This window comes from Rhipicephalus microplus, chromosome 2, assembly GCF_043290135.1.
Source record: "Rhipicephalus microplus isolate Deutch F79 chromosome 2, USDA_Rmic, whole genome shotgun sequence".
In the NCBI taxonomy this organism is placed as follows: Eukaryota; Metazoa; Arthropoda; class Arachnida; order Ixodida; family Ixodidae; genus Rhipicephalus; species Rhipicephalus microplus.
Genome location: NC_134701.1, coordinates 161195355 through 161335467, shown reverse-complemented (window position 1 = coordinate 161335467; position 140113 = coordinate 161195355). Strand labels below are relative to the sequence as shown.

At 46.0% G+C, this 140113-nt stretch overlaps 5 protein-coding genes across 10 annotated transcripts; 3 read left to right on the top strand and 2 right to left on the bottom strand.

Annotated features, from left to right (window-relative positions):
- The first annotated feature begins 13388 nt into the window (after positions 1 to 13388).
- Positions 13389 to 27404, top strand: LOC119170635 (glycerol-3-phosphate phosphatase). 3 transcript variants are annotated; one of them, XR_012893833.1, is made up of 9 exons: positions 13389 to 13544; positions 13732 to 13799; positions 13897 to 13989; positions 14097 to 14234; positions 16955 to 17017; positions 19005 to 19155; positions 22332 to 22476; positions 25438 to 25525; positions 26852 to 26988. XR_012893833.1 is itself a non-coding variant. In XM_037421856.2 (8 exons), exons 1-8 carry the CDS (start codon positions 13451 to 13453, stop codon positions 27021 to 27023), a joined length of 924 nt encoding a protein of 307 aa, XP_037277753.2. In that variant the 5' UTR covers positions 13389 to 13450; the 3' UTR covers positions 27024 to 27404. The 3 variants fall into 3 exon arrangements, 2 of the variants coding, with proteins under 2 accessions (XP_037277753.2, XP_075743108.1); XM_037421856.2 differs by lacking the exon at positions 25438 to 25525 and having other exon boundaries at positions 26852 to 27404; XM_075886993.1 differs by lacking the exons at positions 25438 to 25525; positions 26852 to 26988 and adding an exon at positions 22763 to 23016.
- Positions 27405 to 34507: 7103 nt separating this feature from the next.
- On the bottom strand, positions 34508 to 37745 carry LOC119170637 (uncharacterized). Its single transcript, XM_037421858.2, has 4 exons — positions 37475 to 37745; positions 36002 to 36086; positions 35670 to 35769; positions 34508 to 35139 (listed from the first exon to the last, which is right to left on the bottom strand). The coding sequence occupies exons 1-4, from the start codon at positions 37498 to 37500 to the stop codon at positions 34955 to 34957; spliced, it is 396 nt and encodes a 131-aa protein (XP_037277755.2). The 5' UTR covers positions 37501 to 37745; the 3' UTR covers positions 34508 to 34954.
- Positions 37746 to 39098: 1353 nt separating this feature from the next.
- On the top strand, positions 39099 to 57939 carry LOC119170636 (glutamine amidotransferase-like class 1 domain-containing protein 1). Its single transcript, XM_037421857.2, has 7 exons — positions 39099 to 39245; positions 39809 to 39885; positions 43349 to 43454; positions 46643 to 46750; positions 50499 to 50593; positions 55001 to 55094; positions 57632 to 57939. The coding sequence occupies exons 1-7, from the start codon at positions 39191 to 39193 to the stop codon at positions 57775 to 57777; spliced, it is 681 nt and encodes a 226-aa protein (XP_037277754.1). The 5' UTR covers positions 39099 to 39190; the 3' UTR covers positions 57778 to 57939.
- Positions 57940 to 65499: 7560 nt separating this feature from the next.
- On the top strand, positions 65500 to 129942 carry LOC119169685 (uncharacterized). 4 transcript variants are annotated; one of them, XM_075886989.1, is made up of 8 exons: positions 65691 to 65887; positions 108317 to 108494; positions 113102 to 113200; positions 117313 to 117429; positions 119699 to 119929; positions 121909 to 122114; positions 125839 to 126115; positions 129538 to 129942. In XM_075886989.1, the coding sequence occupies exons 2-8, from the start codon at positions 108471 to 108473 to the stop codon at positions 129727 to 129729; spliced, it is 1146 nt and encodes a 381-aa protein (XP_075743104.1). In that variant the 5' UTR covers positions 65691 to 65887; positions 108317 to 108470; the 3' UTR covers positions 129730 to 129942. The 4 variants fall into 4 exon arrangements, with proteins under 4 accessions (XP_075743106.1, XP_075743104.1, XP_075743105.1 ...); XM_075886991.1 differs by lacking the exons at positions 65691 to 65887; positions 108317 to 108494 and adding an exon at positions 65500 to 65681; XM_075886990.1 differs by lacking the exon at positions 108317 to 108494.
- LOC119169683 (glycoprotein 3-alpha-L-fucosyltransferase A-like) lies at positions 70921 to 108389 on the bottom strand. Its single transcript, XM_037420712.2, has 6 exons — positions 108223 to 108389; positions 100846 to 101069; positions 87975 to 88287; positions 74920 to 75103; positions 73325 to 73479; positions 70921 to 71410 (listed from the first exon to the last, which is right to left on the bottom strand). The coding sequence occupies exons 1-6, from the start codon at positions 108387 to 108389 to the stop codon at positions 71053 to 71055; spliced, it is 1401 nt and encodes a 466-aa protein (XP_037276609.2). The 3' UTR covers positions 70921 to 71052.
- Positions 129943 to 140113: the final 10171 nt, after the last annotated feature.

Here is a 140113-nt window from a genome sequence, read left to right as displayed (position 1 = left end):
TCAAGCCTCAGGGAAAGTGATGGGCGAGCCATCCGAAGACACTTTAATTACGGGCGAACAATGGTCCCGATGCTTTCGGCACTTGGCGAGCCGATGTCCAGACCAAGTCTCAACGTTTTCATGCAGTTCGGTGTCTCCCGCCAAATTCTCCGTAGCCGCCGCTTCGTCGTTCACCGCCGCGGGCGGCCATCCGCGCAGAACGCAGTAATAAGCCCTGGAGCCACGGAGGTTGACGGAAAGGCATACTGGACCCGGCACAGGCGCTTGCCGCAAAGGTCGCATTCCCCAAACTAACAAAAGGTGTTATGCTGCTCCCCCATGCCACAGATCTGAAGGGAGCGCGCCAATTATCTCCACCGTACGCTGTCACACGGTCTGCAGACGACAAGGCGCCGTCCGGTCCTCGTGTTTGGGCGGGGGAGCCCGTGAAAATAGTAGAAATAATCCTTCTGGTACTTAACTCCGCTATGCCCTTTATGCGTGGGTTTGAGAAACGAGCGCACACATCTCGAAAGGAGCGGGGTTCAGTCCGTGTTTGCGGGGACGTCACAATTGCAATCGTGGTCCAGAAAAAATTCATTTTTTTTTGTCCCTCGGGAGTACGGAGGGACCATACTTGAAGCGCACAGTTAAGCGAACGAGTATTTGCGGCGTCCTTCTACCTTGCAATAATGCTCATCTGCCTTGGTTCCATTTCGTTCTTCGAAAACTTTCCCTATTCCAATCACTGCGTCATCCGGTAGCCGCATGCCTGTAGGGTGACCAAAACGTGCTTTATCCGCCTGGAGGGCTTTAGGGTGGCCCACGTCGTTCGTGACGTGGAAGTTCCCAGGGTCCTTATCGTTTTATTTTAGGACAGTCGCATGCGCCGATAATGCCTGCATAGGGTGGATGACTATTACATATCTTCCGATTGGGCTGGGTAGATGTCGATATCGCCCCCTTTACAACGGGGCGGCGACATGTGTGCCACCAGGCTCGCAAAAAAATAAAAAAAATAAATCTTATGGTGGCCTAATGTCTTATCTATTTCGAATTACTTGATATTATTATAACAGAACAATATTCATTTGTATTCCATCTCTCAGCCTCTTCAGGCAGAATAACCTCATTTTCCCACTGTTTCTGTTCTTTATCTCTACTTCTCTGTCATCAATACTCTACGCCTCTTGCTTCTATCGCAAACGTGTTCAGCTTTCCATATTTGTCCCTGAAACCCAAAGCCTAGGCTTGTACCCACACCGTGACCCGTATACATGGGTGGATATCGCCGCATTCAATCAAAACATGTTCCATCATTTCCTGTACTCCCCAACAGCATGTACGTACCTTGTTCTTTACTGAATCTCGCTTTATGACTACGCGTTCTAAGCGAAAGTTTGCCGTAGCGCCCCCTCCTTGTTACGGCAATGTGTGGGGCTGGCTTTGCACTTTTCCCCACCGTGTCACAGCGCCGCCCCTACGTATTACGTCAATGTGTGGGGCTGACCTCGCGCCCCTTCTTTCTTCTCGAGGGGGGGAAGGGGCACCCCCGCATGCACACGCCTCGAGCAAAAAGGGTGTGAGTGCTTATTAAAAAGAGAAAAGAAGATTAAAAGGAGCCCGTAACTGTCTGCATCATAGTGCTACACGTCAACAGTGGCTCACGAGGGATGGGGGCAAGTAGGGATTAAAAGGTATAGAGATAGGGCAGGGACAGAGACCCACACACGGAAATAAGGAGAAGATAGGAAAGGTGACACGGTCGCGAAAGTCCCGAGGACGAGACACCACTCGGCGAGAGCTTTTGTCGGCGTCAGGAGATGGCGTAGGGCGAGCCAGTCGGCAAGAGCTGCGCTGTCGTCGGAGATCGCGGAGGCACAACCGGTCGGCACGAAATCCAGCCAGGGACCCACGTTATCTGGCTTGCCAGCGTTTCCTTTCTTCAGAACTCTGTGCTGGCCACTTTTCTATCACGAATGATCGGTCGCGCTGAAAACGCGCATGTCCTTCGTGGAGTAAGACGGTGTTATGCCAGCGAGTCCACACCGAACGTCAATGCCTCTGAAAAAGGCAATCCGTGTCAAGGCCAGCAATCGAGCCCGCCTGACGCGACCAACTCAACGACGTCATCAAGCGGCGGCGCCGGTCACGCAACGCACCGCGAGCTCCCTCAGCCCGTTGAAGCTATCGGTGCCTTCCAATCTGGCGAGCCTTACGCAATGCCTGGGAATGTCACTCGTCCTTGGCTGCAACCACGCGCAGCAATTGGCGCCTTCGAGTCTGGCGAGTCTTACGCAATGCGTGGCAACATCCCTCGTCCTTGGTGCAACCACGCGCAGCGGCGGGCCCCATTAGACGATTCCGGCATCACGGCCAGCGGCGCTTCTGGTTGGACATTTGGTTACTCAAAGAATCCACCCGGTGCCTTAAAAACAGCCCTGCGGCGCGTCGCCAGCAGTAGACACGCAGAACACCTACCAGTAGACCTATGTGTCAGAGAGAAGCCAACGTATGCGTGCGAGAAGGCATCTCGGCTCTTCGAGTCCCTGAGCTGTCAGCCACGGTGCCGAATTTGTAACGCCTCTATTTCTATGCTGTACATAAACGTTGCTTTAACTCACCGTCGTCAAACTGGTAGGTGTCCTGTGCCGTCGTCTCGTCCGCACGTCTATCAGCTCTGCGCAGAAGCAGTCGCGAGCTGAGGAACCCATGCTACCAAACGGCTGGTGACCTTGTCGGCAGAGTTTGGAGCAGTGTCGCCTTCGGCACCGTGTTGGCGTCGCGTCTTCGTAACAGTGGTTGGTAGCTGCGGGATCGGCTTGCGTCAGCGAAATCGATGCGGTGAGTTCCTGATGTTTTCCCCTCAGTTCACCAGACTACTCTAGCACAGGTTATAGTAGTTTAGAGAAGGGCTGTGTGAAGCATTAGAGTGAGCTTTGATCGTTTCAAGCCAAGTCGAAGCGCTTTGAAACCAAAGTTAATGCGGAGGGTGTAAACACGGCATTGTTAAAAATTGCTTGCGCGTCTTGCTAGTAGACTTATAGTGGGTACGGCAAGTAGATTCTTAACAGGGGCAAACAGCAAGAGGCTAGTGTGAACGATGGAGAACCTTAAAGTGAAGGAACTCATCGAAATTTGTGAGGAACTCTGCATTGCTTTACACCGTACGCCGTGCAAAACGAAAGCAAGCGATCCTTGAGATCGTGAAGGATGAAGGAGTGTCGGCTGAGGAAGTCGATAAGGCCTGGGTGGATGTCAAAGGAAGCCGCGAAGAAGTTGAAAGGCGTGAACGTCGCGAGCGTGAGGAAGCCGAGAGACAGGAGCGCCTCGAGTTGAAACGAATAGAATTGTCAATCCTACAGGGTTCGCAGGCGCCTATAGCGTAGCTTCTCCGACAGTTCAGGTAAGCAGTTATAAAATTCGGGACCAATTGCCACCCTTCGTAGTAGGCGAGGACATGGCGAAGTATCTCGTCAAGTTTGAACACGTCTGTGAGTAAAATGCTTTAGAGCGGTCTCTTTGGGCGCAGAACCAGTTAGCTTTTCCTCCCGGTGAAGTGTCCGACGTGATAACGTGCTTGTCGAGGGAAGCGTTTGAAAGCTATGACGAGGTTAAGGAAGTGCTCTTGAGACGTTATAAGTTGTCACCCGACGCTTTCAGGCAAAGGTTCCGGTGTGCTAAAAAGGGGAACGAGTCACACGTTGACTTCGCGTTTCGTCTTAAAGCCGATTTAATTGAATGGCTCAAGGGCGAAGGTGTTTATGACGATTGCGATAAAGTGGTAGAATGCATTGCATTGGAGCAATTCTACCGCTGCATCGAGGAGGATGTCAAGCTTTGGCTGCAGGACAAACTTGGCGCAGTACAGCTAAACAAGGCAGCAGAGTTAGCTGAAGAGAATTATACTCGCTGAAAGTTGCATAGCAGGGCAGTGCACGTTGAAAAGGATGAAAGGAAAGAGGGCTTTTCAAAGAAACCTGATCAATGGAAACCCACTCTGCACCGTAATTTCAAGAAGGGCCCGTCTCTTACGAAGAACACTGTAGAGGAAGGGCAAATGGAAGCGGAGAAATCGAGTGCGGTTCGTAAACAACACACTGATACCACACGGACGTTAGAATCACGGAAGCCGCTAATGTGCTACAACTGCAAAAAGGAAGGGCACATCGCGATAAACTGTAAGCAAAAGTTTGCTTTTGCAACAATCCGAAAATCGGAAAAAGAACATGCGGTTGTTAGAGCCCTATCTCCAAGAAATTTTGAATGGGAAAAGTCGAGCACTTCGAGACTCAGCGGCAATTGTCCATCCTTCGTTGGTGTCTCCGGATGATTTTACAGGAGAATTAGCGTGGATCAGGCAAGTCGCCGAGGAGCAGAGTGCTTGCTTACCAATCGCTACGGTTGTCATTGAAGGCCCGTTTGGTAAGCTTCGCACCGAAGTGGCTTTGTCTACCGCACTTTCCGATCGTTTTCCTCATATTTTCCCTAAGAACTCAGAGCAGCTTCTCAAAGAGCAGGGTAAATCGTTCTTCTCCAACTTAGCGTACATGGCCCTCGCGCGATCGAAAGCGCGGAAGCTTTCGCAGGTGCTTGATCTTGTTCATTGTGGTGAAGCATCAAGTTCAAAAGCTACTGATCTGTGTGACCTTGGCGGCGAGTCGACGGAACCTCAGACAGGAAACTCTCCATGTGAGTCATTTGAGCAGTCACTCGAGCGGCCCGTCGCCGAAGCGACTGGCGCGGTCTCCGTAGGCGGAGGAAACGACATGGCGCCATTGAGTCAGAGCGAGAGGGGTGCAATGCTCCCGCCTGTAGCGGAAAGTTGGAGTGAGCTGTCGAGGATTGATCGAGAAACGCTCATTCGAGAGAAGCGTGAGGACCTCTCGATTAAAGCGCTAATGGAAAGCGTAAACTTGGGAAAAAAGAAAAAGAATGTTTCCTTTTTTGAGAAAGCAGGGCTCCTGTATCGGAGCTACACAAATGCGCAAGGTCACAAGTGTGAGCAGCTCTTGGTGCCACAAAAGTATCGTCGCCAACTATTGGAACTGGCGCATGAAAGCGCGTGGGCTGGGCATCTCGGCATAAACAAAAAAACCGAGGCTAGAGTTTCCCTTGAGTTTTATTGGCCGAAATGCTGGAAGGATATCGAAGACTTTGTACGCTCATGCGACACTTGTCAGAGAGCGGGGAAATACACGGACAAGTGGAAGGCACCCATGAAGCTTGTGCCAATTATAACAGAACCTTTTAGGCGCCTAGTAATCGATATCGTCGGGCCATTGCCAGAATCAAGGCAAGGTTGTCGGTACATCCTGACGGCCCTCTGTGTAGCCACAAAATTTCCGGAAGCGATACCACTTAAGGAGCTCAATTCCCCTCATGTCGTGGATGCACTGCTATCTATATTTGCACGCGTCGGATTTCTTTCTGAAATCCAATGCGACAATGGTAGTGTCTTCACCAGCTGCCTTACCTCTACCTTTATCGATAAATGTAGAATAAAAGTAGTGCACAGCTCGATCCATAACCCGCAATCTAACCTGGCAGAGCGTATGCATTCCGTTCTGAAATGGATACTGAGAGCTCTTTGCTACAAGCACAAATGCGTCTGGGAAGCGTGTATTCCTCCCGCTATGTTCGCTTTGAGATCAGCTCCTCGTGAGAGCACTGGTTTTAGCCCTGCAGAGCTTGTGTATGGCAGGAGTTTGAGAACACCATTGCGAATGCTACGCGAGTCCTGGGAGGGATTCGATGAAGACCCCAATGTAGTTGCGTGTGTTCTAAACCTCCTTCAGAGGCTTGGAAAAACGAAAGACCTTGTGGAAAGCCACATGAAGGCTGCACAAGTGTTGTCGAAGGAGTACTGTGACAAATCGGCCAAGAAGCGCGCTTTTCAAGTAGGTAGTCGGGTAATGCTGCTGCGGCCGTCCAAAAAGAACAAGCTTGAGGTTCGTTGGGAAGGACCCGCCAAAGTAATATCGATGCTTTCTGATACTAATTTTTAAGTGAAATTAGGAAGGCGGCCAAACAAAATTTACCACAGTAACTTGATGAAACCATACGTTCAACGTCAGGCGGTCGTAAATCTACTGTTGAATGCTTCAGAGGAAGAGGAAGCAGAAACTTTGAGTTCTAGTGATATAATCGAAAGGGGATCGTAGATAATCTTGGAGTAGTTGAACCTATAGCCAGAACAGGCCCTAAGCAAAAAACCTGTTCTCTTGGCACCCGATTTCTCTAAGTAATTTGTGACTCAATGCGACGCGAGGGATAGCGGCATGGAAGCTATATTGTGCCAGGAAGACAGTGCCGGTAACGAAAGGCCAGTTTTGTATTTAAGTCGAAAACTCAGCGGTAGGGAAGAGGCATACAGTACCTCTGAAATGGAATGCGCTTGCCTCGTGTGGGCCGTTCAAAAGCTAGCCTGTTATGTCTCCGGTTCAAGGTTTGTGGCCAAAATGGACAACTGTCCTCTAACCTGGTTAAATAACATGTCCCCTAAAAGTGGCTGGTTACTGAGGTGGAGCATGATGCTCCAACAGCACAACTTTGACGTTCGCTACAAAAACGTAAAGCTAAACGCTAATGCAGACGCATTGAGCCGTGCGTTTTAGTTAGTACCTTCTCCACCTTTCGCTTTCTCGCTGGTGATTCGGGGCAAAATTTTGCCCTCCTCACGGCCTTAGCTGAGCGCTCTCGTCCAGAGTGATCTCAAGGAGCCAACTTTATGTTGTATTATATTTCGTTACGTTGTTGTACATGTAAAAATTTGAGTTCTCATTTCAAACGTCATGTCCAACATGTGCCTCTTGATGTAGAGGGAACAAAATTCCGATAGACACGTAGCTAGGTATATGTTGTACTATACTTTGTCTGGTGTTCTGTCGGGTGACCAAGGGCACTTGCCTGTGTCGTGTGTTGTCTGTTGTCAAACCGTTCTTTAGAAGTTGCAGAACCATCGACAAGTGTTCAAATAAAAAATCGTCAGAAGAGACGAGTGAAGCTGGCCGACAAGTTGTGGCGACAAGGCAGTAGAGCTGGGATCCACCCTCAAGGAATGGGATGTGTTCACGGAACGGAGTTTGGAGCTACATTCCTTCATGGCCCTGGAGGCGAACCTGGAGGGACCTGGCGAACGAGCGCGCCTGACATCCGCACCACGTGGAAGCAGCTCGTCTTTCCGGCGCATTGTCTGGCGGCGGGGGTGCTGTTACGCCGAGTCCACACCGAACGTCAATGCCTCTGAAAAAGGCAATCCGTGTCAAGGCAAGCAATTGAGCCTGCCTGACGCGACCAACTCAACGACGTCATGAAGTGGCGGCGCCGGTCTGTCACGCAACGCATCGCGAGCTCCCTCAGCCCGCGAGCCCGCTGAAACCATCGGCGCCTTCCAGTCTGGCGAGTCTTAAGCAATGAGTGGGAACGTCACTCGTCCTTGTCTGCAACCACGCGCCACAATCGGCGCCTTCGAGTCTCACGCAATGCATGGCAACATCCCTCGTCCTTGGTGCAACCACGCGCAGCGGCGGGCCCCATTGGAGGATTCCGACATCACGGCTAGAAGCGCTTCTGGTTGGACATTTGGTTACTCAAAGAATCCACCCGGTGCCTTAAAAGCATCCCTGCGGCGCGTCGCCAGCAGCTTACTTATGTGTCAGAGAAGCCTCTCGTCGGTTCGAGTCTCCACGCAGTTGGCGCACACGGTGTCCTTGGCAGTGGCGAGTTTCGTGGCGCCCTTCGTAACCTCGTCGGCGGTGCGCCTTGTAACAGCGTGCCAGCGAAGACATCTCGGCTCTTCGAGTCCCTAAGCTGTCGGCCCCAGTGCCGAATTTGTAACGCCTCTATTCATATGCTGTACATAAACCTCGCCTTAACTCACCGTCGTCTCGTCCGCTCGTCTATCAGCTCTGCGCAGAAGCAGTCGCGAGCTGAGAAACCTACGCTACCAAACGGCTGGTGACCTTCCCGGCGGAGTTCGGAGCAGTGGCGCCTGCGAGACCATGTTGGCGTCTCGTCTTCGTAACAACGGTAAGTTGGGCCAGTTGGTTAGGATCCATCGTGAACTTTCTGCTGAACTTTAACATAAATTTCTTTATATTATCACTGTGTTGCGCTGTAAATAAGTTCCCTGTGGATGTCCTTTGTGACCTGAAAGTGGTGTGCGGATGGCGATAATGCGTGGCTCTCTCCATTCTTTGTATGCACGTGATCGCCTATAGTTCCACGTTTGCAAACTGCCCACTCTTCGTCCTTGCAAACAAACCACTACGCCCCATCACCGATCCACCACTTCACCGACCAGAAAGTGAATACTGTTGAGAAGTATAAAAATGAAATGCAAGATGGTCGTGTACTTGTATCCAAGTGGACGTTAAAGAACCATAGATTGTCCCACTGTGTACATCCCTTGTTTGTACGTGACTGCCTATAGTTCCACCTTTGCAACTGCCCACTACTTCGTCCTTGCAAACATCCCATCCCATTGCCGATCCACAACTTCATCAACCATAAAGCCGTTATAATGAAGGGGGACGTAAGCGACGTATTCGCGGTGAGATATGGCTATATGTGGCAGCATCGTCCCGCGAAAGTGGGGATAGGCGGTCGGCGGCGCGTATAGACCTTTTCAAAAACGCCTCCCTGGGCGTCGCCATAATCCTCTTTATGCTGTGCAAATTGGCGTGACTCCTCAAAAATGCACTGACAAGGCTGCGCCCTTGGCCTTTGTACTCCCGCGCGCAACCCATCATGGCGTTGTTTTTTCTCTCCTGTGCGCTTCGTTGCGTGCGGCCTGAGTCGATTGTCGGCGGATGAAATGTGTTGACTACAGTTTACTGTTAACACCTACGCCTTTCTCTACTGAATCGGTGCACGACGCCTATGCAGCGTTAACATTGCCCGCGAGTAAAGCTCATTCAGCCTTTCACAGGGATGCTCGCCCTGGGTGACTCTTTTCATGCTTTCGCACTAAATAACGCCTTTGCTGTGTTGTTCGCACGTGGTTAGCTTGTGTTTCGCCTGCTACACACTGCTGTAGCGTGACTGAACTACTTGTTCAATTACGCTACAAAAAAAAGTAGTTGTTTGTAGTTGTTCAGTCAACTACAAAAAAAAAAAGAGAAAGAAAGATCGTATAAAGGCTGCATATCCTCCTGAGTTCCAGCTATGGCGATTTGTCCAATACAGTGGACATCAAATATTCCATCACTACAAAAATATTTGCATGTTTTCCTCCTCAAGAACCGGTTCTCCAATATTTTGGACATCTGCTAGTGCCCTCTACGAAGTTTTGTCGAAATTGCGCCAGCACTGCCCAGCAGATCCCGCAAGAAAAAGGAAATATGGTGGCGTTCAACAGAGCAGCATTATAGAAGAATAAAGGCGAAAATTAAGGTCCACATTTTGTATTTTTATTATTGGTTAAATTTTGAATAATAAACAGTTCTTCCAGAATATGTAACCGTTTTCTTCATTAATCTTGCTTTGTGTTTCTTCAGGCCCACTACTTAACGATTTAATTAGGTTCCAGCACCCAATTTATAGGACGCTGGAACTTAATTACACCATACCAAAACTACAGGCACCACGGAAATATTCAGGTTAACGTTTTATTTTCGTCATCTACACACACAGTAGTGGAAATTTCTGGAAATTTTGTGGACCGAAATCCAACCCGGAAGTCAGGAGGATATATGTGCGAATAGTTCAGTACCACCGTTCGCACCTTATACGCATGATTTTTTTTCCTCGCATTCTGTTCACCATAAAATGTGGGGCAGTCTATAAGTCTATTCAGGAAAGCTTAGCGGCCGACAGCGCTTCGCGCTATATAATGCGTGTACCACGTGTACGCACACGTTTTTGCACCAGTGAGAATATAAAGAAATTTATGTTAGAGTTCAGCAGAGAGTTTTCATCGATGAATTACGTGCATGGCAGAGCTACAACAAAGGCCTGGTTAATGGAACAACCATTTTTTTTTTCAGACAAAAAATGACCATTGCTTTCCGTCGGCCATGCCACACAAAAGCTGAAGACATTGTAAAAAAAAAAAACGATTTTCAGTGAAGTTATACATTATATATAAGGTATGCCGTCTGAATTATTTTTGAACGTCAGGGCTCTTTAATTACGCACAATAACTCTGTTTTAAGTACAGTATAAGTACCGATGTGTCACAGTTTGTGATAGCAATATTTCTAAGTAGTGGTACTACGGCCAGATAAACACAACTAAGGCTCCTCGCATGATCGATAAAAAACAGTGCCGTAGTTGCACACCTACTAGTAGCGCTCAAGTGCATGATCTAGAGCCAGTTTTTTTTTTTTTTTTCACAACCGAGTCGCTATAAAACGCTGCTCTCACGCAGCATTTAATAGTCCTCACGTTTGGGAGAATGCAAATAGCATTTTGCGATGTGTTTAAAACAGAAAGCGGCACCCACTCTTAAATTATTCTGGTGAATGGAGGGTACGACGACAATAAACATCACTCTTGAAAGTTGCACTCGCCGGTCTTATTACTATGCATTAGCAGCCGAGCAAGACCAAATTCTTTCGTGCGTCGCTTCAGGCATATGTAGAAACAGTTACACTCGAGATTACATGACCGGACAAACCACACTTTGAGAACGTGCATGACGTATGTGCGCATAGAAACACAACGTGGCTAGCAGACGACGCACGGAGCAACCCACGCCATAGCCTCCTATATTTTTTTGTGCCCGCGCATTAGCGCTAAATACATACGCGCCATCCGTCCCTTATAGTTTTGGCGCTCGCCGCCAGATGCCGCACCGATCCCATAATAACAGCAGACGACGCGGCCTATGCACGCTTGCGTTTATGACGGTCTAGAAACCGTCTACATTGCATTGGATTATGCGTATACGTTAAGAAGTGCGCACACACCAAATTTTTAACACAAGCACTGTATGCAGAATGCAATGTGAGCTTTGTTATTTGATTTCGCGCTCAAAGCTTGAGCACTTTTCGAGACAATGGTTTGACATGAAAATCTTTTGCCAAGTCGTGTTTGTCAGTCACACTCGTCGCGAAGTTCAGAAAAAGTGGGCGGAGAAACTTCACGAGCACAGCCTCCAAAAGTTTTTTATGATGTCCCGGGGTCGAGCACTTGAGTTTGTCACGTTTCTGTAGTATTTGCGCGGCGTTGTCAACGGCAGCCTTCAGTGGCTGATTCATCTTTCTCGCTCTTGCGAGGAAAACTTCCGCGTAATTCTTTAGAGAATTTAGAACCATTACGAGCTCAGTTGACGGATACAGGAGTACACCTGGGTGGATATCTCCACATTCAATCAGAACATGCTCCGCCGTTTCCTTATCTTTCCCGCAGCATGTGCATTGTTCTTCTTCTTTACTGAATCTTGCTTTATAACTACGCGTTCTAAGGCAACCCGATCTCGCTTCAAACAGTAAAGCGCTTCCCCTTGAATTATCGTAAAATGCCTCCCTCCTTATTTCATTTTTGCCCTTTCGGTAGTTACTCAAAGCCGGTTTTTTCTCCATAGCTGCCATCCATTCTCTCGTTTTGCGCCTCGGCGCTCCGCCAGGAGCGCTCGCATCCGATAATAGCTCGGGGGACGGCGCTGAGGGACCGACCGCTCGGGCACAAAGTTATAGAGGAGGCTATGCCCACGCATAGCCTCCTCTATAACTTTGTGCCCGAGCGGTCGGTCCCTCAGCGCCGTCCCCCGAGCTATTATGGGATGCGAGCGCTCCTGGCGGAGCGCCGAGGCGCAAAACGAGAGAATGGATGGCAGCTATGGAGAAAAAACCGGCTTTGAGTAACTACCGAAAGGGCAAAAATGAAATAAGGAGGGAGGCATTTTACGATAATTCAAGGGGAAGCGCTTTACTGTTTGAAGCGAGATAGGGTTGCCTTAGAACGCGTAGTTATAAAGCAAGATTCAGTAAAGAAGAAGAACAATGCACATGCTGCGGGAAAGATAAGGAAACGGCGGAGCATGTTCTGATTGAATGTGGAGATATCCACCCAGGTGTACTCCTGTATCCGTCAACTGAGCTCGTAATGGTTCTAAATTCTCTAAAGAATTACGCGGAAGTTTTCCTCGCAAGAGCGAGAAAGATGAATCAGCCACTGAAGGCTGCCGTTGACAACGCCGCGCAAATACTACAGAAACGTGACAAACTCAAGTGCTCGACCCCGGGACATCATAAAAAACTTTTGGAGGTTGTGCTCGTGAAGTTTCTCCGCCCACTTTTTCTGAACTTCGCGACGAGTGTGACTGACAAACACGACTTGGCAAAAGATTTTCATGTCAAACCATTGTCTCGAAAAGTGCTCAAGCTTTGAGCGCGAAATCAAATAACAAAGCTCACATTGCATTCTGCATACAGTGCTTGTGTTAAAAATTTGGTGTGTGCGCACTTCTTAACGTATACGCATAATCCAATGCAATGTAGACGGTTTCTAGACCGTCATAAACGCAAGCGTGCATAGGCCGCGTCGTCTGCTGTTATTATGGGATCGGTGCGGCATCTGGCGGCGAGCGCCAAAACTATAAGGGACGGATGGCGCGTATGTATTTAGCGCTAATGCGCGGGCACAAAAAAATATAGGAGGCTATGGCCCACGCTTTGTCACTTCGGCCAGTTGCCGCCAGGCGGCGGCTCTGCGAATAATCAAATTTCTTGTATAAATATATACACTGTGTTTGTCACGTCTTTGGTGATGTAGTGGGCAATATTTGCGGATAGTTCACGGTTTAGCGATGAAACCCTCCAGCGCTTCGCTCCTCTCATCATCATTCGCTCCGTGGATATGCTGTAATTTCTTTTAATAACTCAATCGTAAGTGTTGTGTTAAAAAAAGACACCATAAATGCGCCTTTTTGGGGAGAGTGCACGCTTCTTGCGCTTTTCTTACGGGATCACCGCGGTCCCAGCCATAACGTAGGAAACTATGTTCCCATCACTTCCCTGTCTTGAACGGCGTGCGTGCTATCCCGCTGTCAGCGCGACATATCATTCTTGACAGGAAAAAGGCCAGAAAAAACGGCAAAAGCCAAGTTCTCAAGAAATGAAACTCGAGCAAGCCAGTGACAGAAATACTCCTCTAATACTCGGTATATAATATGTTGATCAGCAGTTCCACTCAATGCATAGATGTAGGGGACGCAAAATAATAATAATAAAAAAAATAGTGTCTCGCATCGTAACCTTTGCCACTGCAGGCATTGCATAATTGATGCCGCTTGGCGCAAAAAGCGACTGGGTACTTTGTGTCTGCGTTGTTTCAAGCCTAACGTTACTGAAGCCCCTAGATTTTGTTCCCCTGAAAAAAATATAGGTACTGACTCGATGACACTCTATGGATCCTCTAGTGCCATTTTTTGCACCCTCTCGTCCAATCGTTCGCATTCGCATTGTCATTGTGAAAAGTCAATTACGTCACACTTGTCACGTGCCTTTACGTCACGGGAAAAAAAATGGCTGATTTGGGTCGGTGTCGTCTGCTTACAAAAGAAATTCTGAAGAACGAATTGATCAATTCAATCACGTACGTTTGCGTGGATTGCGATGGTGAGTGGCCGGAACGGCTGTCATCAACATTCGTTCGGTCGAGGGCCGCGATTCGCTGAGCTCGCGGGCGAACACGGTCCGTGCCCTTGAAGTTTCCGCCGGTTGTCCTCTTGTGGCAGCAATTTCGAAAGAGGCTTCCATTCATTCGAGCGCCAACGTTCGTGCCTTCCGCTCTGTTCCTTCGCAGGCGTCTTGTGGCGGGCGAACAATGCCATCCCTGGATCCTCGGAAGCGTTATCTTTGCTTCGAAAACTTGTAAGTCTTGGGCCGCTGACGCTGCTTGCGTGTGCGCGCGGTGATTTCGCCAGGTGCGACAGCTATGTCGCACGCTATTTTCATCGCGCATTCGCAGGGCAAAAAAGTGCTCTTCGTGACGAACAACAGCTCGAAGTCTCGGCGCGGGTATCTCGCCAAGATGCATCAGTTGAAGTTCGAAGCGAGCCTCGTAAGAAAGACATCACCGCTTTTTTTCTCGTATGAGTACAAATTTCAACTGCTGTACAGTACATACGTGCATGCGTGTTCGATCCTCCCCCCTTCCCCCTATGACAGGACGAAATAATTACGGCACCCTACTGCGTTGTGCTTCACCTGAAGCAGTTGAATTTCATTGGAAAAATTTATCTCGTCGCCAGCACCGGTCTTCGCGACGAACTCAACGAAGGGGGATTTACGACGCTGCCTGTCGGAGTACGTATATGTGAATGCACTTCTTCATAAATCGATGTTTTCTTATGATACATGTTCTAAAGATGAAACGAATAAGATGTCTGCTATTATTTGTATTGTATGCTGCCCTCGGCATACATTACCTCGTGTGGTAAATCCATTTATTTATTTATTTATTTAAAATTCCTTACAGGCCCTTTACAGGGCATTGAGTAAGGGGAGTAATTGGTGAAGTTTTACAGATCATACAAAATTAATTCACGCGTTACAAAGCGTATCAGCACAATGAAAATATGACACGGATTGCAATATAAGTTGAAGTTAACAGGCGATAATAAGAAAAAGGAAAAGGCGATTTCATAGTGCACACACGACAGTGGGAACCGAATACAGTCATTATAGCATATGAAGGCGACATAGCATATGAAGGCGACATTGGCCTCGTATGTACTTGCATATATCCATAAACTGTTCAATTAGTGATAGCTATTCAAAGCAGTTGCATGAACACCTACATTAATGAGGTGAACTGCTCGAGCATCTTGCTAAATTTAAACAGAATAAAAGTTGTATATCTCATTAAAAAGCTGTACATGTGTCCACGCTAGCTGATCTGATGTGTTCTAGAAATCACTTCTTTTGCTACGAATTGTTTCTGTAAGTGTACAATTTCTCTCAATCTTGGTTTGAACAGTTTGGCTTGCTCAAAGTGTCAGTTAGCATGATTATATGTACACTATCAACACACTGGAACATTTTCTTGCTAAAAGGAGTATTTTCACTGTTTTCTAAAATATACATTGCCATTGTCTAAGCTAGCATGATGAAGAAAAATACTCTAAATGAACGATTGTTGAGAACCATAGGTATCAGACCATTGGATAATCTGATGGGGATGATTGACTACATGACATATACATTCGGTAATGTATAATTGCTGGAGCAACTTTGCTGTGCGACTTATATATAATGAAAGCGGTTAGACAAGTAAGGCTCGTATCCTACAAATGCCAAACTGGACGTGCCCATAGTTTATGTAACTTATAATGTACATATATAAATATAATGTAATATTTATCTACCTGCTCTAAACTGTGTCGTCGAGTTACACACTGCAGTGTATGCATGCACAGTGTTTGGGGATGCCGAATTTCACCACGGTGCCCTCTTCCCGCCCCCTTCTCCATTCATTGAGTGGGCTCCATGCATTGAGCTTTGCGTGAGCTAAAGATGAAAGATAGACAATTTTTGGGATACAATGTCAAAGGTTCTTTGCTGCCATTATCATCAATGACCTGCATAGACATTTAAATCCCACACTTTAAACGACGACATCGATCCAACTGCATGGACGTCGGCAGGATTTTGTGTTTGGAGGTGCAAACATGCGGTGCATCGTTGCTAGGTAGGGGTTTAGCTCGGGTGGGGGCGCAAGTGCTGGTGTGGCTGGAGTGGGGCAAGTGCCCGTTTTGCACCACCCTGGTGACGCTCATGTCCAACCCTGTTAAGGTGTGTGGCATAGTACATAGCCTTCCTCCCTGCTCTTTGAGCACATGCCTCTGTAGTGGGACGTGGCTTGCAGGCTTATCTTAAACAGAAGCTTTTAGCAAATCGTCTCCTGTGACTGTGGCTGCCGCCGTCTTGCCAAATAGGCGCAAGCCCGACATTGTATTTGTGAGACCACATTCGTGCAAGACTGTATGTACACAGCAGTTTTCATCAAGCCGTTGGAGTAGGAATTAAATGAAAAAAAATTATATTGGTCACACCCACCTTGCTCGTCGTACTTGTTTCAGCATGTCACTTTTTGCCTTTCTTTCCTTGGCAAACATCACGTTGGTTGATGTGATGTCAACCTGTTGCCTCCTGAAATCTGCATTTACTTGAATTGCTCTTCGCAGATTAGATTAGATTGTGCATAATCTTACACACAAACATTTCATCATGTTGACATTGTGACTTGTGTGGTACATGAGCATCACATTTATCTTTATATAATTGAGGCAACTGCATCATAAAAAGTTCATTTGACAATAGATTTCAGCTTGTTAATAATAACAATAATTTTATTTCTTCCTCAAGTAATAGAGGGACAGGGGAGCTTCAGAAGAACCTGTCATTAACAGCTTGACTGAGCTGCAGCCCTAAATACAAGGCAGCAGCAACAGGCAATTAAAAAGCAAATCATCACATTCATGCGGCTCAAGAATAATAGTAGCACACTGAGGAAAACAGACAAGAAATAGCAGAGATGGTCTTATCTGAATTGTGAGTGTACAGTGCAAAGTGCTTTCTATACAAAGCATATCTAAGGCCATCACGTGTCATATAAGAGCATAAGAGCACAAATGGAAAATGTAATTAAAATAATACCAACACAGACGATAGAAAAACATTCTATTTGTGCTTGATCATACGTAAAGCATATTTCATGGTACATTCTTATACATGTGTGTTGTACCTGTATAAAACTTTTTGCCATTTTGGGTAAATCCCTATTATATTTCTTTGGAGCATAGATGACATTATATGTGAGTCTGCATAATCATGTTGTATACCAGTAATTTACATAGTGCCCAAACGACATAAATCACATACAGTGGTAGCACTGCTATGTATGCTCAGCTTTTTAACGTAAGAAGGGTTAGTACGGTTATATAGCAAGATCACTGTTAGCTATTGACTGTTGTCGTCAAAGTATCACTGTGTTATTGTGGTTAATTTCTGAATTCATTTTTCAGCCGGACACAACTGGCCCAGACTGGCTGAAGTTTTGTCTGGAAGAAGTTAAGATCGAACCTGGTGTAAGTAAGCACATTCATTCACAGCTCTGCAAAAGCATCATGAAGTATCTGGCAAAATACCACAACCAAGCTAGCAACTGCACATTCCTTGTGCTGGCTTCTTGGCAATTGCTATTATGTCTTGTGATAGCATGAGACATAATATTATCTGCTATCAAGTTGAACAGATAAAAGGACATAATTGATTGCATCAAGAGACACTTGTGTAGATAACAAAATTCAACTTACAAGGTTACATAGAGGCAAAGAAAAGCATATTAGCTGCAAACCAGAATATGAGCTTGTGTTTTAAGAATAAAACGGGGAATGAGTATGAAACTGCATCTACAGAGAACTACATTCGCTGATAATTCTGAAAAAGAACCGTTACTCTAAACAGTCGGTGTGAACTACAGGAGTACGAATGAACATTGAATGGCAGTGTCTAAGTGCTTCACTGCAAATAATATCAAGATAGTCTGTGTACCTTATGTGAACATGATGATTAATACCTAGGCTAAACCCACTGAGTTCTCGCAACTCTTCCAAATATTAGCGGCGTCTATTTTTACCACTGAAATTTGGTATCGTCCAATGCAGGATTGCTTTCCAATAGTGCTATATATAATGCTGGCTTATAAATGACTGGAGAAATATCTTATAATTAATTTACCAAAAGTGAATGTTTTTAAAGAAAGATATCTTACTATAGCGTCTCCTATGGTAGCAACCCCTAGTGGTATCCGTGGTGTAGCGACCATGGTGTTGTGTTGCTAACTGGGAAGGTTTTGGCGACACACTTTGCTCACTCTCTTCCCCCGGTGACGGCGGCCCCTTCTGATGTTCAATGTGCAGAGCTGACTTGTTTTCCTTTCTCCATCCTTTTTCCATGAGATGGCTTTAAAGCCTTTACTCCAGTTTTCTATGACACGCGCTTGCGAGCATGTGTCGTGTAGGTTTGTATATCTGAGAGCAAACACAGCTAGAAACAGGTATAATGTGGCTACAGACTGCACAACTTGCTGACGCACTGTTGAGATCAAATTGGCTTGGCATTTTGGTTTGACTATTCTTTGCAAGGAAGAAATAAAACACCCCGATTTCACACTGCATGCTGCGCTAATTTATGACCCCCACTTTCTCTTGCTGTAAGGGTATCCTTATCGCTTCCACCAATCCACGAGGGGTCCCTGAAATAGCTATGGTTGAGAATAACTGCTCTAGAATTTGGTAGTATTGCAACATTTCAAACTGTAGGGAGTATGGGCCAAGTAACAACCTACGAAGACCATCTGTAATGTCTAAGGAAGGGATACAATGCCGATACAATGTATTCAAAAAGGCTTTATTTGCAATGTACATGGTTTTTATAGCAATGAATCAATGCGCACCCTGGGGGCTCAAGAACACAAACGAAATTGAAACTGCGTATAACACTATCCATGGACACAGCTGCTTTTGAAGTCAGTTCTCATTATCAACTTCAATGTCACAAATATGGAAAAGACATTTGTTGTCCTAATGTCGCAGCTAGATGACCTTCACATAATACATAGTGGAAGTATTTTTTTTTCTCAGGCCACTTGTTGTATAAAAGACAAGGTTCAAACAGAGGTGAACTTGCAAAACAATGTCCATAGCCTTGTATGCGGAGCTGTATTATTGATTTTTGTGACAAGTACATTGAAGATTGTCATTGAAGATAACTTATGTTATTTCGAGCAATACAGTGGCGGGCATAGCCGAAATTGACAACACTTTTCACAGAAGCTGTGGGCCACAGTGCATTCAAACTATCTCTTTTCACATCCACTTGCATCAGATGTTAGGTCAAAAACAATCGTCATGCAAAATTGCTTTCAGGTTAATTTTTAGCTAAACAAATACGAGGTACCCAGATGGTACTGTGGGACTGAACGGAATAATGCCATTACATTTGGTCATACTTGCTTCATGAAATATTTGAGTCATGCTGGCTTTCCCTGATAGGCCCTTGCATACACTGCAGGTGAAGGCTGTTGTCTGTGGCTTTGATGAGCACTTGAGCTTCAATAAGTGCCTCAGGGCTGCGACCTACCTGAAAGACAAGGACTGCCTTTTCCTTGCCACCAACACAGACGAGACGTACCCGTGCACCAACCTGGACATCGTCGTACCTGGTCAGTTCATGAATACCTAGTATATGTAAGCAAGAAGTGCACCAGTGCGCACCAGGGAACTTAGATGTACACCAATCATCATAGCCACCGGGTGAACTGGCGCGACTCATTGGCGATGCCATAAGTGAACAAAAGAAGGGGTATTGACCGAGGGGCGCAATACAGTTTACACGACCACATGAAGACAGCCGATAATGAAGCCATAGTTTCTAGTTTTTTTAATTGAATTTTTTAATAATAAGATAAAGAAAATTAAAGCAGACAGGAAAACCAACTTCCCCCAAGTTTGGATGGAGCCCACAAGCTTCGCACCACGTGTGTAATACAGCACTAATGCCATGGTGTTGGCTCTTAGGTATGTCTATCGGTGTAAGATTACTGTGGAATCAGAAAAAGAGAGGTAAGAAATCGAGGGTCTTATTTATTAGTGCAAAATTACTTTTACCATACTTCTTGAGATTTTGCAGATGTTAAGAAAGAAGATGACGCTTCAGCTGGGCTCAGTGGGAGTAGTGATATCGGCCATTCTTCAGCTCTGTAGTGCTTGTACATTTTTTTTTTCAAAATTTCTACATGTTTTGCCATTTTCCATGGGTCTGGTGTGTGCTTTTGCACAATACTGAATGAGATGGTGCAGCCGAACACTCTTTTATTTTGTTAGACACAATAGTATGATGCCATCACACAGGATGGCAAAAGGCATAGGGAGTGATTAAGGTTATGTGTGGAGAGAGAGAGAAAAAAACTTCATTCACGCATAACGCGGAGCATTCCAAATGGTCGGACCCCTATTCCAGGGCTCCGCTGGCCCCCGCCATCATCTCTTCCCTGTTGGACCAGCCAACATTGATCAGCAACAACCGAGCTGGACAGCAGTGCCTCCCATTGTTCCTCTGTGTTATTCATGTTGTGGTGTTCTTCACTGTGATGTGTACACTACCACGTGATGTGAAACAGAGTTGGTGTGGCCCCACACCACGGACATATATCTCTGTATGCTGTGGGGTAGAATACATGTAGCCTGTGTAAGTTCGTGTATGTGTTTGTTTGGATTCTGCGTAATGCCACCGATTCCATTGCTGTGAGTTTCTTATGCGGTGCTGGAGACAGTTTTGTATTGTCCCTGTAATACTGAAGAATTGTACCAAAGTTAGGGTCTAGGGGCGTTGGATCCTCTATTGCAGTGTGCAAGAAAGCTCGGTGATTTGTGAAGCCTCGAGCCGCCTCATCCGCAAACTGGTTCCCCGTGACGCCCTAGGCCCTGGCGCCAAGACAATGGTTTGGGTGGAGAAAATATATTTTTAAGCAATGATAAGTGCTACATATATTTAGTTTACATTACAAAGCACACTTTTTATGAATATGTGAGCATCATGGGGCAATTCCTATTTTTTGTTAATTTTCACATTTAAAAGTATTTCTCATGCGAACAATTCTAACTCAAGTTCTGCTGTCTGAAAATGCAAATTGTTATAGGGAGATAAGTTTTGGCCACTACGATGTACCAAAACAAATGAGATCAGATGGATATTAAAACAGTGTAAATAACCAAAGATTTATGCACTATCTCTAGGGGCACCTCGATATAAGTGGCTGCCATATCAATCTTATTGCATGATTTTACTCACTGAGGCTCATTGCTCACTCATTAATGAGATAAAAAAAGTGTCAAGTTTTAGTAAAAAATCTTTATTAGCGAAAAGTTATGCTTGCTTGCATGCAAAAAAAATGCTGAAAATGTCAGTTCTAAAATTTTTTTAAAAATTTGAAACAGGAGCAGCGCCTACAAAAGGTGATCAGGAGTGTTGAGATCTTCAGTAGTTGTAGCTAGTTCTATCTTGGACCTTAGTTTTGTCTGCCTTTGATCGTATGGCACCGCACTATTTTTTTAGCCTTCTTTGCAGCATCATGCTTTCACGATGCAGCTAGGCTTGATGCCAATTTGCTTAAAGATATCAAGTGTGCATCTGTTGCTATTAGTGGAATGACATACAGAATCACGCAAATCAAATTCGATCATTGGCAAGCTCACATACATGTCTTGTATATGTCTTGCACGTGCGACGAATACGTGCGTTGGTGTCTGGTTCATTCTTGCAAAAAATTAGCCTTCCATCTTTTCAGGTTGCATTGCAATGGGGCATATGTAACGAAAGATAGATTGAGATATTGATGGTTGAAAGGACAAAACAACTTTATTTTGTTTTTGTTCAAAAAGAAGATGCACTGAACATCTTAATATAGCAACCAACCGTATCGTCAACTACATCAGCTTTTTGCTTATTTTTGTGTTTTTTCAGATTACTGGCTTGTCTTGTCATATTATGTGTCTCTCTAGTGGTAGAATAAATTCGGCGGCGGTCAATCTCACCTAACCATATCACTGTGTTGGCCTTGGTGTTGTTCCTTAGGACTTTGAACTTTGAGATTGTTTATTCGGGGTTTAAAGTTAGAACATTTTTTAAAAGTGGCAGTTCTGAGGATATACATTCCAAAGATTACAATTTATTCTGTTTTCTATAAGTGTCATGGTACCTCCGCATTCTATGAAGATAGTTATTCCTAACCGCCTCACTGCATCTCCATGCACATTTCACACAGACAAAGCAAGTGGACTTGGTAAATGCCATGCGTGTTAGGAAAACTGGGGTATGTGCCAGCCTACTACATAAAATTCTGTTAAGCTCAGAGAAACTATCAGTTTCAGTTTCATGAAAATTTAATTAAGAGCTTGGGTTTTGTGCAGCCTGGGAAATGGGAGATTATTGCTACTCAGTTTGTCTCGAACACTTAATCCTTTTGGCTCAATCACAAAATGCCGGAAAAGGTGTGGGGCACTGCATATCGTTAAGGAAGGCCTTGTTATACTAGACAAGCAAGAAACCAAAATTCGATTTATTTTCTAAGTTTTGCCCTACCTTATGTCCTTAACTATAAAGTGGAGTCTTCACGGCATAGCACTTTAATGCTGCAGTGAAGTTACTTTTACAGAGAGGTTTATGCGAAGAAATATACATACTTTGCTCATTTCGAGAAATTTTGAACAATCTAAATTCGTGTTGAAGAGATTTAGAATACTGTAATATTTCTTTGATTATTTGAAGCACCTGAATATTTGCCAATTCCCACGTGGAACCTCAACAATTACTGCAACTCGAATGCCTCATGTTTTGCAGGGTCTGGCTGCATGCTGGCAGCGGTCCGCACAGCCGCCATGCGTCAGCCCACGGTTCTCGGAAAACCAGAGCAGCACATGGTCGATTGCATCAAGTACGTCTGCCCAGACCTGGTGCCAGCAAAGACACTCATGATTGGAGACAGGTAACTTTTTTTGTGTGAGCGAAATATGGAGAATATACACTGTTTCAGACATTAGGCACATCACACATTAGGTGCTGTGGTGGCTATCAAGACTTTTTGAAGTATATGTGCCCGCGTTCAGAAATAGTTAAATGTTCTTATCATCCAAAATAGAATTTTCCGTTTATTTGTATGGCCAGCACTACTGTACCTTACAAGCATACAAATACCATTATACGTCTTTCGTAATGCGGCTTAATTGCTTAGCTTCTGTCTGCATTGTTTTTTTTTTGTATTTCATTTGCAGCCTGTCCTGGCGCTGCATCACTCGCATGCTCGTGCTCGGCTCGCATGAGCGTTTATTTCTACGAGAGCCAACAACGAGATTCGCAGAGTTACATGTTCTTCTGACCGAGCTTCTTGCATAGCTTCCACTACTTTGCACTTCATGTGTGAAACAAAGTATAGCTTTTGAACATGAGCTGGATTTAAACTGTCGTGAGACTTGCACATTTGAGCACTTCTGTAAATGGTACTGTGAATGTTGACAGGGTCCTACACTGATGCTTTGTCATTGGGCTCTCTTTCAAAATGTGTGATTAGTGTGAACGGAGCTTGCTGTTACATGAAGGGCATAAGGTGCTGGCGTAACAAATGAAGTGACACGTATATGTGTGAACACAGAGAAAGAGTATTTATTGCTCCTTTTGTGTGACAGTGGTAGCTCAAGGCGACATAGGCATGAGGGATAATTCCTCAGTGAAAGGCGCTGAAGCACTGAACGATGCCACTCACAATGCCAGGCAGCTGAGTAAATGTTTATCTCTTGTATCCTGCTGGTTGTAGTCTGCATCATTTGTAAATGCAACCTTTTGAAGCACACCTTTGATAGCCACGATCCGTCTGTATACCTGGTGCTTTCCTGTTCGTAAAGGTCATGATGCAAGTTCTTGCTGTGTTCTTCATGACGGCTGTGGCACAATCGTCACAACATTTCCATTAACATGTAGACCAAATTTGTTACAGAAAGAAAGAACGGTACTTTTAAAATATTTTTTTATAAACAACACCGAAACAACATTCCCGGAAGTTCAGAAGGCAGCCACATGACCAAAAAATTTTTTATCTACAAAATATTTTAGCAGTTCACTGTTTTCAATGCCAAAAAATCAGCCAGATTTTTTCGAATACATTTAAGATGGTCGCCGAAATAGCTGGGACGTTTGGCGTGAAATGACCCATTTGGGATTGTCTCCAAGTGAGAGAACAGCATACATACCGTGGAAAGGAAACCTAGGTGAAGTCACTAGTGGCGAACTATTATAGCCACGTGCTCCCGGGTTGCAAGTCATTCTCAGTGTGATTGTACATGGCAAGATAAGATGAAGAGCTGTATAAATGAACATCTGGTGCTATAAATCATAGAAGTGAAGAATTGGGAGCTGTAGTCACTACATAAATTGTGTCACCAACAACAAGCCTTGCAGTTTTGCTGGAAAACATTCAACGGCGATTAAATCAGGCAGTGCATTCTATTCTGACATGCTTGTAGACAAACATGAACAGGTAAGGATATTAGCTATACCGTGGAGATCCTGAGCGCTCACTAAATTGAAGTGCTGGCAGGTTGAAGGAGTAGTGTTTTATGTAGATAATAAGGGAAAGTGTCATGTATCCTCTGAAATAGGTGCAGTGTGGCAATTTGTCATTGGCGTGCTGGAGAAGGATGGTCGAGCAAGGATCTAATTTTGCTGATGCGAGGCATATACTAGTCATAGTTAAAAGCGATGATAAGTCATGCTGCACGGTTTTAGAGTACCAGTGTCAATGTGTTAAGACTGATGTGGATTCTAATGACATACACCATACTGCTTAGCTCATAGAAACCATAGTGTTTCTGACTATATTACCTAGAAGGAAATCTCGCACCACTGTCTATGCGAATTTCTTGGAGTGCAATGTGCTGTCATGATAATGATGGCATATAATCTGCAAGGCTTGCATTAGCTGGTGTTAAGTGAGGTTGGGCGAAAAGTGCATATGGCTGCGAAAGTAAACCCTCTCTATGACAAAACCTTCATAAACAGATCTCATTTGCCCACACTATGTTCTAGAATAGAAGTTTACTCACCTGTTCGGCATAACCAAACTGTTGTAGAGTGAACGCTGACCCTGTCGTCTGTCTTCCAAATTTAGCGGCTGCTCGCTAGTTTTTACAATTCATAAAAGCATGCATCAAAGCATAAGTCCTCAAAGTAAAATTGTACTTTCTTCAGTGTAATGCTAAGAAAGAGCAATTTTACTATGTACTGTTTCCCTACGAAATTAATCGTTTTCATGCAAGCAATGTGTTGAAGCCATACATGTCTGTAAGCTGTCTGGGCCCTTCATGAACAATGCCTATCCTAATTCGACGCATTCCAGCATTGTCGTGCATACTACAGCGTCACAGTGCCTCTACTTAACGCTGTTGTCGGAACGTTTCGTAGGCTAGTAGGCTTGCTGAGGGTGGCGATAAAGAACAGCTTTTTCCAATAAAACCGAGTGACACGTACAAATCATCTTCAACCTTTGTCATGTGTTTAGCCCTTGGTAGCCTAGCTGGCACAAACTATGTTAATGAATGCACTTCTTAACTGGGCGCACATTTCTTTAGTTTTCTAGGCTCATGAGGGCTGAGCCTCAAGAGCTTATGAAATCTATGGGAAAGCACTCTGAAATATTAATTACATGATTTTAAAAGCAAGTTTCAGTTCTTGCTGCAACCTGACATCAAAATACGTTATGAGATTTTGCCATGTGCTCGCATAACATATTGTCATGTCCCCATGCCGCCACAGCCGCTCTGCTTTGTGGCTCCCTGGGTGACGCTCAAGGGACCATTTTGAGTGTTTACGGTGATGCACAATTAAGTGGCCATTAGGAATATTTGGTGCCTGATGTAAACAAAACTACCCTTACTTGTGCAAATTGACACTGTAGCCTGAAGTCACGATACAGTTCAACCACTCAATAACAAGAGCCCTCAAGGACGAAATTCTCGCGGCAACGAAGAAATCTGGCTTCCCTGGTGAGCATTCTTGCATTCTTTAATTCAATGCATTTGCCACCTTTCGCAGCGGCGAGGTTTTACAAAGCGCTACCGCAAATGAAAGTTTCAGGTAGCGATCCGCAATGTTTTACTTTCAACCCTTCAGCTAGTCGGAAACCCACAAGTTTGAAAACTGCAGCACTGCTCATTCGACAAGTAGGGTTCATACATTTCTGCCACCATCATCGGTGCTGCTATTTCTTTTTACAATTGGTTTGATTTTGATGATAGCGACAACTTGCATTTTTTTCGTGGAGAACAGTTTTTGCGAACGCCTCTGTTGGAAACTATGTCACCACATGATGTTTTGAATGGCAACACCCACGAAAGTGACGTGTCGACAGACATTCTGTAAACTGGGTAAGTGCTTTCTGCTGTGCCCGATGGATCCTATCATTGAAAGTGTGCGCAAAGAATATGAGAGGGATGAAAGCAACAAAACACAAAAAAGGCAAGTAAGCTGGCACAAAGTTCTTGATGCTTCTAACATCATTCGAACTTTCCTCAGTGCCCACGATGATGACGAAGCCATGCGAAGCTTATTAAGCTGCGAGGCTCGAGCCATTAAGCTCCTTAGAAATACCTATTAGGAAATAAAGCAAGATCAGTGGCTTCTTTGAATAAAATTTGGTTGAACAGAGTAGTTGGTTTGGGTATATTTACTTTTTTTTCACAATAACGAACAAAGATCGCTTCCCCATCCCGGCGATTTTGGTATTGAGGGGTTTGACTGTAGTGTCACTGTCACTAGGTGCGCTACGAGAGAATAGTCTCGTAGCGCACCTAGTGGGAAAGCATTTACACTTTCTCGCAACTAGGGGCAGATCCAGCCACTCGGTCGGAGCGAGATTTTGACTTTTTTTTTGTTTTTAGCAGCATAAGAACTCAGTCTTAGCAAAAGTACTGTTAACGTCTGATCACTTTGGTGCCCTTCGTTTCTGCTAATTGGTTGTAGGTGGACGAGAAGCACTGAAGAGCAGTGGTGGGGGGAGTGCTGACATTGTCTTTGGAGGGAACTTGGCCCCCCCCACCCTCTGGATTTGCGATTCGCCGCTGCTAACCACTTGGCTAGCACTGAAGTTTGAGCAGTTGTAGTTGTGGCAATGTCCACAGGCACAAAGGGCATACAGGAAGCACTGAAGAAAGCTGGGTGTGGCTGATGGAGGCTGTGGGGAGGGGTGGTGCGATCACCCCCACTGAATTTGCCGCTGCACATAGCCATGTACAGGAGATTTCTATGGCAGAGTAAACTCCGCTTTGAAAATTAGTGCCAATACTCATTCAATATTACTGGCACATGCACAGGCTAAACACGGACATCATGATGGGCCGTCGAGCTGGCATGAAGACTCTTCTCGTGGGATCCGGCATCCATCACATGGACGACGTACGCAAGCTGGTGTCCGAAGGAAAGAACAATGATGCGCCAGATTTCTTCGTGCCCAAACTCGGCGACATTGTAGAGATGCTGGCGTAGCCATACATGCCGCCGTGTTACACATAAGTAGGCAAAAATTCGACTGCTGAATCGTGTCGGACAGTAATTTGTAGACGTCACACACATTCAGCGTAAACCTGGTGGTAGCGTGTGTGTGCATAGGGCCAGGAACCGGTGAAAGTTTATTTGAAAGGTAGTCCACGCCTAAAGATTGTCAACCTTGTTTGCCTCCCCCCTATAGTGGCAGCTAGTAAAAGTCTGTCTGTGACGTTTAAGGTTGTTTATGTGTACAAATGTTATGGTAGATATTTATCAGCTTTACCCGTGGCTTGCAGATTTGTGTCATCGTACATTACCCTAATTTTGTTGGTTCATGCAAGTTTATCATGTGCAAAAATATAAGACGTGAAGTTCTCTCTCTTTGTAGGATTTAAATGTTCTTTTAGAAGATAGACATTAAATGTTAAAAATAAATTAGCGGAGCTCAGTGGCAATGAAGTATGAGAGGTGAGCAACAGCTATCGTTGCTAATGGTATAGACGTTAAATAGCTGCGTTTGTAGTCTGATTTTGATCGCCCTCCGTGCTTGAAGATACCCAAACTATTAGTTCAACCATCAAGGTGCTAGACATTTCTGCTTGCTGCATTGCAGAGGTTTTACAGCGAAAGCTGTTATAAAATCACAGCAAGGGTGCCATAGTTATCCACCGCTGCCAGTGTCTGTAACGTATGAAACGGGGTTCGAACCTGGTTCCTCTTCGCGCCAGCCCAGTATTCTATCACTGAGACACACCGGGGCTCGAAACTCCTGCGCACAAAAACATTATACAAACGTTATTTTGGAAGGGAACAGCGTTAACACGGGCGATATGACGGGATTGAAGAGTAAAAAGACAACCTGGCATCACAATCTAAATTGTGTAACCAGAAGTCACACTATATGAATTGCATTATGAGTAAGTCGTTGGATGCTTTAAACTCATTGGAAAGGACTATGCCATAATTGTTCGTGATCAGCCACAGACTCAATTAATGGAGTTGTGGGTACCTTGCAAGTGTACTTGTACACCAAAACCCCATGAGGTTTTGCTATGGGTTATAGAAATAGTGTTCTTCCAGCTTTCACTGTGCTTTCCATGCAGGCCTGGCATATTTTTTTTTTCATAATGAATCAAATGTAATTTTTGTTCGAGTTTAGTATGCTAGCAGGCTTAACATTCAAAAGGTTTTCGTTACTGCGAAATTCTTGTAGGACTCACAAGTAAAAAATATCTGGCATCCAGCTTTGAATCCACAAATGGTACTAGAAGTCACCTGCAGCCCGTATCTGCATCCCTTGAATGAGAATTGAAGTTCCAATGCAAATGAAAGGTGATCTAATATAGCAAGTGTGCGCCAAGTGATTAGAAGCAATCAAGTGAACAAGGTGAATAAAATGCAAATTAAAGTTAACTGAAGTATATTTAAGGGTGAACTAAATGTGGCCACATGTTAAATAAAGTTAGTAAATGTGTATTACATGCAAATGAACAATGAAACAAATGTTAAGGTGATGCGAAGTGAATTGAGTGTGAATTGACAGTATATTAAATCTGAGAGCACAGGCTTTTGGCTGTGCTGTTTTTAGTGTTAGCCAAATTTACTGAATTTTTTAAACTACGGTGCTTAATGTTTCAAAAGTTTCTTTATATGAATATTAAAAAATTTGGCTAATTAATGGTTTGGCTACTTCATTACTAGACTTCAAGATCGCAAGCAGTTGCCTAATTTCTGTTACTCAAAATAAAAATGGCCAGGGCTTCTTGATCTCTGCCATGCTGAAAGCCTATAGTAGCTGTGGGTTCTGAGGTGAGTGAAACGCTTACGAACAGGCACGCTCTTTGCCTGTCCTGTTCTTCATTCATCTGAACTGCTTTTGCCACTCCCTTTTCAATATATGAATACAGCCAGCCCAACGGTTCACTACAATAACAGGCAAGCCTTATTGTGCCACCTACGTTGTCTTATTGATACGTGCTATAAATGTTACACGCAGAATCATATTAGCGAGATTACATTGCACTGTCTGACCTAATGACAACATTTATGCACACGCTTGTTGACCCATTGTCATTCATGCTATATTTATCAACTTCGATTATATTCTTTTTACCCATACACCAGTGCTGCTCTAGTCATCTATAGCACTTGTTGCTGTTTAACAAAAGCTTATTGATTCACTGTTCACGTTGGAATATAGGGCTTTGCAGCAAGTAAGTGCGTATGAATTTATTCCTGTACAAACACCGACAAGATATGCCTACGATAAAACGTTAAACAAGCCCCCCCCCTTGTGGTCAAGGTTAATTCGACCAGATTTAGGAGGAGGGCACTCGCTAGGTCACAGACGAAAATTCGAGATGTTTGGCGTAAGAGCCAGTAAAAATAAAACATGCCCATCCACATTTATAATGAAATGCTTTATTTATCAAGCATTTCATAAACAATATTAGATACGCATTCAGTGTACCCATTCTTGTGGTTATTTTTGTACAAGGGATGCTCATCATGAAAAAAAAAAAATGCCGCAGGGGAGTATTGAGGGGGGAGGGGGCTCGCTCGGCATTTTAAGATAATTTTTCGTACTGTGCATATATTATCTCAGGGTTTACTTGACTGTTCAAGATGCACTGTGGCAGTTGCTTTCGTGCCACTGTACAGTGGTGTGAGAGGCAAAAATGTTTAGTAGAACTAAAGCGGCCGTCCTGTCTTTGCTTTTTCTTCTGTGTGATTGTGATTTTGGCGCGAAGTTGACTACTTAATTCAGAAATGCAAAAATCTTTATCGAGTAGAAACAGCTGCAGCATGCTGGCTGAGCACCAAATTGCAGGTTTGATTCCCTCCCACTGCATTTGGATTAGCGAAAAATCTTTAAAAAATTGGTCTTATAGTAATGCCTAGACTTATCTGCAAGTTACAAAGATCTGAACATCCAGGTGGCTTAAATGAACCTGGTTCGCTCTACATAGCGGTCTCTCATTCTAAGGCACTAAATTTCACAAATCAATCAATAAACAATAAAAATTATCTCCCCCCCCCCTCTTTTTTTAGTGGAAGTGGCATTTGATGATGGTGAAGTGATGATTGGTGCTGTTGTCCCTCGGATGCAGTAAATCAGAGTACCCGAGGCAGATCTTCTGGTGCTGTCTAAGAATGGCAACTAAATACAAAGGATGCATTCTTGGCAAGGTGTCACTACAGGTCAGCACAATTAAATGGAACTCGGGCTTGCTGAAGAAATATGTTTAGACCAGGTAAATGGGTCGGTGAACTCACGAGTCGACTCAGTCTCAGATCGAGCCGCAAGTCTGAGTGAGTCCAGTTGAGGGAAACTTCAGAGAGTGCGAGTTCGAGTGAATCCAGCTCAGGAATACTTTGGTGCGTGTGAGTAAGCCCAAAGCATAAGATGTACTTCTTGCGTGATTCTGAGTTAGTTCCACTTTTGTTTGCCTGTTTGTGGCCACGTATTCACTTGGACTCTTACTCACCAAAATTCGACTCGGCTCTGCTACTTTGATTCACCCGGCAAAATCCTGCTGAGGTAGGCTTACTTCACCTGAAGCTCACAAAAATTATGCTGAGCCTTGCTTACGGTAACTTAGTCACCAAAAGAGTATTTATCCGAGCTCGTTCGTATGCAAACTCACAAGTATTTGGTCAGCTTTTCTGGGACAAGTTCACAAGAAAACTTTAGCCTCCAGATTGAAAGCAAGTTAAGCGCTTGACTACATATTAATCAATGGTTACTTTTGTGAGGTTGTAATTGGAAACTATGAGTATTGTATTTTTCACCAAAGTGATTGGCTACTTTTTTTTTTGCAATGTGTACATTGCAATCTGGACTGAAACCATTTGTTACAGAAGTAATGCGCGTGAAAATTTTCACATGCACTTGCAGTGTAGGCCTAGACCACTGATATCGAAATAGGTCGTGCTTAAAAAACTGGTAACAGTGCAAGATGAAAAAAAAAAAAAAACTTGTACTAAGACCCTAACTGTACGTTATGTTGGGCTAGTTGGTACATATTAGGCTGAAATACGTGGCGCAAGGTTGACAAAGAGAAAAAAAAAATAATACGAGACAGAAAGAGCGCCAACCAATAAACCTAGCACGGCAAGAAGCAGAAGCGATCAAGTGCACGTAATCCTGAGAATTGGTTGGCGTTCTTTCTCTCGTCTTTTTTTCTCTTTGTCAACCTTGCACCACGTATTTCAGCCTAATATGTACCAACTAGCCCAACATAACGTACTGTTAAGCTTCATTTCTTCTACAAGGGGCTCTTTCCAGTCTGTTTTACCTTCTACTCAGGCTCAGGATTACGTGCACTTGATAGCTTCTGCTTCTTGCCGTGCTAGGTTTATTGATTGGCACTCTTTCTGTCTCGTCTTTTTTCTCTTTGTCAACCTTGCACCGTATTTCAGCCTTGTACTAAGAGGTCGGTTTTAGAGCAAAATTTAAAGAATGTACCATCGACCCCGCGTTTTGCAACATTGTGCTATCATGAAAATTGCAGATATCAGTTTTTACAGTTTTTAAACTCAAGGCATTCCATGCAACTGTATTTATCGTGGACATTTTCAAAACTTTAAAATGAGGAATGGCACACGAGGTAAGTGATGATTGTGGTGAAGAAAAAAAGCCTCTATAGGTGTAAATGTTCCGCAGAGCATATAAAAAGGCGACATTTCCCGCAAAGATCAATCGCATGTAAGTGTTAAATGTAAAATGGAAAGGTGGGCTGGTTGATTTAAAATTATTCTAGACTTAAATGCGCACACCTATTACAAAACAGAGGCACAAGGTCTGCATTGATGTCTCCATTATCTGTTGAGCTATTAATATTAACATCTATTGTGTACTCTAGACCTCAAACTTCAGAGATTGTTTGCCATGTTTTTGATGTGGTATAATGGCAGCAATAATCAAATATTTTGTAGGCTTGTTCGAATTGTAAATGTTGGTATAGAAGCAAACAGCGATTTTGATTTAATAAATTCAATTCGAATATATTATGTATGTCACATATTACTAAAATATGGTCATATTTGTCACGACCCAACTAACCTGCGCAATATATACATTGATTGAAACGAGGCCTGTGAAAATGCTATTCTGTTCAGTTCAAAGGATGTGACGATAGAGTGCAAGTAAAATATCTTGAATTTTGAAATTTACCATAATTAGAGCATGTGAGCCAGTATAACGAGATTTTAATGATGAATCGATATGAGGGCAACATGTTTAATTAACCTTGATGTGGGGCTTTGCGGCAGTGCAGATTTTTTTTTGGTTGGGTGTTTCACGGCTTAGCACCCCCTTCACTGCCCACATGTAAAGAAGTGCTTTCATCTCCTTTCAAGTCTTAATTTATTAATAATGCACTGCACTTGGCCTTAGTTTTATATCATATTGACATGCCCTAACGCACAGCGTACTCTTGAACTGTGCACTGTTCAAATTACCTTTAATTCCTCCACACGAAAGGGTATAACTGCGCTATTCAACTTTATGCATACTTTTGGAGCATTGGATGTCATCACAAGACTAATGATTTGAGCTGCAACAGTTAAATGCAATAAGGAGTTGGCTAATTACTTTCCTAGTTACACTGTTACAACAATGAGCAATGCTTGAGGGCTGCCTTGCAGGACTATACCGATGGCAACACATTCCACTTGTGCCAAACGAACAGCGAAATCAGTGGTTTCCTGGTGCAGGGACTCAATAATGCAACTGTGGCAGGCTGATGCCACTACAGTTTCACCAGTGTTGCAGTGGACGTTTCCACAACAGCAGGGCATTCGGTGGATGTGCAAGATGCATGCACTGCAGCCAGCACTAGTATGCAAGTGGAAGACCTGGAATGAACATCCCACTGAGCTGCACGTAAGCTCAAATTCCAAAATTTTTGAAGTCCTATTAGACAGAACTCCTATTAAATGGGACATATTTTCCCAGTCCCTTCAGGTTCTGTTTACTGAAAGTCTACTGTAGTTTCACTCGTGCACTTGAGCAATGTTTAACAAAGGCCGCCCAACTCATTACGGCAGTCTGCACCCATCGAAGCAAAATTCTGTGCATCCGCTTGTGAGTGGCTAACGCCACAAATTTCTTAAGTTTGTATCGCACAGATGTGTCATTTTAGGGCGAAGTAATGCAGTTTCGAGCTTCGCAATTGGTATGTCATAATTTCTGCTCAAGCACTTGCATTGGTGACATTAGCTAGTGACCCAATTGGAAGACACATGAAGCTTATATCTTCAGCAATCTCTATACTAAAAGCTTTGATTTCTTGTCTCAATCTATGATTTATGTACATGGAGCTGACCAATGCAAGCTCATTGCTAGTTCAATCTCTGCATGTGCTCAAAGGCACACCATTAAGAATGCAATGGAAACAGTTTTGCTTTTAGCAAAGGCAATCGTGAAGCCAAGAATGACTACCTGACTGCATTAGAGTACAGCTAGATCGTTTGCAAGGCAAGACAAGAGTAAGCAAACAAAAATCTCCACAGATTATGTAACTTAATGGAAAAAATTGACAAGGCATTAGTGGTCCTGTGTATCCAATTTTCAGGCTTGCACACTGACATCAACCATTACTGTGCAGGATAAAATCTGCAAACTGCTGAGTGATAACTTCAGATTCATTTTGGTAAGTATGCAGTTAAAGCACTGGAGAATGGAAATCCCTTCAAGAATGGAAACAGCAGTGAAATAGTTGAGCCTACTGCCTGTATTGCCTGCAAGGAACACACAGCAGGTATTACAACAGCCAAGTTTCTGAAGCTTGAAAAGTAAATTTTGTGGGCTTACTCTGAACTATCTCAAATGTCATCACTGCATGAAGTGTCAAACTCCTCGCCAGTTCAAAGAAACTTGAAACCACCAAGTTGTATGCATAAGTGATGTATTTCAAGTGCTTGTCATATGCAAAAGGTTCCAGTATTCAAGTCAATGCATTGCATGCAATGACAATTTTTAAACCGACAGCAAAACTTCAGTGGTTGGACAATTCTGTAAAACTTATCAGGGTTACCATGAAAATACAATAGTTTTAGGCAGTGATGATTTCAAAGTTCAAACTGATATACGTTCTCCAGGGCACAAGTATTGTACAGTACTTCTGTGTTATGGTAAATGTATGCCGATGTGCCACTTTAACCAATCCAACACTTGCAGCTCCCATGCCACTTCATTGACCAATTACATTTAAAAACTTGCAGTGGGTGAATGTGGGAGTTTCTGCTTGATCAGACCACAGGCACAACTTGTGTGCACATCTAAACAAGAACCACACAAGAATTACACAAGTCATTCCGCAAGGTCATGTCTGTATGCAATACCTCCCCAGAAGGAAGGTATACACAGCACAACCACCTTTGCCACACAAAACGGGACACTTGAACCGAAATGCACGCACCAGTCACACACATCGTTCAACACATTCACACTTCCCGAAAGCAGCACAGGGAAGAATTGGTGACGATGAGAAGAGAATTTATTCTGTTAAACCTGAAACTGTACAACCATCTATATCATTAAGTTCATCACAACAAATGACGGTATGTGGTGTGTATGCCGAAAGAAAAAAAGAACTTAAACTGAAAACAAATTTTCAACAGCACAAGGATGCGTGAAGAAAACATCTAGAAAAAACCACTGGCTGAGGGCAGGGAATACACAATGCAGGGGGATGCCTTTGTACATCAGTCCCAACATAAGTTAAAGCAGGGATAGTATGGTGGTGGCAGCATAGTAGTAGTCTTCGGGGAACTTCTTGGTCCCCTCGTACATATGGTGGAGAACAGGAGATGGTGGTGTTGGGATGAAGGAGTGCGGAGCTTGTCTTTTCTTGTTTCCTCTTTTCCGTCCTTGCGTGTGCGGTGGATAGTGGCAGCTGCTCGGATGCTCGACCAAGTTGTGCACCTCACGCTGCAGCCTCCTCTGTAGGTGCTGCGTCTTTGGCGGCCTCTTCCTCCTTGCTCTCTTCTACCTTGGCCTTCTTTTCAGGAGTGCCGCTGACCTCGTCCTCGAGTTTGTGCTTCTCGGCCTTCTCGGTGGGTGCAGAGTCCGACTCCTTGTTGGAGTCATCAGCGACAGCAGCAGCAGCTTCTGTAATGCAGAAGGGCGCACACAGTTATATAGATGTCAAGCTAACAAAAATCCATGGTTTAAATCGACGTAGCACCCCCCCCCCCCCCCTCCGAGACTGCCCGCACGAATAGTGCTGGGTGCGGATTTTGAGCAATAGGTTAAGAGGAATGACATTTTGAAAGGGCAGCTAAAACACGAACTCTGTCCACGTTGTCATGGCTTTATACCTGCTATGAAGTGCGAAAACTTGGGCAAGTTGGTGGGACATAATTAAATATACATAGAAGTAGTTATAGTGTAACTACTTCTAGGTTGTGCTGTTCGTATATTCCATGCTTTGCATCACAAATTCTCACAAACTTGCACCGCTTTGTCATAGTAAGCTACTAACGCTTAAGACAGCGCTTATTTTTTTTTGACGGTGGAAAAACGCCACTTTCTAGACTTTTCTAATAAGTAGGCTGCAGCTTGCCACAAGAATATAATGCACTGGCTGTAATTCGCACTAGAAGCAGGTTTGTCCAACATGTAATTGTGTGCACACACACCTCCATTTGCTTTGGGTGCCTCTTCAGCAGTCTTGTCGGCTTCCTCCTTGGTCTCTTCTGCACCGTCAGCCTTCTCTTCAGCCGCAGGCTTAGCCTCCTCCTGGAATATAAGGGCAGTGTTACAGATACTTCAAAACCTTTGTCCGCATGTCCAATTCATGATCTAATTTTGGGGTGTTTGCAAATATGATAAGTACTATTGTAGTAGTACCTGCGGCACATTGATTAACTAAAAACTTGATAACATATATCCACGTGGTGGTCAAACACGTTTTTTCTTTCGATCATAAGCACCTCTCTCGAAGAGAGCCGCAATGTCAAATTATATTTACCGTTTTCGTCTCTGCCACCTTTTCTTTCACCGGGGACGCCTCAACGTCCTTCACCTCCTCAGAAACAACCTCAGCCTGCTCGGTGCTGAAAAGAAAGAAAAAGGAAGCATTGACAATACCCTCCCCAACACTACGTATACAGAGCACGCCGAGAGCACGAAATACGTGCCGGCGCGAGGTTTGCGGCGAGATGAAATTACCTGGCCCACGCGCAACGAGAAACCGTCTCGGCGCGACGGGAAATCGGCCAGACGTTCCCACAACCACAGACGAGAGCAAATAATCCTAACGGCAGCGAGACGTCACACGATCCCGGCTACACGACGCAACGTGCAGCTCGCGACGGCGGCATCAAGGCCAGACGCATAAGTTACGCCGGACCGACGGCCGCGCCGTGCGCAAAAAAAAAAAAAAAAAAGCCAGACGCGCACCAGAGCCCTTGCATTCAGGCATCCCTTGCCTGCACGTGTTGAGCGTCATACGTATAGAACGGTAGCTGCAGCAGACCAATATGGCCCTCCGAAAACGGCGCTTCCGACCAAGCACGTTGCTTCCGCGACTGATTCTTTGACGACCCCCCCCCCCCCCCCCGAATCTCCTCACCCTCAAAAGCGCGCTCCTGCACGCCTTTTCAAAATGGCAGAAGAGAACGAGAGCGAAGGCCGCGGCAACAGAGGAAATGAATTAACATACAAAACAGAAGCGAGCCCCGGTGTTCGACTTGGCGCCAAAACGCGGCGGCGGTAGTTGCCCGGAACGCCGGCCGGCGGCGAGGCTTAGCGATTGCGCGCGTTACAGGTCTGCCGGCTCCCTTCAAATGCCCCGTCACGAAACGGCACAGCGGGCAGCTGTCGCACGAAAAGGCCAGACCAAAACCTGTCCGCCGGGAACACATGCGTCGCAAGCGGCTCTCTCCACGGACGTCAGAGGCAGAAAACAATGGGGCGCCGTTTGCAGCAGCAGTCGCTGTCGTCGCGCCGCTAAACCGGTGCGCGCGCTCAGTGGCGCGCACCAGGTCGTTACCTGGTGCGAGCTTCGAACGACGCTCCGAGAGAGCTGCGGTGGGTTTCGCGACTCCACCTTTACCCGGTCGGCGTCACGAACACGCCGGCAAGCTTTACTGCATCGGTCGCAAAAGGAAGCCGGCAAAGTTGCTCCGCGGATTCTGCGGCCCCCTCGCCTTCACCACTCGGCCGTGCCGGCCGCAAGACAAAATAAGTGGGTCAGGCGAAGCCAGCGCTAACGCAACATTGCGGATATACTGCCGCGCCCCGCGTATCTACGCTAACAGTTGCTTTAACTTAGCCGAACCACCGGGAATAAGTTTGCAGAGTTGAAACTGACAAAGCACTTTGTCCCGGCATTAGGCCTAGCTCTTGGCCGCGCCGGTTGCACGAGAGACTCTGCTTCTCTCGCAAAATCATGACAAATACGCGTCAAATTCAACGGAAGTCAGTTTGAGAGTGAACTTACCTGGGCCTTGAACGTGTAGCTGGCATTTTCTGGTTGAAGATGCGGAATAAATATGAAGAAAACGGAGCACACTCAAACCAACGCGACGGAGCTACACACGCGCACACACCACAGCGTAGACACTAGAATGTTTCACAAAATGGCGGGACAATGGTTTTATACCTTGGACCACGTGGTCAATAGACACCAATGAGCGACGAGCCGGTAAGCTCGACCGTCCAATCGGGGCTCGGAAGGCTTCGCGCCAAACTCTGCGCTATGAATTGCAAGCGGCGAGACCCGGTGGCGAGGTTTGTAGAAGAGCAAAAAGAAGAGAGTGAAAGCGGGACGGGATGCGGAACGCGCTCGCTCCTGTTTTCTCTCTCCCTCGTCTTTCACCCGACAGACGCTTCGCTACGGGCCTCTTTACCGATGCCCTTGGGGACAGGGAATTTATCTTTTTTTTCTTTCGTCGCTGTTCCCTCATTCCTCTCACCTGATTCCTTCTCACATCGTGCTGGTTTCTTGAAACGCATTCCTCCTTTCTTCAATTCCTTTCTCTCTTCTCGTTGCTTGTTTGTCTTCTCTCGCAACGCTAGCGCTCTTTCAACTTTTCTCCGTGCTTCTCTCTGTCGCTCGCTTTCGCGTCGAACTTTCATATCCTTTCGCTCTAGTCGCACGCCGCGCGCGCGTTTCTTGCGGAACAGGCAGGACAAGCGCGGAACATCTGCCGGTTCCTGTTGCTTGCGAAACTTTTTTAGCCGCTGCGCTTGTCTTCTCCCTCCCTTCCGCAGCTCGTGGGAGGGTGAGATGTTCCCGCTGCCGTGTCTCAAACGTCACGTGGTCGATTCCCTTTTGCCTCGTCACCGGCGAGCACTTCGCTAGGCTACGACACCTTTTCCTCTTTCATCTGTCCGCAAGCTTTTCTCTCATGCTTTCTTTAGATTCCGCGGCGGCTGGGGAGTCGGTCGCGCCGCTTCCGTTTCGTAACTAGCCCTCTTTTACACGAGTGGAAAAATACCGGCCGCCCACGTAACCAATCAACGTGGTCGGGGTAGAGAAGGTGTCACGTTGCATGCCGGCGTGAAATAGCGCGCGCTCTTCTAACTGCGGCAACTAGAATGAATCAGCCTCGAATAAACGTAGCGGTAAGAATGTCAGTCATGGTCGATTATGAATCTGCGCCTACACGTCACCTCGCAATAACTCACGCTCGTTCACGAAAAGACGTTCGTCCGTGAGCAACGCTTCACCAATTTGCGATGAGTCAAGGGACAAAAAATAGCCTTCGATCGCGACACACATTCTTGTTTTTTTTTTTAACTGATTTTCTGCGCAGCGGGCAAAATAGTGCGCACGCCGCATCGTCCAAGATCTGCAGTATTCTGCGCTTGCAAATAATAAACGTGACATATTCATTAGGCCCATGTGATCAGTCCCACGCGTACACACATGAGCTTTTTGCTTTTTCTAGGGGTAAGAAAAAATCATAACTGAAGCAGCACGAAATCCACGCCGACGAGAGCTTTCGCGAGTTTTTTTTTTTTTTCTCGTTTTTGTCCCACTGTGATTTGCTTCGTTTTCGATAGCGGTTACGTTTAGCGCCCGCCACGCCGCCGTTGGCTCTGCCGTCAACCCTGTGAGTGCATTGAACCCCGCCAAGGGAGGCCGCGCTTTGCGGTTTTTTGCGGCGCGCATGTTTCATGTTGTAAGAAATGCTGTGACCCTAGCTGCGTCATGTCCACGGCACCTCGCTTAAGCTGCCTCATCGTCTTGAGCGGCTCTAAGGACGGTGAGTAGCGGGATTGCCGCCATCTGGGCGTACTTCTGGAAGCGGCCTACTTGAGGTCGTGTGGTGTCTGGTTCTGATGAAGGGGGGAGTGTGCTTCCTCTCCTGCCTAGGCCTAAAAGCGCAGACGAATTCTCGCCGTTCACCTTCGCTTCCCCAGGACAACCGATGTCGCTTTGCGTAGAGACGCTGTCCGAGGCGTTTCCTCCGATTTTCGCCGTGCCCAGCTCGCTACGACTGCTCCAAAAGCGCCGCCGCTGCTCCGAACTTTTGGCGTTTCGAAATGAACTCCGCTTGAACTCGCAATCCCGTCGTCCCATTTCCAGCTTCCGATGCGCGCGGGATAAACTGCGCGGCGGCTAGCCTTTTCGCACGCGAGGCTTCTCCTGCGTTATACGCACGCCAAATAATCAAGTGAAGCGAGTGACACTGTCACATGTTTCTACAAACATGCGCAGTCTCTCGAAGTGTCTTATCGCGCGCACGGAAGTGCTCACATGCCGCGCCGTTGTTGACAGTTAGTTTGACCGTCTTTGAAATTCACGCACCTTTGTTTTGTTTTGCAGGAAACTCGGCCCCTTCGTTTATACAGACGTTTACGCTACTGCACAGCACTTTCACGGTCCAAATAGCCACGCCAGGGGTGAGTTATAGTAGATAACGGCACGCCGATTTGTACGCGACTTAGTCGCGCTTCAGCTGTTTTTGTTTACTGCACTACGTATGCAGCGCAATGGCACCCAAATCTTAAGGTTAAATGAAAATAATAAGGGTCTGTCCTTTCAACATTGCTACGCAAAACAGTTCATTTTCGTCTGTGCACAATAGGGTACTTTCACTTCACATTTACAAGCAAGTTTTTTTCCCTCTCATAGTGCTGTTCTATTACCTACGTGAGTTCACTTTTTGTGTGACTTTTCCATCATCTGAGTGTCTATTCTGGATGTCTGCGAAAAAAAATTCAAATAGCATGTATGCCTACAGTAAATGACAAAATGAACATTGTTTTAGCATAATTGTCATGTTTTATTTTGTTGTCCATTGTGTGTTTTAATGTGGCAATTTTTCAGCTTATTAGAGAGGTCGCAGTATGACTGAAACAGATGTTTGATGCTGTTCATGTTGTTGCGCACAAGTTTGACTGAAGCGATGTTTCGTTACTTGAAGTAGCGGGTGCTTAGAAGCCTTCTTTGCAACTCCACAGCCTTTACCGGAATATTATTACTACTTTCATTACATCGCTGTACAGCACGGAAGCCTTGCACGTGACCAGCCTCAAAATTGCAGTCTGCAATTGTTTTGAACTACCTGCAATGCTTCTTGCTGTGAGAAACCTCTGTGTTGTGTCTACAAAAGGAAGTCACGTCCATTTGCTTTATTATTCATGTAGTAACATGTTGCAATAACCTTTTTTCTTTTTTTCTATTCATGAAAGCTGCTTCTTTGCTTTGCCTGTTCACAATTGAGGTCGAACTGTGTTGATATTAGTGCAGACTTTCAGTGTGCTTGTGATTCCAAGTACGGTCTCTTGATTGTTTGTGCGGCAAAATGACTTGTATGCTTGGTGCATGAATTGAGCACTTGTCTCATTGTGTTGTGCCCAGTCCTTTGCAAGTTTATTAAATTTTTCATTTTAACGCTGACTGTGACCGATTGAATGTTTCAAATATGTAATTTTAGTTTCATCGTTTTCTGTTGCTTTCTCCATAATATGTGCTTATGTTTCTTTCTCTATAGTCCCATGTGCAGTGCTCTTCTGCATGCAACTTTCTTTTCCTGATTTTTTTTGCTACTGTTGGTGCAAATGGAATGGCCGTGTGGTTCTGTGGCTCCTTCACATCACAGCTATCACGGCAGCTCACGCACACAGCTCCCCTGGCAGGACAAGGGAGGCTTGCCGCTATGTTCATAACTTCAGGCAGGCTTCAGATACGTCCGAAAATGTTTATGAACACTTGTTATACCACTTGTGCAAGGGCTTAAATGCGCTACCTTTAGTTTTTCTGCCGAGGCTTTGTCATTAAAAGGACACTAAAGAGCAAAAGGATTTTTCGCACATTAGTAAAGTACAAGTTCACAATCCCGAAAACGGCATTTTTACTGTGGCATGAATCTTAATGAGCGAGAAAATGTGAAAAGAGACAATGCGGGGGGAGATGCCACTGTGAGATTCCTGCGCCAAACATTGTGATGTAGTACATTTTGGACGAGTCTACCGGGTCCTGCATTGCCTCTCCTAGATAAAAAAGAAGTACATTGTCATCTGTGGGTGTCATAGACCTAGCATGAGGAGTTCCGGAAAGTTTCATCAAGGCAATATTGCAAAATTGTGAAAAATACATTCTGAAATTCGTTACTTCATGAGCGGAGATTCAGGTGTGAAATTCAAAATTGAAACTTCAACCTTGATTTTCTCCGTTCATTATGAAATTATGACAGTGAAACTTATTATTGCATTAGAGTTCTCAGAGTGCAGTTTGTCAATCTAAACCAAGTCACTATTCTCTTTAGAGTTGCTTTAGAGGAGCACTGACATCGAATTTCAGAATCAAGATGTACCTTTCATTCGACTGCACTCTATGTGCAGGTCCTCTTGGCCGAAATTAAATAGTTTTTGCCGCGTGGAAGTTATTTTACTTCGACGACAAGTAGCGTACGAGAGCTGAACAGAAAATGGAGTGCCCTGCGACATCTACTCTAATGCTACGTGTTTGGTGATACACTTCACACATACTATTCTAAGTGACGATGTGCTAGTAGCCATGGCGTCTACGATCCGAGTGTTCTTATTTTGGCACCGAAGCCTGGAAACGCGCTCACTCATCATGTCTGACTTCCTCCCACCGCTTTGAAATGATTTAGTAAAATTACCAAGATGGAAACTGCCCATGAAAGATCGGTGAAACAAAAGAGCATGAATCAAGTGCTCGTCAGTCAGGACGTCGGGGTAACCGTTGTGACTTGCAGTCGTCTGGTTTGAAGCACGGAAAAAGCGCAATAGGGTGTCTTTTCAGTACACGTATGTTACACACCAACAAGACCACAAGCTATCTAAGTGTAGTAGTGTATAGACAGATATAATCGCTAACAAATAACAGTAGCAGGTATCGTTAGTGAATAGCGAATTTTAGTTCATCTGTATACTTCTTTGTTATATCGGGTTACTGTTGACACCACCATGAAAGACCGGATTGGTGGGGCCATCTGGAGGCGCAAAGAAGAACCTGGCAACAAGGAACGTATTCTATTTCTCTGCTAGTGTGCTTCCTTTATACCGTTATTTCATTAACGCCAAAACATACCAATATAGCTAATTTTAGATGCACGAGTGAGCGTGGCCGAAGCATGCATTCTTGGGTATCTCCTCATTACTGCTTGGAACAGTGTCTATTTTGGAATCGCTGTCCTGCAAAGGGTCGATCGAAGCAAATGCGATAAATCGCGACGGTTCTTAGCTCGAGATTGCTGTATTTCACCCTAGTCAACACTTTGTATGGTGACGACGGCAATGGGGGTGAGTAGGCATGACTGAATATGTGCGCATAGCTGATGAAATGTTTGAGGAACAGCTGAGCCTACGTCACTATTTTCTGTGGAGATGTGGTCAGCTGTGACGCGATCTGGAGGTGACCACATTGAAGCACTCCCAGCGATAAAAATGGCGGGCTTGCCGGCCGTTTTGAATCGTGCTAGATACCAGTGATATAAATCAATAAAAGTGATTTTGATTGTTATTCGTTCCTAAGGTGCGTTATAGGTCGTGAATCGTGACTAGGTGGTCGATAGCTACTCATTGACTCAAAAATCTTGACATGAGTAAATTTGATGTCAGGCTCCATTAAAGGGGACAGTAATGTGCAACATTGTAGTAATTGGCTTAGAACTACTTGCAAAATCTTTAGCAACTGTTAATCGCATGTAATCGATGGTGATGGACAGTTTCCTGCGTATTGTTGCTGAGTGACGAAAATCTGCAGTGCACGATGTCTACAACTAGAAATCGGTTCACAAGTGTTTTTTGCTCTATGCGTTATGTTTTTGTGCCTGTGATAGAGCAGCAACAAAGTCAAGTGGTACGAAAACAACCACTCTTGCGTTTTTCGCAGGGGCGTCCCTTGGAGTTTGTCAACCAGGATGATCAAAGTCGACGTTGGCTGAATGACTTTCGCATGAAAGTGTTTGCAATCCCTATTGGACTTCACACTGTGGACCGTAAGCATCCAGAGACACTCTGCATTTTCACTTCTCTTGTTTGCAATCAAAGGGGCTCTGCAACACTTGTTGAGCACAGTTGGGAAAACACTGCCAATCGGTATTCCAGGCTATTCAGAAAACGCAAGCCAAATATTATGCCACAGCCTGCTGCCTGGAATTTACAATTAATTCTCAGAGACAGCTAGAAATCACTTTCTTATTTCTTGACAAATGACGCTACACGATAAAAAATCACTCCATCACAGCCATTGGCTGACTTAAGCTTGGCGCACTTGATCATTACTGTGGCCACGGCAGCAGGCCACAACTTGTCCACACATGGAAGCACAATCGCACTCCGAAACCGCGCCTTCAAAGAAAAAAAGAGAGGGAGAGAGAGAAAGTGCTCAAGGTGACGGGACGCATGTGACTTATTTTTCCCCCTGTGCCATCTCTCCTTGCTTAGCTTCCAGTGCATTCATTGGGACGAGAGAAGAAATAATCTAATTGCCACGCACAACAAATCTTTGTAACTCCGCTTGCATTGGACGAGTTCTAAAAAATCTCAATGACGGTGAATTCTTGAGGCGATAAGCTCCTTTATTGAATCTATTTCATGGCTACTTGAAAAGGTGTTTCAGGGTTACTTTAATCGGCAAATATGCATAGAGATGCGCGAGGGTAATCTTTAAGGGCTTATTCACTGTGGAGTAAGCTTTAGTGCGTGCTAGAATATTGAAATAAACACAAGTGGGAGTTCTCACAATGACACCCTGGGACTGTCCTAGTGAGAATGGCTCTGTGTCAATGCAGTATGAGTGTCGGGAGGTAGGTTTTCATTCGTTAGCACAAACTGAAACATGAGCGAAAAGAGACAGTAATTCTTTGTGGTAATTATCACTCCACTTCCAAGAAGTGTTACAGATACACTTTTTACAACATTGAGACAACTGTTGCAAACCGGGGTCTGCCCGGTCTTTTGTGATAGCGTGGTGTAGCTTCGGGTTGAGGAAACGAGCGTTTACAAGATCGGGATACGAAAAACAAACAGGTTTAGGGCACTATTCACAAATATTTACAGCATAGAAAGGTTGAGAGTTTTCACAAACCACGAGCGTAGTGGTTGAACCGTTACACAGTTCAGAGCGACGTCCCGCACTCTGCGGCGTCGTTATAAGCCCTGTCAGGCTCCTCCTTCTTGAGTGGAGCACCAATCACACACACACAACAGGCGAGGGGTACGAGCATGCACGGCTTACGTGAACATCCAATATTGAGCCGTGATCACTGCACTGCAAGGTGGCGCCAGAGGGGCTCTTCCTCGTCGTGTGTGTGCCGCTGGTCGAGGGGTCCCAAGCTCCTGACAGCAGACATCAAACGGTCCGCCAATCTGTTCGCTCAATTAGCAGGGCAATTTGTGGCAGCAGCCGCGGCTTCTTCCAAGGAAGATGCTGTCTTTGTTGTCCTCTCTGGAACGGCGTTGTGGCGACACGACATCTCATCCTCCGGCTAGCTGGGACAATACCTGGCGAGCATAGGCAGTCGGCTACTTGTTTGAGGACTAAAAAGAGCGCCGCTCCCCCGTCAGCTCTGGACGCTGGTTTTGAGAAAACTGGGGTTCCAGGCGTGGGAGCGTTTCCCGGCTACGCTTCTCAGCGACAGCATGGCGCCTACTGACGACGGTCATAACACAACCTACAGTTTTTTTCAGTTTTTTTTTTCACTTCTGTGTTTTGGTGACACGGTCCTTTTGTGTTCTTTTGCAGCTGAGATACATTAAAGTTTTTACATGGAATGAAACTACAAGAAGTTGAGATTTTTAATAATTTTAACGTATACTTCCTCTTGCGTATGCCCCGCAACTGAGTGCAAAATGGAGCACTTCAGAGTAATAGCATTAACTTGGATTTAGAGAAAACATGCAACAACCTACATGATGAGTATATTTGTGTTGTTTACGATACTCCGTGCATGTGCTCTTCGCGATACTTAGCAACACGGGTGCTCAGGTGGGGCACTGCTTCGTGTGCTTGCGTGGGGAGCAGTGTTCATAACAAAACCTTTCTGGCACTGCCTTTCTGGGTGCTTTCCCAAACCGAAACTGCAACTGGCCACTGTGAAGGCATCTTCAGTTATAATCTGTCATGCCGCTTAGCAAATGAAGCTTCCAGCTCTGTCTTAGCTAACTACTATAGCAACACAAGGAAAAGCAAAACTTTTGGGACAGTACTTCTTTATCTTTTAAGTGACTCATAATGTAGAGTGGCACGCAATGCGAGTTGCAACATGCTAGCTGCTGTTGAATCGAGCCTGAACAATAATACTGACAACAGTTAAATTAGTTTAAAAGATACCGCTGATATAAAAAGTTTTTTCTATGTAAATGTGACTTTACAATGTTGGTGCCATTTTGAATACAGACAGCGTATTGCGTCTCATATTGAGTGCAACTGTACTTGTTGTTGTGAGAGTGTTCTCATTGCAAGTAGTCCTTTGTCAAGGAAAAAATGTGAGAGCATCGTTGAGCCCACTACTGCTTTACGCTTGCATCAAGAAAGGAAAAAAAAAAAAATAGAACTGTTATTGCTGAGGTAGAAGCAATATTAAGGGGCACCATGTACAAACGTTTACAGGTTTGAATATGGTGCACAGACTTGTCCACTCTTTGGGTGAACATTATGCTTGTGTGAGTGGTGAACTTAAGGTTTGAAGTGAATAGTGATTTTGATAGAACGATTTCGAATCGAAATTTAATAGTATATACCAAATATTATAAAAGAAAAATGCCCCCCCCCCCCCCCCAAAGGTTGTCATTGCTCCCCCCCTCTATTCAATGCTTGTTGTTCACCTCCTATCACTTATTAGGACAAATGAGCGGCACCACTGTGATCAGACATTAACAATGTTTAAGGTATAATAGAGGTCTTATGCTACAAAAAAAGTCTAGACTCCCTCCCCTTCTCCGGTATTGTCACTCCGCCAACATCCCCCCCCCCCCCCCCTACCTAAGATGAGTGGCTCGATGCGCTCCTGAGCTCTCTGGTCTGGTAGAGTGTAACGTGTCTTTCTTCACTGCCCGTGTATTTTGTTGCTGTTTATGCAGTAGTTTTATTCCTGGATGAAACTTTACTGCAAAGCCTGGTTGCTCGATGATTTCTTTCTTATATTTCTAATGAGCGACTAAACGAGTGCCTGTCTCTGTGCAGCCAATCGGTACTCGTGCCTGATTTTGCCGCACAGTCCAGGAGCAGTCCATGACCTCTGCGAGAACAAAGACCTCTGTCAGATCCTCAGGCACTTCATACAGGAGAAAAGTGAGTTCCTTCCTTTCCACTTGTAGTGTACACATATCCCGAAGGAGTACGGCCACTAGCGTAGGTCCGGTCTTAGCAAGCCGCAGGGCACACATGGAAAGCCCGCACAATGGCGACAGGCTACCCTCGATTCCCACACACCGTCATTTCAACTTGAATTTCTGAGGTTTTCATAATATAGCAGCAGAGTCCACTTGGGCCAATGTTAGAGTGGCATCTCTGTAAAATAGGACCTCACCATGAATATGAGTTGTCGGATGTTACCTGGCCACCCAACAGTGATCAAAGCGCCAAGAGAACTATCATTGTAGTTACCAAGTATATTATACTCCACTGCTGAAAAGTGCATAATTTCTAGGCATGTGTGAATATTCGAACGAATAGTTGAATACTCGAATTTGCTTCGATTCGAATTTAAATTATAGAATATTTTCGAAGTACTTGCAATGAATAGGTGCAAAGTAACAAAAACGCTGACCAAGGTGAAGTACTCAAAAATTAAAAAGACGTTTCGGCTCCCCACACGGGAGCCTTGTTCACAATGTTTGTCCTCGACCAGACGGGATTCCGTCGGACTCTTGAAGAACGAGTAGGTACGTGTGACGTATATTAATCTGCATGTTACCGCTTGTAAAGGTGGTTTCACTGCAATATAGGAAAGCAAGGCCGTGAAAGCACTTATTCAGGGAAAGTTTGCTTTGCCGCGAAGCCTTCCTTCAAATTTGAAAGGGCCCTTACTGAACATGGTCAGAAAACGCTGCCCATCGGTAGTCAAGGCTACTGTGAACACGCGAGGCAAATATTATAGCAGAGCATGTGGCCTGTAATTCACAATAAATTTTCAAAGCTGAAAATTGCTTTCTTCTCTCGGCTTTCTTTCTAGTTACAGCCATTGACTGATTTAAGCATGGCGCGCTCGTCGTTACCGAGGCCGCCACTTGTCCACGAGTACATGTGCGATTGCACTGAAAAGTCGCATATTCGAAGAAAAAAAAGATGTGCTCAAGGTCACGAGGTGTGTGTGACGTATTTCCTTTCACCGTGCCGTTCTTCTCTGCTTAACTGCCCCGCCGTGGTGGTCTAGTGGCTGAGGTACTCGGCTACTGACCCGCAGGTCGCGGGTTCAAATCCCGGCTGCGGCGGCTACATTTCCGATGGAGGCGGAAATGTTGTAGGCCCGTGTGCTCAGATTTGGGTGCACGTTAAAGAACCCCAGGTGGTCGAAATTCCCAGAGCCCTCCACTACGGCGTCTCTCATAATCATATGGTGGTTTTGGGACGTTAAACTCCACATATCAATCAATCAATTCTCTGCTTAACTTCCAGCTATTTTGTCTAGACGAGAAGAGAAGATGCAATTGCAGCGTGCGTCAAATTTTCGAAACTTCGCCTGTTCTGGACTGATTCTAGAAACTTTGTAGCAGTAAATTTGTGAGGCAACAAGCAGGTTTACTGGCTCCACGACTACTTGAAAAAGTGTTGCAGGGCCCCTTTAAAGGAATATGTTACTCTCAAATCATTTCTTCATGTTCTTAAGCTTGTTATGATGGCTGACATGCTCCAAGTATAATAAATTTTAAGACGTTAAGTATCTTAGAGGTTACCACTCGCATCCTACCAAAACTACTAATCAAGGTTGTTTCGACTTCCTTTGTACGAAAAAAAAAAATGGCATTTGCATAGAGCCCCTATTTCAATTAAAAAGAAATAATGTGCAGGTTAGTTAGGTCATGATAAATATTTTTTTTTATATGTCATAAATACCATTCGATCAAAATCACAATTCGCTTCAAATTCGCTTCGAACCTAAAATTCACTATTCGCACAAGCCTAATCATTTTGCTTGTAAAGGGTTGACTTCTTTATCGTTGTGGTTAAACAAAGCTTCAGATGATGCTACTACTATAATCCAGAGATGTGGTAATATGCAAAACCCATTGTGTATACCACAATATCAAACACACCTTAACTCTTCTAATTATTTATTTGTGCAAAGGCTTGTGCACGGGGAGAGGCAGGACAGGGGGGGCTGTGGCAATCCCCTTAATACCTTTTGTGTGTACCATGTTCCAATTATGAGAACCTGAGTGGGAGTTGTGAAGATTAGAAGGACACTGGTGATGGTGTTCCCCCCCCCCTTACTCCTTACGGAGAACCCCGCACATGGCTATGCATTTGTATGTATTGTTTATCCCACTGTGCGGTCAATGGGGACCCTGCCAAGCGTGTACATACGTGGTTTTTGGAACCAGTGGGGAAAACAATGCGGCAATGAGAACGACCTTGGAGAAGGAAACTGCTAAAAAAGCACTAGCTGTGGCGCGAGCCCGACAGTCACTCCCTGAAGAGACCGAATGAGTCTCTAAATGTAGGGCCAGTTTTTTAAAATTAAAAACTAAAGAATAAATGTGGCAGGCGAGTCTGTCGGTTCATACTATTTTATAAAAGATGAATTTTTTTGGTCAAGCTCTGAGAACACATGGAATGATTGCTATTGCTGTTGTTATTAGAGGAAAGCATTAAAAGACGCAGTTTGTTGCTCTGTGAGTCAATCGCAGCAAAGATTATGCTTCATGTACAGTAAAACAAAAGTGATATTGCTGGTGTTAACTTCATTAGATTATTTGGGCATGGCAGTAATAATAACATGGCAGTAATAATGCATAGTACAAGCATACACTGCAATGGGATGTCAAATTATGTAGTTATAATGACTATGGTTTAAAGCGAGCCACCCGCTACAATAGGCACACACATTAGTGCACCCTTTCTCTTCAGGCCACGTATTGAATGCATAGCAAGTCCGAAGGGTTTTACGTGCGCACTTCCCAATGGTCTAAAGCATGCTATTCATTACATAGAATTCAGATGTATTCAAAAGCTTCACTGACACGAAGCACTTTAAACTCTGTACACACTAGGGACAGGATATCGCTATAGCATTCTACTCTTAAAAGCGAAGCTTAAAGGTCTACCAATTTTTTTTCATCATTTTGTGTGTCTGAAAAGGTCGCATGTTTTCTGGCCTTGGCCCTGGCGATGTATGGTCGTCACATATTGAAATGTAAAAATTTAGGTCGAAGTAATTCAAATAGTTAAGAGAACAAGCTTTCGGTCAAGTCGGTTCGGCGTATTTATTTTCAGCTTGTACAGTCTGTGTCATGTTGTTGCTGTTAACGGTCATGTTTGCAGTGTCACGATGTACTAATCATGAGCAATTGCGCATAGCAGTCAGTATACCAAAACGAATGATGTGCTAACGGGTGTAGCCAGAAATTTTTTTATGAGGGGAGAGGGGGGTCAAATTAACTTTTATCTGTTTGTACGTGTTTGTTTCTGTGCATATAGAATTACACTTTTCGGGGAGTTTTTCAAAGCAGGTCCCTCCTGGTTATGCCAATCGATGTTGTGTCTAAATTTGTGAGAGAGTGCAGTGCTAGAATGTGCACTTAGCACTCTTTTCTTCTTCATATGAAATATGTGGTTAAACTCCAACAATTATATGTCATATGAATTATGGTAGGTGCCAGAATAATTGGGATGATAATGTCGTGTGGCTAAGGAGGGTTGCAAATTGTAAAAGTATGTTTTTATTACCTTCCTTCTTGCCTGATCGGATGAAACATCCCGGCATCTTTCCTTTCAGACAGGACTGGTCGCAGCTTGAGTTGGGAGGGTGCCTGTGCTATAGAGCGTAAGCATCGGCATTGCGTGGTATTTAACTCTGTGCCCTTTTGCTCCTGATCAGAGCCAATCTGTGCCATTGGCATGGGAGTCGCCGGGCTATTCTCAGCCATGGAGGACTCTGATGTCTGGAGCTTCCGCAGGTGCACCTTGACAGCGGTGAGTCTCGCATTGCTGGCAACACATGGGTTCGGGAATCGACTATCTAATCTAGCGATGTGCCACATTCATACATGCTGTATGCGAGCCTTCTATCTTTGATAAAATATATTCAAAAAGATAAATTCATTGATCAAGCTTATTCTTGATTGCAAGGGAAGCGGTCGCATGGAGTTAACAGAAGTGACTGCTTTTCTACCATTCAGCTGAGCCACTGGCTCTCAGCCATGGATTTGTCATGGATCCCTTCTGGACTAGTGGAAGTTATGGGGAACCCCTTGCAGCGAAGCTGAAAGAGGGGGAAGGTGTAGGTAGGTAAACTAACACAACTGGAGCGGGAAACAGGTGGCTTTTATTGCTACGAAAAACATCAAACAAACATGCCACATCACTTCATTTTGAACAGTTCATCAATACATGGCACAGTCACGCTTAAAAATGCGGGTGAGAGTTTCGCAGATCATAAAACTGGCTTCGTGACCCCCATTTCAAAACCACTGAGCCGAGCAGTCAAGCTGCTGCATAAGATATCTGACACCGAAACGTCAAGCTCGAAATGTTTGTGTTTTTTTATTCTCCAGCCTACAGATATGTCTCCGATGAACTATATGTGGTGAATGTACCTTAAATGTATTTTTAATGTAAGCGTGAGGGCTCAGCTGATGTGGCAAGGCCTCATTGTGACATCGTGAGTACTGTAACACGCTTAGTGGGGGCTTGGCCTTCCTGCGATATGCTTCCCTTTGCGCAAGCATTGTCATTGTCACAGATAAACAAGTGTGCAGGGTGCATGCAAAGCCACCTAGATCACGAATCGGCAACCTGCAGCCCATGGGGCAGTAGCGTATTTACTCTCGTAATGAACCCACCTTTTTTTTTCTTTTAAGGAAAAGTTGATACCAATTAGGGGGAGGGTTCATTACATAAAAGAAAAAAATGTCAAGGGAGTTATTACAGCAAGAGTTTTGCTTGACGGTATTAAAAAACTTGCTATCTAATCGCTGCTGGTTTTTAATTCAGTGGCAGAAAAATGGAGCTTCTATTCGCGATCTTCGCTTTCCACAAGGGGAAATTGTCCTTGTTTTGGCCCGCAATATGTGGGCCGAAGCTGTACTTACGCTTTACATACAGCTGCACCGCACATCCCGGGACACCTGCCGCACACAAGCGAAGGGCGGAAGAGTGTATATCGGTGACGCTCTTTGGCACTTCACTTGTGTGCCGCAGGTGTCCCGGCACGTGTGGCATGGCTGTGCGGATAGCACGTTTACAGGCTAATGTGCACAGATCTACGCTGAAAGTGGCATCGAGCCGCTTGGTTCCCATGCTCCAGCACAGTGGTTCTCGGCCATGGATGTGTCGGGTACCGCTTGCGGACTGGTGGAAGTGATGGGGGAGCCCCTGGAGCAGAGGGAGGGGGGATACGTAGGCAAGTTAACAAAACTGGAGGATGAAACAGGTGGCTTTTGTTGCCACCAAAAGCATCAAACAAATGTGCTCCTTCATTTCGGACAGTTCATCAATAACAGAGTTGCATAGGTAAAAAATTTAAAATGTAAAAAAAAAGTGGCTGAGGATTTCTTGGATCTTAGAAATGACTTCGCGGAACGCCTAGGGTCCCCGGACCCCCATTTGAGAACCACTGCTCCAGCACATGCTCGACAAACTTTTAGGTTTTAACCGGCAGTGTTGCTAGCAAACACGTTGCGGGTGAATGTTGCCAGTGACATCATTCAGTGGGTCTGCTTGCATTTTGTTTGTTTTTTTGCTTTGTGTTTGCACCACTTTGCTTGCATGGCGCAGCAAGCAAAAAGTTTCTTTTGCGTTTGACAGATGGTGCTGTGTCGCAAAAGGCGCGTATAATAAATTTCGATTGATGTCGTCTGCGCTCGCCCTGCTTGCGACTGTTTATCATGGTTGTTAAATTATGTTCTTACTTTTATTGCGTCATCAGTTTATGATATAACGGTGTGATTTAACATTGTTTCAAATGTCAACATCTCGGGCTATCGCACAGAAATAAATGCACAGATATATTAAAAAACTTTTTTTTTTGAAGGACCGAGGTAAATTCATTATGCAAGTAAATATGGTATTATGCGGCTTCCTGCACGATGCCTGAACTCCCTCTTCATGTGACTTTCTATCTGAAGGTTCATATGGCGATTTAGACCTCAAATAAGTTTAAACAAAAGCAAAGGAAGACCGCTTTTAGTTGGCATCGTCTCCTAGTCTCAATCTTCATACTTAGCTAGATAATGTCTGCACTTCGTGCATGTAATAAAAGGGTTCAGCTCCTTCGTGGAAATACTACCATGTTTACAGGCTTGTATGTCGGTCCATTCCGTCTTCATTTGAAATCTGAGGTTCGGGAGATGAACTAGAATCGAAAACTAGTTTTGGTTGCAAAGTCCAAGATTTTCTAAAAATAATCCGCGTATTTTCGGGAAGCTGGCTTTTCTGCACAGTTTCCAAGCACTGCCATGAAGCTGCCTTGGCACACCAGAATTTCACTTTTTTTGTTTCAAAGACATCATAAATAACCTTTTTTTAGCTGCAAAGCTCCATAGAACCTTGCCTTGACCTGCGTCTGGCGGCGTGCTTGCTCATAGCACAGGTGCGAAGACATCTGTGAAAACATCTGTGTCATATAACACAAGTTTAAAAGAACAAAATAAGAAGGTCAAACAGAATAGAAAAAATTGGCCCCGTATCTGCATGTTCGACTGCAAATGACGTTAAAAGACGACAGTCTCCTGTCTGGACACAGTGAATAGAATAAAGCATTTATTTGATGTTTTGCACAAGAAAATTGGTAAATGGGACTCTAAAGGCGCTGCTTGAGACATTAGCGCCATCTGTCGTTAATCTGAGAAAACAAAACTTGGGAGGCCATATTGTAGATTTCAAAGTAGGTGGCTGCACAGTATCATTTTAGCTCAGCGTAGGAAACCTTCTTTTCCTTCATAGCATTGCATTGTCAGCGCAGCCTAATTAAGGCTACAGTTCTTAGTAGTACTTATGTATGCCTTTTCTAGTATAAAGAAACACACCGCAGAATATTGGCATGTTGACATTGTGCCTCAGATATGCACAATATTAGCTTTTTAATCGACAATTGCACACATTTGAACGCAGAAGCTTGGGTACTATTGGTGGGCGCTGTGGATGTGGTCGTACTTGAGTTGTTTTGCTTGACACAGAGTCAAACGGACAGACACACAGAACAAAATTTTTGCGTTCAAGTATCCCAAGAAAGACTATCGTCTTTAAAACGTTATGAAAAGGCTGTTAATCATTACAAACAAAATAAAAGGCCACAACATGGTAAAAACACCGACATTTGACCACCCATCAATCAAAGCATATTACAGAACAATATGTTAATAAAAACAAAATGAAAGGCTGTTAACCAGAACAAAATAGAAGGCATAAATTCATGATCCGATGCAAACGGCTTTCCCTATCATCAGAATTCACTTCATGGATATGTGCGAATTTTTTCTGAAATGTGCTTGCGCTCCCCCCCCCCCCCTTTTTTTTTTTTGTTGTGCGATTTTTGGCGGCGGACGTACATTCGAGGTGACCTAGAATTGTGTTAATACAGTGGGCCATGAAGGGACCTTCGCCGGGAAATATAGGAACGTTTGTCGGTTTTTAACGTAGTCTTCCATTTACTGAATCTTTTTTTGCCTGAAATTCCTGGGCGCCCCCCCTCTCACCTTCGGGCTTTGCCATGTGGCCCCAGCCAGGTCCGCTTCATGCCACTTTCGGCCCTCTGCCTCCGAAGTTTGCCGACGCCTGCCCTGGACTGATGCATGACTGGGGGGCCTTTGTCTCTCTCCTACCTTGCTCTGTTGTCGGGCTGCTCTCTTGGTGATTCTGGCTGCCTAAAAAAGTCCTTAAGAACATTGACATTGCCATTAGCTGATTTGAACATTGTGAGCTCAAATTATGGTTTTTGAGCAGGTACTTTTGAAGGGATGCCAAGAATTGAGCTAAATTAGTGATTCTGGCATTAATTATACATTACATCGTTAAATCACACAAGGCCATATCGAGGGTGTAGAGAGTCTCACATATAGGCAAGTTGGGATTGGTGCAGAAGGCCTGATAAAGACATGCAGTATGGGTGAATGCGTTATAATTATGGAGCTGCATAGCTTTTTCAGCCCACTGATCCGGCCATTCACGCTACACTGCGTCATAATAAATTGAGTGTGCAGAACCAGTGCAGTCTTTTCTGGATCAGTGTAGAATTTTAGATTGGGAGGGGGCACTTCTTCGGGATTTTGTGGTAGTTTTCTCATTCCGCCATGCACTTGGTGCAAAAGCTCACTTTTCAGCATGCTGCTGTGCCATGCAGTGTTTGTGGCAGGCGGTGCAGTCTTATGTATTTAAATGCAGGTCTCCGTGTTTGAGCTTGCCCGCAGCCCCGACTTTGCTAACCTTCCTGTGATCCCCGAAGACGTCATCAAGGATCGAGGAGCCCTGTACAGCTGTGAGTAGTTCTTGGGGCCATGATTTATTGCACAGTGTGTATTGTGTGTGCCAACCAGGATTTTCATTGTTTTAATTTGTATGCCTGAACTCACCTCTAATACCTTTGGGTGTCCCAATGTCCCACACTGGCTACAAATGGCTCTCTCTGTGGCTGCTTTAGCATAGACAGTTGGAATCTGAGCGCATCAGATGTAGCTTCACTCTCACTCATGAGAAAATTCTGAGAGGATCTAAAAATATAGCCCACCCATTGCAAGTGTGTGGGCGAATACAAAGGCTGGAAATACACGGCTTCTCTAGAGAATAGTCGTTCTCTTCCTCAAGAATGCATCACTATAGTGAAGGGACTGTTTTAATTTAAAACAGTCCCTTCAAGAACGGTAAACTCTACCGCATTGCTCTTTTGTATTGCAATAAAAAGCGCGCCATCCGAAGTGCCCAACCTTGCAGTCGTTTCTTTGGAAATCTTGTGGAAATTCTTAAAACAGAATGTTTTGCCCTGCATTTGGTCTTCTTTCATTGGTGTGATGAGTGCCCAAAACACTGGCTGGTGGAGGCAATGACGATTGTTTTGCCGTTGAAACTAGAAAACTGAAACCATGTGCAGTTCTCGCTAGCTTTGGCAAGTTTGGTTTAATTGTAAAACAAATACCATTGTGGTCCTTTAAGGCATGTAAATTGTCAAATAAAGTATTATCACCACAGTTCTCCAGCTTTGGTTAGTCAGCCTGAAAAACCACCGCAGTCGTGCGAAATAGTTAGTCTGTTGCAGCAGCACTGGTTTGTCAGTGCATATATGAAATGAACTGTAGTGGTTTCACTCATCCCATTTGTCCTACTAAAATTAACATGAGACGTGCTTCGCGAAAGGAACAGAAGACCCCTGCTGTCTTTCAGTGATGTTTAGGTGTTCTGTGTTGCATATGTGATACGAAAGTCAGCACTGGACGCCTTGACGAAGCAGATTGTGATGGCAAAATCTTCTTCAATGTAAAACCTAGCATGACGTTACCCTGCGCAGCAGTGGCAAATTTTGGTCACCACTCTGCATCACTTCCTCAGAACTCTTGTCTGTGCATCACTTCCTCAGAACTCTTGTCTGTTGTATCATCGAACATCTCTATAAATGAAACTTTTTAACTGCAGCAAAAGGGAGAGTCGGGCTAGTTGGTTTGCATTCTTATGGATACTTTTTAAATTGTTGAAGTGCATCTTAACATTTTCTTTAGTGATCGTCTATTGCTCAATGTTTGCAAATTTGACCTAAATCACCAGCTGTTTGTTTGCTGTTTTCGTACAGTTGATACTTTAGACATATCCCATGTCTGCCCCATGTTCTCAGAAACCTTTGTTCACAATAAAAATAATTCTTCAGACATTTTTCACCTCTTATCGTGCAGTTGTTTAACTTAAATTTGAATCGCAGAGAATTTGAATACTGTAGTATTCGCTCTAATCATTAAAATATTTGCATAAGACTAGATTTCTGGTATGATAAGAATACTATTATTACATCAGATGCAGTGAATTATCAGAAGTTACAATAAATAAAGTTTTAATTACCAGACGTTCCCAATAATATGACGGGAAAACATACAAACTTTTGGTGTGATGTTTGCTTCTGAGGGCCGCAGCAGCGTCATAGACAAGTCTGCATGATTACCGGTAATGTCTTTACACACCAGCAAATGTACTAATACTTGATATTGCTCAATGCAGGCATATGTTTGTAATTAAAGAATGCATTGCAATTAGTAATGCAGTGTCGCACCAGTCTTACTTCACTTTCCTGACAGCAGTGTACTGTAGCTGAAGTGGCACTGTACGGTTTAGTAAGGTTGGACCAATGCTCCTTTTTCGTTTTCTTGCTTTATTTCAACGCGCCACGGTGGTCTAGTGGCTAAAGCACACGTCTGCTGACCTTCACGTCGTGAGATCGAATCTTGGTCGCGGCTTTTGCATTTTCGATGGAGGCGTAAATGCTTGGATTCAAATAAACGTTAAACAACCCCAGGTGGTCAGAATTTGTTCAGCTCTCCACTCCACCATCTCTCATAATCATATGGTGGTTTTGGTATGTTAAACCCCAGCAATTGTTATTATGTCACCTTCTTTCATCCTCAGTGAACATGTAATGGTGCGTGCAGTTTGGCTAGTTTGACTGCTTTGTATGCAGGCGATTGGTTTTGTTGATGCCTGTAACTGTAAGTGTTGAGTTAGAAGTAACATCGACAGATATTTTCAAGAACAGACAAGCAAAAAGTATAGATTAACCAAATTTACATAATGGAGCAGCTTGCATTATGCAGCTTTAAGATAGAGTGAAAACATAGCAGGTGAGCCAAAAATTAAAAATTGGTTTGAAATAGCCAACAGTTTGAATGATTGAGGTTCCACAGTATTTTCAAGCTGTTATGTTTTCTATAAAACCAGTAGTTAAAATTATCAAGATTCTACGGAATTTTAAGCTGTTATGTTTTGAAAAATATATCTTTTAAAGAATGCCACGTGACACTATTTCTGGGTTGTTTCTAGCGAGTGACCCCGACGAAGTTCACGTGGTGGTGGACCGGCACCTAGTGACAGGCCAGAACGAGCAGTCCACGCTGACCGCGGTGCAGAACCTGGTGCTGCTGTGCAATCAGAAGCAGGCAGCCACACGCAAGGAGCGGCATCAGTGATGTCCTCACTTGCTGTACCTACTTCGCCTCTATCTTTCTCTCGATCCCCCACTTTTAAAAAAAAGTCGTTCTTATCACATGGATTATGTACAGTTGCCCAGCAATTGATTGTGTTGTGAAATCTAAGACCAGGAATTTATATTAAAAATTGAGCGCATCTGTTTTGCTGGGTCTAGCTGTACATGAGCTTCGAGTCGAGAGTTGAATGGATTGTGCAGTATAAGCACACGCTTTTTCGTGTGCTCAAATCAGGCCCATTCTCATCGCAGAAGTGACTGATTGCATATGGGCGTCATAACTTAATGGAAAACGCCTTGATGTTGTGTGAAAGCAAGAACAGCAGGTAACTTGTACAACAGGCTTGCTTGTTGAGCCTGGAGGTGGCTGGCACATTATTTGCCTCGTTTTTTCTACCTTTCTTCTTTGGCACTGTAAGCAGCATTACGTGGCAGAAATGGACAGAAGGGCTTAGGACACGCCAGTGACAACGTAAAATGGGGGCGGGTGCTCTTTTGGATGCGCCTCTATTCTGTCTTGTAACTTCGTGCGGTGCAAAAGGAAGGCTAGGAATCGTTTCAGCCAATCAGTGGTGACAGTCAGTTCATTCTAAGAAAGGAGGAGGGCTCAGCTGTTGTGTGCTACAAATATTTTTGATGGAGCAGCAATGGTTGTGCAGGACACGAGAGGCAGAAGAACAGACGAGCCCTTCTCTTTGCTCTGCATTCTATTTGACTGGCTTTACCTTTCTGGTTTACTGCATCGAGCTCACAAGGTGATCTATGGAGTCCTAGGAACTTTTGTTCACTACAGTACTCTGAGAGTGGTGTGTCCACATAGCTGCATGCAGTTCCCATTCAGCAATTTTATCCTTGCATTTTAATCACTGCCCACTTTTCTTTGAGTATGGCGAACCGTTAGAGACGGTACTTTGCTTGTGCTGATTAAGTGCTGAAGCTTCGTCTCCACCTGTGCTCTGTTTTTTCTGTCCAGTTACCGTACGCTTCTCATGTCGTTCCCTCTTTCATTTTTTCCATGTCATTGTATACCCCGTAGTGTCGTCCCTTTGTTCCCCACTGTTTGTACATGCAAAGTGCACTAATATATTTTTTTACAACCCTACCCCCTCCCACGAGCGTGCTGAATCGTTTATGTGTAGGAATAACTCGGTTGCAGTTCTTCATTGTCTGTCCTGTCTTTACAGCGTTGCTGCAGATGCTTGCATTGATTGCATCAAGATGAATTGAAGCAGAAAATTAAAGATTATGGCCTGAAGTGCCCTGTACGTATGTTTGTGCCTTGTGTTTTGCAAAGAAGAAAGTGATGGGAACCAGCAAAGTGTATGTATCGTGGTGGTTTGAGTATTTATCTATTGGTTGGCATCGGTGTGGTTATCGTTGCATATGACTGTGTGCAACATTTACATGGTCACTGGATAAGTTTATTACTATTGCTGACATGGCTGCAGCCATTTAAACAAAGTCTCAGTGCTCCATTCCGATTTATTTGCTGCGAAAAAGCAATTTTGAGGCCTTGAAAGTGATATGTGGTAAAGTTTCAGCCACTCATGGAACAAATGTCATGATGTAGATACTGCTTGCACTACTTCTATTTTGTGCTTAAGTGGGATGCGGCTTTTCGTTCATTGCTCAAACTACTCGCACTATTTCAGTGCACTCACAGGACACTGTACTGGAGTACAATGCAAATAGCCCTGAAGCCACCTGCCAAGATGTGTGTACACTTGCTCTTTGTCTGCTAGGCATGAAGGAACTGGTTTTAATCCCAGCCGCAGTGGCCACATTGCAGCTGGAGTGAGGTGTGAAAGCTTATGGGTATGTTTAGGTATGCAGGTGAAGCAGCTTAACGCGGTAAAAATGTACCTGGAACCTCTTGCTGTGGTGTGCTGCATATCTTTGGCGCTTTAAAACCCAAATAATTGAGGATGAAGTATAGCCCTAAAGCTGGACAGATAATCAACTCATTAGTTGCAAATCACTTTGTGATTAAAATTTCTTGGAGTGTGAAATTGCGCGGGAATGCATTGTACATGATGATTATGCAGCATCATGTTGCGAGAGGCTTTCGATTAATTTTCACTGCCTGGATTTGTTTGGAGGGTGTGCCTAAATTAATAAATGAGTGTTGCATTGCATCTGCATCTAAACCCAGTCGCTGTGGCCGGGAATCAACACTGCGTCTTTGAGCTTGCAAGGCAGCCCGGCACTTTGTCTGCTATTCAAAGGTTGTGGGTTTGGATCACACTGATAGTTTTTTTTACCTGCTTTAATTCATTTAAGTTCATTCTTTAACTACTATAATGCAGTTTGAAAGAAGAACAAAACATATCCACTCCTTTCAATTAATTGTGCATTGGTTTCATGGTGTTGTGCAACAAAGCGAACGCACCCTTGAACAATTCGCGTTCTTTCATTCTTGCTAAGCTGACACTGTGGGTTTGAAGAAACATGAAATGCTACTGCAAGAAGGAAGAAAAGCTTAAAAAATGTGTAGAGTGGGGCCCATTCATTCAGAGAAAATTCAATTAGTACGTCTGCTGTGGTTCTACTTTGCAAGTACCATACATGGAAGACCTTAAAAAGGCCCTGAAACACTTTTTAAAGTAATCGTGGAATGAATTCACTGGGAGAGCTTACTGTCTCACGAATTCAACGCCACAAAAATTTTGGAAATCTGTCCATTGCGAGTGGAGTTGCTAAGATTTGTCACATGCTGCAGTTGCATTCTCTCCTCTTGTCCCGATGAAAGCTCCGGAAGCTAAGCAGGGAGGGGTGGCAGGGGCAATGAAAAATACGTCACGAGCACCTTGTGACTTTGAGAACTTTTTTACTTAGAATGCGGAACTTTTTCAGTGTGATTGCGTGTGCACGCGGGGACAAGTCGCGGCCTTCCACGGCGGTCTCTGTAACGACCGAGTGCGCCATGTTCAAATCAGCCAATAGCTGATAGATGGGCGTTCACGAGTGATTTTCGAGTGTCATTTGTCGGCAGAAGAGAAAGCAATTTTTAGCCGATTTTGATAATTTATAGTGAATTCCAGACCGCGTGCTGCGCTATAATATTTGGCTCGCGTGTTCTCGGGAGCCTCTACTACCGATCGGCAGCGTTTTTTGACCATGCTCAAAAAGTGTTTTGGGACCCCTCTAAAAGGTTTCATGCAACAAGTAAAGCAGATTGCTCAGATTAATACTAGATTTCTGCTGAATGGTTATCAAGCATGCATTTCTAGCAAACTTGAGACTATGTTAGATATCTAATGGCAGTTACGCATTCTCTTTTAAAGTACTTTTTGTGTGCATTCAGGTTCAGCACTATGCGTGCTTGGTTAAGTATGAAAGGTAAGTAGGGGAAAGGTGAAAGCCCTTTAATGTCTCGTACTCGCGTCCGTCGATCCGTGACTCGTGCCTTGGAGCGGTGTCAGGTGTAGCCTCCTCCCCTCACACTCGGCAAGCACATGATGGCACAGAGTGTTAAAAAAAGAGACAAGAAAAAAATATGGAGTCAGTTGAACGGCTACAGGCTCTTGCCGAACACACCTTTGACTTTACATAGTGCCCAAGTTTTACTCGTATAAAGTGAAAAAATATTTATAAAAGGAATGAAGAACAAAGGCTAAGATGGAGGGGGAGAGAGAAAGAAAAACTCGTCCGGCCGGAATATTGCAATGGGGGCGAATTACCAGTGTGGCTCTATTTGACGTTTTGCTGTAAACGCCTCTCCGCTGGTCACTCTGACGTGAGCGACTGCAAACGGTGACGCGGTTTTTCAGTGCATGCTCCACTTTTGCGCCGTGCAGTTTTTTTTTTTTTTGCACTCAGTATTCGCCCGAGAATACTCTCCTCATCTGGAAACGCATAGGGAAAAGTGAACCGTTCGTGATAAAAAAGAGTGAGCATGGGGTAACACTAAGGCATAGAGAAAACAACGTCTAACTTAGCGCTGATAAGCATTATGTGGCGAAATGTCAATGATATTTATGAATGCAGTAGAAAGAAAAAGTGGACCGGGGTGCACGGTAAAGAACACGGGGTGGTTGAAATTAATCCGGAGTTCTACGCTGAGACGGGCCACCTGAAGATGCTGCGCGGACACGTTAGACTCCAGAATTTAATTCGCCAGTTCTGGGTATCCGTAGTGACGTAATATATCGCTGTTACTGCTGCATACTCGGGCAATACGGAAAATCGCAGTGCTTTAGTTCCCGCTACATTCTTAAGTATTACCAGTGTTCTGTGGTATTACAGTGTAAGAGGCTGTTTGCGACATTATTCTACACTGTGTGCGATAAGGATACGTGCAATATACGCATTGTGATAAGCTTGTACTTTTTTAGCACTGCAGCTCACGTGAAAGCGGCTTAACATGCCATTTTAAGGTGTGCATTTTATGTTATTATTTAGAATTCCCAGGAGCGGTGTTGATTCTTCCGCCTGTAAAGCGTGCACGGCTGCTTGCCCCCGTGCAGTGCGGTAAAACAACCTCCCGGAAACTGCTGAAGACTGACGCATCTAGTAGGTGCAGCAAGCGGCCCTGAGTCATATTAGAATTTCAAATCTTAGACAATGTGCAGAGAGCTATACTCGGGGACAACTTTCTGTGGCAGTGCAGTCTAGGCTACAGAGCCGAACCACGCCGCTTCGGTAGTTTCGCTGCGCAGCTGGAAGTTGTTCTGACAAAAAAATAGAGAGAAAAAAAAGTTTGCTGTGCGTAACTTAAGCATGCAAAAATGTTCCATTGCTATTTTTTCAGCCGCTAGTTGATAATGGTAGGAAATTATTACACTTGTGTCGCATTGGTTCACCGCAGAAAAAAAATCGCAGCATATCCACGGAGTGAATAATGATTGGTGAGGCGAAGCGTTCGTCAGTCCGTGCGTCTGTTCGTACAGCCGTCCCACTGTCTGTCCATCCGCCCGTCCATCTGTCCGTATATCTAGTTAACACTCAAAGTACAGGCATCTCGGATCTCTTGATCATGTATTCATCATATACAAGTGCCGCAATCCAGCGGACATTCTAAGGACCGCTCTTTCGGGTATGTGTCACTGGTGGTTACGCACTACAACGAGGGACGCACAAGCCACGCCATAAGGAGCTTCGCCCCTAAAAAAAAAAAAAAAAAAAAAAAAGAAAGACCTCTGCGTCGACGGCGCCTTCTTCCTCCGCTAGCTCGCCAATTCGCTCGCCGCGATGGATTTTCAAGAAGCTTGAGTGCTAAAATCTGTCAGAACGAACGAAGCGATTGATCTGCAACGTGTACGCCCAAGTGTGACTGGCGCAACCGAGACTTTCCAAGCCAGTTCATGGGGAACTACTTTGGCGCAGTAACATGGAGCAGTTCGGTCTGCCCCCCCCCCCCGTAACTTTCGCCTCATTGCCACAAGAAGAGATAAAGATGCAAGGAAAGGCAGGGAGGTTAACCAGACGCACGTCCGGTTTGCTACCCTGCACTGGGGAAGGGATGAATGGGGAGAAATAAGAAAAGTACGCACAATCACGAGCACACTCGGGGAAGCACAGGCAGTCTACAGGTTGTCGCTCAGGTTTGTCGTCTTCAAGTAATGTCGAAGCACGCCCAGGAAATATATTTTTTTTTGCGCTTGGAACAACTGTAATTAAAACGTTAATCGACTTCAGCTCTGGAGTGGCACAGGCCCGGTTACATAATACGTAGCACAGATATAACCGAGGGTGCAATTAGGGCAGGGTGATTGCGTGCGAAGAAAAAAAAAAACACCGTGATCGAACGTGGTTAAACCAGGTTTGTCGAGTGCTAGCTCGGTTTTGCTTGATTTTAGAGAACGGCGATATGATTGGGTAACAGAAATTTAGGCAAGGATGACGAGCAGGGTCGGCGCCAGGATTACCGGGGGCACCCACGATAAATGAGTTCCTTCAGGGAGGCGGGGATCTTAGCTTTCTAGTTAGGACTATGTTCTATTTTGGAGGCAAGGGGAGGTGGAAATTTTTGGGGGGCTCCAGACCCCCTCCCCTGCCCACCCCTGGCGCCGCCCCTGATGAGAAATCATCTTAATGACTAGACAGTGTTGTTTAAATGCCTTAGTTCTACTAGAAAACTTGGAACTTTTTATTCGGCGTCCGCGGTTTCCTCCGCAGCTCGAGTAAAGCAAACAGCAGTGCATCTCCGAGGTTTGCAGCATTGCTTATTGGCTTCGCAGGCTCCTTTAAGTGCGCGCTGCTTGCGTGCTTCAGTTCTAACAACAACAAAAAAAAAAAGAATGACACCTATTCACGCCAAAATTACGATATTTCAGTTTTATTCAATTGTCACGTTAACGCAAATTTCGCAAATTTACACTCCTATAAATTACAAATTACCCTTACTTGTAATGTACACATGCATGCAAATTCTAGCCTGATTGACAACTTAGCGACCCGCTTACCGATGACGGGAATAAATATTACACAATCTTCCGCTAAAGGGAACCGCGTATGGATGCGAAGCAGCGGAGAATAGTTCGCTTGAGCAGGAGATGGTGTGCTTTATTTGAAGCTTGTGCTGGCGCTAACGCTGACACTGGCGGCGACGTCGACGCTGGCAGCCATCGCGGCGTTGCGCAGGAGAGAATGAGGCGCTCGGAACTACTGTGGCGCCCCCAGCGGAATGCAGCTGTCGTACCATCTATAGGAGAGAGAGGGGGAGTGCACATAGAGTTTCTCAAAATTAACTAGAGGGCACTCTGGCGCTGCGATCGTTCAGCGACCATGGGAATGATGGGTAGTACACACATTTGCCTAGTCTTCGTACTTGCGGGCGGCGAATCGTATTTGCGGCTTCGTTTATTGCTGTGTTTCTTCGGCTTTGTTTTGAAATAAAGATTGAGCCCTTTTGAACTTCGTGAGCCAATTTGGGAAGTAAGTCTTAAAAAATAAAATGGTGAAGCGCAACCGCTGAACATTTGCTAATACTTGTTTCGTAAGAAAACAGCTCCAAGTCACACGAACACACACAGAGCCAAAGGCAGGCCAGAAGTACGAAGATTAGACAAATGTGTGTACTACCCATCATTCCCATGCTCGTTGAAGCGACGTGCGTTGCAGCTCCGGGCTCCCATAGACACTAGCGCCAGAGTTCCCTCTAGTAAGTATTGTGGGAAACTCTATGGGGGAGTGCACGCATATGCGCTGTGGTGGGGGAGAGTCGCGTGAGGGAGAGTGTAAGAGAGGCAGAGGGGACGCGCATGCGCGGTGGGGGTGGACGCTAATGGAAGGACGAGGGAGTGACGGACACAGCCCCCGCCATAATATGCTTCGCATTCAAAATAGTAGACGCACCGTCTTTTCACGAAGGAAACAGAATTGCAGGTATACTTGTTAATGAGAATCCAGCGAGCGCGTTACCCCGAGCTGTTGCCCCAGTGTCTTTTATTGAATAAATGGGTCGCCAGGCGCATGTCTGTTGCTACTGTATACCCTTGCATATAGCACATCGTTTTCGCGGGTATCACCGCAAGCGCACGGCGTTAATAGGCAATCCGTAACGCTATCCGTATCGTCCAGTTGCCCATTTGACACTACTCAACACGTTCAGCAGCGATGAAATGCACCTTAAAACACCACGTATAACAAAAATGAAATTCTCGCCTCTATATAATTTAGAGAATGTATGCAAGCGCGGAACACCAAAACGCGCCAGGGGGTGTGTCGTCGCAGACCAAAGCGCCATTCCATGCTTCGCGAAGGATGCACTGATTGATTATGGTAGGCGCCTCTCTTCAGAGGGTGCTACGAAATAAGTTTATGTAAGGTCCCTAGATAACACTTGTCTAGGGACCTAAAGTTTATCTAACGCCATTTTCACTAGAAGGCTACTATTTTTCCCGCCGCAGCGCCGTCCAAGGGCTGCGATGTTTCGCAGCCACGCCGGTAAGTGAGGTTCTGCGGTGGTGTATGTAGCGTATATACGCTCAGTTCATAAGGTACTGCTGTTCTTCGAGGGACATGGGCAAAACACAGCAATGCTTTGCAAGTGTAAAGACGGTAGTATGTAATCGCTAAGATGTCAGCTTCAAAATGACTGAAACGAAAAGCCGCTACGGCCCAGGAGGCGGTGCTGACGATAGAAATAGGAGGTGAGTAGAATTTCAATGCAATTCTTAAACAGCATTTGTAAAGGGGTGATTGATTAGTATGATTTGTTTAGCTGGCCATATGGGGTTCTGTGAGTATGCACTAACGTTAACTTCTCGGCTCGAAGTAATTGGTGAAGCCTAAATGGAAACGAACGGATGCGTACGCCATTGGCCAGCTGCACGTTAAGTGCATGCATTAGAGTTTTTAATGACTCGGGTTATTTGTCGCGAAGTTCAACGTAAGTCTGTAATCTCTAATAGATCGTCTCGTTCCGCTTGGAACGTCGCAATACTAATTTCATGCAAGGAAGGGGGCAGAAACACCAATGCGTGTGTTGATTCGTGTCGTCGTAGTGGTCAAAAGCTAGGTTGTGGACTCTTATCTTTGCGCAGGATAAGAAATGGACGGGTGAGCTCGAACTTCCCAGCGTAGAAGCAACACATAGACAGAAAAAAAAAAATCGCCGCCCAAGCGCTCCGCACAAATGGTTAACCCGCGACAGCTATAACATGCGGCCCCGGTTTTTTATTCATGTGTTCGAGCCGACGTGTCACTCACGCCTTTCACAATTATTGGTTACATTTTGTACACACGTTTTGGTTGGGTTTACCACAGTGCTTATTTAACATGCCGCACATTGTGCCCCGCATGGTCATGGAGGAGTGTAATGAGCGGTTAAATGCGTTTCGCAATGCATTAGTCATAGTGGTTCTCGAACCACGGGTGGTCAGAGGCGTCCTCGGCGAACGCGCTCCCGCAATCGCCACGTTGACGCCGCAACGACGTCACAAGCGTTCGGCATCGCGAGCGAACCTGGTGGCGTAGTTTGCAGGATCCGTCCATGACCGGTGCCTTCATTCCCGTTCGCGATTTAGCGCGGCTTGGGAGGCTGCCGTATCATCGGTATAGGCATGCAGTCGCTGCCGGCACTCGGCCTCCCGGGCCTCCTTTTGTGCCTGGACTGCAACATCAAACCGCCGAATACGAGCTCTCTCACATTTACACTTTCGGCGTTTTTCGAGAGTTGTCCGTGGCATATTTATGAGCAAGCGCGCTTGGCGCCCCGGCGAGCCTGGAGGAATAAAAAAGGCTTTCCTTCCTCCATGGCCTCTCCTCAGTTTTTTCTCCCTCCATGCCGGCTTGCCACTGTGCCCTGGCTGCAACGGCATGGACGACGTCACTCACAAAATAACGTAGCCAATGGCGTGCGTGCTTGGGTACGACGCTGCGAACGACGTGACTGATAACACAGCCAATGGAGACCACTCGTGACACCACTGCAGGATGGATTTTCGTTTTCCCTAGCCATATACAGCTTTCGCTGTATTAAGCGTCCTGCACATCTGGAAGCACGACATGGCGTAAGTTCACTTCGTTGCGGAGGAGCAGCCACTGACAATACGCTGAAAGTGCGGCCGTGTTTGATAACATTGTCAGTTTGTTCTTTGACGATTACTTAAAGGCGGCACTCGCCAGCGACTAGCTGGCCAACCAGCTTTGGGCCGTCCGGCAAGTTAAAGATGCTGCCCGGGATCAAAGACTTCGAGCGGTCACCTGAGCACCGCCATCGTAATCGACGGAGAGTGGGAAGAGGTAGGGGTTAATGCCCTCTTCCCTAACCTCGCCCAGTGAAAACTGTCACACTTTAAATCAAGTTTAAAGGTTGTCGCGGTCAACTCTATGAAATTCATAGAGTTGACCGCGACAACCACGGCGATCACGTCACAAAGTAAGAGAAACCGAAATGTAATTATGAATGTACAAAAACATGCTGCGTGTTCACTGTCATTCATCGTTGTAAGCGGAGCCGTCCTTGACTTGTGAAACGCACTTCGCCAAGACGAGGCCATCTACGCTTAACAGACAATAACGATTAAGGTTGGCTTCTCCGATCGGGCTAGTCATCGCAATGATTCGTTTTCGAAGACTAGTCTATTCAACGGTGCGACGAGAGGCCGTTGTTCCAAACGGTCACTGTACCTGTCGTTCACTGTATTTAGAGTACTTCTTACAGTACTGCCCCGCCGTGGTGGTCTAGTAGCTAAGGTACTCGGCTGTCGACCCGCAGGTCGCGGGATTGAATTCCGGCTGAGGCGGCGGCATTTTCGATGGAGGCGAAAATACAGTAGGCCAATGTGTTTAGATTTGGGTGCACGTTAACGCCGCAAGCGGTCAAAATTTCTGGAGCCCTCCACTACGGCGTCCCTTATAATCAAATGGTGGTTTTGGGACGTTAAACCCCACATATCAATCAACTACCGGTCGTTTACTGTATTTTACTGCAATTGCTTTACTTTTACTTACTTTCTTCAAAAGCATACCTATGAGGAGAGAGGGGGGAGTTTCATGACTTTGATATACGAGTACATGTGCACAATCTGATCGCACTACCTCTGATATTCACGTCACAAAAAAACGCTAATGCCTGTGCCCCCCCCCCCCCCCCCCCGGTCGGGTTGGTGTGATCCCCTCCCAAAACAAACAAAAAAAATTCTGGCTACGCCCCTGCTTCGAACGCACCTTTGGCTTTGTTTATTGCTGTGTTTTTTTCCCGAACAAAAGAACGGGCCGTTGTGAACTCCGTGAACCGATTTAAATTTGTGGGCCTAAAAAGGTCAAGGTGTTAAAGTGTAACTGCCGAACCTTCGCAGAATTTTGTCTTGCGGCAAAGCGGATTCAAGCCACATGGAACGATACGGAGCGTAAGGAACGAAGATTAGACAAATCTGCTTGCTACTCATCATTTTCATACTGCAGGCTGAAGCGCCGTACGTTGCAGCTGTCATAGACACTAGCGCCAGCGTTCCCCCCAGTTTGTTTATTGGAAAGACCATGATAACGCGCTCTTCAGTATTTTTAGAAACGATGTTTATGGGATTATTCAGAATATGTGAAGTCTCATGGTCTAATCAAATATAAAACAATAGAAACACGGGGATTTTATTTCGAATTTATAAAGTCCATCCAGGATTTTCAATTTATTTTATCCCATTTTACATTTGCGTAACCCAAATTTATGTATATTACTTCATTTATACTAGCCTTCCCTTGCCTCTGTTTTTTTTTTTTTTACCATTGAGATACTGTAACAAGGTTTAGCGGCGTTTAATTTCCGGCCCGTACGCTCACTTCCGCGTCTGCCCGTCAGCTGCATATATATTAATGAAATCACATTATTTTTGGTCGCATACATCTCGCACAAGTTCGTTATGTCTTCAATCGCGTAGACACTGAAATGCTATAGCAGTAACAAATCACAACATTCTCATTTCGGGAGTGATCTCATTTCCTTCAATTCCCTCTTCCGCTGCTTTGCGATGGCTTTTGCAATCACATCTGCTCTTTGGTCGATATAAGCGAGCCGGCTTGACAGCGGTCTCTCGCTCTTTTTTTTTTTTTTTTCAGACGGCCTACTGCGACATCGCTGTTATAATAAGCCCTTATGCAGACTGCCATTTCATTAGCTTAATGCAATTGTTGCACTTTGTATAGCGGGCGGCCGCTTATTGTTTCCATTCTTTTTTGCGCTGCTTCTGTCGCTCCACGCGCGATTATTTTACGGCAGCAACCTCTATGATGACCGATATAGTGGAGGAGATGTATTTCGCATATTTGAAGTGGAGCTTAAGCAAACTGTCATTTCGGAGTCGTACACGAAAAAAAAAAAATGACAGCATATCCACGGAGTGAATGATGGAGAGTGGGGCGAAGAATTCGTCCGTCCATTCGTTCTTGCTTCCGTCCGTCCATGCGTCCGTCAGTGTGACCGTCCATGCGTCCATCAACCCCTCCGTGCGTGCGTCTGTTCGTGCGTCCGTCCCTGCGTTCGTCCATGCAGCCGCCCCTGCGTCCGTTCATGCGTCCATCCATGCATCTGTCTATGTGTCCGTTCGTCCATCTATTCAACACTCCAAGTACCACCATCTCGCATCTTTTCATCATATGTTCCCCATATAGAAGCACCGCCATCCAGCGGACATTCCAAGGACTAAACTAGAGGTGGCAACCGCACACTTTCTTACGGCTTGCACTTCGTATCTACTTCCCACCTTTAACCATCTCGAGTTCATGGTATATACTAGTTCACTGTATTCATGGCACTGCGGCCGAACGCTCGCTAAACCTTTCGAAAACCAAGGAGGTTACGTGCAGCGAGTATGACGTAGCAAACTTTTTCAGTCAGATAGTGCTCAATGTACATGCCAATGGCTGCTAATGGGAAATGAGAGGCGGAGAATTCGGCTTTTACTTTCTTACGGCTTGCGCTTCGTATCTACTTCCCATTTTTAACCATCTCGAGTTCATTCATGGTATATACAAGTTCATTGTATTCATGGCACTGCGGCTCAACGCTCTCTAAACATTTCTAAAGCTAAGGAGGTTACACCCAGCGAGTATAACGTAGCAACCCTTTCTTGTCAGATAGTGCTCAATGTACATGCCAATGGCTGGTAATGGTGATCGCAGCCTGCGCGTTAACTAAAAGCCGAATGCTCCTGTCTCTCATTCCCCATTAGCAGCCATTGACATGAACATTTAGCACTATTTTTTATTGTTCAACAACGCACAGAAGAAGCCTCTCACCGGCACCACCTTGGAGGTCAAAATGTTATACTTGTTACATACTACGGGGGACGAACGGGTGCCGCTATAAAGAGCTTTGCCCGCAAAAAACCGAGCGCCGGCCAGCGTGTACATGTACACGCCAAGAATGCAAGAATGGGAATCCTGCAGAATTCCCATTCCTGGGGGGGGGGGGGGGGCGAAGGTACGTTGTAGCGTCTAGCACCCCCCCCCCTTCCCTACTATGTCGATGCATTGAGGAAAAACAGAATTGTTGATTCCCACGGAATCTGGTTGAGATAGCGGCGACAGACACCGGTGGTAGCGGCGGCTAAAGGCATCGCCACCAAAAATCGGGCTGTGAACCCAAAACAGCTTACACTGCGGAGGCTGGATAACCGTGTGAGGGTAGAAGTCACGTATATCCTCTACGACAACATAAAAAAAGACGCGCTGCGAATTCCGAAACATCGGAGAACAGCAGTTTATTCGCTCGAGAACACATGGACAGGACAACACAAACGCACATATATACATACACTAAAACTCGTCCGCATAAGTGCGTCAAAACAGCGCTTTGATCGGATCGAGTGCGTCTTCCTCACAAAGGCTCAGTACCGTTCTGCACGCGTCGCTCTGTGGTTACGTCGTCAATCGACTTGCACGCGCCCCGGTGCCACCAGTCGTGGACGCTGGTCCTGCGCTGCTTATCCGCTGGCCGAGGCGGCGCGTGCAGCATGGCGCACAGCCGGCACCAGAAGTACGTGTTCACGAACTCGCCGGTGCCTTTCCACTCGAAGTACTGGTTGTACAGCGAATGGTTGCTGCTGAGCAGGCGAAGGTACTCGGCCAGCTCCTTGGGAGACGCGAAGTCGTCCACGTGGATGTACGAGTGGTACGGAGCCGCGGCCCGGTACTCCTCGCGGGAGGCGCCCATCACCACCGGGACCACGTTGTGCCTGCGGAAGATGAGACGTCGGCATGTGTTGCAGAGCCCCTTGATAATCCTCAAGTGCGCTTTCCTTCGCTGCAGGGACGTAGGCAGACTTTTTTTTGGAGGAGGGGATGAAGGGCACCTCCTTAATTCGAACTGGCCGCCGGGCAGCGAAATGGTCATTTTGCGATATGTCCAAGAAAAAAAAAATCGAAGAGGGGTGGGGGCACGGGCCTGCTGTGCCACCCCCTGAAGCAACGCCACTGCCCGCGTGTAGAACGTACAATGCGCTGGTGGACCTCATTCATTTGCACCTTATACGAGACGTGACGGCGACGGCGAAAAGACGCCGAGAGTGTCCACAATCATTGCTATCGCAATAAAATAATGAGAAAATAAAATACATATGTGAGGGTGCAAACATTCTTGCCCCGCCGCGGTGGTCTAGTGGCTAAGGTACTCGGCTGCTGAGCGGCAGGTCGCTGGATCGAATCCCGGCTGCGGCGGCTGCATCTCCGATAGAGGTGGAAATGTTGTAGGCTCGTGTGCTCAGATTGGGTGCACGTTAAAGAACCCCAGGTGGTCGAAATTTCCGGAGCCCTCCACTACGGCGTCTCTCATAATCTAATGGTGGTTTTGGGACGTTAAACCCCACATATCAATCACTCATCAAGGATGCAAACTTTCCAGAAGGGGGCCCAAAAGTAATAACTGAGGGAGAGCCTCCTATCGGAATTGGGAATGAAAATTAGTAAGGACAGGAATAAACTGACAAACGTGTTAAAAGAAACATCAGTATGGGCGAAACAAAAACTGATTGATAGACGAATTAATGCGACGAAAATAAATATGTTCGGAAACTACACATGGCAAAACATCAACAAAGGCAATGCATAAATGGAAGAGTACATTAATTGCAGTAAGGAGAGCAGGAATGTTTCCAAAGGTGATCGAAAACGGCTTAATGATCAGGTTTTAGTGTGTTCCAAATAAAAAAATGCGCTAAAATATTACTTTGCTTGCCATAATTCGTAATTATTTTCGCTAATATAAAATTACTTAGCCAAGTCGTATTCCTATCAATGAATCTATGAATTGGAAAGGCATCAGCAGAAACTTGGTGGTTGATGACCTTATGCAGGAAAACCATCGGAATAGCGTTGTATGTGTAAAACAACAAGGAGTACCACGGCCGCTGGATAAAAAACGAGGTGTGGCAGTACACTCGATTTTAGGAATAGAGGCTTACATGACGAACAAGGGGATGCAAATTTTATAATCGCGCGTGTCTCTAGATGCCAACTAAGTGATGTATGTGAGTGTAATAAGCATTTTTTCAAGTAGTAACACAAATACAAAATTTGATATGTGTATGGATGAAGTGAGAGAAGTCTATTAATGGTGTTTAACGCGCTTCAATTAATGCCCTAACGCCAAAGCAGATCTCTTTTACCACCGAATAAAGGTGGGTGTTACATATTAAATTAGAATCTACAATGACTTCGCAGAATTTATAGGTTTAATTTTTACATTGCTTATCCTTATATGTAAGCCAGATGTAATTAGTTTGGGAGGCAGATGAAATACTACGAACCAAAACTTTACAGTGTTTATGCTTATATTATTCTTAAGACACCCTGTTCAAGCTTGTGTACAGCGTGATTTATCTAAAAGATTAGTTGGGCTCGAGGCAAAAGCTACGATCATCATATTGTCGGCGTAGAGGAAACACACTTGCGATAATCGAACTCGGCAGATCGTTAATAAATGTCAAAAATATGAGTCGACCGAGCACGTCATTGATTTTCAAAAGTGTTTTTTTTTTTCAAAGACTTTTAAGCACGCACAGCGACTGTACGGATCAAGTTCGCGGTGTTTGTCTCTTCTTTGAAAAAAAACAATGAATGAAAAAGAAAAGGGCTCGTTGGAGAGCGTATACCTGAGGGCATTGTAGAATTTTTCGGTAATGTAGTCCTTGCAGTTGGCATTCTCGAAGGACAGGTAGAAGTAGTAATCGCTGTCCAGCATCTCGTAGCATCTCTCACTTTCACTGCGTGGACATTTGAGGGTGCCGCAAGCGCCGTATATGTCCACCTACACGGGGCAGGCATTCGGCCGGAGTGAAAAATGAGTTGTAGCCGTTACAATATTGGTCACAAGCGCAGCGAATTGTGCATGCACGCAAGAAACACCGATGCGATAAACATTATTTGCATAGCCGGGCACACATTTTGTGTTCCCCGTAGCGGAGGCCCTTCTCAAGTTAGTGGTAATTAACTCGTAACTCGTCTGAAAAGACTACTGCCAGTTGAAACGACACAAGTCGATGTGATAGCGTATATACACTGGTTATCATGCCGACTAAAGAAGGTATACAACGTGCGAACGTCAAAGTAGTGTTTTCTGCTTTCACAATATTGCAGTTTGTGCAGACTAACCAGACATACCTCATCGGAGAAGCAGGAACGTAAAACGGAGCATAAAAGTAGGTTTATATATACAGTGCAATGACGCAGTTGCGCACAAGCTTCCGTTGCCATGTGGCATTATGTGGGTCAGAGTGGACGGTGCGTAAATGAATGTTTAAAGGAGCTCCACTACAACGTCAAAAAAACAGGGGTGGGTTATTCGATGCCCATTGCAGGCATTGCAGTAATTCAGATGTCAGTGCAAGTATTCCTAAATCGTTGATTGCCTTTTGCTGTAAAGAGTTAACCCATCTATATGAAAGGATAGGTGAACTTGCAAAGTGCGTGTAGCCATGATGGTTGTAAAGCGATGTTGCCTATATATGCATGTGGTCATGCATTTCCTGAATAAACATTGTTGCAAGTTAGTGACTGTGTGTGTCACGTCATTCTCTGTCCGTGTTTTTAGTGCGGCTTGACAACGATTTTTACTAATCTATAGACACGTCGGTATACTTGCCGATGTAAAATATGAACAAGCGTGAGAACACGTGCACTCTAAGCAATGTTAAGTGACGCGTGCGATGTGATGTTTGCTCGATTGTACTTCAGTTCTTATGGATCCTCATATTGTTTGCAATTTTTCACATAGCGCATGTATAGAATTTTATAATTGCCAAAACTATGACACGACTATGACGTGCGTTGTCGCAGGAAGCTCTGGACAACTCATCTGGGCTCCTAAACGCACTATGAAATCACGCAGTAAGTGGTCCAGTGGTTATTGCACTCGACTGCTGACCCGGAGGTATCGGGACTGAATACCGGTCTAAGCAGCTGCATTTCGACAAACGGAAAATGCTAGGGGCCAGTGCGCTTACATGTGCAGGTGCCCGAACCCCAGGCAGGTGGTCAAAATCACCGGAGCCCCTCTCATAATCGCATCGTGGTATTGGGACGTATCTGATCAGGTCCGACTGACTAAAGGTTCGAGATAAACTTGGCGCCAACCTATAGAGGATTGGGGAAGGGCACTTCCCCTGCGTTCTCTGCGCGCATGGCTATGTATGGTGATCATTCTCTGTCCGCAAGTTTCGAAGCGAACGAGACCAACGGAACCGCTTACCTGTATGTGCTTCTGCAACTCGCGCGCGTACTCGAGCCGCCTGTTTGCTGCGCCGCAGTTGGAGACGAACCAGGCCACCATTTTCGTCTTGTTCTGTGCGTAGTCGTAGTTTCTTTTAATGCGCTTCACCAGCGGGTCGAAAAGCACGAACTTCTCGTACGGCGTCACGATGTCCGAGTCCCTCCTGTGAGCGAGAAGAAAGGGCTGCTCCGTATGCACTTTCCTCTTGGTACCATACATGCCTAGCACATCCACTGCTTAGGGTGACTCCTCCTTTAATGAGTGGAATTAAAGAAGGAGCGCTATTCACGAGACGAGAACGTGTCCAAAAACACAACGCTACACCGGAGACTGTGCTGCGCATACGACAAGAACTCCACGCCGCGCATTGATACAGCGCGAGCACTTTTTTTTTTCTGAGGGGGTGAAGAGGCCTTACATATTTGCCTATTTTTGTGCTGTATGCACGATATTGATTTACTCTTCCTGCTGTTGCTGTAGTTTTCATGACCGTTTACACTGAAATAAACTCTTGAGAGTTCATTTCTTCAGCGGACTATCTGACCATTCCTTCGAGGTTGCCCCTGCGTCGGAAAGTTCCATGGTTAAACGTTGCTCCGTGCGCTACAGTTCCTCCCTGAGTTTTCACACACCACCCTTTACTTGTATAGTTAATCCCTCCGCGGGGACAAATTATTCATTGCGGGGACAAAATGCAACTCTTACTACCATTTCACTTTTTTTGTGGCTTGGAGTATACCATCTTTTTCCTATAACGTGCCCCGCCGCGGTGGCCTAGTGGCTAAAGTACTCCGCTGCTGACCCGCAGGTTGCGGTATCGAATTCCGGCTGCGGTGGCTGCTTGCATTTTCGATGGAGGCGAAAAATCTGTTGGCCCGAGTGCTCAGATTTGGATACACGTTAAAAAATCTCGGGTGATCGAAATTTCAAGAGCCCTTGACTACGGCGTCTCTCATAATCGTATGGTGGTTTTGGGACGTTAAACGCCACACGTCAATCAATGTTTTTCCTAACGCAAGACAAGCAACGTAATTTGCCCCGCGCTACTCGATCGCATTGAGCATGGCACAGCGAACCATGAACGAGGAAACGACTGAGTCACCTTCGTGTTAATTTTGTGAAGAAACGCACAGACAGAAGGATTGGCGGTGAGAAACGACCTATAATGAGGCCAACTGACATTGAAGCCAAGTATTACATAGGGGACATTTTATTATTTATGACATAATTGGAAAGGATTTAAAGTGGACGAAAACGAAAGCGACTTGCTGTCAACAAAAACAGAACCCCCCCCCCCCCCCCCGCCATCCTCCCTCTTTAAATATGTTCTGTTAATGTCATAATTATACGGTATAAAACAACAAATAATGTATCCTGTATAACTTCGGTGGCTTTATAGTTTATGGGCTTTACCAGGTTGTGTATAAACGAAGAACGAACCCTTGATTTCATCCCCTCTTTCGTTCACCATTGCGAGTTCACATTTTTGTGCTGCAAGTGACGCAGCAATACGTCAGCATTGCGATTATCAGCCGACAAACGTCTCACGTCGATACGCCTTACGTATACGTCTACGTAAACACACGTGGACCTGCATGCCAGACTGTGTGCAAAGCACGGTGCTGAGCCTCTAACGTGGCGCCCATGCACACAATGGCCGACAGATGGCAGCAATTTCGCATAAGGTACGAGGCATCTGGAAAGGAGTAATGGTGCCGGCGCTCACGTTCTCTAACGCCGTATTATGCTTAAAGTCAGATATCCTGTCGGGACTGGAGGTTAACCAAAAGGCAGTCGGCAGGTTAGCTCTGGGAGCTCACAGTAAGACTACAAACGAGGCTGTACAAGGCGATATGGGTTGGGCTTCATTTGAGGCGAGGGAAGCACAAAGTAAAATACGGTTTGAGGAGCGACTTAGACATTTAGATGAGAAGAACTGGGCAGCCAGAGTGCACAGATACCTGTACCTGAAAAGTGTGGACACCCAGTGGCGGAAGAGGACGCGAAAGCTGGCGACTAAATATAACTTGACCGCGGCAAATAAGCAAAGGGGGCCAGTTAAAAAGCAAGTGAGGGAAACAGAGACGCTCATGTGGAAAGAGAGGATGGAAAAGAAGGGATCGCTGGGAATCTACAAGGCAAGCAAACAAGAGATCCGGAAAGAGAACTTTTATGACAACAATAAAGGTAGTGCGTTGCTCTTTGAGGCGCGGGCTGGCTGCTTGAGAACTCTAACTTACAGGAGCAAATATTCGTCACAGGATGAGACATGTGTTGGATGTGGCATAAATAAAGAAACAATCGACCACATAGTCATGGAATGCCAAAAGATTCAGCCGGATAGAAATGGGGGGAAGGTCACACTTCCTGAGGCGCTGGGCTTCGCGGTTGATGGAAGCATTAACTGGTCAGCAGTAGGTATTACTAAGCAGTGGCTGGAGTATTGGTGGAGGAAAGGCAGAGAAGTCGATAAAATAACATCCCAGCCAAGAGTAGCGGCAGGGCAAAATTAAAAAGACATCCGAGTTGAGGGACAGAATTTAAACTCGAACTATTAAGGTAGGCTAGATGGCGCATGCCGTCACCCCGATTCAAAGGGGAGGCCTTTAATCATCATCATCATCGTCTTAAGTGAAGCTCTATAAAGCGAATCTTTCAAGCTTAATGATGGGGTTGTGCCGTTTGTCACGTTACAGCCGCGATTGCTTGCATTAATTTCCAAGCTTAACCTTCAAGACTACGTCTCATTGTTGTGCGCACCTTCTTTGAAAAGTTGTATATACGTTTTGACATTACCCGATTGAATGGCACACACCAGTTGTTTGTTTGCCCAACACACGCGTAAAATTCTGCGTCCTAATATAGCTCTACACCACCCTTTCTTTCTTTTTTAATTAACCCGCCTTTGTATGCTGTACTAGCAATAGCGGCGTGAGTAAATCATGCTCGAGGGGGAGGAGGAAATACCAAGAAATTGAAGAAAGATGGACGAACAAGACCACCATGGCACAATAATAAAAAATGGGGCTGTTTAAGCATGCATAAACCCACAAATTGCGGTACTCGCACTCTCGGTAGGCACCTCTCTATGTGTAACAAATCGTGGCCGTAGTAGCGTTGAAAACCGAATAAGTAGATCAATTAAACTTCTTTGCATTCTCAGCATTATAGGTATAGTGTGCATCACGAAAACAGACTCCAAACGTTTTTGTTTTCAAACGACGTTGAGATTTGTGTTACACTGCGTATGGCAAGTACTGTTTGCTACACAGTTGAAGAAGGCATCGAGCTAAATGGAGTGAGGAAATAAAGAGGAAGACAAGCAGATTGGGCGAGTTGGTAAGGTTCCATGATAAAAATTTAGAACAGCACTTCAACACAGACGATATAGAAAAGAAGAGACACACACGGCGCTGAACTTGCAACTGGTTTATTAAAAAAAAGTACGTTTTTTAGAGGCGAGCGCGTATGCTCATTGTCAAAGATGATATCACAGATGATGTGCCTGTCAAACCGCAAGGCACAGCTTCGTGTGAGCTTCTTAATCACCCCTGCACTCTTCAAAAAAAGTTAATAGTGAAAAGGTAGCAACTGCAAGCAAATAAGTAGTAACTGCAGCGCTTACTACTTTTCTTGGACCATTACTACATGTTGCAACCTGTTTACTACCTACGTTAGTAAACAGTTACTAGCTGCAACTGTTACTAACTTTTTGCAATCTGTTTACTGCGTAAGTTAGTAAACAGTGAGTAACTCGAGTGAAAGGGGGTAGTAACTGCAGCCATTACTACCTTTTTTGCCCCGTTACTACTTTTTTGTTACCCGGATATTGACTACCTAATCCAAAATAGTGTGTAATCCCGAATCTGATAATTTATGAGAGGAATCGTCTCGACGTATCATAATTAAACGGAGAAATGACGCAGAAGATCTCCATAGTTCAAGAAAAAAACATTTTGTTTTAAATTACGCAACCGAGATATGTAAACGTCATTCTTATATTGTCGAAAGGGAGAAGTACAATTTAACGAACCATAAGCAAGTGCTACACGGGTTGTGATACACAATTACAACAAACGTAGTATATTGCAGCAAATTAACAAGACTGGTGGATCAAAATTAACCAGATGGTGATAATTATTCTGGAGGACGGTCACAATTGATTCACTGTGGCGTGTCTCCAAATATTATTGTTGTTTTGGCACGTAAAATACCCAAAACAATTATTACCTTTTGAGCGTCGATATATTATTTATTTTCAATACTGCCAGTCTCATTCCGAGACCATAGCAGGTGGGCGTACAGATTGTACATGCAGGTGGTACATTAACAGAAATGTAGTGAAATGACAGTCATCACAAAGTACAAGCGCGAAAAATATACAAATTGTTTACATCTGCAAAGACAAAGAAACCATCACCAAAAAGAACACAAATTTTGCATGAAGTGCAGTGGTACACAGGCAAACAAATAGCTAACTTCCAAACACTCCAGTTGACACTTGTACACTCCACTAATACGCTTTCACTGGTGGCGCAATGCTTCTGGTAATGCGAGTATTGCCGCATTAAGAGAACATATTTTCTAATTTTAGTGCAAAGTCGGATACCGATTTCGCACTAGTTATGGAGGAATCCAAACAGTTCCATTCCCTTATGGCAAGTGGAAAAAAGGAGTGTTTGAACGTGTCATTGCGGTAAGAGTACTCTTTCAGTGTGTATGAATGTTTGTGCCTAATAACGCGGGAGTCTGACGGACGGATGTACAATGATGGGTCAATTTTATAATGGTTGTGAAGTAGCTGAAAAAGAAATTTAAGGCGCGCTTGTTTCGCTCGAATCGCAAGTGTTTGGAGGCCAGAGCTAGCTAACATATTTGTAGGAGAATCAGTGCGCTTATATTTGTTGCAGATGAATCTTGCTGCCTTCCTCTGTACGTTTTCTAGCTTTTGAATGTTAGTGACTGTATAAGGAAACCATACTTAAACCATATATAAGCCGTGCGAAGCATTCAAATGCACGGAGGCTATGTTAATATGAGTTCGGTGCCTTGTTTCGGCCACTGTACATAATGCCTTTTTGTAGCCATTTTGTAATAAATAGATATGACATATAATTCTTTGTAAGCAAGGCTGAATAAAAGTCTTGTGCTACGTCCCCAAGCACACGTACCCAGGTAGTGTGATATAGTGTTCTAGATTCACATTCGTCATAATTCATCCTGAAACACAGGTGCTTCTTTGTGCCAGACATGCATCTCCAAAAGGTGCTTCTTTGTGCCAGACATGCATCTACAAAGTAGGGGCTATATATATTCTACGCTGACTTCGTGCTGTAGCGTAAAAAAAAAAAAGTGAACCTCATAGGTCTATGTATTTTTCGTGTTCATGGCACACCACATAAGGTGACCCGAAGTTGTGTAGCAGTGACTTATAAGACAATGATTGACGAACATTAGCAATGAAGAAATATTATGCCAAGATTAATGAACATAGTAGTATTGGTTGCTTCTTTTTTCTTGAAACATTTGACAGTTACTACCTATTGGTGGTAACGGCTAGTGTAGGAACAGTTCCTAAGTGTTGGTAGTAACTGCAAAGGTAGTAGCTGTGACCACCCACTCCGTTACTAACTGCGCTTACTACCAGGGTTGTAACATATGTGACAAACCATTGCTACCCCAAAGTTAGCAAGTACTACCACCTTTTTTCTAAGAGTGTGTGTAACTTAACAATCCCGTTTCTTTTGCTGATGGCTCTAGGTTGGCCCTATATATATATATATATATATATATATATATATATATATATATATATATATATATATATATATATATATATATATATATATATATATATATATATATATATATATATATATATATATATATATATATATATATATAATGTCACGGGCTAAGTAGATGCCTGAGGATGACGACGACGAAATGCTGAACGGGAACGTGCTCGGACTGCAGCAGCGTCGTACGCATTAGCTCGCCAGTATATTCGCCAGTACACATTTGTTCATCAGTGTATACTTTATTCCCCGTAACATCATTGGTGGAAGGTGCGGGGTACCACTCGCTATACAGCCCAACGAGCTGGATCTTCGCAGCGGACGGCGCATTGCAGCTACCACGATGACTGACCAGGCTACTCAATGTCAACAAGATCCGTCAGCCCCGCAGCCGATCGTTGTGGTGCAACCTCGTGACCCAGGTCCATTCAACGGCACAAGTGGCATAGACGTCGATGACTGGCTGGTTCAATATGAGCGCGTCAGCAGCAGCAACCATTGGGGTCCGACGCTTATGTTGGCGAACATCATCTTCTATTTGCATGGCACGGCAAAACTCTGGTACGAGACACATCAAGAAGAGTTGACTAGCTGGGACGTCTGTAAGCAGAAATTGCGCTATCTATTTGGGAAACCCATCGGACGTCAAGTGGCCGCAAAGAAAGAGCTTGCGACTCGTGCCCAGACATCCACGGAGCCGTACATCGCGTACATCCAGGACGTGTTGGCTTTGTGCCGCAAGGTCGACAAGGACATGCTCGACGAGGACAAAGTCGGACACATCCTGAAAGGAATTGCGGATGACGCCTTCAATTTTCTCCTGTACAAGGACTGCTCGACGGTGGAGTCGGTCATCGAAGCATGTCGTCGCTTCGAACAGGCAAAAAGTAGGCGCATAGTTCACCGATTTGACCGCCTTCCCAACACGGCGGCTACGTCCTCTTGCGAAGATTCGCCCACACTACATCAACCACCAGCGCCAGAAAACGTCACCAGAAGAGTCCGTCGGGAACTCGAGGCTATGGCACCCGCTATGTCTAGCGTCAGCGCGCCAGGACACAACCTCGATACTGTCAATGATACAGGCCGTGGTTCGCCAAGAGATTGCGAATATGGGCATTTCACCACCTCATCAAAATGCCCCTGCTACTTCCAGCTCGGCTCCAGTCGTTGCGGCTGCCACTCCGAACCGCACGTTCGCGCCACGACGAAACCCAGCTGAATGGCGCACTCATGATGATCGGCCCATATGTTTCACGTGCCATCGGATAGGACACATCGCTCGCCATTGCCGCAGCCGGTGGACCTCATCACCTCGACCGAGCTTCTATGATTGGCGGCCTCGCTCTGAACGTGCACCTTATGCCCCGTCCTATCGTGCTGAGACAGGTGCAGAGTATAATCCAGAACGTCGGACCAGCCGCTCGCCATCGCCCGTGCGTCGTCAGTCCCGCTCGCCCCAACCCCGCCGTTCTCGGTCTCCCTACGACCGTCGCTCGGAAAACTAGCCGGTGCAGCCCCCGGAGGTGACGCTGCATACACGACTTGGACTGCAAATCCTCTGATTACTCCCGACCAGCGGTGCAACCTCCTTACAATTCTCGTTGATGGTTTACCTATAACGGCTCTTATTGATACCGGTGCACAAATATCTGTGATGAGCTCAGACCTCCGCCGCCGCCTCCAAAAAGTTCTGACGCCAGCGATTTCACCTACCGTTCGTACTGCGGATGGGAGTACTCCTGCTGTGCTTGGAATGTGCACTGCGCGATTAACAATTTCTAAGCATCAAACTTCAGTTCTGTTCGCTGTCCTGGAAAATTGCCCTCATGACCTAATCCTTGGACTCGACTTTCTGACTTCACACGCTGCGCTCATTGACAGTTCCAAAGGTCTTCTTCAGCTCGAACTACCATCCTTTTCGGAGACCGTCTCTACCAGCCCACCTCGTCTACGCTCTGTCGATTTCCTTAGACTTCCGCCGCAAGCCGCAGTCCAAGTCCAACTCTCGCCATATCCTCCAGTACCCGATGGTGATTATGTTGCTGCCCCGATTTCTGACGTCGCCATGACACGCAATGTTGCACTCCCCAACACGGTGGTTACCGTTAAGGACAACCGAACTTCGTTTCCCGTCCTCAATTTCGGCCTCTCAGCGCAAGTTATTCCTCGCGGCATGTCACTTGCACATCTTACACCACTGGTAGACCACACAGTTTCCGCTCTAACCACCAATTCGCCACCCGATTTTTCATCAACGTCGTTCTCGTCACGTTCCTGTTCCGACCTTTTCAAGCCAATGCTATCTGACAAGCTCACCTCTGAACAAGTCTCTCCTTTCTGCCGTGTGCTTGCTTCTTATCAGGACATCTTTGACTTCGGCAACCGTAATTTGGGCCAGACATCTGTAGTAACCCATCGCATCGACACCGGTGACGCATCGACCCTACCGTGTGTCAGCCCCGGAGCGTGCTTTTATACAGCGAGAAGTCGATAAAATGCTTGATAAGGGCATAATCGAACCCTCATCTAGTCCCTGGTCCTCACCCGTTGTACTTGTTAAAAAGAAGGACAATAGCTGGAGATTCTGTGTTGATTACCGCCATCTCAACCATATTACCAAGAAAGATGTCTATCCCCTACCGCGCATAGATGATGCACTCGATTGCTTGCACGGTGCCAAATATTTCTCTTCAATAGACCTTCGCTCAGGCTACTGGCAGATCGTTGTGGCAGAGACGGCCTTTGTGACTCCTGATGGTCTTTATCAGTTCAAGATGATGCCTTTTGGATTATGCAATGCCCCCGCGACATTTGAGCGCATGATGGACTCTCTCCTTCGAGGCATGAAGTGGACCATCTGCCTCTGCTATCTTGACGACGTTATTGTTTTTTCGACTACTTTTGACGACCATCTTACTCGTCTGTCCGCAGTGCTTGATGTTTTTCGACGTGCCAACTTGCAACTTAACTCGTCCAAATGCCGCTTTGGGCAACGCCAAATCTGCGTACTCGGCCATCTTGTTAACGCTGCGGGCGTTCAACCAGACCCTGCGAAAGTCCGAGCAGTTCGCGACTTCCCCACACCCCGCTCAGCCAAGGACGTCCGAAGTTTTCTGGGACTGTGCTCCTATTTCCGTCGTTTTGTCGAGACGTTCGCTGAAGTAGCCCGTCCTCTAACCTGCCTCCTCAAAACGGATGTCGCATTCACCTGGGGCCAACAGCAAGCAAACGCCTTCTCGTCGCTCGTCGACATTCTCACCAATCCACCAGTCCTAGCACACTTCGACCCATCTGCTGCCACGGAGCTTCGTACTGACGCCAGTGGCCACGGCATGGGCGCAGTGCTCGCGCAGCTGCAACAAGGAATCCACCGCGTCGTCGCGTATGCAAGCCGTCTGTTGTCGCGCTCGGAACAAAATTATTCCATCACAGAACGCGAGTGCTTAGCTCTCGTCTGGGCCATTGCGAAATTCCGACCGTACCTGTATGGCCGACCATTCTCAGTTATTACGGACCACCATGCGCTTTGCTGGCTCTCCTCACTCAAGGACCCTACGGGACGCCTTGGTCGCTGGGCGCTGCGCTTACAAGAGTACACTTTTTCCGTATCCTATAAATCCGGACAACTTCACAAGGATGCCGACTGCTTGTCCCGTTACCCAGTCGATCCCCCTGACACGAGGGAAGATGAGCAAGAGGCCCTCGTTCTTTCAATTACCGACTTCACCGACATAGCTGCTGAACAACGCCGCGACCCCTCTTTGCGTGCTATTATCAATGGTCTGCACTCTCCCCACCCTGACCACTCCTTACAACTGTTCGTTCTTCACAACGACATCTTGCACCGCTACAACAACCGCCCTGATGGTGCTGAGCTTTTACTCGTTCCTGTGCATCTTCGCTCAGACGTTTTGGCCCAGGTGCATGATGCCCCGTCCGCTGGACACCTAGGGGTGTCACGCACGTATGACCGCATTCGCCGCCGATTCTTTTGGCCTGGCCTCTACCGTTCTGTGCGACAGTACGTTGCGGCATGCGACCTCTGCCAGCGCCGCAAGACACCTGCTCTGAGACCTGCTGGTACCCTCCAGCCCATTGAAGTACCAGATGAGCCATTTTTCCGAGTCGGCCTCGATCTTGTAGGAACCTTTCCCGTGTCGGCCACCGGTAATAAGTGGATTGCTATTGCTACCGACTACGCAACGCGGTATGCCGTTACACGCGCCCTCCCCACCAGCTGCGCTACTAATGTAGCCGATTTCCTTCTTCATGACATCATTCTGCGTCATGGTGCTCCTCGTCAGTTGATCACCGACCGCGGCAGCTGTTTTCTATCTAAAGTAGTCGACGAGCTCCTGCGATCCTGCTCTACCCACCACAAGTTCACTACAGCGTACCATCCGCAAACCAACGGCCTCACGGAACGCCTCAACCGTACCTTGACGAATAAGTTAGCGATGTACGTCTCCAAGGATCACAAAGATTGGGACATCCACTTACCTTTCGTTACCTTCGCATACAACAGTTCACGTCATGATACAGCTGGATTTTCCCCTTTTTACCTACTGTTCGGTTATGACCCGCCTTTGCCCATGGACACCATGCTCCAATCTGACGCCGCCTCATCGACTGCTTATGCTCGTGATGCCCTGGCCCGAGCTGACATCGCCCGCCAAGTCGCCCGGGATCGTTTATGTGCCTCGCAGCTTAACCAAAAGAGTGCTTACGATCGCCGGCACCGCGACGTACAGTACCCTCCGGGGTCACTCGTCTTGCTGTGGTTACCATCACGTCGTGTTGGTCTCAGCGAAAAACTGATGTCCCGTTACGTCGGCCCCTACCGCGTCATACGCAAGGTCACCAGCGTGACCTGTGAGATAGCTCCACTCCATACCACGTCAGTACCAGCTTCAGTCCCGACCGATATAGTGCACGTCTCACGGCTTAAGCCATACTTCTCACGCCCCGAGAATTGATCGCACCGGGACGGTGCTTCTGCCGCCGGCGGGTAATGTCACGGGCTAAGTAGATGCCTGAGGATGACGACGACGAAGTGCTGAACGGGAACGTGCTCGGACTGCAGCAGCGTCGTACGCATTAGCTCGCCAGTATATTCGCGCCAGTACACATTTGTTCATCAGTGTATACTTTATTCCCCGTAACATCATATATATATATATATATATATATATATATATATATATATATATATATATATATATATATATATATATATATATATATATATATATATATATATAGCCGTACATATATAGGACAAGCTGGCCGTCGCATAAATGTTAGGCTTCTTGAGCAATGAATTCATTAGAAAAGAAATTAACGAACTTGTTCAAGTGTTCCGAGTGTGAGTGTGTGCTGTTTTTTGTTGACACGGATATGCTGTTTATGCATGATTGCGCCTACACAAGAGAAATGGCTGAGGCCTTGCACATAACACGAAAAGCGACATGCATGGTAGGCGCGTATTGTCAGCCTTTCCTGGCGCTATCATCAAACGAAATGGGCTTGTTAAATAGGGAGGGGGGTTAGGAAGCTCAAACGAGGCTGCACCTTACGGTCAGACAGGTATATCATGTGTGATATGATCTTTGACAATCAGCTTGAGCGCCCACCTCTAATAAACGTGCATGTTTTTTTCCAATAAATCAGTTGCAAGTTCACTATCGTTTGTTTCTCTTATTTCCTATGTCCTGTGTTGGAGCGCTCTTTTATACTTTCATCATGAAATAGAGAGAGAAGGGGGGGGGGATATCGGCATATCGGCGGGCATAAAATGGAATCAGCGCAATACAGAAGGAAATGGAGATCATCGGGAAAAGTCTTCGTCCTCCAGCAGACTTCAGTAGGCTGAAAATACTGATCGGTTTTATCGTAACATTACTTTTATGTGTGTTTTAGTTGCCGTGCGTCTCGCGTACGTAATTTTTTTCACGTAAGCTCATTCACAAGCAGCCTGTCGAGCCGCCATCGTAAGGGCGAATTCACGGCTTCCTATATTTCTCTTGAATGGAATTCTGAAATTAGCTGAAAGTTGCATTTAATTAGGGATGCTTTACGAACATTATTAGCCAAGGAATGCCAAACCATTTACTACATGGAGCAATTGTAATGTTTCTGAACTCTAACTCGAATGAACATGCAGAGTGGAAGTCGATATAGAATGTCATCCCAAGCCCTGTCGTTCCGTCAAAGCATTTAACAAATTTGTGAAGCGGCCACTGCAATGGCACAATGACTATAAGGTGCCCGGCTACAGACTCGAAGGTCATGAGTTCGATCCTGGCGGTGGTGGTGACATCTCTGTGGAGTTGAAATGCTATAGAAGCCCGTGTACTCTGCGATGCCAGCGGTGGTCAAAGAGCACCCGATGGTATAAATTTTTGGAGCCTTTTACTGCGTCGCTTTCGCTATCATGTCGAGAGTTTGGCACGAAAAAACCCCACAAGTTATTCCTATAGATGTGTGAAGTCGATGTCCTTAGTCCCTTATTCACTCATTTTCACCGTTACAATCAGCCTTACCTGAATTCACCTCTATACTCACGTCTATGCTCACACGTATTCCAAAGCGGCATCGTTCATACACCATTTCAGTATTTATTGACACAGGTGTGGATTACATAGAGGGGTGCATTGGCCTTCCCACCACCGGCTGTTCCAGGGAAGTTCTTACAAAATCAATATATCTTATGTTGTCATCACTTTCAAGAAAATACCACTACTGGTTTGAAGCCATTCAGCCATTCATATATAACTCGTAATTCGATGTATACATTAGATCGAAATGCACCTAGAAGAGCATTTATTGCGTGATATATCGTGGTTCAAGAACGTCGACACTTATGTGGCCGAAAAAAAAGCTTGTTCTAGGCTAACAGACTTGTGAGTCGACTCACTCGGGTTCACTCAGACGATCGAGCCGTAAGTCCGAGTGAGTCCAGGGGTGCTATTCTGGACATTGTCGCATTCCGCCATGTTGTCGGATTCCGCCATTGATCGATGGTAATTGACCAAGTGAGCTGCTACGACCTCTTTGATTGACTTAAAACGCCGCCATTACGAAATTTGACAATATGGCGGAATAAGACAATGCCCAGAATAGCACACCAGCTAAGGAAATTTTGGTGAGTCCGATCGTGAGCCCTAAGCGCAACATGTATTTCACGAGTGAATCTTCGCCGACCTACGGTCCTTACGGAGCTCATTCACGTACCTGTATGTGGCCGTCCAATCGATGCCCGCGTCTGCAGGAGAGACGTAGGTGTTCATAGGGTTCTCGAGCAGATACAGGATCTTCACTTGGTGCCCATCGCTGCTTCCGTTGTCCTTACTAACGTACCAGTCCTGGTAGATAACGGCATCTACGACGCCACCACCCTCGCTGGTTCGCCCGCCGAGATGCTCACCGTAGCTCCAGTAGACGGTGCACGTGTCCACGGGGCACCGGTCTCTCAGAAACAGCTCGCGTCCGCTCAGGAAATCGTGCCAACTGCCGTGCAGAATGATGTTCTTCAGGGTCGTCGTGTCTGCGCATGCACGCACCAAAGTGGATGGTGTGGTGGCTATAGCTGTTACATGTCGAGGACGTGTGGTCACGGGGCAAAAGTGAGAGAAAAAAAGGCAGAACATCCAGCACTAATACCCTGCTTGGCTCAAGTTCCAGTGTGGTTATAAGCCCTGCGCTTAATGCAGCTCCGCTATACTGAGAAACCTGAGGGAGTGATTGCCACGTGGACATCCAGCGATTTCCGTTGCGCTGTTGTTAGTCCCTGTAAGTGTCGCAGCCAACGGGAGGAGGGGGGTTGGGGATTCGAACTCTCCAGAAATCTTTCAATTTTGTTTGTGTATATATACGAACACACACGCATGCACACGCACCCACGCACGCACACACAAACGCACGCTCGAACATATACATAAATTATAATAACTTGTTGAACTAATTGGTGTAATTCGTCATATTGTGCTTCTAGCGGGTTTACTCGTCTTTCTTTGTTTTCTTTCTTTTACATATTTTCTAACTTTGTTGGGTGGAGGCTGGTTCCTGTATCGCTTGTTGAATTTGCCCACGCGCGCCTTTGTTGATCGTTGCTTTTGCGCATTATCCTGTACATATATAAGGCGGTCAGTCAGGCACAATAGACAGTTTTGCAGTGAGCGCTGCGTGCGGTGTGTTTCTTGGGTGGAAGAGTGTGTGGATGTGCGAGTTTTTATTTATTTATTTATTTATTTTCAAATACTGCAGCCGTTATGGGGCTATCGCAGGAGTGGGTACACAGCAAGAAATAACAAAAAGGTACAAAACAAAACAGCTTAATACACAAGTACATTGGCAGATCATAGAAATACAAAAATTTTACAGAGTTATACAAACAAGGAAAGGTTTACAGCACACCGTCTTTTAATGCTTTCAAAAATTCATCTTTCTGCAAAGACCGAATGTGACCTGGTATGAGGTTCCACATTTCAATACATCGAGGAAAAAAGGTGTATTTGAAGAAACCAGTACGAGGATGAAACACAGATACATTAAGTGCGTGGCTGTTTCTGGTGGATGATGGTTTGGCAGGTGTTATGTAGTTGTTGTGTGGTGAATATTGCGGGGAATTAAATAAAGAGTGAAAAAGTTTCAGAGACTCGATGTCTCGTCTTTTAGAAAGTGATGATAGACCAAGCTTTTCGGAGGATTTGCAAGTTGTGCGAAATTTGCTTTCAATTTAGAAGATATAATTAAACCCCCCCCCCTCCCCGCAACCTTATAAAGATTTACGACTACGCCCGTGGTCCCTGTATATATGAATGATTTCTCGCATGATGTCGTAACAGATACGCAGCGCCCGTGTGAAGGAGCGATCAAATATAATACAACGTTTAATTAGAGTACTGCGCGAGAAGATCGGTGAGCGGGACCTTTAGTCTGAGATCCCACTGACGCGGGCCGCTGTCCTCGCACATTTCACACTCGCCTGTCGAGGTTGGCGCCCTCTCTTGCACGGCGTGGAGATCAGCCGCGTGTTTCCTGAAGCGTGTTTAGCGATTTTACGCCGATTCTTGCGTTTACTTCTTGGTTATTGCCGTTAGATATTATTGGGCAGAGTTGCTATGGTCGCTGTTTTACGTGCGTAGTAGATATAAAATTATCATGATCATGAACTAGCACGAGCTTATTTCCCACACAAGCACTCGGTACAGATGGTCGCGGGATGGAATCCCGGCTGCGGCGGCTGCATTTCCGATACTGGCGGAAATGTTGCAGGCCCGTGTGCTAAGATTTGGGTGCACGTTAAAGAACCCCAAGTGATTGAAATTTGTGGAGCCCTCCACTACGGCGTCTCTCATAATCATATGGTGGTTTTGGGACGTTAAACCTTACATATAAATCAATCAATCAATCAATCAATCAATCAATCAATCAATCAATCAATCAATCAATCAATCAATCGGTACAGATGATTTAGCACGGAAGCGCTGAAACGTGCAGCCGTTAAGCGTTGTTTGTAGCCCATGTGTTCCTAACGTTTAGTGGAACTGTTTTCTGAGCACCGGTACTTGCCCAATTCTTGCGGTATATTACACTAGGATAGAACAATCATAGACTGTTTCACGGATAGGTTTGAGTGCCGCCATATACTGGGGCTGTTAACCTTTGCCTTTGTATCTTTAACAACTAAACAGTGTTACGGTATACGCATACCCACGAGAACAGTTGGATTGGTGCGTATACATATAGGATGTTTTATGGCATTATTATTCTCGGTTAAGATATACAAAGACAAGAAAAAATAGATTTAGCAGCCAGAGATTGTGGCACCCAGATGAGAGGGTAAAAGCCCAGCCAAGCAAAGGAACAGCTACAGGTACCCATCTACTGCGGCCCAGCCTTACCCGACTTAGCACAAGCTGCGCCAGTTTTTTTTTTTAGTCCTTGTTCATTAATTTAACCACCTTTCGAGCATTGCTCTTGTTTTAGGCTCACGTCTTTTGGGATGTGTGGATGGACAAGCCAGGTTCATTAAAGTAACATTGTTTGAAACTTGTAGAGTGATAGAAACTATTTTTTGAAGAATGTCTTGGCATGCGACAATTTAATATTGTTGCTGCGTAAAAGTTGCTACAAGCCAATACGATTTGCTAACTTTGTTTTGAAAACAAGTTTTGCATCTTTCTCTCAGCAACTGCATGTTACGTTTCTGGTTATTGAACTCCTGAGAATGCAGCGTATGGCTGATTGTGAACATCCTCACATAAACGTGCGAAATTCTTGCGGTGATTAGATAGGTGAATAAAAAATGGTTATGCATGAATATTTTTACTGTAACAAGGCCATTAAAGCATTTCTTTGCTGCTAAAAAATCCGCGCACCTACTTTGTTATTAACGAGCATGCTGCCAGAATAGGCCTTTTTTTCATATAGGACCTTTAATAATGTTATTGACTGACTGCGGAATGGCATAGGTAACATCCGTTACTTTTTCTTTGTTATCGTTAGCAGTGACGCGTTACCTTTTTTTGTTGGTATCGTAGGGTGGTAACGATTTTTTTGTTAAGTAACGAGTAACGTACTTAGTTACTTTTTTCAGTAACGCATGCAACACTGGTAAAACATTACTACACCTATAAAAACAGGTCGATTCACCACGCTGGGCTCACCCCCCCCCCCCTTTCCGCCAAAAATTGGAGGATAGACAAGTACTCATCGACAACTTCGCATCATGAAACCGATTCCCACAAGGCCTCGTATCTTCATATATATATATATATATATATATATATATATATATATATATATATATATATATATATATATATATAATGTAGAAAGAGCGAGGAAGAAGAAGAGATCGGACGCTCTCGAGCGATGGTGATTCGGCAGTGACGGTAGAGCGCTGACATTTTGCAGTGTAAATAAACCCATCACATCCGTAACAGCTTTGGTGGAGCGGTGCTGGGTAACTTGCCATCTTGGACCCCGCAGCAGAAGTTCTTCGAAGAAGCAGACGCTTAGCTGGCCTACCCCCTGACAACATCAGCATGAACGACGACACAGCAACCCCATCGACGTACTACGCTACTGCATCCACCAGTGCCACCGACACAGCCAGCACAAGGTGGCCGCCGACCTCGACAACCAGACTACTGGGCACCTGAGCCACGAATGTTCTCAGGTAAAACTGACGAAGACGTGGACGCTTGGTGAAAACACTTCGACAGAGTGAGCCGCTACTACGAATGGGGCGCACCAGCAAAGCTCGTGAACGTAGTATTCTTCCTTGCCGGGACAGCCTTGCTTTGGTTTGAGAACTAGGAACATGTCCTCCCCACTTGGGATATATTTGTTAAGGAACTGAAGGCCTGTTCTGGGGACACGAGTTCCATGAAAAAGAAAGCTGAGCAAACGCTGTCACGTAGGGCTCAGTTGCCCGGCGAGACGTGCACAACTTACATGAAGAAGTATTGAAGCTTTGCGGGATCGTCAACGCAAATATGTCTGACGAAGACAAAGTCGGTCATTTGTTAAAAGGCATCGCCGAGGACGTGTACAATTTTTTGATAACAAAAGAAAACTTGAACACTCCTTCGATTTTCAGGCAGCAATGTCGCGCATTCAAGGCGTTGAAGACCCGGAGAATTTTACCCAAGTTCGGGTTCTTGGAGAATGTTCCCACTGTCGCAAGTATGGACGTCGCCATCTGCGAAGACATTCCCTTCCTCGTACATCGGGTAGTTCGAGAAGAGCTCGTACGACTTCACGCAGGTGACGTTCACCACCAATGCTCGTTCGCCGCGTGCCCCGAACCACCTCCCTATTGGATGCGAGAGCGCCACGTCGAAAACCGACCACGCACAGAAACTGCAGATTTTACCCCGCGGCTTCCGTTTTCCCCAACGGGTCGTGACCACCACCAGATGTCATCATCTCGACGTCCCGCTGCGGACCTCCGACCGTCGTCAACCAGGCTTCTACTAGAAGATTACTATGCGTCATCACAAAATGTTCCTGCTGAGCACGACCCGTCTCCGCGTACTTCTGTCCCCTCTGCTCCTGCTAATGTAAGCCGACAAGTCCCCATTTGCTACACATGTGGTCTCCCAGGGCATATTTCGCGCTTCTGTCCCAGACGGCCGCCTGCACTGCCACGTTTTTCGACGTATCCGGCTCGTATGTACGAAACGCCTGTGCCACCACGTTTTTCAACGCACCCGCCTCGTATGCACTAAACCTGGACCTCACCCGGCCAACCACCGTCCCCGACAGCAATGGCCTAACGAATTTCGCAGCGAGTCCCCCGCCTCCGAGCGAAGCCTGACGCCGCTTCCGACACGGTCCCGCCGGTCGCCGTCTCCGCGTCGTCGGTCACCTTCCCCGCATCAGCTGGGAAACTAACTGGTGCGACCGATGGAGGTGCGGTCGCGGGATGGTCAGTTCCGCCAATTCCTCCTTCTGCTGTGATGTTGATGAACAAAGTGCGTGTGTGTATAGACGGTGTAGATACTCTTGCTCTTGTAGACACTGGTGCTGCTGTTTCGGTTATGAGCCTTCGTTTCAAACATCGTTTTTTGGGTCACAAAGTTATGTTCGCGTGGAATCGTAAAGAAACTTTTCGTGGAGTTGGAGGCGAAGCGTTATGCCCTGTTGGTATTTGTTCAGTTGTGCTCACGATTGGTGGACACAATTACCGAGTTGAATTCACTGTACTGGCTCGCGAACTCATGACGTCATTTTAGGGATAGACCTCCTTCATGAATGCGGCGCTACGCTTGACTGTGGATCTGGAGAGATTCTTCTACAAAGTACGTTGCCCGCTGCAATAGTTGACGATTTTCCGACTCTGCCCATCGATGCGCTTTCGTTGTCTGAAGATGTGACGATCCCTGGTCAGACAGCAGTGTTTGTACCCGTATGCTCATCTCATGTCCGCTCAGGACCCTGCACTGGACTTGTGGAGCCTGATGATGCAAACGCCATCAAGAAGAATGTGCTGGTCCCACGGTCTGTCGTTACAGCCATCGACGGACATGCTTGCTTGTGGGTGCTCAACGCAGCCTCAGAGCCTGTTGTTCTACCAGCCGGATTCAAACTGGGAACGTTCGAGGAGCAGGCCACAATTGACGTCAGAATGGCCTCAGAGTCAACAGCCATCAGTCAGACTGCGCCCAACTACTCAGCCGAGATTAAACCTATGATCAATAAGTCGTTGCCTTCTTCCGAGCAGAATGTCCTTGAAGAGGTGCTTACACGCTACGCGGGAGTCTGATTTTTCAGAACAAGCGTTGTTTCATGTTGCCCGAATCCCGTATGCACCACCGCATCAACACGGGAGATGCTGCACCGATACGCCATAAACCCTATCGCGTATCCCCGTCAGAGAGGCAAGTGATCGCTGATCAGGTCAGCGACATGCTGCAGAAAGGCGTTATTCAAGAGTCTAGCAGTACCTGGGCAGCTCCTGTTATATTGGTAAAAAAGAAAGACAACTCTTGGCTATTTTGTGTAGACTACCGCCGTCTCAACGCCGTCACAAAGAAAGACGTGTATCCGCAACCACGCTTCGACGATGCTGTTGATTGTCTGCACTCGGCCGCATACTTTTCGTCCGTCGACCTAAGGTCTGGATACTGGCAAATACCAATGCATCCGTCTGACAAAGAGAAGACTGCTTTTGTCACGCCTGATGGGTTATTTGAATTCAACGTTATGCCGTTTGGCTTATGCGATGCCCCAACTACCTTCGAGCGATTCATGGACTCCATCCTTCGCGGTCTCAAATGGGAGATGTGTATGTGTTATCTCGATGATATAATTATTTTTGGTAAGACATTCCACGAGCACAATCATCGGCTTAGCGTTGTTCTAGATTGCGTCAAACAAGCTGGTCTCGTTTTAAACGCAAAGAAGTGTCATTTTGGTGAGCGCCAAGCCCTTGTGCTTGGATATCTAGTCGACAGGGATGGTATACGACCAGACCCACACAAAATCAGTGCTGTCCGAGACTTCAAGCAACCGACGTCTGTGAAGGATCTCCGTAGATTCGTGGGCCTGTGTTCTTACTTTCGTCGGTTTATCAAAGACTTCGCCCAGCTTGCTCATCCCCTGACAGAGTTGCTCCGCAAAAACGCCCCATTCCGATGGACCGTTGAGTGTTAAGCTGCTTTCGAGCAGCTGAAGTATTTGCTTACTTCCGGGCCCCTCTTGCGCCATTTCGACCCGGAGGCACTCACGGAACTGCATACAGATGCTAATAATATCGGTGTTGGTGCCGTGCTAGTTCAATATCACGACAGCCGCCAGCACGTCGTGGCGTATGCAAGTCGTATTTTGACTAAGGCAGGGAGGAATTATACGGTCACCGAATTGGAATGTCTTGCAGTTTTTTTTCGCCGTCCAAAAGTTCAGACCTTATTCGTACGGCCGGCAGTTCAAGATCGTCACAGATCATCATTCGCTTTGTTGGCTTGTCGGACTACGTGACCCAGCTGGTCGGTTGGCTCGCTGGGCCTTACGGCTTCAAGAATATAATTATTCTGTGACCTACAAGAGCGGTCGATGTCACGCAGATGCCGACTGCTTATGTCGTCTTCCATCTCCGACTGTGGATGCTGATGATGATTTCGACAACTACCTGGCCGCAATCTCATCCAACTTCCCAAATTTGGACGTCTTCCGTCACGAGCAACAGCGTGACCCTTCGCTGAAACCAAGGATTGATGTGGCTCTTAGCTCTAAACGCGCCACGCCATTCGTGATTCATGACGCCCTACTATATCGCAAGAATTACTCCAGCCATGGTTCCACACTACTCCTCGTCGCGCCAGAATGCCTTCGTCTTGCGGCATTCCAAGCCATGCACGATGACATCACGTTTGGGCACCTTGGATTTGCCCGAACGCTTCACCGTATCCGACAACGTTTTTTACTGGCCTCGACTCTGGAAGACCACCAAGCACTACGTCGCAAGTTGTGATGTCTGCCAATGCCACAAACAACCTACCACACCCTTGGCCGGCCCACTGCAGCCGGTTAAGCCACCGACATCACCGTTCGAAAAAGTCGGCATAGATTTACTGGGCCCTTTCCCCAAGTCTACCACCGACCGCCGCTGCATTATTGTGTGCGTATATTACCTGACATGGTATACTGAAACGATGGCGGTTGCTTCAGCCACATCATCTGATGTGTCATTGTTTCTTCTACACTCGATCATACTTTGTCACGGGGCCCCTCGTGTGGTGATAAGTGATCGCGGCCGACAGTTTACCGCTGACGTTGTCGAAGAGTTGCTACGGCTTTGAGCGTGTCAGTATCGTCATACCACGCCATACCACCCTCAGACCAGCGGCCTCACTGAGCGCACCAATCGTACCATCATCAACATGCTTTCAATGTATGTCGCAGCGGATCACAAGAACTGGGATGCCGTATTACCTTTTGTTACATACGCCTTTAATACCGCGAAACACAAAGTCACGGGTTATACGCCTTTTTTTTTCTTCTCTATGCTCGTCATCCCCAAAGTTTCCTTGACACCATACTTGCTTTTTCGACGAACAAAAACGCCAGTGTCACGCAGACTTTGTGTCGCGCCGAAGAAGCTCGTCGACTTGCTCGGCTCCGAACTCTTTCCGCCCACGCTCGCGCGAAAGACCGTTACGACGCAAAACACCCGCCCGTGACTTTCGCTACAGGTGATTTGGTCTGGCGGTGGACGCCCGTTCGAAAGAAGGGACTTTGCCAGAAGTTTCTTTCTAAGTACTCAGGACCATTCGTCATTACTCAGTGCCTAAGTGACATCACTTACGCTGTTGCGAAAGTGACAGCTCAGAACCGGCGTTCGCGCAAGACGCGAATTGTGCACATTGCCCGATTGAAGCCCTACAACAACCGGTCGCTTCTACTCGCTCGGTGAGCTTCGTATGGCCCGGAGGGAAATGTAACGTGGACTGAAAGAGCAAGGAAGAAGAAGAGATCGGACGCTTTCGAGCGATGGTGATTCGGCAGTGACGGTAGAGCATTGACATTTTTTAGTGTAAATAAACCCATCACATCCGTAACAATATATATATATATATATATATATATATATATATATATATATATATATATATATATAGTATGACATATATATGATATACATGATTGTGGAATACAATGAAAAAGATCGCAGCATATCCATGGAGTGAATGATGATTGGAGTTGGGTGAAGCATCCGTCCGTGCGTACGGGATGAAGCGTGAACGGATGGGTGGACGGACAGACAAACGCACGGATGGATGACACATGGACAGACAGACGCTTCGTCCTACTCATCATCATTCACTCCGTAGATATGCTGTGACAACCACTTACACCATCTAGTTATATATATTATTCCCAAGGACATTGGCACTCGCTCGCTGGATTCCGTGGCGACCGGTTGTGCGCTCGCGATCTCCGACGTCAGCGTAGCTCTGGCCGACTGGGCTCACCCTACGTCATCTCCTGATGCCGATCTCAGACGACAGCGTAGCACTGACCTACTGGACTTGTCCTACGCCATCTCCTGACGCCGACAAGAGCTCTCGCAAGTAGTACCCCGTCCTCGGATTCCTGCGAACGTGTTTCCATCTTTCCTATCTCTCATATCCCCTAATATGTCCTCGCTCGCTGTCCCAGCGCATCTCTCTCTCTCTACCTTTAATCCTACCCTTTTAATCCCTCCTCACCCCATCCCTTGTGAGCTACTGTTGAGGTGTCGCACGCTGACGCAGACAGTTACGGGGCTCACATTTAGGGGCGAAGCTCCTTATAGCGACACTTGTTCGTCTCTCATAGCCGTTGTAGTAGTGTGTAACAAGTATAACATTTTGACCTCCAAGGTGGTGCCGGTGAGAGATTTCTCCTTTGTGTTGTTGAAGAATTAAAGATAGTGCTCAATGTATATGCCAATGGCTGCTAAGGGGGAATGGGAAGGAGGAGAATTCGACTTTTAGTTAACGCGCACGCTGCGAATTTTTTTTATTTTTCAACAGCGCACAGAAGACAAGAAAGGGTTGCTACGTTATACTCACTGGGCGTAACCACCTCGGTTTTAGAAAGGTTTAGTGAGCGTTGGGCCGCAGTGCCATGAATACAGTGAACTAGTATATTCCATGAACTCGAGGTGGTTAAAGGTGGGAAGTAGACACGAAGCGCAAGCCGTAAGAAAGTGTGCGTGTGCCTCCTCTCGTTCAGTCCTTGGAATGTCCGCTGGATGGCGGTGCTTCTATATGAGAAATATATGATGAAAAGATGCGAGATGGTGGTACTTCGAGTGTTGAATAGGTAAACGAAAGGACACACAGACAAATGCATGGACGGACGCATGAATGGCTGCATCGACGGATGGACGCATTGACGGACACAGGAGCGGATACATGGACGAAAGCAGGGACGGACGCACAGATGAACGTGCGGACGCACAAACAGACGCATGCACGGACGGGCGGATGGACGCACGGATGGTCACACAGATGGACTCATGGACGGACGGAAGCAAGAACGAATGAACGAACGGATGCTTCGCCCCACTATCCATCATTCACTGCGTGGATATGCTGCCATTTTTTCTCTTCTTTTGCCTTTTATAACCACAAGACGCATGTAACGCTCCAGTCTGATTGAAAGCACGTAGCGAATGTGGTAGTGCTATCCCTGTCATACCGGGCACGCTTCATATTATGGGAGAAAAAACAAACAAACGGGGGAATACGTCAGTAGGTAACCAATTATAAATGAAAAAAAAAGCTTATTAAAACGTTATGCATCATAAAAGACTGAAATATATAAAGAAAGCCTCAGTACTCCAAGTAATTTCCGCGTTTTCGCCAAAGAGTTTAAGCATATCCGAACAAAAATTTGCAGTGTGTAACCAGAGAAAGTATTGTGGAAGTACAGCGGAGCGTTCAAGCCAAAACCACACATGCACTGTGGCTATACAAACAGTGCAAAGCTTGCGCTGACTGGTGGTGGCTTGTGCAGAATGTCTGGCCATTGATTCCTGCTCCTCACGGGACGGCTTTACGCTCTCCCATAGTAGAGTATCTAGTATTCTAAATCGCTACCCACTTTTTCTGAACAGACAGCTCAACTTAAATTCTAGGTTTTTAAGTGTGAATACACTTTATAAGCGACCCCAAACCATCCACCGCCGTCGGCGGCGTCCGCTGTCTTCTCTCTATCTTTAAAAGAAAGAGGACTTGGCGGGCCGCAGTGCGACGCTCTACCGAATAAGCCACGGACGCGACGCTGATATCGGTGTCAGTGACGCGCCTTATGCCCCCTCCCCCTTCGCTCGCTCCTGCGCTCTCCTAGCTCGCTGCAGCTGCGCGCGCACCCCTCTCTCTCGCGCGCCCGCCTTCTCTCTCTGTCTCCCGTCGAGAGCGGGTCGTGCGATGGATGTCCCGGAGACAACGCTACCATCAACAACGAATGCAGTACAACCGAATGCCAGCACTGCACTCGTCGTTGGAGGTGACGGTACCACGGTGGTTTCGCCGACGTTGGAAGACAAGGCGGCGCTGCGAAGGGCTCGTGAGACCGAACGTAAGCGGGCGAAGCGTGCAGTTGATGCCGAACTGCGTGCTCGCGAGGCCGAGTGCAAGCGGACGAAGGGTGCAGCGGATGCCGAACTGCGCGCTCGCGAGGCCGAGTGCAAGCGGACGAAGCGTGCAGCGGATGCTGAACTGCGTGCTCGCGAGGCCGAGTGCAAGCGGGCGAAGCGTGCAGCGGATGCCGAACTGCGCGCTCGCGAGGCCGAGGACAAGCGGGCGAAGCGTGCAGAGGATGCCGAACTTCGCGCTTCCGAGGCCGAGGACAAGCGGGCGAAGCGTGCAGCGGATGGTGAACTGCGCGCTCGCGAGGCCGAGATGAGGCGTCAGCATCGAGCCGCGAACGCGGCCCAAGAAGCGGAACGACAACGCAAGCGTCAGGCGGAGAAGGGCGATGAAGGCCGGCGTCAGGACGCCGCTCGCAATCGTCAACGGCGAGTGGACGTTCCCGAAGCCGTTCCAGCCAGTGAACGTGCCGCGCGGGAGAGGGTGCGAGCCCTGGACTTTGCTCGTCCGGACGCGTCGTGAAGTGTAAATAAATAATACTTCGTATATAATGTATCTGTGCACAAATGCTTCATGACAAACAAGACTTAAATTCATTATTACACTTTAATCATCATCATCAGTAATAAAACGCCCAAGCATTTCCCCGAGAGTGAACATGGTTAAGTGCGAATGCACGGGGTGATGCTATGAGGGGGAGTAAAGTTAAAATCCGTTGGCATTCGCCAGTGAGTTAACGTAAACTCCCCCGTGTGATCAAATTGCGATTCCCAGGAACCATTACACCATAAAGGCACCATAGTGTGATTAATAAATATAATAGTGCGAATTAATAAATACCCCTCATAGCGTCACCCCGTGCATTCGCACTTAACCATATGCACCCTCGGGGAAATGCTTGGGAGTTTTTTAGGGACGACTCACTTCTCTTTCACAGTTGAGTACGAAGAACTCAAACTCGTTAAACACTTTCTCTAAACACACTCGATCTATTTGAAGTGTTCTTTAACTTTTAACACGTGTACACAGATAAATTGGATTTTATCACTCATTTGTAAGATGTATACACTGTCCTTACTTGTTTTCGATGTTTCGTTTGTATATGTACAAGTTACATGTACAATAAAACTTTCCTTTTCTTAAAGACAGCGTTGAATATGTTGCTGGGCTAGAGATTTTGCGGCGAAGTGGGAGGGAGGTTCAACTTTACTGTATGATCGTGCGAGCGTTTGTATTTCTCCATATGCACCATGCAAAATTGAGAGTTCGGAGAGGGGGGAGTTTGAACTCCCACCAACATCGAGAAAATAGGAAATCTTAATGCGTATAATTGTTAAAATTTCAGAGAGCGTCGCAATTAAAATGTCAATTGGTATAAAATAAAGTGTGGATGGTAACCATCTATTGCTGACCCGCAAGATGATTCTAACTTCAATGTTTCTTCTAAATCCTTCTCCGTACAAAAAAAAAAAACTAAGAACTATTGGGAGAAACCTGTGACGTGCAATCCTCACTGGTGCTCTTGAGCTGTCTTTTGTATCCTGGGGGCAGGTACATCAGCTGCGCCACAATGCGATCGTCTTGCGGGTATTTCGGGTCTGGCCACACATTGCCGAGCCTCGACAGCTTGCTCGTCGGTCTGGGCCACTCGGTGCCGTTGGTGAAGAACCAGGGCAGCTTGTGGCTCGACTGCGAAGAGGGCGTGTCGTCGTGTCGATGGTCGGCTTCCTCGCTGTCCCTGCACGCATAGCAGCGTGGACATCGATTACGCCGTCACATCTTTTGTAGTGCGACGCCGACTCACAGCCATCTCTAGCCCTGTTCGAAGCATGTAGTCTGCTGAGCCTTACGTGGTCTTGCTGGAGCCTATAGTGTACACGTATCCCGCAGGAGTACGGCCACTAGCGTGGGTTTGGTCTTGTGAGCCGTAGGGCCGCGTTCACATTTGCCTCGCGTAACTAACGCCGCTGCACACGCGCGTTGTTACGGACAAAGCGCCGAGCGCAGCGCGGCAAGTACACAGTAAAGCTCTCAACAAGTCACAACACCTGATTGCCTGCGGCAACACCAAAACGCAGTACAGCGCTCACTGCAAAAGGCGGTGGGAAAGCAAACGAGGCTTATTCACGCCACAGGCGAAAGTACAATACAAAGGGTGCCACGAGCACGTCTCCGAGGGCAAAAAGGTTCACAGCGACTCCGCTGAGAGAAACGCGCCCTCACGACTAAGCTGCGCGCTCTTACGATCAGTGACCACAGTGCCCGATCACTCGAACAAGGGCAAACTTCGCTCACGTCGGCTTCGAGGGGCACGGCTTGGCGTAGTGGGACCACGCGCGAACACACCGCACCGCTCTCCGGCCTAGCGTTTGGAAGGGGCTACGAAAGATAAGCATTCGTCCCTGGCGCCAGGCACCATTGGCGAGTCCGAGCGACCTCCAAGAACAACGGAGCTGACGGACGGGAACAAAAAGGTGTGCTCATCCTTCGCTGTCCAGGGAGTTTTCTCTCCTACTCCCGCTGGGATCGTGCACGAGTCGTCTCGGGAGACTCCAGAGCAACGCGCCACAATCTAAATCCAGTTCCGGGAAATAGAGGTTAACGTCACTCCCACTCTTCCAGCACCGATGGAGCGCGGAGGAGGGGAGATTCCTTTTGGGACATGGGAACGGTAGAATTAGGTGACAAAGTCCTTGCAATGGTGACGGGCTAGCCTCAATCCCACAACCCGTGCGCCTAACTGTGCGTTTAGCTTCTTCAGAAGTGGTCTGCTCATAGCGAGGAGACATAATGACCATTGACAAATATCGTCGCGTCTCCTACGTATATAAGCCTATTTTACTTATTTATTATTTACTTATTTACTGAACCGCACCGGGCAGTGTTTCCACACACAAAAAACAGGCCAATTGGGCTACGGCTAATGCCTCAGAGGGCTGGTGATGTGGCTGGGGCACCGGGCATTTCTCTTCACTACATACATACATACATACATACATACATACATACATACATACATACATACATACATACATACATACATACATACATACATACATACATACATACATACATACATACTGTCGCAGTACAACGCGAACAAAGCACGAGTACGCCTTGAGGCAGCGAAAGCAGCGTGTTCTCAACAGCTGAGCCGCAAGATTTTCTTCTTCGTTCTCGAATCAAGCCATAGGCCCACTACCTGGTGTCCGCTAAATCCCCCCGACATCGTTTTTGTCCACATGTAGACACGGGTCATTTGCCTCGCTCTTAAAGAGCATCGACCCGATGCGAAGTCAATAATGCAGTTTTTGTTAAAAGATGTCTCACGCAATCACTCGCTGACGTAAGGCTTCATGCGCACTACGTGAACGAGTTCAGGATGGTGCTGGCGACGCTTGGTACTACACGAATTGTCGGGAACGACTTCGTAAGTGACGTCACTCAGTTGTCGCAGCACTCGGTATGGCCCAAAGTATCTTCTTCAGAGCTTTTCTGATAGTCCTCGTTTCCATACGGGTGTCCAAACCCATACTTTGTCGCCAGTTTGATAGACAACTGCTCTGCGGTGAGCATTGTAGCGGCCTGCATCGTACTCTTGCTGCTGGCGGATCCGTAAACGTGCCAGTTGTCTAGCTTCTTCCGCGCGTTCCGTAAACGTGTTGGCGTCTGGGTCGGCGTCATCACTTTCGTGCGGTAGCATCGCATCTAACATAGTTCGTACTTCTCGTCCATGAACGAGGCTGAACGGGGCCATGCGGATCGTTTCTTGCGTGGCCGTGTTGTACGCCGTGTTGTATGCCAAGATTTCATCCCAATTTTTGTGTTCAATGTCTACGTACATCGAAAGCATGTCTTCAATGGTTTTGTTCAGACGCTCCGTCAGCCCGTTTGTTCTTAAGTGGTATGCGGTGGTCTTACGATGCGTTGTTCCACTCAGCACCAGGACGTGATCCAAAAGAGCTGCCGTAAATGCGGTTCCTCTGTCTGTGATCACGATGGTTGGTGCACCATGCCTCAGTACAATATTTTCGATGAAAAATCTTGCCACCTCCGCTGCTGTACCTCTCTGGATAGCCTTTGTCTCGGCATAACAGGCCAGATAATCCGTCGCGACGATAACCCAGCGGTTTCCTGCAGTAGAAATAGGAAGTGGGCCCAAAATGTCCCTGCCTATCTGGTAGAATGGAGCTGTTGGGACCTGCACGGGTTGCAGGAAGCCAGCTTGTTTAGTCAAGGGTGACTTGCGTCGCTGGCAGTAGAGACAGGTACGAATGTGGTGCTTCACGGCTGTGGTTAGTCTCGGCCAGCAATAGCTTTGCTGTACTTTGGCCAACGTTCTCATGTAACCCAAATGGCCAGAGGTCAGCTCGTTGTGGCATTCTTTGAGTACTTCGGTACGAAGGGCTGCTGGTATGACGAGCAGATAGGTGGATCCTGTCGACGAAAAGTTTCTTTTGTAGAGTACTCCGCCCTGAAAACAAAACGATGACAACACTCTTGCGAAAACTCTTGGCGCCTTCTGAGATCTGCCTTCCAAGTAGTTAATTAAGCCAAGCAACTCAGTGTCGTCACGTTGTTGCTGCGCAATGGCGGTCGTATCGAGGACACCGAGAAATGCCGTTTCCTCCTCCTCAGGTAGGGTTGCCGACTCAATGGGTGAACGGGACAGATAGTCAGCGTCCATATGTCGCTTGCCTGACTTGTGCACGACCGTCATGTCAAACTCTTGCAGTTTTAGGCTCCAACGTGCTAATCGGCTGGTGGGATCTTTTAGATTAGTTAACCAGCAAAGGGAGTGATGGTCACTAATAACTTTGAAGTGCCGGCCATACAAGTACGGGCGAAATTTCATTACTACCCATACTACGGCGAGGCATTCTTTCTCTGTTGTTGAATAGTTAGCATCTGCGCGTGTTAGCGTTCGGCTTGAGTAGGCGATCACTCTTTCTGTGTCCTCTTGCCGTTGCACAAGCACAGCCCCAAGACCTACATTGCTAGCATCTGTATGAAGCATCGTCGGAGCTTCTTCGTCGAAGTGGGCAAGCACCGGGGGCGTTTGAAGACGTTGACGCAGGTCATTAAAGGCAGCCTTCTGTTCTTCTTTCCACTCAAAGGCAACATCGTCTCTTGTGAGACGAGTTAGTGGCGACGCGATGCGGGCGAAGTCTGCAATAAACCGGCGATAATAGGCCCAAAGGCCCAGGAAGCGTCTGACAGCCTTCTTATTGGAGGGTACTGGTAACTGTGCGACGGCGGCAATTTTTTCAGAATTGGGCCGGACGCCTGCTTTGCTGACGACGTGACCGAGAAACTGAAGTTCGTGAAAACAGAAATGGCATTTTTCTGGTTTCAATGTTAGGCCCGCGAACCGTATGGCACGTAAAACAACTTCCAGCCTTCTGAGATGCTCGTCAAAAGTGGTCGAAAACACTATAACGTCGTCCAGATAGACTAGGCACGTCTTCCACTTCAATCCCGAAAGTAACGTGTCCTTTGAAAAGTCGCGGGCGCGGAGCACAAACCGAAAGGCAAGACTTTAAATTCGTATAAACCATCTGGCGTGACAAAAGCGGTTTTCTCTCGGTCTCTTGGGTCTACCTCGATCTGCCAGTATCCACTCCTCAAGTCCATGGAAGAAAAGTAGCGAGTGTGGCGAAGTCTGTCAATGGAGTCATCAATACGTGGGAGCCGGGTACACATCTTGCTTGGTCACCCGATTCAGCTTCCTGTAGTCCACGCAAAAACGCAGGGTGCCGTCCTTTTTCTTTACTAGCACTACAGGCGATGCCCAGGGACTCTGTGACGATTGAATGACGTCATCTGCAATCATTTTCGCGACTTCTTGTTGTATGGCTTCGCGTTCCTTTGAAGCTACACGATAAGAGTTTTGGTGGATAGGTCTCACCATGTCCTCGGTGATTATTCGGTGCTTTGTCAAAGGTGTTCGGCCAACTCTTGATGTCGTTGAAAAGCAGTCGCGGAATTCGGCTAGCAGCTGAAGAAGTCTCTGTCACTCGTCCTTTGACAGAGTGGTGCCAACATCGAGAACGGGTTCCGGATCTTGATTAGGCCTTCGTCCAATACCGACAAACGTAAACTGCCTCGCATTTCTGCAATATTGTCGTACGAAGCGATAGCTGTGCCCTTCGGAAGGTGCCGGTGCTCAGCACTAAAGTTCGTCAGAAGTAAATTCGTGCGTCCACCAGTGAGACGGACGATACCTCGTGCGACCGAAATGCCATGACTAAATTGCAGCGAGCCAATTTGGTCAGTAATGCCTTCGCCATCAAACGCTTCGTGGCCTTCCACCGAAAGAAGAGTGCATGACCGGGGCGGGACGACCATATCATCATCATTTATACGTAAAGTGTTACGTATTGCGTCTGAACAGTCAACTAAACCAGGGCTGTTGCGGAATGTAATTGAACGGTCCGGGATGTTGATGACGGCACCATATTCTCTTAAGAAGCCCATCCCTATGATCAAGTCCTTGCAACATGAGGTGAGGATGACGAACGTCGCCACGAAAGAAGAGCCACCGATGTCGAGTCTTGCTGTACACCTTCCGACAGGCATCAATAGCTGGCTGCCTGCTGTCCTCAGGTGAGGTCCCGTCCACGTAGTCTTCACTTTTTTGAGGCGTACGGCAAGGTTTTCACTTATGATAGAAAAGTCGGCGCCGGTGTCAACTAAGGCTGTTACTTGCTGTCCGTATACCGAAACGGTAAGATCTGTGGTCACAGTTTCGTCGGTGTTACAACTTCTCGGCTTTACGGCGACCTGTGGTACAAGTAACGGGGGCTTTTTTTCGTCGCCTTGACGGCCTGCAACCTCATCCCCGGAGGTCGCCGCCTTCAGTTTCACCGGCCGGCGGGGACTTGGTGACCTCCTTCCACTGACGTCGGCTGTAGTTAGGTGGCGCGACGAAGGCGAGTATGCCAGAGACGGAGAGCGCGGTCGACGTCCCAAAGCTGGCTGGTAATCAGGCACACTGTCGTCATTATTGGCACGGTGGTTGTCAAAATGGGACTGAGACAAGGGGGGTCCTTGAGAATGAGCGTCCCGGAGTGGTGCGTAGCCGTCGTTGGTGCGTCGATCGTCAGACCATTGCCGAAGAGGTCGAAACATATGTACGTGGTGCCAGCAATGGCGGGAAATGTGGCCCACACCTCCGCAGGTAAAGCAAAGCGGACGCCTATCTACAGTGTGCCAGGCGTCTGTTTTAGGAAGCTGTGGACGCCGCAACGGCTCGTAATGTGGCAAATGCCGTGTCTCGTTGGGAGACGGCTCTTGGTACGGCGACATTTCGTACGGCGGCCCGACGGCGGGGCGCCGCGGTGTCTGTTCTTGCGGTGGCGACCAAGGAACGGCTGCCGATGGCTGGCGGTACAACGGCGCAACGGGCGGTGGGCGGCGAAGCGCGGCTGCGTAGCTCATAGGTCGCTGATCGTCAGTAGGATCAGCTGTTGAAAACGCTTGGCGTATTTCTTCGCGGACGACTTCAGCGACAGACGCCGTGGGTGGTTCCGTGACCAGATTCCGCAGCTTCAGCAGCTCTTCGCGAACAATATCTCTATTAAATCGCGCAACGAGCTTTGATTGTCAGATGTCGTAGCAGCGACTTGCATGTGGATGCTGCTGGACAAGCGATCGCATTGTCGGCATCGTAGGTGAAGCGCCCGTTCGATAGCCGTAGCTTCTTTGATGAAGTCTGTCACGGTGCTTGGCGGGTTCCGCAAAAGTCCGGCGAACAGTTGCTCTTTAACGCCACGCATGAGGTAGCGCAACTTTTTGTCGTCGGTCATGTGCGGGTCAGCTTTACGGAAGAGACGGGCCATGTCCTCAGTGAACATTGCGACCGTTTCATTGGGTTTCTGAACCCGTAGCTCGAGTAAATTCTGCGCACGTTCGCGCCGGTCGACATCGGCAAATGTGTCAATCATCCCTCTTTTAATGTCACTCCATGTTGACAAACTGCCTTCTCTGTTCTTGTACCAAGTTCTAGCGCTGTCGTTGAGATAAAAATAGGCGCGGGAAAGCCTTTGTTCAAGGGACCACTGGTTGGTGTTAGCGACACGTTCATAGTGATCAAGCCATTCTTCGACGTCTTCATGTGCTCCACCACCAAAGCGATCAGGCACCAGTGGTGAAAAAAGGGTTACCTGAGATGGGGTTGGCAAACTACTGTCTCGTAGTAACTGTTGTGGACTGGCGGTGGCCATTGGTAGATGTGAGCGGTGCCTGGTAGAGTGTTCCTGTGAGAGGGTGAACTCTGGAAGGAGGCCTCGCAAGCGACGACTGTAGTGATGAGCGGGAGTGTCGACAAGTGCTTCTGGGCTGGATGAACGGCTCGCCGTGGGAGTGTGGAGCATCAGGCGGGGTCGCGGGCCAGCACCTCCACCAGTGTCGCAGTACAACGCGAACAAAGCACAAGTACGCCTTGAGGCAGCGAAAGCAGCGTGTTCTCAACAATACATACATACATACATACATACATACATACATACATACATACATACATACATACATACATACATACATACATACATACATACATACATACATACATACACGTGCACTGTAAACGAATAAGCGCGGAGACAGGCGAGGCTAACATAGGGAAATATTGGCAGCAAAATAACCTGCAGCGGCAAAAAAAATAGACATAGAAAATTAACTGGCAGGACGTGCGGCCAGTATATATATTAATTTAATGGAAAGCCAAATAGGAAGCTTCATCATTTTAAGTGGTGATCCATAAACGTAATGGAAGGCTTCGATGAAAGTGGCTATATTTTCCCGTTTTAGTACTTGCGCAGTACACAGCGTCAAGTTGTTGCTGTCGTTGTTGTTAAATATGGCGACGATACGACACCTCTCGAACCAACCTGAATATCTGGCGCTCGATGATCCTACGGGCCCTCCCTGTCCTGCTCTCGCGCCCGTCCCGATTGCCTCCGCCGCGGTCTTGTCTATTCCCAGTGGCCTCGGTGGCGCCCGGTAGCTGCTGCCTCCAGGGCGGTAGTCGGCGGCCCCCGGAGGTCGTCAGCTTCATTTGGAAGACGACCAGCGTGGCACAGCTGGACACAGCCAGGATGGCGACGCAACGGCGAATGAACCGCACGCGTCGGACAGCATGCCACCGGACCATATGACACAGGTAGTGTGAGCCCTTTCACAGAGCTGTCCGGGGGACACCCGCGGAAGTTGAGCGAATGTACGAACATTACAGGAAAAATAAAAAAAATGAAACGTCCAAAAATACCGGCAATTATTCTTGATTAACCTACACGCTAAGAAAAATAAATAGACCTTCGACATTTTTTTGCGTGTCCTAGCTTGCTATACGTATGCGACTCTTTAATATGACCCGTTAACTATCTTTGGTGATCACTGTACATTCTACGGATAGTCATGACACCCAAAGAGAGTTAACGTGTTACTTTATAGGGACAAGTTAATGTGGCAAGTCTTACCAGAAAAATCGGCACGTACATCGTCTTCTTTTTTTTTTCCTAGAGACGTAAGTATTGAGCGAAATCCATGCACGTTACATATTTCAAAACTTTGAATGGCGTGGAAATGATCTTTTATTGTATCGTGCCGAACAATTTCTCGTTTAAGGATTAAGATTGCACCTTAAGTAGATTTATATAATTTTCTTGGGTGTGTCTATTTTCCCGGCAATTGAGATAATTTTTCATAAAAATGTCTCCCGGCAGTCGCCTCCCATTGGCTCTCCTATGTCACGTGACTAACTGCCGGGCGAAATTTTTGTTGTATTATTTTCCCGGCAACCGGGAGAACTTGACCTAACCTAACCTAACGCATGCTACGCCACATCTATGTCCAGTCTGTGCCGCAGCTACCAGTTTTTCCTCTTCTTCCCCCCCCCCCCCCCCCGGTAGTTAGTCGAGTGACATATGCGAGCCAATGGGAGGTGACTGCCAGGAGAATTTTTTTGAACAATTATCTCGGTTACCGGGAGAATAGACACTGTGAATTTTCTTACTCGCCGACTTTTCAACGTAAGTAGGAAGTGTCATATTGCTAACAGACAATGCGACAAGCTCAGTAAATGCATTTTTGTAGACATCGTAAGAGACGAAAGGTTCATTTATTCCGTGGCAGTCCGCAACATTTTTATAATAAAATTATATACTGCTTCAGAATGCGTTTTTTTTACAGCACGCATATAAAGAATCAGTAAATTATTCACTCTTTCTCTTTTTTTGCGCGCCATGATTTGATGCACAAGGCAGATTCAATAGTTTGGTTGTTCCGCAGACAGTTGGCGCAGCCCACTTCAGGGGATAGGTCATCAATCGGACGGTGCCTGCTTAGGAAACTAATTAACTTGCTAAAGGCATGAACTCAACTACGAAATGTTTAGCCATCGCTCATTAAGAATATCATCTCGTAAATGAAAAGAAGAGACTTAAAGAAAACCGCCTAAGAGACATATACTACATGCAACTGTGACTAAGGAAAAAAGTGGTTGAAAAGTAAACTTAAAGTGTTATCGTGCTGTTTCGCGACATTTTTTTTTCGGAGAATAGGCGCTATAGCTACTCACATTCGGAAAACACCGCGTCTTGTCTTTTGTATAGATGTCCCGGTACAAGATGTTCTTCGGAGAACGTCGACGTCTGAAAACCTGAGAGGTAGTTAAAGCCCGTCGCCGAACTCGAAAACAATGCCAGGTTGACTCGCCGCTTCTCTTCTTCTTCGTCTCCTCGTTATTCGCGAACCTTGTAATTGCTTATCGCTGAAGGCTCATACCCACTACGGGGGATCAACCAGTAGCTGGTTGTGTTAGAAGCAATGTTGTTTGCGTTACTGAAAAAAAAACAACTAAATTCTTTACTCGTAACTCTAAGAGAAATTGATTGATTGATTGATTTGTGGGGTTTAACGTCCCGAAACCACTATTTGATTATGAGAGACGCCGTAGTGGAGGGATCCGGAAATTTTGACCACCTGGGGTTCTTTAACGTGCACCCAAATCTGAGTACACGGGCATACAACATTTCCGCCTCCATCGGAAATGCAGCCGCCACATCCGGGATTTGATCCCGCGACCTGCGGGTCAGCAGCCGAGTACCTTAGCCACTAGACCACCGTGGCGGGGCAACTCTAAGAGAAAAGGAACGCGTCTGCACACTATACGTCACCTAAACAAAAAAAAGAGAGAAAGGCAACGAGTTACCTTCGCAGCTACCGAAATAAAAGTATCGGGCTTTACCTCTGCGGTTACTCTGCAGTCGTAAGTTATAACCAATGTGGGTTTGTTGCAGTAACCCACTGAAGAACTTTTTAAATATCAATTTAATTAGTCATTCGGAAGCACGAAAATTTGGGCGAGTTTGTACTGATACATAGTGGAATTAAGAGCACGTAAGTAGACAAGTAGGTAAGTAGGTGTAACCTTAAAAGACAAAAAGAGAGCTGAGTGGATTAGGGAACAAACGGGGGTTAAGGATACCATAGTTAAAATCAAGAAGAGGAAATGGACATGGGCTGGGCATGTAGCGCGTAGACAGGATAACCGCTGGTCAATAAGGGTAACTAACTGGATTCCCAGAGACGGCGAGCGGGTTAAGGGGAGACAGAAGGTTAGATGGGCAGATGAGATTAAGAAGTTTGCGGGTATAAATTGGCAGCAGAAAGCATAGGACCGGGTTAACTGGTGGAACATGGGAGATGCCTTTGTCCTGCAGTGGACGTAGTCAGGATGATGATGATGATGATGATGATGGCGATGAAGTAGACATGATAGAAAAAAAAAAACAGATCGAGAGTGCTCGTCTGTGTAATTCTGTATCTTGCATTTTGCCTGCTTGCGCCCTCTTAATTCCACTATGGATTTATTAGTCACAAAATTTCCAACCCCAACAAGGACTATACCGAACATGCTCATTTAGAAATTGCTTGCGACGCAGCAGCATATGACAGAGCCATTTTTTATCAAGGCGGCATTATACGCAATATAAGATTCAGTGATCCACGCTTTCCGCAAAGAATGCGTCACTCAACTCTCAAGAATTTTAATGTTATGAGTTTTCTCCCATCGCAATTTACCCCCCGCAGAAAAAGGACCCCGCGTGGTGTCGTTTAGTCAACACTCGGCGGATAACTTTTTCTCGGATTAGTTGGTATTGCTTACTGTGCCACATTGCGCCGCAGGTTAGAACACACCAAAGAATTTCGCTGCATTTGTCATCATGTTCGTGTCTGTTTTGTGTGTGCGTTGTTTTCACTAGCGGCAAAATGCTATCGGGGAAAGGTACGTGTTCCGACAAGAAGAGTCAGTATTGTGCATGACTATGCGAGGCTAACTATAACTAACAGTAAGAAGTAACGCGACGTCCCCGTTACCCAGAGTTGGTAAATAACGTTACCTATCTGTTACGATTCCAAAATAATAATGAATACGCCACCAAGTCACTGAAGAGATTAACGCATTGCCGGTAACGCTGCTTGAAATTGAGTGCTCGTCCTGTTTTTATTCTGTGGTCACTTTTATTAGAGCTGTTCTCTTAAACCTTGTTGTAAATTTTGGTATTGACGATGCTGTAAGAACCTAGGTGTTTTCTTGAATTCCCACCCTGTATGGAATTTGATGAGCATCCGTGGCTTCAGTGTTCCCAATTGTCGTGCCTTTAGCACGGTTGGCTGTTCTCGTGTATCACTTTTTTTGGCTAAGTTATGTAGGAATCAATGAGCCGAACACTTGCCCCGTCATTGAATGTGATCAATAGTATTTTGTAGACAGAGAACAGTTGTTCCCGCTGGGCAGGCTTTTTTGTTTGTTGTGAATCTTTTGCAGCATTTTGGGCTTCATTTCGACACGCTGCGCCCAAATCTTGAGTGCTATTGATTTCACGTCATGTTTCTTCTGTTTTATTGTTGGTCTATTTTTCTTTCTTCCTGTACAGTCCTGTCCCCCCAAAAATGGGTCATCACTCGAAAATCGCAGCTTATTGCGAAAAAATCAAAAAATAAATCTCAAGTGTTTTCTTGAATTTCATCTGCTAGAGCTTTGTGGATAGAAAAAAAATCAGTGACTGCATAAATATCTCTTTACGTAACAAATGCGCGATTATACCAACATACATAAATGAAACGATAACGGCGTAGTAAACAATTGAAGAAATACTCTCAACTCATCTCACTGAAATTCCGTCGTCGTGGACTACAAAATATCTGTAAATACTCCGGAGGTGCCACGCAAGAACTTCGGATAGCCGCAGTGAAAGAGGAGTGAGAAATACTCCAAAAGTGCTACGCAGGAACTCCCGCCTACTGGAGTGTAATAACAGCGAAAAGTAGTTCGGAGGCGCCACACAATTACTCTGGCCGGCCAGAGAAAATACTTTACTCCGAAAATCCGGAGTATAAAAAGCTCTCAAAGTGGGTTGGGGGCGGGGAGTCACTAGAGAACAAGCACGTTACTCCGACTTGAGAGTTTTTCAATATTATAAAGCAGTTTTCACGGAGTTTTCTCTCACAACACTTTTTTTTTTTGCCTTACTAATATTTTCATTGTGTGTGTGTGTGTTTTTTGCGTGTTCCTACTATCATGGGTGTTTCTACCATCGCATTCAATAACTTTTTAAGTAGCTTCATGGTTTTCTCTGTAGCTGAATATTTGAATGTCTAATTTTGTATCCCCGTTTTACAGTCCAGACATTCATGTCATTTCAGCAGCCCGTTTTGATTCATTTTTTACCTCAGCCCTTCTTCAAACCCAACTTTGCTTTGCAGTGTCCTATGGCCATTCAGTGGGTATGCGTCACAGCTCTCAAGATCATCGTCATCATGATCAGGAAGAAGATTGTTGCTCATCACGCGTGCCATCCAAAGGTGGAGGTTTAGCGTTCTTTGTCAATAATAAAATTAGTTCAAAGATCAAAACTTCGTACAAAAGTATATCCCCCGAATGTGAAATTTTCGCTTTAGACATCACCTTGCCTGGATGCTCTCCCTTCTCTCTGGTAAATCTTTACTTTCCTCTGGGTGTACAAGACACGCGATGTTTAGACATGGCTGTTAGTTCGTGGTGCACAGAAAAAATTATGGTTGGAGATTTTAATTCTCACCACACTAGTTGGGGTTTTAGGACTGATCAATGTGGACAACGCTTGTGGGACTGGTCTATAGACCATAATTTATCATGCCTCAACGCTAGAACTCCCACATTTATCCGAGACCGATCCCGCTCTGCCTTAGATTTGAGTTTTATCAGCTCGGGTATTGCTAGCGTATCTTGGACTACTCTAGACTGCGCCACCAACAGTGACCACTTACCAGTACTGTTTGAAATTTCTTGCCCCATTATTCCATCTTACTCCCAAGCTCGAACCTTTATCAATTATTCCAAATTTAAAAATGACCTAGAAGTTGCTTTGACTACCCCCACTGAAGACAACGATGAAAATAAAGCCATGAAATTAAGTGCGGTAATTAAAAGAACGTTCAAAAAAGCAGAATTTTCTATTGAGTCTGATACGAGAAAGCCTTGTAGTCAGTGGTGGAATTCTGAGTGCTCTCGTGATCATAGACGACGACAAGCGGCTTGGAAGCAGCTAATTCATAATCAGTCCCCCAAAAATTGGGCAGATTACAAGTTTATTGCTGCTACATTTAAGCGCACCGTGGCTAAAGCTAAAGAAGACTATGACAAAAAACATTTCGACTTTCTTTCCAAACCTAGAAATAAGAAAGCGTTATTCCGATATATGAGATCGCGCAAAATTCTGCCGTCTCTAGCTAACTCTGATTATGACAGGTTATCGACGGAAGAAATGACTAATTCGTTAGAGGCAATCGGAAGAGGTTTAGCTAACAGATTTTCGTCGACTTTGACAATCAACTGGCAAAAGTCCTCTATAAAGACTGACTACGAAAAAGTGACATTGTCCGAAATGTCAAGCGTAATTAGAAACTTACCCTCTTCGGCTCCTGGTCCTGACGGTATAACAGTTCCTATGATTAAAATTTTATTCCAGATATCACCCGGCGACGTCCTCAACCTTATAAACTATTCCTTAAGCAATGCCTGGATACCACATGACTGGAAAATAGCTAGAGTGATTCCCATATTAAAAAAACAAGGGTCAGGTTTTAACATTGACAACATCAGACCAATCTCTCTAACATCTCACCTGATCAAAATTATAGAGAGAGTTCTCAATAATAGAATAAAAGTTTGGATGGCTGACAAGCTAATATTGAATCCATTTCAAATAGGTTTTCGTAGCGAATGCTCAATTTGGTGTGCTCATGCCGACTTAGAGAGCCGAATACAGCTTGCCCGAAAAAGACGACAATACGCGGTACTAGTAACACTAGACATAGCTAAAGCTTATGATAGCGTTGAGCACTCAATTTTATTGAATTCTTTACACGAATGTGACTTTCCGCGATATATTGTTGATTGGGTAGCAGAGTTTCTAAAATCGAGAGAATTTTATTGTGCAAAGGATGGATGTCACTCATCTAAATTCAAACAGCAACGTGGAGTACCTCAAGGGGCGGTCCTATCTCCGCTGTTATTCAATGTGTTGATGAGCTCAATTCCCATTGAACGAGATATCACTGTCTACATTTATGCAGACGACATTGCATTTTTCGTTGCAGACAGTGACATTTATTCTTTGCATCAAAAATTGCAAAAGTACATGTATTCTCTTGAAATTTGGCTGCATTCAATTTCATTGTCTCTAAACATCAGTAAAAGTGCGCTCCTGGTGTTCCCTATAGCAGATTCTATTCAAATTTCAGTACTTTATAATCAGGAACCGATTCCACAAGTAGAGTCTATCAAATATTTGGGCATTATTTATAACGAGAAACTTAACTGGAGCCCTCACATAGACTATAACGTGGCAAAGGCACAACGAGCTTCAGGCTTATTGCGAAGGTTGAGCAACAGAAAATATGGGTTACGTAGACACACCTTATTAATGATATATAAAATGTACATGCGCCCAATACTCGAATTTGGGTGTATATTATTTTCGGGTGGCCCTACGTACAAAATTAAACCGTTAGTTCTATTAGAGCGAGAAGCGTTACGGTTGTGTTTGCGACTCCCCAGGTATGTCGCTATTAATGTACTATATCAGGAAGCTCGCATACCAACTATTCTTTGCCGATTCCGTATCTTAACAGTACAAACATACTTGAAATTTTACGGCTTATCAGCGAGACGGTCTGCATATGCCTTTATTAGTGACCCCGACGCCTTCTTCCTCGCTCACTGGCCACGCTTTCGTACTCCCCAGATTATTTTTGTACAAAAGAAACTTGAAAGCATAAAGGTGGATATCAGATCGGTAATTGGAACCAAAGCATTAAATCACAATATTACGATAGAATGTGATGAAATTTTTCCCCCACTATCTAAGTTTCAATCTTCGAGTTACTTAAATGACAGGTTAGAAGACTACATAGCTCATGCGGAAATAAAGAACATAATAGCCACAGACGCTTCTGTGAATAAAGAAAAGGCAGCAGTAGGAATCGTCTCAGATTACCTCGGTTGGTCATTCTCGGTAAGACTACCAGACTTCACTCCGGTTTTCGAAGCTGAGCTCCTGGCTATTATTTTAGCGCTACGAAAACTTCCTTCAAACGAAGAGAGTGCAATGATAATTACTGATTCTCTTTCGCTGTGTACTACTCTCACAGCTTCAGAACAATCAAGAGCTCTAGCGACATTACAAACATTAGTTCCACCTCATGTGAAGTTCCTGAAGTTAGTCTGGGTCCCGGGACACTGTGGCATACGGTTGAATGAAATAGCCGATTCACTATCTCGAGCCACACTTGATGGCCCTGTGATCTCGGTACTACCAGAATCGGAACACATAGTGTCGATCAGATATAGAAAATGGGCTATTTATACGGATATTATGGAAAATATTACTAAATATACGGACTATCAGCACCTAACATACCCCTGGAAACCTCAGTGGAGTCAATCTAAAAAGTTAGAAGTTATTTTAACCAAATTTCGATGTCGTGTCCCTCCATTAAACTTTTACTTGCACAGAGCTGGTCTGGCGATATCCCCCCTGTGTCCATTCTGTGAAGAAACGGAAACAATAGAGCATTACTTTATAACATGTAAAAACTATTCATTAATTAGGAAAAGACTTTTAATTGTTCCGTTTCAAGCAGTAGGTTTAAATTTAACTGCAGATAATGTTCTAAGTTTCGGTGCCTTTAGCTTGGGACATTGCCACAGGAGCGTATTCGATGCTGTATGCAATTTCATTCGAGAATCAAAGCGCATGTCATAATAATGCCTGCTTAAATATATTTCTGAAGACACTTGTCTAATTTTGAATGAAATTTGCATATTCATTTGATTGTGACCGGGTGAGATAAGCTCGATTGTCTGGTCTACTCAAAATTTCTGTCTTCCACTGTAGTATTACCTCACCTTTTCTCTTCTTGATTCAATCTTCAATTATTTGTTTAGTTTAATATTCCTTTTTAGTTAATTATTATTTTCTATTACATCATTAGTTTTTTCATTAAGGATAAACCTTTTAATATATCTCATATAGGATACTTCTAGATTTCATGGCCAATCCCCCATAGTGGGTATGTGCCAGTGCGAAGGGGCAACAACAACAACAACAACGCGTGCCACGAATTCTGATTTTCGCCGTTGCTGCCAGCGTTGTTTCTTCTCGGTTGTTGAACCCAAGCCTTGATATCCTGTCGTTCTTACCACCTTGTCAGCGAGCACTCTAAAGGTAAGACCACCATATATTCGATCACGCTCGGTAGTGCACAATGGAATCTATTCAGAAAGGCTAGCCAGGCTATGAACTCGTTCGGCCAACCGACGACGTGAATTGTGGTTTTAGAAATCGCACATTAAATGGGACATTTAGTGGTTATTTTTATTTTCTTTGTCTACCACTCTGGATCTTTTTTTACGTTCCATATTTTTTTTTTAGGTTTCAAGGATGACAGCCAAAAGCCGCCTACTTAATGTCGCGCCACTGAGCCTGGCATTATTATGCTTTTCGCACCGTGCATCCAGCTTCAAGGATTGGTACTTCGGTGTCGAGAAGGTAAGCTTGAGCATTTCCAGGTTTACAGATGCTTAGTGTTCAAAATACCACTTGATAGCGTCATCGAGTGATTGTATGTATGGCTTAACGAAAGTAGCAGGGGCGAGCCAGAATTTTTTTTTGAGGGCGTGGCTGTGTGTTGGGAGGGGGAAGGGAAGGGGGCGTTCAAACATACTTCAAACATGTATATATACACACAAGGAAAATTTTAAAATATTCGGAGGAGGGGGATAGTAGTTGTACCCACACCCTCGTTTTGGCTACGTGCCTGGGAGGGAGCTTCAGTACCTATCAGACCTCCACCTTTTTCGTTTACCCAATATCATTAAATAGGACAATCCACCATAAAGTATGCAGGAATTCAAGGTTACAAGACTGAACATAGCGTATCTGTTGAGACGGACAAAATTGGCTGACATATTTCTTGCAAGCAGGAGCAGGTTGAAAATGATGCGTATACGAAATTCTGAGATGCTTATTTTATTTAAACTGATTAACCAACTTCATGTAATGAAGGCTAATATATAGACGAAGACAGCAGACTGTTGTCCTGTGTAATGTCTCAGTAACACCCACCGCGGTGTTCTAGGGGCTGAGGCCCTCGACCGCTGATTAGCAGGTCGCGGGATCGAATCCCGGCTACGGCGGACGCATTTTCGCTGGAGGTGAAAATGCTTAAGGCCCGTTTGTTTAGGTGTACGTGAAAGAACCCCAGGTGGCCGAAACTTCTGTAGCCCTCCACTACGGTGTCTCTCATAGTCATAAGATGGCTTTGGGACGTTAAACCCCAAAAATTATTATTAAGTCACAGTAACGTCAATTACTACAAGCTCTGCGTTGCGAGACCCAACTTTTAATCGAATAAAGATATCCCGATTTTGATGCTGTACTATTGTCATGTTATTACCAAGAAGTGTTGGTCACGTGAAGTTTGCATTGAAGTTGTTTGGTACAGCCTCCATCTTGGGGTGGGGAAGGGGGCAGTGCCACTGCGAAAAGCTGCGTAAGCAGGAATGGTGCCCTCCACTACGGCGTCTCAGAGTGTAAAACTAAAGACCCAATCCCTGAGTGGCTCGAACATCATGAGCCACTTAATCGTATAAAGGAACTCTAGTCACTATGTAACCATTCCGTTTGTTGCCGCTGCATGTACTGTTTTTGCACTGTATTGTTATTGTATGATGTGCAAAGGTAAGTAATAAAGAAAAAAAAAACTACGGCGTCTCTCATAATCATATGGTGGATTTGGGACGTTAAACACCACATATCAAATCAAATCAAAGCGGGAACCGTGAAACTACGACAACCTTTCTTGCAACGACGAGCAAATCAATATTTCATAGTCTGCTGCAGAACACACACTGTCATGCACAAGGCGACGCACACGTGATATTATGCGCCGCTGTCACCGCGGTCACCAGCGTGGTTCCTGGCACAGTAGGAAGCTGCCTTTGTGACATCACGTGCAATCCACCAACAAGCTTCCCAGCAGTTTGAAACAGGTGCACTCATTGAATTTTGTACCAAATTCATGAAATGAAACGCCACACCATTTTCTTCCTTTTTTAGTAGAATATATTATTGAGCCATTGCTCGTGATAACCACGCAGTGCTAAAGACAATGATGGCTGTTTTGAATAGTCGGCGCCAAACGTAGAGGCCGTGAAACGCACGCTAAAAAAGAAGAATAAAAAAAAAGCATAACATTCCCGCTTTTTCACCCGGCTGCCTCGAAATTACGTTTCCGGTACTCTAAAAGACACTATTATGTACTGTGCGGTGCGACCAAATACAAAAAAAAATTGCTGGAGAATATAAATTTTTCTCACACGTAGTGTTTTTCAAACTTCTGCGCCGACTGTAAGAGCTTGAATCAAGGTTACGTGGAAAGGGCACGAACTGTATACACACTGGAAACTAAAGTAGTCGCCCCGGCCGCGGTGTTCTAGTGGCTATAAGGCCCTCGGCAGGTGACCCGCAGGTCGCGGGATCGAATTCCAGCCGCAGCCGGTGCATTCCGATAGAGGCGAAATGCGCCCGCTAAAACTAAGTACACAAACTCCAAGGCCTGTGTACTTAGATTAAGGTGCACACTAACAACTTCAGCTGATAGAAATTTTTGGAGCCCTTCTTCACGGCGTCCCTTAATTATGTCGTAGTTTCCACACGTAAAAACACAACAATTATAAGCGTCCCTACCTAGTCCTACACGCGTTTCAATCTGCAAGACATGCTGTATGCCTCCCATTGCCTCGCTTGTCGAGTGTAGGTACCGGACTTCCGCATGATGGCGGTCAAGCCTCTGGCCTCGGTGCATGACTCCATCCTGTACACGTGCTCGGCCGCCTCGTCGGACCCGCAGCCGCTCAACATCCGCTTCCTCATCAACTTCCGCAACCTGACCGACTTCTGCAGGGACGGCCTCAAGTGCAAGGCGCCGCCAATCACGCGATCTCGCTTCAACGTCGTGCGAGGTCCCCTGGTCATCTACGACTCACAGGTTCGTGTTATATACGTGGCCGGAATTTGATTTACCCTAGAGCTGCACTGCATCAACATAGCGCACTTTATTTTAGGGCAATATACAAATTCCACCGGACTTACGTCACGAAGATGCGGCCATGGCACTGTCTTGGTAGGCAAAAGACGCTCTGCCTACCGCAGTTTCTGCTAGGTTTTCAAGGGTGCATGTGGTGTTCTCAGTCAAGCAACGAGGAAGAAAAAAAAAACGATATGCTGATGAACTGCGTCGCGGTTGGATATGAGTCACGTCTCGCAACTTAGTTTTGTTTGTTGACGCAAATCGCAGCCCTCAGTACTTATTTCTTTCACAACACTTATGACGTCTCACAACGTCGTTTTGTTGGCGCACATCGCAGCCCTCAGCGATTATGGTGGAAGTTACGTGCGGACGTCGCTATAATTTTACCGATCAGGTCGACATCGGCCTACCTGTGTTTAAAAACATGTAATGGGTCTATATACACCTGCCCGCTTACTACGCAACGCATCGATTGTGGAACTGCCCCGTTGCCGCCCACACCAGCTGGTGTTGCTAGAGAACTGTTACTGCTACTTGCTACGTCGTGACATATGCGGTAAATACACTTTACTTAACATTGTCTCCCAACAAGGCGAACAACCTACCCTTGCTAAGTACCCCCTTAATGGCGACCCCAATAATGGCTACAGGGAAAGCAGGAGACCCTCCCCCTTACATATTGTTTTTTCTGGGCACACATAAAAAACTTTAAAAAGCCATGTGGCATCAAGTTTATCTCGAATTCAACGCAGCGCTTGCATGTTAGCGTGGCGGTCTTAATTGAAATGAGTCAAATGCTGGAAATACAAGAAAAGGTAAGTCCATCGTGCGTGCTGATCCTTCTATCTGTGACATCCTCATTCTTTCTGGCATGACGACTGGAGCATGCATTTCAAAATAGAACTCGCTTCCCCGTGCTGACCTCGTGTCATTCCCAGAAATGTATATCGGATCCCCCTGTTAAATGGGAAGCCAACGTCGATGCTTTACTATTTATACGACGAAGGTATACCTTTAAAACAGATTCCCCAGCGAGCGTTGTCAGATGCGAGAACTATAGCCAGTCTAAGCAGTGTTCAGAAACGTTCACTAATAAGAAAAACTCCCAAGCATTTTCCCGAGGGTGAACACGGTTAAGTGCGAATGCACGGGGTGATGCTATGAGGGGTATTTATTAATTCGCACTATTATATTTATTAATCACACTATGGTGCCTTTATCTGACGCTTGCGTTGTCGTTCCGCTTCTTGGGCCGCGTTCGCGGCTCGATGCTGACGCCTCATCTCGGCCTCGCGAGCGCGCAGTTCACCATCCGCTGCACGCTTCGCCCGCTTATCCTCGGCCTCGCGAGCGCGAAGTTCGGCATCCTATGCACGCTTCGCTCGCTTGTCCTCGGCCTCGCGAGCGCGCAGTTCGGCATCCGCTGCACGCTTCGCCCGCTTACGTTCGGTCTCACGAGCCCTTCGCAGCGCCGCCTTGTCTTCCAACGTCGGCGAAACCACCGCGGTACCGTCACCTCCAACGACGGGTGCAGTGCTGGCATTCGGTTGTACTGCATTCGTTGTTGATGGTAGCGTTGCCTCCGGGACATCAATCGCACGACCCGCTCTCGACGGGAGACTGAGAGAGAAGGCGGGCGCGCGAGAGAGAGGGGTGCGCGCGCAGCTGCGGTGAGCGAGGAGAGCGGAGGAGCGAGCGAAGGGGGAGGGGGACTATCAGCGTCGCGTCCGTGGCTTATTCGGTAGAGCGTCGCGCTGCGGCCCGCCAAGTCCTCTTTCTTTTAAAGATAGAGAGAAGACTGCGGACGCCGCCGACGGCGGTAGATGGTTTGGGGTCGCTTATAAAGCGTATTCACACTTAAAACTTCGTCTTAGAAGTTTCAATATAAATTGTCTTTGTAGAGTTACACGGCTAAATCGAGAAACGTGTCGTCGCAGCTCGAGTTTGGCTCGACGGTCCCCGTCGAAGGAACGGTGTCGTGTGCCTTCGAGAACGCGCACGGGGACGTGCTGGCCAACCTGTACGGCTTCTTCAACATCAGCCAGCACATCCTGCCGAACAACGTGAACGCCTCGCAGCTCTGCGTTCTCCAGCAGGGATGCCGTCTCGAAGAGAAGCACTGTCTCGGTCTGAATCATGAAAAGTACGTGCATGTTGCCGCACACCCTCCTTTGTATGTTTTATGTGCCGGCGCATTGCACGTGTGGATACCATCTTGCGCAATGCTTTCCGGAATGTCTGAAAGAATTATAGCTTTAGAATCAGCTGACCATGCAGTTTGAGCGCGCGAATGCGTACAGCTGAGTTGATTCTAGAACAAACGTGGCCTCCATCAGCGATAACATTCGAATGTTCGACACCACTTGCCTAAATATTCGTCCGGGCCATGCCGACGTGTGGAACCTCTTCAAGGCTTTTTCGAGTAGCTGCTAGCGCTCTCCACAGTGTGAAGACATGGTCTTCTAGCTCACAATGAGGAAAAACCTTACTCTTGAAATACAGGCCGTTGCAATATTGTTCCTGTTCCTTTAATGCTATGGCTACGATGAAACTATAATTTTTCCTTCAGTTCAGAAGAGATGCACGGTCGTCATGGGCGTGACATTTGATATAACTTCGAAATAAGCACAACCCTGCATTGCACGATGCAGTAACACGTGAGAAGCTCATACAAGCAATTATATTCCGCCTGCTCACTTCAAAGTAAACCGCAATCAGCATAACCAACAACGCAATATTGTTTCCGGTAGTATCTTATAAAGCTGTTACTGACTGCAGCTTGAACTCCGATACACAGCGGCGTACACTATATTCGTATACGATAACGCGTTTCTAAATGAATAGAGTCCCTTATGCATTCACCCAGGAAAACTCGAAGGCGAAAGTTATCTCATTTTTCATTTAAGTCGATGTTCTGATGCTGCGCCACTGCTATTCGAGAGCGTTCTGCAACTAACGTAGTTTGGCACTGCCTCTGAGATTTGAAGCACCTCACCTGGTTTAGCGTTTCCTTTATGATCGGATTCTCTCCGGCCATGTTAGAATGCCGTGGGATGACGGCATTACGTGACGTTACAGTGAAGTAAGAAATTGCAGCCATTTGAAACGGTATGTTTTGACGTCATCACGTGACATTTTTAATCACTCGTAGGCTGTCCAGAGGGCCCACGATTTGGCGGTCGGGCTTGGCCTGACTGTCCCAACATGGGAACGGCTCGCTGCGCACTGAGTCGTGCACCTCAGGACTTCAAGTAAAGTTTCGCATCCGTCCGTCCGTCCGTCCGTCCGTCCGTCCGTCCATCCATCCATCCATCCATCCATCCATCCATCCATCCATCCATCCATCCATCTATCTATCTATCTATCTATCTATCTATCTATCTATCTATCTATCTATCTATCTATCTATCTATCTATCTATCTATCTATCTATCTATCTATCTATCTATCTATCTATCTATCTATCTATCTATCTATCTATCTATCTATCTATCTATCTATCTATCTATCTATCTATCTATCTATCTATCTATCTATCTATCTATCTATCTATCTATCTATCTATCTATCTATCTATCTATCTATCTATCTATCTATCTATTTATCTATCTATTTATCTATTTATCTATCTATCTATTTATCTATTTATCTATCTATCTATCTATCTATTTATCTATTTATCTATCTATCTATTTATCTATTTATCTATTTATCTATTTATTTATCTATTTATCTATATATCTATTTATCTATTTATCTATTTATCTATTTATCTATCTGTCCGTCCGTCCGCCCGTCCGCCCGTCAATTATTTAATCAAGTAATTAATTAACTAATTATTAATCATTAATTAATTAAATTTTATTTAATTATTCTGACGCCGCGGTCACCGGTGCCGACCGACAAATTTCATGTTTGATGAGGCAGCTGAAATTGAACTTGTTTAGCCAGTGAGACAACGTGAGGTACAAAGGAGCGACCATTGTATTTTCAACACAGACTCGCGCCGCCAGCCAACGAACACGCGGCGAGAGACTGCGATGACGATGACCACAATGGTTTGTATGCGCAGGTGAAGATGAACTACACATTCAGCGCTCACACTATGTCCCCCCTGCACGAAAGCGGTCAGTACGAGCGCCGGATATAAGGCTTCAGGCCAGACACATGGACGATGTCGGTTTCGCGACGACGGTGATCAGAAGCCGAAGTAACCTGACAGTAGTTATAGCACGAGAACAGAACGATGACTAAGTGCTCGTGCTATAACTATCGTCATGTAATACGAACTAGCCCAAACTGCCACACTCCGAAGTGACCGGAGAGACTCGATAATTCATGACCGATGTTCGTTCAAGCACGGTGTAAGGTTCCAGTTATCTGTGAACGAATTTTTCACAGAGGCCTGGTGTGCAAACAGGTGTCCAGAGGAACAATTTGTCGCCTGGGCATAATGACACAACTTGACGTGTCGCATCACAACGAACTTTTCGCTGGGCCTGAATGGCAGAGGTGTTGGCGCGGGTGATTGCGTGGCTGTGGTGGACACGGGCAGCGAACTCTTTCGGAAGGGACGCAGATGGGACAGAGGGCGTGGACAAGAAGCTGGTGTCTAGAACAAAAGATGGTGCACGGCCATACACAAGGAAAAACGGGCTGTAACTTGTAGTGCGTTGAATGGCAGTGTTATAGGCAAACGTGACGAAAGGTAGTATTGTGTCCCAGTTCTTGTGATTGGGTCGGACATACAAAGAGATCATGTCTGACAAAGTTCTAGGAAAACGCTTTGTGAGATCCTTGTTTGCGGATGATATGCCGAGGTGGTCTTACGGATGGTGTCAGAGGCCTGTAAAACATCAGCGAGTACATGAGAAAGAAATGTCTTGCCCCGGAACATTAGGGGTGCCGTGGCGCAAGATAACGGCACGCAGAACAAAGTCGGCCAGCAGCGCCAGAAGGAAGAGCTGCCTTCTGAGCGTAGCAAGTAAGATGGTCTACGGCAGTAACAATATAGCGGTGACCGGCGGTGGTAAGCGTAAGGGGTTCGTATAGGTCTGTACCGACGAACTCGAAGGTAGCGGATGGGCACGAGGCAAGTTGTAGAGGGTCGGTGGGAAAAGATGTCGAACGTTTTCGGTGCTGACATGACGAACAGAAAGTGGCGTATTTGGTAACACTAGTGGAGAGGCCAGGCCAGAAGCAGCGAGTTTTAATGCGATCGCAGGTTTTATGAAAACCCAAGTGGCCAGCCGTAGGGTCGTCATGAAAGGCTTCTAAAACTTGGAGTTGAAATGAGCGAGGTATGACCGATACCCATCGGCTACCGAGAGGTTGGTAAATTTGGCGAAGTAGTTCCCCATCATGAAGTTTGAAACGGGTGAGTTGTCGTCGTAAGCGGCTGTTGAGAGCACGAGACGATTCGGTGAGCCGATCGATGATTGTACGGCAGAATGTGTCTGCACGTTGGAGCGAGGTGAGGTCTGTGGACTGAAGGAGGCCATCCGGTGCAGTGAACTGGCTTTTGCGGAACAGGAAGCATCCTTCATTAATCAGGCGAAGCATTCATTAAAATTTGGTCTGTGACACTGCGATGGTGGTGTCTACTCTGGACTTTACGTTCGGGTGTTTTTGTATGCTCTCGCAAGTATGCATAGTTGATATGATTTGCCAAAATAAGGCTCAGTTGGAAGTTAGCGCTCTGTCTTCTTGGGTAGGTCTGCTTGGCCGTTCTTCTTCCCCGTAATCTACAGCCATCCTATGTACGGCAAACCAACATGTCCAATCTTCATCACTTGTGGAAGCATCTGAGGCTTCCACTCTAAAAACAACCATTTATCAGCAGAGGCGGGGCCCACCTTCTCTCGCAGCTGCAGCCAGTGCCAGGCGGGCATGGGGTTCGACAGCTTCTACCACCTGTGCTTCGACCCTCGCCAGATCGACCAGTCGTGCGTGTTCCTGCACCAGTGCACGCAGTCCGATCCGCGCTCTCTGTGCAAGCTCCGGGTGTGTCGGTGCAGGCCACGGCACGAGTACAAGCCCGAAGGCTGCCAGCCCCAGGTCGGGCTCGGCTACCTCTGCGGACCGGGTACCTACTGCTCCACGCCGCTGGCCACCTGCGTCAAGCATGCCTGCGTTTGCCCGGAGGTGCGGTCAATAGTTTAACTTCTTCGAATCGACATTAAACTTAAACATTAAACTTGTGGCATACGTGTAACTGATTTTTCGCTAAACCTCGGCCCTTGTAGCCATTCTGTACAGGTTACCGTGTGCTTAGATGTATACCTGCACGTTAAAGAAAACCCGGTGGTCGAAATTTTCGGATTTCTCTGGTGCGCGGTGTGTCTCGTATCGTGGTATTAGGGCGTAAAACCCAAACAAGTATCATTAGAACATTCATTCGATACCGGAGTACTCGGGGAGGGGGGGCGCTCTTACGGAGAGTGTCACATTCTATCATAGCTTTTCAAAGAGCCAGACCGTTGATTTTTTCTGAGTAGACGAGCAAGAAATCTTTCTCAAGCGAAGCCGGCGTAGCGTACAGGGTGTTACGCCTCACCAAACGTCAATGCCTCTGCAAAAGCAATCTATCTCAAGGCCAGGAATCGAGCCCGCCTGACGCGATCAGCTCAACGACGTCATCAAGCGGCGGCACCGGTCTGTCTTACGCAACGCACAGTGAGCCCCCTCAGCCCACGAGCTCGATGAAGCAATCAGCGCCTTCCAATCAGGCGACTCTTACGCAATGCGTGGCAACGTCACTCGTCCTTGGGTGCAACCACGCGCAGCGGCTCCGGATTTGATGATCATGACACAGCCCAGTGGCGGGTTCCCATTGGAGGATTCTGACAACACGGCAGCGGCGCTTCTGGTTGGATGTTGGTGACGAAAAAGGTCCTCCCGGTGCCTATAAAAAACGCCAGGCGGCGCGTCGCCAGCAGTTGACCTATGAGTCAGAGAGAAGCCGACGTACGCGTCAGAGAAGACATCTTGGCTCTTCGAGTCCCCAAGCTGTCGGCCCCAGTGCCGAATATGTAACGCCTCTATTTCTATGCTGTACATAAACTTTGCCTCAACTCACCGTCGTCTCGTCCGCTCGTCTATCAGCTCTGCGCAGAAGCAGTCGCGAGCTGAGAAACCTACGCTACCAAACGGCTGGTGACCTTCCCGGTGGAGTTCGGAGCAGTGGCACCTTTGAGACCGTGTTGGCGTCGCGCCTTCGTAACAAGGGTCAGATTTTCAAGTTCATGCGCTTCTGCGCGCGTACACGCAAAGGTATGACATTTAACAAATTGGGGTGGAGGGTTGAATACCCGAAGCCACACCCTGGCTACTCCAGCATCGTGGGACTCGGTCAGCGCCGTAACATGACACCACTGGCGTTAATCCCCTGACGTGCTTAAAGCATCAGCAATGTGGATAACACTGTTGGTTATATACTGGTTGCTTGTGCATGCTCTCATCCAGAGGTCAGCAACCCGCGGCCCGCGAGCCAGTATTATGCGATCCCTCTGTCGGACATCATTACGCCCCAATTCACATTTCCTCTTGTCGCTACCTACTGAAAAGCCGAGATGACATCGTGGACCTCAAATGGAGTTAGACATCGCTTCTATTTGGCATTGTGCCCTCTTTCCAGACTTGGCGAAAACTTAGCCAAAATTTAGCCAAAGCTTTGGCCGTTTGTATATTATTGTCAGCTTGCCGAATTTTTCTCGTTAGCCTGCAAAGCCCTTCTCACCCCCCCCCCCCCCCTACCTGAATAGGTTGCCGACCACTGCTTTAAGCAAAGTAGACTGTCAACTACAGATGCGAAGTGTGAACAAAAAAAATGGGAAAATTCTCCAAAAAACAGGTTTTCTTTCCGTTTTTCGACGCAGTGTGAAAAATTGACCAATATTTCCATGGGGTAAAACGCACAGAAATAAAGCTTAGGCAACACCCAGCGTTGAACGCGAAACCAGAACGTTGCACGTGATAGCAAAACACCAAACGACGGCTGACCATTCGCCATCGAAATCGCATGATATCAGCTCCACGTCAGCCTACAGCTTGAGTCTATAGCGTAACTTCGTCGTTCGAGTGTGGCCATGTGGGGTGGTTTCTGATCTTTTCGTACCAGTTATTGTTCAGTCTTGACTTTCCCTCGTGTATACACCTCTGCGACCTGTGGCGAAAGCCCGCTTATAAAGCCGTGTGCAAGAATATTCTGCAATGGTTGGGCCAAGTGCCGACGTGTGGATGCACTTCAGGCTCAGGGAGAACTTTGGCGGGAAACGGGGACTCACCGTCTTTAAGCACTGCAACAGCAGCTACGTTTTAAGTGTTTGAACGTCATCTTTATACCATTTTTATCAATGTTTTCATAGTCAAAGCCACGACGAGATAGACATTATCGGTTTCTTTATTGTAACTGCCGTAACAATTATAGGAAGCCGCGCCCATTCGCAGAGAGCTAAATGAGTTCGCGGTGATGCTTCCGGCCTGCATTCGACCTGTTAAACGCCGTATTCATTCGGGAAAAAAGAGAAAGCGTTTCATTTCTGCAATTTACACAATGAAAGTTATTGCTCCTGACGCTTGGAAATAAGCTATTACCATATGACAATAAACTGTATGGTAAATATGATTTGTTGTTTTCCATTTCCCCCAAAAAATTTTTAGAAAAAATTGTGAACACAAAACACGTTTTCCGATTCCTCGAAATTTCCGAAAAATTTTGCATCTCTACTCTCGATACTCTAGCAAGACTTACTGCTCTGTTCTTGGCGTCCCAATATAGGTTTATTTTGAAGCGTGATCAATTGTGCATAGGGTGGCTGCCCACGTCCAGTGAAGCTGTAAAGGGACTGTATAGAAAGCACGTTCATACAGTGCTTGTCGTCATTTCTAAAGCGTGCAACAGCGAGGGGAAAGTAAAAGTTCTATGCTCCTTCTTTGTACCAGCAGGGCATCGAAAACATCGCGATCACGAAAGCCTGTTGGTTTGATTATGGTCTCAATCCCCTACGCAGATGAAAACTTGTCTTCCCATTTTTGGAGACAACTCAGTGAAACCAACATTTGAAGAATGCAAGGAATGTATACGGAGGTATATTACAAATATTCGTAATATTTAACTGTAGTGCAGTAATTAAAATAATGTAAAGAAATTAACGTGGGCCAGTAAAGGGCAACTCGGCGTCGGGATAGGGACGGAATCTACAACCTTCAGTTAACAAGACCAATGCTCTAGCAAATGAACTATCGTGGTGGTCGTCCTTTGTTTAATTAAATATTTCTGCGTACGTAAAGCTGGGAGTGTTGGCCATCGCCGCTGATACCCATGACGGCAAGCGTGGAACTATTTTTTCCCCCAGTTTGTGTCATATGTACCCGAACTTTCTGGTAGCTGAGCAGCAAAACCTCGCGTAATGGCTGAAAGCATCAAGTTGACCAGGACAAGACCTTGAGGATTAGATAAACTGTCCTTGGTTGATTCACCCTATTTCGTATCGTTTACAATATACAAAACTCCTTAACCAAGACTGTCAATAATTGAGGCGTATCTTTTTATTGTTCTTTTGTAGGACCACTTGGCGGTGAACGGGACGTGCCAGGCGGCCGCGGCTATCGAGCTGAAGGACATGCTGGTCATCCTCACGTCGACCGCGATCGTCTTCACCGCATTCACGTCACTCGTCTGCATCCTGCTGCGCGACCAGCGGCCGGAGGACGAAGAAGGCAACCGGTCGCGATACTCGCTCAACTCCATCAGATGATCGACGTGGCCCATTTTCATCTTCATCGTCGTCGTCACGTTTTCGAGGCGCGGTCATTAGCCGCTCCTGCAACCATTTAAATCGTCCCACTTCATTGCGAACCATCTGAGGCGAGCCTCGGCGCACCCTTTCATCTTTTTTTCGCGGGCCAAGACATGGAATTATATCAATGTTGAATAACCTAAGCAGCATTAAATAATTAAATCAATGGGCTTCCATGTATCGAATTCATGAGCTGGTTTTGAGAAGCACCATAGAATGAGACACTCCAGACTTTTTTTTTTCATTTGAACTTCTCGGTCATAACGGGTATAAATACGGAAGATTATTTCGAAGAATATGTCCTGAAACTAAGACCTTGTTCCGGTAATGTTATTAACCCGAATGGAACCATTGGACGTTTGTTTGCCAAAGTGAAAGGTAAGTGGGGTCATCTGGGCATCTGATAATTCTACGCTATTCTGTAACATCAGCAGCGACTCGGCAGCGTACGTTCAAACCACAACAAGTGCACACGAGTGGCTTTCGCATTTTGCTGTGAAATACGTAATGAATTTTGATCTCTTGACCTCGAACTCAGCAGAATTATAGTGGGAAGCGCAGTGTCATTGCTGTCGATGCGAAATCACTGAACGAGGACTCATCGATATCATGGAATTGGTCAGCGGGGATGAACAATGCTCTTCGAGACGTCATAATGAAAGGTTTTTTTTCTTTTTGTTTTAACGCAATAGCGTTAATTAGCTCCTTTCGTAGAAATTCCAGAGTCGGCGTTGGCGTCGTTGTTTGTGAGCGAAAAACTGTTAGCCCATGACCGGAAAATCTAGAAAGATGCAGATAAACTATTGGGTCCGCAGTGAGAATCGAACCCAGGCAGTTTGTGTGCAAGAAAGCGTTCTATCACAAAGCCACGTCATTCCTTGAAGCTGATTTGAAAAAAAAAAAAATGTGAATGTCGTGTAGTGAAAGGACGCCTTTGGGGTGTCTTCTCTGGGTTTCAGCTGCAGAAACGACCGTCTAGCCATATGCGAATTTCTTGTTAGAATTACATGTTAACATTATTTCCAATGAAATTTTTGTGCTTCAGAATTCGTTTCATTAGTTATTTGGCCAAAAGGTAATTGTATTGTTATATGTAGTCCAGTATTATTGAGATCTAACAGATAATCATGTCAAGAGCAGTATAGGGGCTATTACAAGTAATTGTCTATAGTGTAATTGTGAAGAAAGAAAAGTGGATGAAAAGATAACTCGCGGTGGGCAGAGACCGAATCTGCGACCTTCGAATAACGCATTCAATGCTCTACCAACACGGTGGCATCCCCCCATTCACTTTATGGTGTATATATGTGCATTAAACGTGGGAGTGTCAGTCAGCGCCACCAGTCGTCATGACGGTGTGTGTGTGGAACACTCTTCTTCTGTCTGTCAGCCATCACGTAGCACGTGAACTTATAACGAGCTCGCAGCTGACGAATAGTCCCTCGTATACTACCTTAAGGCACCAAGCCTGCCAGAACGAAACCATGGCTATGAATGAAGGAAAGAAGTGTTAATATAATGGTTTGTTTTCTTTGTTCGACACAATATGAATAAAATCTAACAGACAACCATGCAGTTATCTTTTCATCCACTTTTGTTTTCGAAGTTCACAATTACAATTACTTCTAATAACCTCCCCTATATTTTCATTGGTATGACTGTCTGTTATTTCTCAATAATGTTGTATTTAACAAAAAAAGCCAGCCATTTGATGTATTCTCCTTTCCTTTATAAGTAGTCCGGTCATTCTTGATTTTTTTATTCCTGTGGCGATCAATTTCTTCGTCAACCCTTTTTATTGAAATTAAGATTTTGCTTTAAATTAACCACTGATGTCCTGATCCATGGTGGATAGGAGCCGTAATTCAAGGTACAAGCAAGCAAGGAGTCTCATTTGCACATGTGATATTGCATGTCAGAATCCTAGAGTCGCACCAGCTGACGTCGAAATAAGTGAATTAAGCAATGAGGGGTGGTTTTTCACTTGCGAATGTGCTCGTGGCACCCTGTGGTGGGTAGTTCGCCTGTTAGCAAGAGGAAAAACTACGGCGCAGTGGGCACTTAGCAACTGTACTAGCACGGGCACTGTATAAAAAATCCAAGGGCCGTGGTACAAGCATAGTTTGAAACAGTCACTGTTACGCGCACAAACGTCTCTTTCCTTACTGCATAAGTACCGTGCAGTAGAGTTTTTCCAGTGTGACTGCAGCGCCAGAGTGCAATGCCTAGCGTAGAAAAAACGCATTAATGCGGTCAGTCAAAATGGAACGCGATAACGGCGTCTCCCTGCCCGCGTGAGTGGGCGGATTTCAGCAGGGATACAGGGGGACGCGTGCGCGCGTCTGTTTTCTGCGTGCCCCTAGAGGTAAACGTCAGCGAACTTAGGATGGGCTAGTGCTAGCAACGCAGCTTCCTTTGGTCAGCGGACGGTGCCTATAGGCACCCGGCAATGCAGTGTAAGTGATCTGATGGTAGCGGCAGAACACACAGCCTAGCGAGTAGGCGCAGCAAAACCGAGTCTTCCAGTGCGTAGCCTAGAGAGTAGACGCAGCAAAACCAAACTTGCGCGTGCATATCACTTTCTTCTTTAGTTGTGAGCAAGGGGGTCACGGCTGATTAAGTAGGCGCCCAGGAAGCGTTCTTTGAAAATGTATTCAAAAGGGCCCTGACACTTCAGCGCGTCACTGTGTTCAGCGAGAGTTCCATTTTCTTAGTATCCCTGGTGGTACCAACAATGCTGCGGCGGCCCAAAGAGCTTCGTCGTGCCCTCTGGTCCACTGTTGGCTGCCTATATAGTTGAAGGCATAGAGTTTCATACTATATTGTATGAAACTGTATCGTTGATGGAAACGCGCTTAGGGCTAGATAGCGTTCTAGCGTTTTACTTTTGGAGGCGAAGTTAAAGCGTCATCCAAGTTACCGACCACATAAACAGTTTCGCAGTTTACTGCGAAACTGTTTATGTGGTCGGTAACTTGAGCGCCGTCGTGAAAAGAAAACTATCATCATTATGAAACAGCTGACACTTGCCTCATTTCTTTTATAACGAAGCTATCCAAGCTATCGATTAATATTAAAATTTTCTTTCTTTGCGTCTATCATTTTAACGAGCATAAGCTAACGAAAGTCAAGAATTTTCCTTTTTTTAGAACTATCCTGTTTTTCGCCAGTGGGAGTGTGCCGCATATGCAAGGCTGTAATCTGGTCTAATCACTGCTAACAGGTAAGAATTGATGGTTCTGGTTTACATTAGGGGTTAGCTGTAGTTTGATGAGGCATGTGAAACAAGAGCCTCAGGTGCCTCATCATACGAGTGAAAAGACCGCCGGTGGCACGGTCAACACAAACGATACAAAAAGTCACGTGATCCAACGTTACGCTTTGCTTACGTCGGCATGACGTCACGTAAGGTGACGTATAATGTGATGATGCCGTGACATGAAATCATCGAAGTATCAAATATGAGCCGATCACGGAGGCAAAGAAAAACCAGGCAGTGCGAAACCACGTTAAGTGCTGAAAACTTTCGGAGGTTGAAAGGCAATAATAAGCCCACCGACTGATGATAAATGTAACGAAACAGTGCTCCCGAGCTCAGGTCGTGGGAGGGTCCCTCCTTCCAGGAATCCTCTAACCGCAATCGCCATTCGGGCTCTGGCGACGAGTCCTCGTTGGTCATATATAGATCCCGTTCTCCACGTCTCGCGTACGGGCTTGATACGGGTGGCAGATGCAGGCTTGGTATTACCACCTTCGGGGTACCATCTACTGAGAAAAAAAAAAAGATGGCTCCCAGATTATCACAAGTTTAGCAACGCAGCCAGTGTGAAAGTCACTCTCAGACACACAAGTCCTCTAGGGTCACTATACTTTTTCTGCTATGTGCAATCTGATGTCAACTTTCACCTAACGCCCTTTCACTGTCTTAGTTCATGTGCATAGAGATCTTTTCATGCCATTCCGTGCACCGTTACTCGATTCTTGGCCCACGTCCACAACAGTGGGTGCATTTCATGGTCAAGAATCATCATGGTCGGAATCTAAGGACCACCACGTGTCCACGTCTCGCTATGGGAAGCGTGGAACACGCGGCCGCTTCAGAGTGTGTGAAAATCCCGAAAATTGGATCCATTAAGCGAACTGTGAAAACAAGACGTAAGTATAGGCTGTTCTTTTTATTCTCCACACAAAATCTGCAAACGCATTATGGTGGCAGAACCCTTCTTTTACTACTGTTCATCACTTGGGGCTGCCTATGAATTCAAACCTTTCATTGAATGCCCCTTACTTATATTGGACTACTGTAAATAATAATGCACAAATTACGGAAATACCTGTGGGAATTCGACATACTACAAAGTTAAGGAAATCACAGGAGGTGTTGTTTGTATAGTGTTTGATTAGTAATTATTAGATAAATATAAATAAAGCAGATGAATTACGTCATCAACTGAAAACACTGTCGAGGACTAGATTAAAAATACCATTTGAGGGTCCGAGGTCGTTGCCTCAATTTAGCACGCGTCGCCGACTTCCAATGGCGACGCGCGTTCTTTATATCACCTCTATTGTGTTTTGTAACGGATACCTGCTGAGTGCGCATGTTTGTGTGTTTCATGTACTACCTTTATTGAAAACATATCTTGTTTGTGTTATGAACTCATCGCTATGCATGACTCAGTCTTTGGTCCACAACCCGCGTTGGCTGGCGCTCTAAAAGAGCCTACTTTAAATTATCCGCTGCTTTCGTGGTGCGTTTCGGGTAGCCGATACGTTGGCCGGAATCCGCCCAGCGATTGCTCCCCATTAGTGGGATCAGTGACAAATTCGTCACGGCTCTCCGTACCGAATATTGTTCGGAAAGTTGTGAATAAGGTTCCCGTCAGTGGAGCCGCAAATTATTTGCCTTTCTTTTTTGATCGGTGTTCCTCTCTTACATTTCATAATGTTATTTCCCGACCGGACGGGCTTCCGTCAAAATATCGGCTGCATGAAACTACAGAGGTATTTGAGAAAGCGAGGAAATAGCCTTCCCAAGACACAAGCGAAAACGTATTGCACATTCAACCATATGTTAAGGAGAAAATGAAGGAGAGAGAGAGAGTGAGAATTTATTAGAAGGCAGAGAGGTCGGCCTGAGCTAGTTCGCTCTAGCCTGCTACTTACACAGGGGATAAGGGAAAGGGGAAAGAAAGAGGGAATATTCATGTAGGGTACATGCAAGCTCGAAAGTGCTTTATTAGGCCTGTGCTGAGAGCAACTGACGTCCCAATAAAGTTATTATTATTATTATTATTATTATTATTTGTCCTAAGTGTTATTTACAGCACACCGACATACAAATGCGCTATAGGCGGTCGTTCTGTCGGTCCCTTTCATGCTGATTCATTATTCAGCGTTTCCACACTTTGCGTCATTTCAAACATTGCTGTGCACTCGCTTCTGCCGATCGAGTGTGGTTCCAGATATCCCGGAGCTTGAACGAAAACACATGTATTCCGAGACGACGTGCGCAGGGTTGTGTTACAGTGTGTGTGTGTGTGGGGGGGGGGGGGGTCAAGGCTTCACCGCAGCATCCGCCAAAGCACGAGAGAAAACAGGCTATTCAATGGATTGAAAAATCAAAGTAAAGCAATGGCACGCTTTTCACAACGCTTGTCTTTGGTCAGCGGCTCTCGGTGGTACAGGTAGGAAGTAAGTTGTTCTTGAAATGGGGCACATCAGAGGCAATCGGCTGTCATTGCATAAAAAATTGCATACTTCTGCACATTACACAATCACAGGAAAGGTTTGACTGAGTAAGGATATGGGGTTGATGTGGCGTCTCCTTTAGATGAATTCAGAGGGGGGGGGGGGCCTTATTACCACCCTGTGCGCAGCCCGCATATGGCTATATTGGTGCTCACGTGGGCTCAAATTGACGTACCATCCTTCTTCCTTTCATTGCTTTGTCTAGCGTATGCCTGATTTTTTTCGCGCAAAGAAAGTCGAATTGCACTGACTTCGTTTTTTAACACGAAAGTGCTTTATGCCGGAATCCATCACGGTTCCGGGACATACTTCCGTCACGGATATGACGTTGAAAATATTTACTAGCAGATTACAAAAAAAAAAAAAACGAGGGCAAGCTCTACAGCGGTGCGTCGAACCAGCGACCTCGCGCGATGCTAATAGCTAAGCCATCGGAAGCCGCTCTTCTTCAAAATGTTAACGGTGAGGCATTTATACACACCAACATGTATCGCTGGCGGTCCTCAGAGCTCGGCAACTTCAGCGCGCTTTCGTCCTTCACCGCGAGATGGCACGACGGGTGCGCGTTGGGCGCGCGCGTTTTAAAAGGTCATCATGCCGCGCCACCCCGCGCGTCGCTGTGCGCGCACGACTCCACATGATTTGGTCAAAGTGCGTACATATGTTATCTAGCGTTGTGGCTCACTGGCTTACACGTTTATCTCGGGATGTGTTCAGAAAAAGTGGTTAACGATTTAGAGTACTATAGGTACTCTACTATGGGAGAGCACAAAGCCGTCCCTATGCGCATTATCAACACTACCTTGGACACTCTGTAAAATATTTAGGGCACTTTGTACCTCCTGTGCTTCCACCGTAAGATTGCTTAGAAGTTAAAGTATTATTAAAGGGGGCGTGAACGTCATTTCGCTCGCTGCCGCGGCCGCAATTATAGAAAGGGAGCACGCGGCTCACAACTGTGACAGTTGTTCGCGCTCGTCCTGTGTATACCTGTGCGTTCGTTTCGTGCATCTTTCTTTCAGTTTAAGCAGTGCGCTACAAGTGTCGACCTGTGACAGTTGTTCGCCCGCGCCCGTCCTGTCTGTGCTCATTTCGTGTGCGCTTTCTGCTTCAGGTGTGCGCTGCAAGTTACGAGCTGCTTGCCGTTCTTCGCGTGACATTGCAATTTGTTACTGCAGCATTCGATCCTTCGCCCTTGCGGCAATGCGCAATGCATGCTCAACTAACTCTACGAGGACACCTTTCACTTTCGTGTTATGCCGATTCCTAAAAAGAGGATTCAACCACGTTTCTTTTTTCAGCTTTTTTTTGCAACATTTCTCTCTCTAATGTTTCGTGACCCTGAAAATATGATAAATATATAAGTAACCATAAAAATTGATGGTATTATACGCCGAAATTCGATTAAGACGGGAACAAACAGCGCTGGACACGGGGCAGTGGAAGAACGGCTGACAAGGGCACTAAAGTAACATCCATTGGTTCGTTGCTGAGATATGCACTATAAGCAGAAGCTTTGCGCAGATGAACCAAAACACAATGCCTGCGCAGAAAGAAAAGAAGTCATGGTGTCAAATGCGTCGGTAAAAGAGCCTGTCGCGTTTTTCACGGGTAACAGAATAAACCGTTATGCAGATGCGGCAAACTGGCCCAAACATTTCCATGTGCATGACTATATATATCCACTAATCTCCCGCATTTCTTGCTCTGTGTACGTTCCCAAAAAGGTGCGCCCTCCGGGAATGAGCTGTTAGGCACATGCTTTACAGTGCTGAGCTAATTAAGTGACCAGGCGCAGATACGTCGAGCGAGTGTGCGTGCTCTCGTAACCATTCATTGAAGCACCACCTGGCTGGTTTTGCCGATGTAACAATAACGCCCACACATGGAAGGAATTTCGTATACTTCATCATTTCAGCATTTGACGAAGTGCTTCCTGTGCTTTTCTTCACAGTTTTTTTCTCCTTGCCCTCCAAGTTCTTTTTATGGCACAGCACTACAATGATGACTTATGGCCTTTCTCGGCGCAGACACTGTGTTTTTGTTGTCCTTCTGCGCATAGTGTCTGCATATATATATATATACCAGTGGTTGATACAGGAATGAATTTGAACGCAAAGGAACTACACACAAGATGATAAGATGACCATAGCTGTACTGTTCATTCCATAATGAACCAACGCACCCAATCTCCAAGGCATCTTAATCAGTGGCTCAGCGCCCTTGTATGCATTTTTTTCCACCTCGTGTCCAGCGCTGTTTGTTCTCCTGTTGCCATGTACCAAACAGCCCACCAGGTGCACTCCTGACGCAATTCGCAAATGCTACCTTATACCCCTGTCACGCGGGCACCCGCGAAGACCGTTTAACTCCCTCGTCCTTACGACAACGAAGATGTGGTCCGTGTCACATGGCCACCCTTACCCAAACGAAGGTAAACGGAGCGTTTCGCAAAGGACGTTGAACAATCTCCCTTCGCAGCGAAACGAGGTACTCTCGTCCCCAGCAGTCTAGAGGTCAGAGAAAAATTTCGAGCACTAAGTGGCCGCAGTAAAAGAATAATACATTTTGGCAATCTTAAACGTTCTTTCGTTGTAGTACTCATGCACAACGCGTGTTTGTTTACATATATTTACGCCCGCCAGAGTTCATTTACTCTCAACACCGATGCTGTACACTCCGTGCCTCGCACGTGGTGCCTCGCGAGTCGGGCCGACCGGCGCCATTGAAAAATATTTCGTCCATGCGTGTGGTTGTGGTCATCGCTGTGTCACTCATGGCTGAAGAACACAAAATGTGCGCTCACGAGGCTAAGAAGCACAAGAACTTTCGTACACAGACATGAACACAGGCAACAAAACAACTAAAAGCACAATGTGGCCAGCGTCACTAGCAGCATCGCTACATTTAGCGAATTCGTTTTTATTTGAAAATAGTTTTATGATTTGTTAGCCTCTTACCTCCATAATAGTGTTTTTTTTTTGTAAAAACTTCAAAACGAGAATTCACAAAAAATCAATAAAGATGAAATTAGAATACTTTTCCGAAAATCAAACAGCACCAGCTGAGCCCCCTCGCGCCAACTGTTACAACCTTTTCATTGCCGTGTGGCACTGCCACAACTCCTTCTCCGTCGAACCACCTAGGGGAGATTTACGTTGACGGTGTTCAACGGAGTTTAGTGGTGGCCGTGTGACAGGGGTATTACTCCAACATTGCATAGCCGTCAACCTTTCACGGCATCTCTTTTTGTCCAATACTGACAGCATCTTGTCGACCGTGTGAAGTATCAATGCTGCCTCGCCGCCTGAGATTCATACGTCGAGCTGGTCCTTTGTGTCGTCTCGTCGTGGCTATCGCACTGCTAGCTGGCTTCAGTGCATTGCTCGTGTGGGCTCTTTGCACGAGCGACAACGGGCTACCTTCCCGGTTGTATCCGTCGACAAGTGGAGGACGCTTGGCCCCGGACCGCCAACCTGTCGACCTTCGTGGTGATGATAAAGGTCGACGAAGTGCTGTCAAGGACAAGCGCCGCAGATCGGTTAAGCATTCAGCCGGCCGAAGGTGAGTACATTCGATTACAACTTAGGAGCAAAGTACATGCCGTTTTGGCCCATAGTTGGTATTGGAAAAGCTGCCTAATTTTGGGGGGCGAAGTTGGAGGTACATATACCGGTAACGGTGCGCCTTTAGAGGCAACGGGTAAAGTACTACTAATAGTGATACCTATAACGGCCCAAAGAAGTGACATAAGATTGTCAGAGATGCCGTATGCAGGGCTTCAGAGATTTCGACCATCCGATGTTTTTTAACGATCGAGCATGGCATCGCACAGTTCACAGCACTTCGCCTACATAGAAATGCGGCCGCCATGACTAGGATCGAACTCATGGCATTTGGGTCAGCAGCAGAGCACAATAGCCGCTACACAAACGTGCTGGACGCAAGGATAAATAAGGCGCACATGCAGAGCACTTTAGCGGTTTATATGGAACAATTTTTGTGGGTATACATTTAAAAGTAAATCCAAAGAGTCCCGATTTTGTGACGATATTTATCTAAGAAAAAATGTTTGAATCCCTAAAAATGTCCTTAGGGTTCTGCGTTATCATCAACCAGAATTAGAGAGTTTTAGAATAGCGCACCGCGAGCCCTTGCGTTGTGGTCGCTGCCACTGCGCATGCGTCGTAACACAAGTCGCCGTTCGCGTTCTAGGCCCGCAGGCAGAAAATCGGAAATAGCATGCGGCGATCGCGGCCCGCGAAGTGCTGTGTGTAGCTTCCGTGCATTTGGGTTTGCGGTCGGGCCGAAAGTCTCTAGACTTTTCCCTCGGGGAAGCGAACGCCATGCTAAAGCTCATATGGCGCCCGCTATGACTGCAACACCGCAGCGCCTGCAAACGTTTTTCTAAAACTCCCTACTAACAAGCTAACCTGGCCGCAAAACCGTTTTTAAAGGGGCCATGAGACGGGCAACTAGCAATTTGTGGTTTTCAGCGAAAACTTGAGGGAAAGGGACTTTTATGCTTATACAGATAACAAAAGTGGGCTGTAAAGGAATATTGCAGTGCCCAACAAGCCCTATAGAAGTC

What these genes read in the sequence shown, in the direction of transcription:
- LOC119169683 (XM_037420712.2), bottom strand. Translation starts at nt 108,389, where the DNA reads ATGAAGCTGACGACCTCCGGGGGCCGCCGACTACCGCCCTGGAGGCAG. An exon ending in AAGACAGCTCAAGAGCACCA is followed by an intron (nt 88,288 to 100,845) that starts GTGAGGATTGCA and finishes GTGCATGCGCAG; the next exon opens with ACACGACGACCCTGAAGAAC. An exon ending in AAATTCTACAATGCCCTCAG is followed by an intron (nt 71,411 to 73,324) that starts GTATACGCTCTC and finishes CATCTTCCGCAG; the next exon opens with GCACAACGTGGTCCCGGTGG.
- LOC119170637 (XM_037421858.2), bottom strand. Translation starts at nt 37,500, where the DNA reads ATGCCAGCTACACGTTCAAGGCCCAG. An exon ending in AGGTGGCAGAGACGAAAACG is followed by an intron (nt 35,770 to 36,001) that starts GTAAATATAATT and finishes CTTATATTCCAG; the next exon opens with GAGGAGGCTAAGCCTGCGGC. An exon ending in GGCACCCAAAGCAAATGGAG is followed by an intron (nt 35,140 to 35,669) that starts GTGTGTGTGCAC and finishes TCTGCATTACAG; the next exon opens with AAGCTGCTGCTGCTGTCGCT.
- LOC119170636 (XM_037421857.2), top strand. Translation starts at nt 39,191, where the DNA reads ATGTCCACGGCACCTCGCTTAAGCTGCCTCATCGTCTTGAGCGGCTCT. An exon ending in GCAGGTGCACCTTGACAGCG is followed by an intron (nt 50,594 to 55,000) that starts GTGAGTCTCGCA and finishes ATTTAAATGCAG; the next exon opens with GTCTCCGTGTTTGAGCTTGC. An exon ending in TCGAGGAGCCCTGTACAGCT is followed by an intron (nt 55,095 to 57,631) that starts GTGAGTAGTTCT and finishes GGTTGTTTCTAG; the next exon opens with CGAGTGACCCCGACGAAGTT.
- LOC119169685 (XM_075886989.1), top strand. Translation starts at nt 108,471, where the DNA reads ATGCCACCGGACCATATGACACAG. An exon ending in GGTACTTCGGTGTCGAGAAG is followed by an intron (nt 117,430 to 119,698) that starts GTAAGCTTGAGC and finishes TGTCGAGTGTAG; the next exon opens with GTACCGGACTTCCGCATGAT. An exon ending in TGGTCATCTACGACTCACAG is followed by an intron (nt 119,930 to 121,908) that starts GTTCGTGTTATA and finishes GTGTCGTCGCAG; the next exon opens with CTCGAGTTTGGCTCGACGGT.
- LOC119170635 (XM_037421856.2), top strand. Translation starts at nt 13,451, where the DNA reads ATGGCTGATTTGGGTCGGTGTCGTCTGCTTACAAAAGAAATTCTGAAG. An exon ending in TGAAGTTCGAAGCGAGCCTC is followed by an intron (nt 13,990 to 14,096) that starts GTAAGAAAGACA and finishes CCCCTATGACAG; the next exon opens with GACGAAATAATTACGGCACC. An exon ending in TTACGACGCTGCCTGTCGGA is followed by an intron (nt 14,235 to 16,954) that starts GTACGTATATGT and finishes TTCATTTTTCAG; the next exon opens with CCGGACACAACTGGCCCAGA.